Source organism: Amphiprion ocellaris, chromosome 7 (assembly GCF_022539595.1).
Source record: "Amphiprion ocellaris isolate individual 3 ecotype Okinawa chromosome 7, ASM2253959v1, whole genome shotgun sequence".
NCBI lineage: Eukaryota > Metazoa > Chordata > Actinopteri > Pomacentridae > Amphiprion > Amphiprion ocellaris.
The window spans coordinates 36,506,354-36,650,532 of record NC_072772.1 but is presented as its reverse complement, the minus strand read 5'-3'; the positions used below and the strand labels follow the sequence as shown (position 1 = coordinate 36,650,532).

At 36.5% G+C, this 144,179-nt stretch overlaps 3 protein-coding genes across 7 annotated transcripts; 1 reads left to right on the top strand and 2 right to left on the bottom strand.

Annotated features, from left to right (window-relative positions):
• Positions 1 to 6,866: 6,866 nt before the first annotated feature.
• capns1b (calpain, small subunit 1 b) lies at positions 6,867 to 22,519 on the bottom strand. Its single transcript, XM_055011826.1, has 11 exons — positions 22,366 to 22,519; positions 20,800 to 20,854; positions 20,681 to 20,717; positions 18,458 to 18,550; positions 13,854 to 13,911; positions 13,703 to 13,767; positions 12,550 to 12,618; positions 10,500 to 10,578; positions 8,574 to 8,690; positions 8,228 to 8,286; positions 6,867 to 7,042 (listed from the first exon to the last, which is right to left on the bottom strand). The coding sequence occupies exons 2-11, from the start codon at positions 20,844 to 20,846 to the stop codon at positions 7,016 to 7,018; spliced, it is 651 nt and encodes a 216-aa protein (XP_054867801.1). The 5' UTR covers positions 20,847 to 20,854; positions 22,366 to 22,519; the 3' UTR covers positions 6,867 to 7,015.
• A 3,794-nt stretch (positions 22,520 to 26,313) lies between these two features.
• zgc:162698 (Transmembrane protein 87A-like) lies at positions 26,314 to 59,652 on the top strand. Of its 5 annotated transcripts, none has more exons than XM_055012423.1 (21): positions 26,314 to 26,506; positions 31,114 to 31,186; positions 31,258 to 31,355; positions 33,849 to 33,968; positions 34,051 to 34,110; positions 35,246 to 35,299; positions 36,338 to 36,520; positions 37,883 to 38,021; positions 39,724 to 39,788; positions 40,946 to 41,129; positions 41,847 to 41,946; positions 42,538 to 42,631; positions 46,056 to 46,126; positions 47,152 to 47,258; positions 47,333 to 47,391; positions 52,332 to 52,435; positions 52,519 to 52,592; positions 53,172 to 53,230; positions 54,436 to 54,488; positions 54,826 to 54,856; positions 57,506 to 59,652. In XM_055012423.1, the coding sequence occupies exons 1-21, from the start codon at positions 26,369 to 26,371 to the stop codon at positions 57,545 to 57,547; spliced, it is 1,908 nt and encodes a 635-aa protein (XP_054868398.1). In that variant the 5' UTR covers positions 26,314 to 26,368; the 3' UTR covers positions 57,548 to 59,652. The 5 variants fall into 5 exon arrangements, with proteins under 5 accessions (XP_054868398.1, XP_054868395.1, XP_054868397.1 ...); XM_055012420.1 differs by lacking the exon at positions 46,056 to 46,126 and adding an exon at positions 44,288 to 44,388; XM_055012422.1 differs by having other exon boundaries at positions 26,315 to 26,506; positions 53,172 to 53,233.
• A 6,422-nt stretch (positions 59,653 to 66,074) lies between these two features.
• On the bottom strand, positions 66,075 to 110,726 carry si:ch211-137a8.4 (neurofilament heavy polypeptide). The gene is made up of 4 exons (XM_023293970.3): positions 110,568 to 110,726; positions 78,919 to 80,438; positions 73,713 to 74,231; positions 66,075 to 67,046 (listed from the first exon to the last, which is right to left on the bottom strand). The coding sequence occupies exons 2-4, from the start codon at positions 80,234 to 80,236 to the stop codon at positions 67,024 to 67,026; spliced, it is 1,860 nt and encodes a 619-aa protein (XP_023149738.2). The 5' UTR covers positions 80,237 to 80,438; positions 110,568 to 110,726; the 3' UTR covers positions 66,075 to 67,023.
• Positions 110,727 to 144,179: the final 33,453 nt, after the last annotated feature.

The following is a 144,179-nucleotide window of genomic DNA, read 5'->3' as shown; positions in this document are numbered from 1 at the left end:
ATAATCTCAATAAATATCCAGTGGATCTTTTAAAATCCATCTGTGGTTCTTTCATAGGAACATTTTTTACAACAAACAGCCTCAGATTAAATCTTCAAACTGTCTTAAAGCAGTAAAAAGTCTCCAGACGATGTTTTAATAATTTATTAATGTATTGACCTATAATTTCTTACTACTAAATTCAGACCAGACTGAAGTCATTGTATTTGGCCCCAAACATCTTAGAGAATTGCTTTCAAAGCATATAGTTACTCTGGATGGCATTACATTGGCCTCCAGTACTACTGTGAGGAACCTCGGTGTTATCTTTGACCAGGACATGTCCTTTAACTCACAAAAAAACAAATCTGTAGGACTTCCTTTTTCCACCTGAGAAATATTGTGAAAATCAGGAACATCCTGTCTCAGAGTGATGCAGAAAAACTAGTCCATGCATTTGTTACTTCTAGGCTTGACTACTGTAATTCCTTATTATCAGGTTGTCCCAATAGCTCTCTGAAACATCTACAGCTGATCCAAAACGCTGCAGCCAGAGTACTGACGGGAGTTAGCAAGAGAGATCATATTTCTCCTATATTGGTTTCTCTTCATTGGCTCCCTGTTAAATCTAGAATAGAATTCAAAATCCTTCTTCTGACATATAAAGCTCTTAACAACCAGTCTCCGTCATATCTTAAAGACCTGATAGTACCATATTATCCTAGCAGAACTCTTCGCTCTCAGACTGCAGGCTTACTTGTTGTTCCTAGAATCTCTAAAAGTAGAATGGGAGGCAGAGCCTTCAGTTATCAGCTCCTCTCCTGTGGAACCAGCTCCCAGTTTGGGTTCGGGAGGCGGACACCCTCTCTATTTTTAAGACCAGGCTTAAAACCTTCCTTTTTGACAAATCTTATAGTTAGGGCTGACTGGGTGACCCTGACGGGGTGAGCTGGTGTTTTCATTTGCACAACTGACTTCCCCTCTTGACGTCCCTTTAGTTTGCCCCTAGTTATGCTGCTATAGGCCTAGGCTGCTGGGGAACCTCTCTGGATGCACTGAGCCCTTCTCTAACTACCTATGTATTTACTATATATACCATTATTGCATTACATTCACTCTGTTTCTTTCTGTGTCCTTTCTCCGAGTGTCCCTGGTCCCAGAGCTGGATGGTGGATGCTTCAGATGTGTGGCTGTGTTTTATGGTCCTTGTGTCCCACCCCCCACCTCTCTATCTCTACCCCTCTATCTGTATCCCTCTATCTCTATCTCTACCTTTCTACCTCTTCTGTCCCTCTCAACCCGCCCGGCCAGCAGGCAGATGGGTCCCCCCACATTAGAGCCGGGTTCTGCTCAAGGTTTTTTTCCCTGTTAAAAGGGTGTTTTCCTTGCCACTGTCGCCTTTTGGCTTGCTCTGGGGGTCAGGCATATGGGTTCTGTAAAGCGTCTCGAGACAATTTGACTGTAATTGGCGCTATATAAATAAAATTGAATTGAATTGAATTGATGCTGAGATTCTCTCACCTCATCTGTCACCTGATTGGCTCTCCTCTGCAGCTCCTCCTGCTCTGATAGGACGGGAGGGTCGGCCATGTTTCTGTGTGTATGTGTGTGTGTGTGTGTGTGTGTGTGTGTGTGTGTGTGTGTGTGTGTGTGTTCAGTCCCAGGTGACCAGATGAGTCATCAGGTGGTTTTGTCACCTGCAGAGAAGCAAACTGGAGAAAGAAAGAGTCGTTGTTTTAAACGAGAACAGAACCGAGAGACAAACAGAAACACTTTGTTTCAGTTTTATTTCATCTTTTATGATGAAAGCAGCTAAAAACAAACACTTGTCTTGTGGTTGCAGCAGATTTATTGTGATTTGTGTTGAATTATCATCAGTTTCTCTGTTTATTTCCAGCATCATGGTACAAATGTTCAGTAAAATCAACCTCATATGTTGTTAAGTTCACTCATGAAGAAAACACAAAACTCACACAGACAACACCAACATCCAGACCTCTATGAACATCTAGACCTCTATGAACATCTAGACCTCTATGAACATCTAGACCTCCATGAACATCTAGACCTCTATGAACATCTAGACCTCTATGAACATCTAGACCTCCATGAACATCTAGACCTCTATGAACATCTAGACCTCCATGAACATCTAGACCTCCATGAACATCTAGACCTCTATGAACATCTAGACCTCCATGAACATCTAGACCTCCATGAACATCTAGACCTCTATGAACATCTAGACCTCTATGAACATCTGGACCTCTATGAACATCTGGACCTCTATGAACATCTAGACCTCTATGAACATCTAGACCTCTATGAACATCTAGACCTCCATGAACATCTAGACCTCTATGAACATCTAGACCTCTATGAACATCTGGACCTCTATGAACATCTAGACCTCTATGAACATCTGGACCTCTATGAACATCTAGACCTCTATGAACATCTAGACCTCTATGAACATCTAGGGCCTCTATGAACATCTAGACCTCCATGAACATCTAGACCTCTATGAACATCTAGACCTCTATGAACATCTAGACCTCTATGAACACCAACATCCAGACCTCTATGAACATCTAGACCTCCATGAACATCTAGACCTCCATGAACATCTAGACCTCTATGAGCATCTAGACCTCTATGAACACCAACATCCAGACCTCTATGAACATCTAGACCTCCATGAACATCTAGACCTCCATGAACACCAGGTTCTGCTTCCTACCAATGAGTCCACATCAACATTTAGTCTAAATTGGAACCTTGTCTGGTCAAACTTTGCACACATCAGATTCTACTGATGTTAGAACCTCGACAGTTGGTGAAATGTGGAAAAAAGAAGATTTTTCAAGAAAGATTTGAACGATTTTGTAGTTATCTGGTCTTCGTAACACAACCAAACACAGTTTAACCTCTAGCAATCATTGTAGCTCCACAGAAACCAGCTCAGTAACAACCATCTAGTTAACGTCCATCATGCTGGTTACTTGGTTACTGCTAATCTGTCTCCTCTGAACCATTTCAGGAAATATCAAACTGAGATTTCCAACAGATATTGTATAAATAAGCTTTTAAAAGCTCTAGTCACCACAAAAGAGGTCAAATTACCCCAGAAAGACATGAAATCATGAGATGATGTAGTTCTATTTTCAGAAAACATAAGAATATGGGCAGTCTGCTCTGGATCTGTTCGTATCATTTCAGTATTATGAACAAAATGCACAAAATCACCACAGAAACAAACAAACAAACTAAACACAAAAAGTGATCAAAATTACCACAAAGACCCGAAGTCATCACTTACATCAAGGCGACTTCATAAATATTCAAAATCATGACTGACAGATATGAAACTACAACAAAGAGATAAATAATCACAACACAACAAGATGAAATTACCACAAAGACTCAAAATCATCACAAGACCAAAAAAACAGTCAAAATGACTACAAAATACTCAAAATTAACAGAAAAATATGCAAAACCATCCCAAAAACACAAAATCATCACATAAAGACTCAAAATCATCACATAAAGACTGTAAATTACAACATAAAGACTCAAAATCATCACATAAAGACTCAAAATAGCAACATAAAGACTCAAAATCATCACATAAAGACTGTAAATTACAACATAAAGACTCAAAATCATCACATAAAGACTCAAAATCATCACATAAAGACTGTAAATTACAACATAAAGACTCAAAATCATCACATAAAGACTGTAAATTACAACATAAAGGCTGATAATCGCCACTAAAAGACTCACATTCAGCACATAAAGATGTGAAATCACCACGATGATTGAAAATCATCACTAAAAGACAGAAAATCAGCCTAAAAAAGCTCCAAACCACGAGAACAATGAGTCTGAGCTCCAATTAGCCATCAGCTGTTTGATCCACCTTCAGAATTGTTTCTTTTGAGACGTCCTAATTAGTCCTGAAACACTCATCAGCTGTTTGAATAAAAAACACCAAAGAAGAAGAAGAAGAAAAACCAGGAACAGAAGAAGATCTGAGGAGCAACGAAGAAAAACAGAAGAAGAAGCTGATCAGATCTGCAACGATGAATCAACTGTGAGCTATGAGATCATTCTGAAAATTCTGAGTGGTTTTGTTTTATTCTTATGTTTTATTGTTGCCATCTGATAACTTCTGGAGCACCACAGAAACACACAAACTCACCCAAAACCATCACAAACACTCAAACTTAACACAACAAGACGCAAAATCACCACAAAAAATCCCACAATTCCCTCAAACATACTCAAAATCATAGCAAAAAGACTCAAAATCAAAACAAAAAGGTTCTAAATAATCACAAAACTTTCAAATTCACCACTAATATACATGAAATCATCACAAAAGATTCAAAATCAATTCAAAAATATTCTAAATCATCATTAAAACATATTAAACTATCATAAAAAGATTCAAAATCACAACAAAAAACCCATAAAAATCCTATTTTTCCTTTATCAAACATCCTTATTCTGTTTATGTTGGCATTCAGAAGATTATATGTTGTGATTTTACAGGTTTTATCCCATTTTATTGGTTTATTTGTTTATGTTGCTGTTAATGGCTGCTGATTTGTGCATCACCACATAAAGACTTAAAATCACAACAAAAATATCGGAAACTATCACAGACTTAAAATTACCACAAAAGACTCAGAATTACCACAAGAAAATCTAAATTACCACAAAACCTCTCAAATGCATGACAAAAAGACACAAAATCACATCAGAAAATGTCAAAATAAAAAAAAAAAACCCACACAGGAAAAGTCTAAATCACCATGAGACAACATGAAATCACTTCCAAACCACCACAAAGGAGGAAAATCATCACAAAAAGATTCAAAATTACCAATAAAAGGTTGACAATGACCATAAAACACTCAAAATCACCACACAAAGACCCAAGATCACCACTAAAAGACACAAAATTACCCTAAAAAAGCTCAACATTAACACAAATACATTCAAAATCAAAACTGAAAAATATGAAACTATCACAAAAAGACACATAAGCACCACAAAAAGACTTAAAATTACCACACAATACTCAAAATTAACACAAAAGACCTAAAATCTCCACAAAAACACTCAAAATCCGATCAGAAAATTTCAAAATCAGCAAAAAATATACACAAAATCCGCCATAAAAAGTCTAAATGAAGCTCCAAACCACCTCAAGGGAGGAAAATCATCATAAAAACCTGATTTGTGGAATATTCCACATCTCATGTTTTTATCTACAGGTTTAGATTCCATCATTTCATTAAAAACTTCTGTTAGTCTTTAATAAAATCCGGATTCAAACAGTTTAGTTGTAGTTTTTAATCAAACGGTGATCGAGTTCAACCGTTACCAGCTTCCTCTACGTCTATATTTGGTTTATTTCCTCTAAAAACTGTCCAGATAATAAACATAATTGATCATTTTTACCTTCTATCTGCTTCTCTTCACAGTTTTCCAGCAATAAACCGATAAATCCTCCTCAGCAGTAACCTGTTGTTCCCGACTCTCCTCAGCATCTGCTCCTCTTCCTGCCGCACCAAGCCACGCCCACATACACCGCAAACCCCGCCTCTCAGCCGAAACGACGCCCATCACACACAAGCCCCGCCCCGTTGGTGTTCCAGGTTAAAGGAGCAGTTCACCTCATTAGAGGATTAAAAACAGATTCCAGCTCCAGCTTGAAGATTAAAACGTTATTAAAATGTTTTTAATGCCTCAGAATTACTTGATTTAAAGACTACAACTCCCAGTATTACAGAAAAATAGATAATTTCTTAGTTTTTTATGTTAAACTAACGTGTAAATCCTGTTAATTTCAACACAAATGATGGAAATTATCTGTAAAATAATTTTAAAAAATTAATTGCTGTTTCTGAAAGCACAGATTTTTAATATGAACTTTATGTGCAATTTGTTCCTCTATTTTTGTTTATTTTGTTTTTTGTCAACATTTAAATTAGTTCTCTTTTCTGTGTCTTTTACTGGATATTATCTGTAATTTAGCAACACAATCCACATGTGGAAACTGTGTAAACTGTTATTATTAGTATTATTATTATCATCATCATTGTTATTATTATTATTCTGTGCATAACAATAATAATAATATATACTTAATACACATTTTTTCTTTAAATTAACAGCAAATAACTGACAGGGAAAATCTGATAAAATCTGGAAAAGAACAGTTAGGAAAATAAGTTCTGGAAAAGAAATTATTTTTTACAGATTTAAAAACCGTCAGAACCTGTGTTACTTAAAAAAATGCTGTAAAGAAGGAATTACTGTTTTTAATAATAAATATTTTTAATGTGGAAATTATTTTAAAAATTCTTGTTTATTTTGTTCAATTTTTTTATCGTCAACAAAAAAATCAATTCTCTTTTCTGGGACTTTATTAAATATTATCTATAATTTAACAAAACAGAGTTTTAAGTTCATTAGCATTCAAAATATTTATTTCAACTAATGACAGACTTGTAAATTAATTTCAATATGGTGAAAAAAAAATTAAATAAAGGTGTAATTTTACACTCAAATAAAGTAAATTTTTAAAATGAATTTTCATTTATTTAGCTTCAAATTAATTCTCACTTTATTATCAGATTTTTGTCAACTTTACTAAAATATAAATTTTTTAATGTCTGTATTTTTCTGTTGTTTTTTTCTATAACTGGCAAAACAAATGAGCCTCATATTATTTAATAGATAAACTAAACAAATATTCTGATAAAATTCGTGAAAAAACAATAAATAAAATTGAATAATTAATAAATCAAAGATATTTCTAATTAATGAGGCAGTTTGGATGAAAAAAAGAGAAAATAAGCAACAAACAATCCAGTTAAAGTCAGTTTATTCTTTCAAACATTCAGAGTCAGTTTAATAAACTGTTTAATCCAAATAAAATGTAAAATAAATCCTATAAATATGTAAATCTTTTAGCTTTATTTTGGTCCCAGAATGAAAGTTTTTCTTCTTCCTGTCTTCATGAGTACATTGTCAGCTGGAGCCACTGGAACACAAACACAGTTAAAAGTTAGTTTTTTAATTCTTTCTGAACATTTCTCTGAGATCTGAACACCAGAATCCACATGAAAGAAGATCTAAAATCACAAAAAGCAGCAAGAACGATAAAAGCTGTTTGTCCTGCACTCTAAAAACTAATTTAAATATATTTATTTCAATTAAACTGAATTAAAAATAATTTTAAAAATGATTCAAATCTGTCAGGAATAAAAAAAAAAATCTAAAAATTATTTTAAAAACAATATTAAAACCTGAGAGTAACAGCTTCAATTTTTTTGAAAATGGTTAAAATCTGTCAGGAAAAAAAAAAATTTCAAAAAATTCTTAAAATCCGGCTGCAAGGGTATCAGGAAGAAAAAAAAATTAAATAATTTTAAAAATGGTTAAATTCTGTCAGGAATACTTAAAAAAAAAATCTTAAAAAAAAAGATTAAAATCTGGCCACAACGGTGTCAGAAAAAAAAAAAAAAAAAAGTTAAAATCTGTCATCAAGAGTATCGGGAAGAAAAAAAAAAAAAACTATTTTAAAAATTATTAAAATCTGTCACGAATAAAGAAAAATATCTAAAAATTATTTCAAAAAATTATTAAAACCTGGCAGCAACAGTTTCAGGGGAAAAAATTAAATCATTTTTTGAAAATGGTTAAAAATCTATCAGGAATAAAAATAAAATAATTTTTTTTTTTTTTTTTTTTTTAAAGACTAAAATCTGTCAAGAATAAAAAAAAATCTTTCAAAAGAAGTGATTAAAATGTGACCTCAAGGATGCCAGGAAGAAAAAAGACATTAAAAATAATTTTTAAAATGGTTAAAATCTGTCAAGAATAAAAAGTAAATAAAAATTATTTTTCTTAAATGATTAAAATCTGGCTGCAAGGGTGTCGCAGAAAAATAAAAAATAAAAATTGAACATCCATGGTGCTGGAACAACTAATTTCCCTACAGGGACTAATAATAAAATCATCTAGTTGTATTTTCTGTGTTAAAAGATAAAATCCATGCTTTTATTTTGAGCTAAATGTGCAGAAAACCAACAGCAGTAAGTAAAGTTCATATTTGATGGAAAACAGCAGCACCGTGTGAAACTATGTGAATTTTAGAAGTTTTTTCTCCTTTTTCTGCTGATAAAAACCAAACTTCCTCAGAAATAGAATAAATAAAGTGTTTCACCTCCTTGATGTCGAGGTCGATGGAGCCGTTGTTGTCTTTGTCCAGAGTCTTAAATGCTCCTGCAGGAATAGATAGATTCTCTCACTGATAAATCAATAATCAATCAATAATCGGACTATAAAGAGGAGTCTGTAGCTGATTGCAAATATTGATTATTTAATAATCTGTTGGTTATTTTAATAGGAAATGTGACGTCTATGAATGTCTTGTTTCTTCAAATATCTGGTCTCAGATGAACGGATCAATAAGTGGATCAAAAAGCGGATCAAAAAGCGGATCAATAAGCGGATCAAAAAGCGGATCAATAAGCAGATCAAAAAATGTCAGACAACAGGAAGTGACTCACTGCACATGGCGTCCAGTCGCACCAGGCAGCCAATGAAATTATCAAAGTCCATGTCGCCGTGCTCGTCACTATAGCGACGGATAATAAGCTTGTAGAGCTGATCGTTGAGAGGGAAACCTGCAAACACACAATAATACACAATACACTATTAATACACAATAACACACAATAATACACGTTAACACACGCTAACACACGCTAACACAATAATACACACTAACACACAATAATACACACTAACACACGCTAACACAATAATACACAATAACACACAATAACACACACTAGCACACGCTAACACACGCTAACACACACTAAAACACACTAACACACGCTAACACACGCTAACACACACCAACACAATAATACACGCTAACACACGCTAACACACAATAACAAACGCTAACACACAATAACACACGCTAACACACAATAACACACGCAAACACACACTAACACACGCTAACACATGCTAACACACACTAACACACGCTAACACACTAACACACGCTAACACACGCTAACACACACTAACACACGCTAACACATACTAACACACAATAATACACACTAACACAAAATAACACACGCTAACACGCTAACACACAATAACACTCTAACACATGCTAACACACACTAACACAATAATACATGCTAACACACACTAACACACACAAACACACAATAATACACACTAACACACACTAACACGCTAACACACGCTAACACGCCCTAACACACGCTAACACACGCTAACACACACTAACACACAATAAAACACACTAACACATAATAATACACGTTAACACACACTAACACACAATAATACACACTAACACATGCTAACACACATTAACACATGCTAACACACACTAACACACAATAACACACACTAACACACAATAACACACACTAACACACAATAACACACACTAACACGCTAACACAATAATACACACTAACACACAATAACACACGCTAACACACACTAACACACAATAACACACACTAACACACACTAACACACAATAACACACGCTAACACAGTAATACACACTAACACACATTAACACATACTAACACACAATAACACACACTAACACATGCTAACACATGCTAACACACACTAACACACAATAATACATGCTAACACATGCTAACACACACTAACACACGCTAACACACAATAATACACGCTAACACACGCTAACACACACTAACACACAATAAAACACACTAACACACAATAATACACGTTAACACACACTAACACACAATAATACACACTAACACATGCTAACACACATTAACACATGCTAACACACACTAACACACAATAACACACACTAACACACAATAACACACACTAACACACAATAACACACACTAACACGCTAACACAATAATACACACTAACACACAATAACACACGCTAACACACACTAACACACAATAACACACACTAACACACACTAACACACAATAACACACGCTAACACAGTAATACACACTAACACACATTAACACATACTAACACACAATAACACACACTAACACATGCTAACACATGCTAACACACACTAACACACAATAATACATGCTAACACATGCTAACACACACTAACACACGCTAACACACAATAATACACACTAACATACACTAAGACACACTAACACAATAACACACACTAACACACAATAATACACGCTAACACACGCTAACACACAATAATACACGCTAACACATGCTAACACACACTAACACAATAATACACGCTAACACACGCTAACACATGCTAACACACGCTAACACACGCTATCACACACTAACACACACTATCACACAGATCTAATTGGACCTTAACAGTGTTTCCAGTCTGTTTCCTCTCAATAATCTATAAAATATAAATAAATATATTTTCTTACCTGCAGCCTTGAAGGCCGGCGGCAGCTCTCTGGAGCAGATCACACCTGAGCCGTCAGCGTCATGCGACAAATACACACCCTGCACACAAACACACAAACAACACGTTTAAAATCACTCAGAGCATGTCAGAAACTAGTCTACTGACTGCAACTGACTGCAACTGACTGCAACTGACTGCAACTGACTGCAACTGACTGTAACTGACTGTAACTGACTGTAACTGACTGACTGCAACTGATTGTAACTGACTGTAACTGACTGTAACTGACTCTGACTGACTGTGACTGACTGTAACTGACTAACTGACTGTAACTGACTAACTGACTGTAACTGACTCTGACTGACTGACTGACTGTGACTGACTGTGACTGACTGTGACTGACTGTAACTGACTAACTGACTGTAACTGACTGTAACTGACTGCAACTGACTGCAACTGACTGTAACTGACTCTAACTGACTGACTGACTGTGACTGACTGTAACTGACTAACTGACTGTAACTGACTAACTGACTGTAACTGACTGTGACTGACTGTGACTGACTGTGACTGACTGTGACTGACTGTGACTGACTGTGACTGACTGTAACTGACTAACTGACTAACTGACTGTAACTGACTGTAATTGACTGTAACTGACTGACTGACTGTAACTGATTAACTGACTGTAACCGACTAACTGACTCTAACTGACTGTGACTGACTGTAACTGACTCTAACTGACTGTAACTGACTGTAACTGACTGACTGTAACTGACTGACTGCAACTGACTGTAACTGACTGTAACTGACTGTAACTGACTGACTGCAACTGACTGTAACTGACTGTAACTGACTGTAACTGACTGTAACTGACTGCAACTGACTCTGACTGACTGTGACTGACTGTAACTGACTGCAACTGACTGCAACTGACTGCAACTGACTGCAACTGACTCTAACTGACTCTAACTGACTGTGACTGACTGTAACTGACTGTAACTGACTAACTGACTGTAACTGACTCTGACTGACTGTGACTGACTGTGACTGACTGTAACTGACTAACTGACTGTAACTGACTGTAACTGACTGACTGTAACTGATTAACTGACTGTAACTGACTAACTGACTCTAACTGACTTTGACTGACTGTAACTGACTCTGACTGTAACTGACTGTAACTGACTGTAACTGACTGTAACTGACTGACTGTAACTGACTGTAACTGACTCTAAGTGACTGTAACTGACTGTAACTGACTAACTGACTGACTGTAACTGACTGTAACTGACTAACTGACTGTAACTGACTGTAACTGACTAACTGACTGACTGTAACTGACTGTAACTGACTAACTGACTGTAACTGACTGTAACTGACTCTAAGTGACTGTAACTGACTAACTGACTGTAACTGACTGTAACTGACTGTAACTGACTGTAACTGACTGCAACTGACTGTAACTGACTGACTGCAACTGACTGTAACTGACTGTAACTGACTCTGACTGACTGTGACTGACTGTAACTGACTGCAACTGACTCTAACTGACTCTAACTGACTGTGACTGACTGTAACTGACTGTAACTGACTAACTGACTGTAACTGACTCTGACTGACTGTGACTGACTGTGACTGACTGTAACTGACTAACTGACTGTAACTGACTGTAACTGACTGACTGACTGTAACTGATTAACTGAGTGTAACTGACTAACTGACTCTAACTGACTGTGACTGACTGTAACTGACTGTAACTGACTGTAACTGACTGTAACTGACTCTAAGTGACTGTAACTGACTGTAACTGACTGTAACTGACTAACTGACTGACTGTAACTGACTGTAACTGACTAACTGACTGTAACTGACTGTAACTGACTAACTGACTGACTGTAACTGACTGTAACTGACTAACTGACTGTAACTGACTCTAAGTGACTGTAACTGACTGTAACTGACTGTAACTGACTAACTGACTGTAACTGACTGTAACTGACTCTGACTGACTGTAACTGACTCTGACTGTAACTGACTCTGACTGACTGTAACTGACTGTAACTGACCTGCCATCTCTTGATGTTGTTCCACAGATACTTGAACTCGTGGAATCCCAGTTTGCCGGTGCTGTCGCTCTGAAGAACGCCGAGTCAAAGTCAAACTTAAAACAAAAACTGTTCACTTTGTTATCTTTGATTTTAAATGTGAATGGAAACTAAGAAAAATGGGCCCAAAGATGAAGGTAGAGACTAGAGAGGGAGGCCACCAAGACTCCTATGACTCCTCTGAAGGAGTTCCAGCTTCAGACTGTTCATCCAACAACTGTTGTCTGTTCTTCACCAGTCAAAGTTTTATGGAGACAAAGAGAAAGACTCTGATGGAAAAAGCTCCAATTAAATCTGGACTAGAGTTCACCAGTAGACATGTGGAGACTCTGAAGACACCTGGAAGAAGGTTCTTTGGTCTGAGGAGACCAGGATGGAGCTTTATGTCCATCAGACTAGATGATATGTTTGATGGACACCAAACACTGAACATCATCATAAACACACCATCCCCACTGTGAAGCATGGTGGTGGCAGCATCATGATGTGAAGCACGGTGGTGGCAGCATCATGATGTGAAGCACGGTGGTGATAGCATCATGATGTGAAACACGGTGGTGGCAGCATCATGATGTGAAGCATGGTGGTGGTAGCATCATGATGTGAAACACGGTGGTGGCAGCATCATGATGTGAAACATGGTGGTGGCAGCATCATGATGTGAAACACGGTGGTGGTAGCATCATGATGTGAAACATGGTGGTGGTAGCATCATGATCTGAAACATGGTGGTGGTAGCATCATGATGTGAAACATGGTGGTGGTAGCATCATGATGTGAAACATGGTGGTGGTAGCATCATGATCTGAAACATGGTGGTGGTAGCATCATGATGTGAAACACGGTGGTGGTAGCATCATGATGTGAAACATGGTGGTGGTAGCATCATGATCTGAAACATGGTGGTGGTAGCATCATGATGTGAAACACGGTGGTGGTAGCATCATGATGTGAAACATGGTGGTGGTAGCATCATGATCTGAAACATGGTGGTGGTAGCATCATGATGTGAAACATGGTGGTGGCAGCATCATACTTTCTTATCGTAATTTAACAGCTTACATGGATCGTATGTTATTAGCGACTGTTGGCTCTACTTTCTGTGGAAGGATACGTCCATGACGGCCACCATACTCCTGCAGGACTCGATGCTGAATCCGTCGGTCCTCAGGCTTCCGTCTGAAACAGGAAGCGGATAGCGTTAGCTCAGCTTAGCTCGCTGTATTTAAACACCGATTAGTGAAATATGAAAGAGAAAAGCTTACGTTTGCCGACGACCTTGTTGAGGATGTTCATTAGCTCGTTGGGGCTCACCTCCATGTCCTGAAACACAAACAGGAAGTCGAACTCAGTCACTCACAGCTGCTTCCTTTCATTTGATTTGTTTTCCAGCTTCTGACTCACGGCTGTAAAAAATTAACGATGACCTCAGCTCTAAAATTCCCGTTTCTATTTTCAAAAAGTGGTGAAACTCCCAGAGATGAAGTGAAATCAGATGCTGGAGGTTTTTATTAAACGCAGCTGAAGCTTTCTGTGTCTGAAACACTGATTTGATGTGAAACAACAACACTTTTCTCATTTTAATATATTTTTCTGCTCTCTAAATGCTATAGTTTTGTGTATTTTTCCCATCTATTTCTGGTTTTGAACTACACAAAAATATTAATAAAATTACACAAATAGTCTCATTATTGAAATTAAAAATAATATAAAACACAAAAATTAAAATACTTCATATGAAAAAACACAGATAATATTTAATACACATACATATATATGTTATATTATGGAACTTTCTCCCTTAAGCTTTAGCTATTTTTTTCATTTTTTAAAACCCCCAAAAATCAAATTAAAATGTAGAATAATATTAAAATGGGATTTTAAGTTCAAAATAAAACAGATAAAAAAAATTCAAGAAATATATAAAATAAATATTTTAAAAAATCTAGTTAAAAATATAAAATTAAATAATAAAACCCTAAAACTGTGAAATATTAAACTGTGATTTTAAGTTCACAATAGATTAATAAAGATAGTTAAAAAATATTTGCATAATATCAAAATGTAAAATAAATTAATAAAAATGTGAATGAATACATACATGCATGTATATATATATATATGTGCATATATATGTATATATATATATATATATATACATATATATACACATATACACACACACACACACACACACACACACATATATATAAAAAAATAATTTTATTTATTTTATTATTATTTTATCATTTTATTTATTATATATTATTTTATTTAATGAACAAACCTGTGTAATTTTACAGATTTGTTCATTAAATAAAATAAAGAGATATTTTCCATAATTTTAGAACTCTTCATTGAAAAAAAAAGTAGAATTAATGTGTTTTTATTGGTATATAACATCTTTAAACATTAATAATCTGTCAAAATACAGCTTTTTTTTAATCATTATATGTATCATTTTTATGAATTATTTCTATTATTATTACATATTATTGGTAATTTAACTGTTCTTAGAAATGGAATATCCTTAATTAGAGTTAAAAAGCTAAAAAATACAAAATGAAGACTAAAATGTGTTTTAGTTGTGGAAGACTGCAGTGAGGTGGTTATAGACGGTGGTTTTTGGTCGTCCAAGCAGCTGTTTATGGTGTTTTTGAGAGTGAGCTGCTCTGGGAGGAGGAGGAACTAAAACGTTGTTCTTCCAGCAGGAGTCAGTAGAGTCAGACTCCTCCTTCCATAGAGGAGTCTGAGCCGGTCTGACTGGAGAACTCCTCCCTCCGTGACTCACTGCAGGAATGTAGGAGATCAGACGGAGACGCCCTGCAGCCAAACCCCAGATCCATGAGTTAGACGTTAGTTATCTCTGCAGGAAAACCATAAAACCTGAGCCATAAACCCACTGAATCAGAGCAACAGAGGGTCAGGAAAACATGTGAAGAAGAAAACAGCAAACAGAGGAGTGAAGATCAGCTGGAAAAGTCACAGAACGTTGGATTATAGATGTCAAAATAATCAAAAAAGCTTCAGAAAAGACCATTTTACAATGATTTTACACTTTAAAATGTCAATGAGACGGACAACATTTCTCTGTTAGTCTGGTAACTTCTTCAGAGGAGTCATGGAGTCTTGGTGGCCTCTCTCACTAGTCTGGTTCTCCTTCTGGTTCTCCTTCAGAGGAGTCATGGAGTCTTGGTGGCCCCCCTCACTAGTCTGGTTCTCCTTCAGAGGAGTCATGGAGTCTTGGTGGCCTCTCTCACTAGTCTGGTTCTCCTTCAGAGGAGTCATAGGAGTCTTGGTGGCCTCTCTCACTAGTCTGGTTCTCCTTCAGAGGAGTCATAGGAGTCTTGGTGGCCTCTCTCACTAGTCTGGTTCTCCTTCAGAGGAGTCATAGGAGTCTTGGTGGCCTCTCTCACTAGTCTGGTTCTCCTTCTGGTTCTCCTTCAGAGGAGTCATGGAGTCTTGGTGGCCCCCCTCACTAGTCTGGTTCTCCTTCAGAGGAGTCATGGAGTCTTGGTGGCCTCTCTCACTAGTCTGGTTCTCCTTCAGAGGAGTCATAGGAGTCTTGGTGGCCCTCCTCACTAGTCTGGTTCTCCTTCTGGTTCTCCTTCAGAGGAATCATGGAGTCTTGGTGGCCTCCCTCACTAGTATGGTTCTCCTTCAGAGGAGTCATAGGAGTCTTGGTGGCCTCCCTCACTAGTCTGGTTCTCCTTCAGAGGAGTCATAGGAGTCTTGGTGGCCCCCATCACTAGTATGGTTCTCCTTCAGAGGAGTCATGGAGTCTTGGTGGCCCCCATCACTAGTATGGTTCTCCTTCAGAGGAGTCATGGAGTCTTGGTGGCCCCCCTCTAGTCTCTTTCTTCTCGGTCTCAGTTTTCGAGGATGTCCTGAGTAATTTTGGGCAGTTTTTCCATTTTTCATATTTATTTGCATCAGTTTTGACAGATTTCAAAGTAAATAAGGATCCTTTATGATGAATTAAAGTTTTGAGTTGTTTTCAATCATCAGTTTGGACGTTTTATGGACTTTTATATGGACACGTTTTAAGACATGAGTGACCTTTTCAGTCACTTTTGTCAATTTTAACAGTTTTCACATGATTTTTCACATGTATTTGCTCATTGTGGACAGTTTTTGAGTTTTTCCTGCTTTATTCTGTATTATCCTGCCAGCTGTGGAGACAGAACTAAACTAGTTCATGTTTGTAGGAAGTTTAACACATTTATTTTGATCTAAAGTGAGTTTTTCTCATTTTGCAGTCGGGTTTCTTCAGTTTATCGTCATTAAATCAGGGCGTTTCTTTGCGTACGTTACAGTTTCTACAGATTCTATAGCTCAGTTCTTTAGACGACAGAGTTTCTGCTGCGCCCAGTTTCTGGACTTTCTTGTTCTGCTGAATGTCGACCTGCTTCCAAGTGATTCAGCTGCTCGGCACGTTTTCATTTCTGTCTTTTTAAAGGCCTCACTTGTCTACCTGCTGCTTCAGGCCCCGCCCTCTTTTCTGTCTTTGTTCCTCACCTGTTCTCTGGTGGTTTCGTAACAAAGACAGAAACACATTCCACTGAACCATGAAGCAGAATTTAACATCTTTATGATGATATTATTGCATCAAAATGTCAAAAACTTGGCTATTATTGGACCAAAACGTCAAAAACTTGAAATGCATTGGACCAAAATGTCAAAAACGTGGATATTATTGGACCAAAATGTCAAAAACTTGGACTTTGGCACATTGGAATGTCAAAAATTTGGATATTAATGCATCAAAATGTCAAAAACTTGGATATTAATGCATTAAAATGTCAAAAACTTGGATATTATTGGACCAAAATGTCAAAAACTTGGATATTAATTCATCAAAATGTCAAAAAATGGGATATTAATGCATCAAAATATCTGCCAATAAACGCATTAAAGTTCCTACAAACATGAACTAGTTTAGTTCTTTCAGAACAACTACAGCATCAGGACAGAACTTTGGAATTATTCTTGCCAAAAAAAACTGCTTCAGTGTTTTCTTACATTGTTTTGAAGAAATCAGGGCTAAAAAAAAGCACAAAATTAAGTTTCATTTTTAAAAATTTTATCTGAAATTCATGGCAATAGGATGGAAAAAGTCTAATTTAAATCAACTATTTCAGTTGTAAACTTTAATGAGTTGTGTTGACGTAATAAGTTCATATTTTGTGTATTTTAAACTCAAATTTCCGTGTTGGTTGACAAAAATTAAACTGGAGTTGAGGAAACTTCAAATCATTAGCTTGATAACTTCGTTTTTGAGTTGTTTTGACAGAATAAAGTTGCAAAAACCTTTGTGTAATTTCAACTCAAATTTCTGCTCTTGTTAGTCGATCAACTTAAATTTTTGTTGTTTTTTGCCTCCAAGATTTAAACATTAAGGGTTGAAATAAACATTTGCAGTAAAAATAGTGAAAAATCTTCTGTTGAATGAATTCACTAAACTTAAAGTAATGAACAAACAAAAGCCGAAATTTGAGTTTAAATTACACAAATTATGAATTTGACTCAACATGAGGTCAACTCAGCCCATCAAAAAGCATCTTTACTGACTGATTTGAAATTATTTTTGTGTGTTTTGAACTGAATTGATCTAATTATGATGAGAATTAAAACTTCAGGTTCCTCCAGTTGGATTTTCTTCTGCAGTTTTTGACTTTTTCACTTGTTTTTGATTAAATTTAAAGAGAAATTAAACAGAAATTTGAGCTGAAATGATGGAACATTATTGTGTCAAAACATCAAAATAATGTTTGTAACTTAATTTTTTTTAAATTTAAATCAGTGAATTAGGGGTTTTTTTGCTCATTTTAACATGAACTAAGCGGTGGAATCAGGAATGTGGACTCACGTCTCCGGCCAGCTGCTGGAAAACCTTCCTGAACTGTTTCTCCTCTTCGCTCTCATGAGACTCGGCGAAGTTGAACGGTCTGCGAGGAGGAGGCTGCAAAAAAATAAAAAATAAATAAATAAATAAAAACACAAGAAGCTTCTGTTGGCTGGAAACACAGAATCCTCAGTCTGAGAGTTGCTTTAATGTTCATTCATTCAGACAGTCAGTCGCTTAAAGCTGCACAGACTCAGAGGTTCTGACTCGTATTCACTCATTATTTCTCAATTTTTATCAACAAATATAAAAGAAAAACACAAACTGAGCTTTAAAGTCACCATTAAACTGATAATTACCAGGTTTCCATGATTATTCTGCACTCTGGAGTCCAATTTCTCTGTTTTCAGTCTCATTTTTATGCAGTAAAAACTCTATTTTTGATGCATTTTAATTTTTTTTCCATCAAAGAGAATTAAAATCTGATTTGTGAGACTTTTAAGATGCAGATTTGTTCTAGTTTAACACAGAAATACGTTGAAATCATGTCAGTGAGTTTTATTTTTCCAAGTTGTAGGATGAAGAATGTGTTTTTTACAACATAGAAATTAATAATAATAATAATAAAGGTCAACTAATTATTGAAACTGATTCACACACTGTAAAACAAATCATGTGAAAGAGAACAAATGTAAAAAATTATGGTTTAATTAAAGCTAAATTAATTTAAATTTGAGCTAAAATTTTATTAAATTGAATTGAAATTTATTTCATCAAATCTTTTAAAAATTACATTGATTATTTTATGAAATAAACTAAAATTAAATTAAAAACAAAAATAAAATAAAATAAAATTTAATGATTTTTTTATTAAATGAAAATGTAATTTAATTGTCTTTTTTAAAAATTAGCAGTGGAATACTATAAAAAGGATGAAAAATTATTAATAATAAATACAGTATCACTGTGTAATTTTATGGATTTAAATAAATATTAATTTTTAACAATACAGATTTTTGATGTAAATTTAATTAAGATTTTTTTCTTTAAAATAACAGTAAATATTTGTGAAATGATAATAGTTGTTGATTTAAAGACAGTGAGGTTGTTTTTTTGTTGCAATTTTACAGATAAATGTTTTAAAAGAACAAAATTTGTAAAAATACTGATTTTTCTACATTCAAAATTCAAATTCTTATTTTTTTAAATGTGGTTTTACAAGATAATATAAATAATTAAAATTTTAATTTAATATTTATTTATTTTTAACTGAATTTGTAGTAATACTAAATTTTTGGGCTATTTTTTTACAATCAGTGTATAAATTTATATATTTTTTCTGGGGTTTATTAGATAATATCATTTAACAAAGCAGGTAAAACTCTGTAAAACAACAATTTAATAATATTTATCATGTTTCAGTTATTAATATTACTATTTTTATTTCAAATTGCAGCAAATATCCCTATAATAGTGCTATTTGTGCAGATTTATTTATGGTTAACTTGTAAATTAATTTCAGTTTTACTAGATATCACCTGAAATTTAACAAAACACAGTAAATTTCTATAAATAAACTCTTAAAATTATTTTTTACAGCTGATGTATACAAAATAACATGTAATTTACACTTTTCTGTGACTTTATTAGTTAATTTCTGTAATTTAACAAAACAGGAAAATCAGTAAAATAAGAGTTTAATTAATTATTTACTATTTTACAGTTTTTAATATCCATTGTTTTATTTTTCAAATAAAGGCAAATATCTGTCAAATGATGATATTTTTTGTCAGTTTAAATGCAGTATTTTTGTTGTGATTTTTACAGTGTGGTAAAAGAACAAATGAGTTTTTTTTTACAGTTAACATATAAATTCTTTTTTATGTGTTTACTAGTTTTTATGATGTAGTTTAAAATAGGAAAATCTTTAAACAAAACAGTAAATAAAAACAATAAGTTAAAAACAGTTTTTTAAATTTTTCCAGTTAAATTAATAAGATTATTATTTTACCAGATATTATTCGCATTAATTAAAACAGGGAAAATCTGTGAAATAACATGAAATTAAAAAAAAAAATAAAATTAAAAACTGTGTAATCATTGTATGGCTATCAATTATTTAAAAAAATAAACAAAAAAGTAAACTGCTGTTTAAAAAATTGCTGTAAAATAAAAAATAAATCTAAAATCTTTACATTTCTATGGTGTGGAATTGACTGGGCTCAGAGAAAAGTTGTTGGTACTTACGGGGTCGGAGGGAATCAGCTGACCCGGATCGATGTCGCTGTGGGAAGGAAAAGCAGCAGACAGTTAGCCTAGCTTAGCACAAACACTGGGAGTGAAGGGAAACTGCTAGCGTGGCTCACCTGATGACATCAATGATGCCTCCGATAAACTTTTTGGCCAGAAACATCCTGCTGTCTGTCGGACAGAAGCAGGAAAACAGAGATTATTGGAGCGTTCGAGTTCAGGAGGGAAAATGAAAACAAACAAATCTGAAGCTGCACACAGCAACTTTGTTTTCAACATTTTAAATGCAAAAAATCTGTTTTTAAATGTGTTAAGCAAAGATTACACTGTGAAAACAACTGCTTTAAATTTACATTTTTAAACAATTCAGTGTTATTTCACAGATTTTCAAAGATTAAAAAAAAATACAGACAATATCTGGTAAAAAATAATAAAAAAATACAAGCATTAATTTATATATATATATATATATATATATATATATATATATATATATATATATATATATATATATATATATTTACTGACATCTGACATTATTTGAAAGGAAAAAAGTTAAATACTGTTTTAAATTATTTTGCAGATTTTTCTTGTTTGATTCACTTACAGTTAAAATACAGTTTTATATAAAAATTATTAGTTGTCATATTGACTGTAAAATTAAAAATTTAAAAACAAACTCCAAACTGTTAACAATTAAATAAATAAAATATTTATATTTTAATAAATGGTAATTTGCTCTTTTACAACATTTGACTGTAAAAATTTTTTTACTGCATTTAAATCAGCAAAATATTTTGTTATTTTCCACAAAATACACACATAATAAAGAGTGAAAAATGATGAATAATATTTTAAATCTTTTTTAACATATTTTCACTGTTTTGTTCGATCACATTATATTTAGTGAAATAAAAGTCAAATCACAGAAAAACACATTAATTAAACACATGAAAACTAAATTTTAAAAATAATTTCATTTCCACAAATTTGTTAAAAAAATAATCATTTGTAAAAAATAATTTGTAAAAATATAATTACACCAAATTTAGTGTGTTTAAATGATGAAAACAGTGATTAATGAATAAAAACAGAATGAAACTACTCATCAGTTCACTGGTTTGTTAAATCACAGCAAAATAATGTATGAATCTACATGTTTAATACTTTCAAACTACATTTAAAGTAACTAACATCTAACATCTACATTTCTAATACGTGATAATTTGTTCTTTTACAGCATTTTTAAGTTGTTTTTACTGCATTTAAAGTAGAATCTAAAGCAGAAAACAACATTAAAATGCTGAAAACACTTAAATGCAGCAGTAAAATGATCCCACATGAGCAGTTTGTACATTTAAAGTACATTTTGAAGTGTTGACAGGTGATTTTTCTTCTATTTTGAAGTCTTTTGCGCTGCATTCTGTTAAATAAAAGACTCTCCACCCAGCAGAGTAAAGACAGACTCCACCTTCACTCATCAGAGTGTCGAGTTGTTCACTCTGGAGGCTCTTTTCAGGGTTTTATTGACTCTCTGACTCACATTTCACTCATTTACTTCAACTCTGACTGCAGCATTCAGGGTTTTTCCGCTGGAAGACGTTCAAGTCCTCCAGAGTATCAGGTGTCAGATCAGTTTAAAGTCTAAAAACGAGACAAAGAGGAGGTTTAGTTTTACTCACGGAGAGTTTGTTGAGCCGAGGACAGACCAGGAGGACAGACCAGGAGGACAGACCAGCAGGACAGAGCTTCAGGACAGAGCTTCAGGGGACTGGAGCTGAGACGCTGGAGGTACTGACAGAACTATCATCATCATCTTCATCTTCATCAGCAGCTCCACCCAGAAAAACACTCTGCCAGGTCCTAAAACCCTCCAAGTTCCCTGAAAGGAAGTGAGTTTAAATCAGTTGGTGGTGCGTTCAGGGACCAACAGGAAAGTTCAGACAGTCCTATGGAATCCCATGTCAGAGGTGTTTTTTTTTTTTGTTTCTGTTTTGTTTTTTGTAAATTTTAAATTCTTTAATTAATTCTAAATGTTTGCATTATTTTACAGATTTTTTTTTGATTTTTATGACTTTTATTGTCTTTTTTTTATCCAAGTTTCTCATTTGTGCTGCCAAAACTTCAATTTTCCTACTCGGCCTCATAGTATCTATATATAGTATCTAACTGTATATATTGTATTTATATATAGTATTTATATATCTATATACTCATTTTATATATTATATTTATATATAGTATCTATATGTCTATATACTGTATTTATATTTTATTTACTTTTTTATATTCTATATAGATTATCTGCATATACACCATCTTTATGTTTATATGTCACATCTACAATGTATACTGAATGTATACATGTAAATGTTATGTTTATATGTCTATATATTGTATCAATTAAACAGCAAATTGTATTTACATATTATATCTATATATTATATCTATACAGCTATACGTTGTAACTATATGCCAATATATTTTATCTATGTCTGCATATTATATATCGATATTGTATCTATACACTATATCTATATGTTTATACATTGTATCTATATATCTACATTATGTATCTATATGTCTTTGTGTTATATCTGTATGTCTATATATTGTATGTATATTAATGTATACTGTATCTGATATTGTATCTATATATGATATCTGTATGTTTATACATTATATCTATAAATGTCAGTCAAATTTAATGTAAACAAAATGAAAAACTGCACAATCTGATATTTTGGTTGTTTTGTTTGTTTGCATATTACAGACTTCACTGTTTAGAGTGTTTGTTTGTTTGTTTGTTTGTTGTATAAAACAGAATTATTAAATAAATAATGTCACTGGGCTTCATCAGTAAATAAAAGTAAAATCCATTCCTGTAACATGATAGTTTTTAAAAGACGTTGCAGTCTTTAAATGAGCAGACGGAGTAAACAACCGTTTCAGCAGCTAATGACAACAAACCGGTTGTCTGCTTCTGATCCACCCACAGAAATATGTAAAGCAGGCTCCTCAACATTCCTGTTCTAAAGGGTGGGACTCCTTCTGTTCATGTTCCACATCTGACAACAAAGACTCTCCACTGTTGTTCTAGGATGTGACAGCTGACAGTTTGTTATCATAAATTAAATCAAAAACTCTTCTGTTTGGACATTTTATCTGCAGAAAAACACAGAATAACCAGAACATAGACACGTCCCACCACCAGTTTTAGTGAATTCAATGAAATCTGCACCGTGACAAAGTTGTTTCCCCAAGTTTCTAAAAGAAGTAAGTCTAAAGACTCATGTTCAGCGAGAACAAATGAGACTCCTGCTTGTTTTGACTTCATTTAAACCGACAACAAACTGAATTTAACCTGATTTCAACGTGTTTAATGGTAGAAAAATACGTAAATATGTGAAGTTACTCATTATGTCTTTATCTCCAGACAGGAAATGAATTAGTTTCTACCTGAGCGCTGTTTCTAAAAACGCAACATTTTACTGCCCCCTAGTGGTCAAAATAAGCAAAGACAGTGAAGTGGATTATAATATAAACGCATGTTGATCAATATGAGTTAAAATATCATCAATAATATCATTAATAAGTTGTTTTCAGTTATTTTGGACAATTTCTGTCTTCTTCTGGACACATTTTGAGTATTTTTGGATTTGGATTTGGACGTTTTAAAACATTTTGGAAAAATTTTACCTAATTTTTGATCAGTCTCAGGATATTTGGGAAAATTGTTCACGATTTTGGACTGAGTTCATCCAATTTTGGGCCAATTTCCTGTCATTTTGAGCAATATTCAGTCATGTTGGACATGTTTGATTCCAAAATATCTAAAGTCAGGAATCTTGTCTTGTCAAACTTCCCACACATCAGATTCTACTGATGTTAGAGCCTCTAAAGTTGGTGAAATGTCAACCAAAGACTGTATTTTAGTAGAAATATGGATCCATCCATTTATATCGGCACTTACTGGAATTTTATGGAGACACTAGAACAGACTGGATTGAAGATTTTATACATTTCTTTCCATTTTCAAGGTCATTTGGGACAATTTTTATTAGCTTTTGGCAATTTTCAAGTCATTGTGGACAGAGTTTGAGCCATTGTAAGTAAATTATGAGAAATCTGAACAAGTGTGAAGTAATTTTGGACAATTTTTTGAGTAACTTTGGACATTTTTCTATATTTTTGAACCAGTTTCAAGTCTACATATCTAAAAACTGGAACCTTGTCTGGTCCAACTTTAACACATCAGATTCTACTGATGTTAGAGCCTCAACAGTTGGAGAAATGTGGACCAAAGACTGGATTTTAGTAGAAATATGGATCCATCCATAGATATACACTGACAGGAACTTTATGGAGACACTAGACCACCAAAGTCTGGTCATTTCTTTTTCGATTTCAAGGGCCAATAATTATCCATTGGTGTCAGTTTGGACAAATTTTGAGTCATGTAGGACAGTTTGTGCTCATTCTGGATGAATTTTTAAGAAATTTCTGACTAATTTTGATTATTTTGGGGGAAATCTCAAGTCAATTCGGATCATTTTTATTCATTTTGGGCAAGTATTGAGTCATTTTGGAACAATTTTGGATTGTTTTGGACAATTTTTACCCATTTTAGACAGATGTCAAGTCTAAATATCTAAAAACTGGAACCTTGTCTGGTCCAACTTTAAACCATCAGATTCTACTGATGTTAGAGCCTCAACAGTTGGAGAAATGTGGACCAAAGGCTGGATTTTAGTAGAAACATGGATCCATCCATAGATAGACACTGACAGGAACTTTTTGGAGACACTAAACCAGCCTGGATTGGACATTTGTAAATATTTTCTCAGTTTTCAATTGACAATTGTTACAGGTTTTTGGGCAAATTTCAAATTATTTTGGACGATTTTTTGAGTGGCTTTGGACATTTTTCTATATTTTTGGACAAGTTTTCGGTCAAAACAGGAAAAGACTGAAGCATTTTCTGGTCAAACTTTTCTCACATCAGATTCCACTGATGTTAGAGCCTCAACAGTTGGTGAAACATTGACCAAAGACTGTATTTTAGCAGAAATATGGATCCATCCATAGATATACAGTTACAGGAACTTTATGGAGACACTAGACCAACTTGGATTGAACATTTTGCTCTTTTTTTTGCATTTTTAAGGACAGATAATCATTCACTATTGTCAGTTTTTACAATTTTGAGTAATTTTTGGCAAATTTGGACTAATTTTGAGCCATTTCAGACAAGTTTAAAGTCAATTCGGACCATTTTCAATAAATTTGGGAAAGTTTTCAAGTCAAAACATCTAAAAACTGGAACTTTTGTCTTGTCAAACTCTCCTCACATCAGATTCTAGTGATTTTAGAGCCTCAAAAGTTGGTGAAATATCAACCAAAGATTGTATTTTAGCAGAAATATGGATCCATCCAACATTAATGCAATGTTGTAAAGCAATTAAAGGTGAATTATTTTGTGTAAGTACTCTCTGTGCAGAGAAAGAAAGTAAAACATTCACATTCCTTGTATATGTTGACAAATTTAGCAAATAAAGCTCAGTCTTCTTGTATTTCTAAATTCCCTTCGGCCCCTGAACGCAGCGTGGCGTCACCGGAAGCAGGAAGTGCTCGGCTTGTTGTGAGTTGTCTCGGTGGTTCAACTTCTTCTTCCTGGTGGCTCTAATGGCGGGCTCCGCGGGTCCGGGTCGGTCCGGTCCGGGACTCTGGTCCTCGGCGCTGCTGCTGCTGCTGCTGGCGGCGCTGTGGGCTCCGGTGGTGTCGGTGTCGGAACCGGGGAAGTGGATCGTGGACGTGGACAGCGTGAGTTAGTGCGTGTTGGCGGACGGACTGCCGGGCTGGACGGCGTGTTGAGGCCGTTAGCCGGCAGCTGGGAGACTTTAGCGGCTCTCAGGGGGAAGATAAGCTGATAAAATGGGGGGTTTATTGCGGTTTTTGACGCTAAAACTCCGCTAATGTGGCGCAAACTGAGCTGCGTCAGAAGGCAGGAGCGTTAGCCGCAGTTAGCTGAGCAGAGGAGTGAAACTGAGCCAAAGCAGCAGATTTAAAGTCTGTAGTTCATAAAAGAGACAAGTTCTAAACATGTAGACAAGAGTCAGGATGTTTAAACGTGTTTCTGGTGTGTTAAGATGTACTTCATCATAGTGTGCTGCTGAACCTACAGGTTCATGGAAACATCTTAAAAAGTTTAACGTTATCATTAACTGCAACAGAAGTCTCTGTCATGGTGCCTCTTGCTACCTAAACTCAAACAATGTTTTCGTCAACACAAATGCCGTAAAGTCAACTCTTCCACAGCATAAAAATCAATCAGCATACAACTAAAATAATCTGACCTATTCTCTATCTTTCGCATAAACTATCAATAATTTAGTAATTGTAGACATAAATGAATTACAATTTCCACTTTCTCGTGTGCTTTTACAGCTCATTTTTCCCATAGATACTTGATTTTTCTACACCGGTTTGGTCGGAAGTCATTAATGGTCGTTAACCGCTACAGAAGTCTCTGTCATGGTGCCCCTTGCTACCTAAAGTCACCAAAAACACTGTGAACCCAACTCTTCCACAACTTCAAAATCAATCAACACACAACTGAAATAATCACAGAACTACATATTGAACTATTTGTTATTGAAGTTCTGCACATATGGGCAAATATCTGGATGTTTAAAAGTGTTTCTGGTGTGTTCAGTTGTACTTCATCATAGTGTGCTGCTGAACCTGCAGGTTAATGGAAACTAGCTTAAAAAGTTTAATATTATGAACAATCTATTAATTGTAGACGTAAACGACATACAATTTCTACTTTCTCGTGTGCCTTTACAGCTCATTTTACCCACAGATACTTGATTTTCTTCACCAGTTTGGTCAGAAGTCATTACCTGTCATTAACTGCTACAGTAGTCTCTGTCATGGTGCCCCTTGCTAGCTAAACTCAAACACTGTTTTCGGCAACACAAACGCCGTAAAGTTAACTCTTCCATAGTTTCAAAATCAATCCATATACAGCTAAAATAATGTGATCTATTCTCTATCTATATTCTTAATCTAATAAACTACATATTTAGCATTTTCAACTTGAGCATTAGTGATTCTTTGTGTTTGCGTTCAAAATTAGCCTATTAGGGATGCAAATCTGGATGTTTAAAAGTGTTTCTGGTGTGTTCAGTTGTACTTTATCATAGTGTGCTGCTGAACCTGCAGGTTCATGGAAACTATCTTAAAAAGTTTAATGCTATTATGGAAAAAAAAATATTATGCAGTCTAGTAATTCTCTCCACATGTTCATATGAAAAAAAACTGTTAAATTAAGATCTTTACTGAAAGTAAAAGTAAATAAAAGTGTTGCTTTAGAAATCCTCTGAAATAAAAGTGTAGTAAACAACAGAACCCCTGTGCAATATCTCTACAGTAAGTTACTATTGCATCACTTTGTTTATACTTTGGACAGTCAGGTTGGTGCGGTATAAAATAAATACTTTGCTGTATTTTTGTGACATAAATTGGAAAAATTGAGCTGAACTTTCTCAGTTTTTAATCAGTGTTCTGTATCTATGTCTACATCATGGCTCCACATGGAAAAGAATTAGGAAATCTGACTGTGAGACATCACAAAGATGGAAAAATCATCCAGGAAGATCATAGTACCACTAATCAGGAGGTCTAGAAGAAGTCATAGTACCACTAATCAGGAGGTACAGAAGGAGTCATAGTACCACTAATCAGGGCTGCAGTGGTCGTCCTCCTAAAACCACTCCACAGACAGTGAAATACTTTTGTTATTTATGAGAGAAGTTAGCAGTAGCAGTCAGAGTTTCTGTGCAGCTCAGACAGCATGAAGCACACTTCAGAATGAAACCTTTCTGGACGACGTCCAAGAAAACTGCAAAAAAAACACACATTAAAGTTGACTGACCAGGACGGCCACAGTGAATGCATCGTCCTGACAGTGAAACATGGAGGTATTTTGAGTGCCTTTGTGGTCCTTTTGTGTTTCTTTGTCGTTATTTTACATCTCTTTGTGGTGATTTTTTTATTTCTTCTGACCAGGACTGCCTCAATGAATGCATAGTCCTGACAGTGAAGCACGAAGGTGGGAGTGACGCCATGAAAAAGCAGAATAACTGCAAATTTCCTGCAACAAGACACTAAACAATCATGAAAAGGTGCAAAATAACAACAAAGAGACACATAATTACCACAAAATGATCTAAATGACCATAAAAAGATGAAGAACAAACCTTGAGAGAGAAAAATTATGACAGGGACAAAAAATGACCACAAAGAGAGGAAAAATGACCATAAAGAGACAAAAAATGACCACAAAGAGAGGAAAAATGACCATAAAGAGACAAAAAATGACCACAAAGAGAGGAAAAATGACCATAAAGAGACAAAAAATGACCACAAAGAGACAAAAAAGAACCATAAACAGACAAAAAATGACCATAAAGAGACAAAACGGGACCACAAAGAGACAAAAGAGAACCATAAAGAGACAAAAATGACCACAAAGAGACAACAAATGACCACAAAGAGACAAAAAATGACAACAGAGACAAAAAAGAACCATAAAGAGAGAAAAATGACCACAAAGAGACAACAAATGACCATAAAGAGACAAAAAATGACCACAAAGAGACAACAAATGACCATAAAGAGACAAAAAATGACCACAGAGACAAAAAAGAACCATAAAGAGACAAAAATGACCACAAAGAGACAACAAATGACCATAAAGAGAAAAAATATGACCATAAAGAGAGGAAAAATGACCACAAAGAGAGGCAAAACAACCACACCTTCTACCACATTCTTTTGTGAGATGAAGATAAATGTTTGGTGTGAAGCTGACCAAGACTACCACAGTGAATGCATAGTCCTGACAGTGAAGAACGGAGGTATTTTGAGTGTCTTTGTGGTCATTTTGTATTTCTTTATCGTTATTTTACATCTCTTTGTGGTGATTTTTAGTTTTTTCTGACCAAGACTACCACAGTGAATGCATAGTCCTGACAGTGAAGCATGGAGGTGGAGGTGTGATGATATGAGGCTGCATGAATGCAAAAGATGTGGAGGAGATGATATATTTTAATATGGGACATTAATACAGTTCGTTTGTAATTTGACTGTACATTGATAGAACTTTGATTTATGCTATATTTAAGCGATGTTGCTCAGCCGTCTGGAGGTGAAAGGTTCTTGAATTTCTGTTGTTTTTGCTGCTGTGAATTCTGTAATTACCTCTAATGTTGATAGTACTTTTGGTTTTTTATGGTCAGAAGACACCAAACTGATTGATCGATAAGCCAGCTGGCATCGAACTAGAACTCTGATGAAACCTACTTCCTGGATTCAGGTTTTCTGTTGCCGTGGAACAGGAAACTCTTGCTTCACCTCTTCCTCCTGTGTTTGCCTTCAGGGCTGCGTTCGAGTGCAAACAGCGAGTCAATAAGGATGCAGATTTAATGCGGAAACGCTGCTTATCTTGAATAAACTGTGAGATTACTTTGGCAGACCTCAAACCAGACGACTGATTTTCCAGATATCGGTTTAAACGCTTCCTGTCGCTGCTCCTGCGGTCGCTTCTGGTGTTTCTTCGACAGAAAAGCTCGAACCTGAAACCAGATCCGATACTGAGGATGAACAAGAACATCCTGTTTGTCTCCTTGTCTTGGTGTTTTTTAGAAATGGAGTTTAAACACAACAATAAAGAGCCTGAAACTGGGCCAGTAACAGAGATCCGTTGGGTTTAAGCGGATAAATCTCACCCATTAAGTCACCCATTTCATTTGAATTTTAATTAAGATATTTCTTAATTTTTTATAAAATTCTATTTTTAAAAAAATTTTCTATGTAGGAATAATTTTTACAGAATTTATATTTAACTTTTCATTTGTTTATTTAGCTTTTTTTTGTATGTGTATATATTTCTGTTGTTTAGATCATTTTTAGCTTATTTTTTGTGTCGGGTATTTTTATTTTTCAGTTTTCAGTTCAGTTCTATATTCCTCTATTTTTTTAGGAATTTTTGTATATTTATTTTTTATGTTTTTTTTTAAATGTTTTTTATAGAAATTGTTTAAAATTTTATTCTGTTTATTGTATATATTTCTGTTATTTATATTCTCTATATATATATCTTATTTTTTATTGTATAGATGTTTTTCAGTGTATTTATCAGTGAATCATTTGGAATTTTTATTTGAGTTTTAATTTATTTAATAACAAACTAAAATGTGGAATTCAATAGACAAATAATGGAATAAAATAACCTCGAGAGAAAAAAATAATTTTTAATACTTTAATCGTTTCTTACATCCAGATTAAAAAAGCAAATAAAACAAGAAAAGTTGTGTTTGGTTTCATCAAATTAAATTCTGATTATTTGTTTGTTTTTCTTTCAGGAATCTCTGAAGAAGCAGAACTTGTTCTTCTTCACTAAAACTCTGTTCAATGGGAGCTTCGTCCACCTCAAAGGTTCGTTAGGAACTCTGACGTCTTTCTGTCTGAAGCTGCATCCTGTTGATCCCGTTTGTTTGTTTGTGCAGTTATTGCAGATAAGTGTAACTCGTCGTCTCCGGTGAGTCTGAACGTCTCGTGGTATCTGAGGAACTCTCACTGCTACGACGAAGTCTTCAGCCTCAACGTAAGACGCTGATTTTACTGTAAACGTGTTTAAACTGAGACTTTCCAGGTTTCAGTTTGGTTTTAATCCCTTCAAACGCTCCTTTCATGGGCAGAAAACACGTCCTAAACTCACAGCGACATCAAGAATTATGAGTTTAATTTATAAATTAACAGATTTCACTAATCAGCCGCACATTTGGACACTTTTAGGCTCCAAATAAGTCATTCAATTCACTTTAAAGCAGCAGCTTTTGTTGCTGCTCCTCTTTTTTCTTCACTGGGGATCCTTTTTCACTGGAAAATAAAAAAAAATCCTACAGCTTTATGGAAACAGAACAACATGAAGGGGAAGAGAACTCAGAGATAACATGGAAAATTAAATAAAAAAGAAAAACTGGAAAATGAATTTCTAAATAAAAATGAAAAAATTTAGTTCATGTGTCCAAAAATGTACAAAAATCTGGAATCAACATGTTGACAGAAATCGTTCCAAAAAATATATAAGACTTGAATTTCTTTGATTATTTATTGGTCAAAATTGAAAATGATTGACAAAATGACACAAATCTGGAATCTACACATTAAAAATAAAATTAGAATTTCTAAGATTATTTATTAAACAAAAATGTATAAAATTCTGGAATCAAGTCGACAGAAGTAATAAAAAATAAAAATAGAAATTTAATTTCTATGATGATTTATTAGTCAAAAATTGAAAAAAAGGGACAAAAATCTGGACTCTACACATCAGCAGAAACTATTAAAAAATGAAATCCAAAAGTTAAATTTCTGTAATTATTAAACAAAAATGTAAAGAATTTTAATTGTGTCCAAAATGTACAAAAATCTGGAATTGTCGACAGAAATCATTAAAAAAAGAAATAAAAAAATTTGAATTTCTAAGATTATTTATTAAATAAAAATGTATAAAAAGCTGGAGTCTACATGTTGATAGAAATCATTAAAAGCAAAAATAAAAATTGAATTTTTACAATTGTTTATTAGTCAAAAATTGAAAAAAAAATTCCAAATAAGGACAAAAATCTGCAATCTACTTGTCAAAAGAAATTATTAAAAAATTAAATCCAAAAGTTAAATTTCTTTAATTATTCATTAAACAGAAATTTACAAAAATCTGGAATCTACATATGGACAGAAATCTTGAAAAAAAAATGCTAAATGAAATGGAACTTGAATTTCGTTGATTATTTCATCCATTGAAATAAAAAGTGAATTATTGTGTCCAAAAGCTGATAAAAAACTGGAATCTACACGTCAACAGAAATCTTTATAAAAGGAAATCCAAAAGTTGAATTTCTTTGATTATTTATTATAAAAATAGAACAAAATTTAGTAAATATGCCCCAAAATGTGAAGTGTACACCGACAGAAATCATTAAAAAATAAAACTTGAATTGCTTGAAGCATTTATTACAGAAAAAATGAAAAAAAATTGAATTAATGTGTCCAAAAATTTATAAAATTCTGGAATCGACACGTGAACAGAAATTGTTAAAAAAAAAAAAAAAAAAAAAGGGGGCTGCACAGTGGTGTAGTGGTTAGCACTTTCACCTTGCAGCTAGAAGATCCCTGGTTCGCGTCCCGGCTTTCCCGGGATCTTTCTGCATGGAGTTTGCATGTTCTCCCTGTGCATGCGTGGGTTTTCTCCGGGTACTCCGGCTTCCTCCCACAGTCCAAAAATATGCTGAGGTTAATTGATCATTCTAAATTGCCCGTAGGTGTGAATGTGAGAGTGATTGTTTGTCTCTGTATGTAGCCCTGTGACAGACTGGTGACCTGTCTAGGGTGTCCCCTGCCTTCACCTGAGTCAGCTGGGATAGACTCCAGCCCCCCCCATGACCCTAGTGAGGATTAAGTGGTGTATAGATAATGGATGGAAAAAAAAAAAGAAACAAAAGTTGAATTTTCTTTGATCATTTATTAAAAAATAAAACTAATGCTATAAAATAATTAATTCGTATTTGTTTTATTAGTTTTATTAACTAACATAATTAATAATACATAATAATTTGTATTTATGTGTTCACTTAGACATTAATAATCTGTTTATTTTTTTGAGTTTTAATTAATTAATTTATTCCACAGATTTTCTTTTATTTTTTTAGGGAATTAAATTTTTTTTAATCTTTCCATGTAGGAATAATTTTTACAGAATTTGGATGTAACTTTCCCTGTTTATTAAATTTTTAATCTATATTAATGTTTCTGTTATTCAGATTATTTTGACAATCATTTTTATTTTTTATTTTATCAGTTTTCAGTTCAGTAATATAGTCTATTTTTATGGATTTTTAAAAAAAATATTTTTTAGGAATACATTTCTTTTAATAGAATTTTTATTTAACTTTTATTTATTTATTGTTTATCTGTAAAGCTATTTATGTATAGTTTAGTTTTTTGCTGATCTTTATATATCAGAAGATGAAGATTGTCTGATTGTTTTAACCTCAGTGTTGTTTGTTTATTTGTTTGTCTGTCTGTCTGTCTCCAGTCTACGCGGATTGTAGAGTACTTCAGGTCGACGAAAGTGAAAGCAGACGGAGGAAGTGGTTTCTTCGTTTTCCACCAGTATCCACGCATCGTCTGCAAGGAGCACATGGATCCTCATGTGGTGACCAAAACAAACAAACAAACAAAACAAAACAAATCCTGTTTCTAGTAACATTTCTTAAAGTGTTTGTTTTCTGTCTCAGTTCAGTCTGGACACCTTCGATGAGAAAACCCGACTGACTGAAGCTCTGAAGCAGCAACAGGTCAGATTCTGCTTTTAGACTTCATTCACCTCAAATAATATTATTATTATTATTATTATTATTATTATTATTATTATTATTATTATTATTATTATTATTATTATTATTATTATTATTATTATTAACAATAATTATTCTTAAAAATAACATTATTATTAAAATAATAGTTAGTATTATTATTATTAATAATGATAATAATAATAATAATAAAAATGTGGCAAAGAATTGGATTTATTGTTTATAGTGTTGCTTTTATTTTTTTATTTTCTTTTTATATATATATATATATATATATATATATATATTTTAAATTATCTGATGAATTTATATATATAAGAAACACAAAAACCTTTTTATTTATTTATTACACTGATATTTTAGTACATATATATATATATATATATATATATATATGTAAAATGTATGATTTTTATTATATAACTTTTATTTATTGCACACATTTCACTGTCTTTTAAAAAGAAGTATTTATGTATATCTAAATAGTTTTCATTTAACGTTTCATTTATTTCTTACACAGATATTTCCGTATATTTTGTATACATTTTTAAAAATATTTATATGATTTAGTTACATATGTAAATATTTTTTATTTAGGTTTCGTCTAACTTTCGTTTTGGAGTTTGTGTTATTTTAAATATAAATCAATTGTCGTTCTACAGGGAGCATCTTTGTGTGTAAAATCAATAGATTTAAAGACTTTACTGTTATATGTCGCAATAACTTAAATTAATAAGTTTTCAGCGCATTTAAATTCTTAATTTTGCCTCAGTTAACATATATATAAAATATATACATTCAAATGCACTAACTCCAATCTACTCACACATTTTTAGGTAATAAATATAAAATATAAGAACTTAATTTCCTGTATTTAAATCAGAGTTTTAGCGGTAAAAACACAAACGTTGACGGAGTTTTAGAGCTTCTTTCCTGTAATCTGCATACAGATCATTTTTTAACTCGTCTGAAATCCAGAAAGTCCAGCTTCAGGTGCGGCTGCAGGTATTTCTGAGTCACATTCTGGTTCGTCCAGTGTTGCAGACTTCACTCCACAGACGGTTAAATATTTTGTACGTGTTGCATTAATGCCTTAAATCTGCTGTTTATTTTTCAGCCAGCCACTGAGGAAACTTCAGGGAGGAAAAGGAGAGACGCTCCGAAACCAAAGGTGTGAATAAAAACACACAAATACTGCAGTAAAGATGGGAATACACACAGTAAATGATGTAGTTTTATGATTAATTCAGCGACAGTCACAGCTGTGAAATGCAAATTAAAACATAAAAATAAAATATGGCCACCAAGACTGGTTCTTATTTAGTCTTAGTGCAATTTTCAGATTTGTAAATTTTTTTGTTTATTTGTTTTTTTAATTTACATAATTAGTATTTATAATTTCACTTTTTTCTTTTTAATTAATTTATTTTTGCATTTTATTGTATAGATATTTTCTATTCGTTATGCATTTTATTTTGTTTGTGTATAAATAGTTTTTATTTGTATTAAAATTTGTATTTTTAATGTAATTTTTGTATTTTGTATACATAGTTTTTATTAGATTTTTATTTAACTTTTTAAAAAATTAATTTTGTGCTTATTTTTAGTTTATGCATTGTGTCGAGAAATTTTTTTATCTTTTTTTAAAATGTAATTTTCAGTATTTTATTTATGTATGAAAGTATTTAATTTATTTTAAACTTATTTCTTTATTGTGCATTTATTTGTTTCAGTTATTTATTTTCTTTGCAGTTTTTTTTAGTAGCATTTGGTTAATTTTTAAACATTTTATGCTTAGTTTTAGTTAATGTATTATGTAGACATACATTACAGATATATGTAGAAAATTTTCAGTATTTTTTTTTTTACTTAAAGATATGTATTTTACAATAAATTGTATTATTTATCTTTTTTGTTATTCTATTGATAGTTTTTGTTTTGTATTGATTTATTTTTATCAGAAACTTATTTTAATTTGTTTTATTATATAGATATATTTCTAATGTTGTATAATTTTTTAGAATTTTATTTAATAAAGATATGTGTTTTTTGTTTTTTAATAAACTATTTAGATACATTTTTTGTTATCCAATTTATTTATCTTTTATTTATGTTTAATTTTCCATTTTTTAAATGACCCTAGTTTAGGAATTTTTTTCATTGATTTTAGGTGTTAAACTGTGATTTTTCTTGCTTTTCTTTCTTTCAGGCTCCTGCAGGAGAGAAGAACCCTGCACCAGTAACTAAAGAAGAAACTAAAGCAACTAAAGAAGAACCTAAACCAGAAACTAAAAAAGAACCTAAACCAGAAACTAAAAAAGTAACTAAACCAGAAAATAAAGAAGAAACTAAAGAAGAAACTAAAGACGCTGCCGTCCCTGCTGCGATAAAGGTCAGTCAGATTAAATCACCTGCTGGCTTGAATCCAGATGTACTTTTACAGTTTCTGTAAAAAGTCTTCACCCTGTTGGAAGTTTTACCTTTTTATTGCTTTTGAACCTTGAATCTTGGGCAGTTTAATTTTGGCTTTGGAAAAAATTCATAAACAAAGACTCGTGTCAAAATTAAAGCAGATTTCTACAAATTAATGTCAAATAATAGGTTCTGGAAGTTAGTGAAATGTTAAATCCATCGTTAATACATGGAAGGAGAATGGGAGTGACTAGAAAATGTGAGCACGGTGGTGGCAGCATCATTTTGTGAAGTATGTAGTGGCAGCATCATGATGTGAGGCATGATGGTGGCAGCATCATGAGGTGAAGCATGGTGGTGGCAGCATCATGGTGTGAAGCATGGTGGTGACAGCATCATGATGTGAAGCATGGTGGTGGCAGCATCATGATGTGAAGCACGGTGGTGGCAGCATCATGATGTGAAGCACGGTGGTGGCAGCATCATTTTGTGAAGTATGTAGTGGCAGCATCATGATGTGAAGCACGGTGGTGGCAGCATCATGATGGGAAGCATGATGGTGGCAGTTCCATGATGTGAAGCATGGTGGTGGCAGCATCATGATATGAAGCATGGTGGTGGCAGCATCATGATGTGAAGCATGGTGGTGGCAGCATCATGATGTGAAGCACGGTGGTGGCAGCATCATGATGTGAAGCACGGTGATGGCAGCATCATGATGTGAAGCATGGTGGTGGCAGCATCATGATGTGAAGCATGATGGTGGCAGCATCATGATATGAAGCATGATGGTGGCAGCATCATGATGGGAAGCACGGTGGTGGCAGCATCATGATGGGAAGCATGATGGTGGCAGTTCCATGATGTGAAGCATGGTGGTGGCAGTATCATGATGTGAAGCATGGTGGTGGCAGTATCATGATATGAAGCATGGTGGTGGCAGCATCATGATGGGAAGCACGGTAGTGGCAGCATTATGATGTGAAGCATGGAGGTGGCAGCATCATGATGTGAAGCATGGTGGTGGCAGTATCATGATGTGAAGCATGGTGGTGGCAGTATCATGATGTGAAGCATGGTGGTGGCAGTATCATGATGTGAAGCATGGTGGTGGCAGTATCATGATGTGAAGCATGGTGGTGGCAGCATCATGATGTGAAGCATGATGATGGCAGCGTCATGACTTTTCAACTTTTTCTGAAAATTCTCACCAACAAAGCCAAATTAAATCTCCATTATCCAATGTTGAAAAGCCGTATAAAAGCTTTAGAACCTCCATGGATGAGTTCTTTATCGACGCTTTATTTCGGTCTAAGTTTCGTCTGTTTTTGTTTTTCCTTAGCCGGCTGCTCATCCTCATTTCGACGCTGTGGCTCAGAGCTGGGAGGACGGACCCTACATGTTCATCCTCAGCATCAAAGAGATCAAAGACAAGAGCCGAGTGACGACGGAGGGCACCACCAACCCATGGAGTCTACAGCGTTAGTTCACACTCAGACGCTAAAACACACATTTATCCTTTAAGCTTGTTTTATGCTTACCGCGTCCGCGAGGTCCGTGCGGCTCCGTGCGGAAAAATGACGTCATTTTCGCACCCACGCCCCCTCCAGCGGCCTTTCCGTGCGGAAAATTTCCGCTCCGCGCACCTCCACATTTTTCTAACCAACGTGGACGGAGCCGCACGGAAAAACATGGCGGAGGGCCAGGACCTACTTGTAGCTGAAGTCTAAAAATACGTGCACTTATACGATTCATCACACAGAGATCACCGTGGTAACCGGGTTATGAACTATTCATGGTGTGAAATTAAAACTAACTGCTGAAATGCTTTTATTCGGTAAAATGCCGTGTTGCAAGTGGTGTAAACAATGGCAAACTTCTTCTCTAGTTTAGTACCAGAGTAGACCAGGTAGATGTGTTTTTGAGCTACACTGCCCCCTGCAGTTTGGAAGCAGACTTCTTCTTCTCTAGTTTATTACTAGAGTAGACCAGGTAGACGTGTGTTTGGGATACACTGCCCCCTGCAGTTAGGGAGCAGACTTCTTCTTCTCTAGTTTATTACCAGAGTAGACCAGGTAGACATGTGTTTGGGATACACTGCCCCCTGCAGTTTGGGAGCAGACGTGCACGGAGTATAAATGCACACACGTTCTCTCGCACGGATTTCCATGCGGCAGATTTCCGCGCGGCTCGTTCGTGCGGAAAGTATATTCCAGCCTTTCGTCTGACTCACTCCATCAAAACATCCAGAAAATCACACTGATGTTGGAAGCAGGAAACATGAGCAGCCTGGTTAGCTCTAGAGTTGCTAATGAATAATAACTGATTAATTTCTGCCAATAGTTTGAGAGATTCAAGATATACTAAAAAGGTCTAAAACCAGGACCAAAACCAAACCTAAAGTACTCCTAAAAAAGTCCAAAAACTTCCCAAAACACAGTCTGAAACCAGCCCTAAACCAAAACCAATTTTAGAAACAATCTGAAACTGTTTTTTTTTTTTTTTTAAAAAAAAAAAAAAAAAAGGTCAAAAACCAGCACAAAATCGGGACCAAAAGCAAACCTAAACTGCTCCTAAAAAAGTCCAAGACCCGCCTTAGACAGTCTGAAACCAGTCCTCATCCAGGACCAGATCCAGAGTAAAATAAATCCTAAACCAACTTTAACCAATTAACGCGAAACACGAGGGACAATGACAAAGACTACGGGGGTGATTCATAGTTCCCAGCTCGCGCTTGCTTATTAAAGGCAACCCGAAGTGAATGAGATAAAACAGTACAGATAGTTTGCGGTACTAAATACTTGGAGGAGGCGGTCAGGCAATTCCGTGTTGGTGAGCAGAGAGCATTGTGGGAGGTTGGCTAGCAACGGGCACCATGACAAAGACTTCTATGTAGGTTAGTGACCTCCAACTCAAATGAGCCAAAGTCTACTCGGACTTTCTTGATCAGATTTTTAAAGATAACCTCCGTAGTGGTAAATGTCACATTTCTGTAATTAAAAATAGCTCCATCTGTGAAGCACGGCGGTGGCAGCATCATGATGTCAAGCTGGATGTAGAATAATACTCGTTGATTATGGGATGGATTGGTCATGGATGCCTGAGTTTCATTGATTGAAGGCTGATGTTTGATGTTTATGAGCTAAAAATAAAATAAGGTGATGTTTTTTTAAATGTCCACAGTTCAGATCAGCATGGACCAGGAGACTCATCAGTTCATATCAGCCTCTGAGTGGCCTCTGATGGTGGTAAGAAAACACAATGAAGAAATAATTATTAATAGAAAAGAATCCGCCGTGGAAAGAAAAGTCTGCGGTCACTGGGTATGTTTGTTTACAGAGACGTCAAAGATTTTAGCTATTTTCTAATTATAATTAAGAAGTTTTAATCTTTTACTGAAAACAGAAGCTAAAATTTCAAAATGTGCTTTTTTTCTTTCTTGCAAATATCTTTGTATATTTTTGTTTTCGGAGGCGTCTAAGATTTTATCCTTTTTGTACTTTAATGAAGAAACTGTTATTCATTATTAATCAAAACAAGGTAAAATTTCACAATGTGCATTTTTACATTCATACAAAAATTTTGTAAACTCTTCTTAAATATATTTGGATAATTTTCTTTACAGATCTGTCAAAGATTTAAGGTATTTTCTAATTCTAATGAAGAAACTGAAGTTATTTTTTTACTCAAAACCAAATCTAAAATTTCTAAATATCTTTGTAAAATTTTTGTAAATTTATTTGGTTATTTTTGTTTTATATAGACATACAATATTTTAGTTTTTCTTTTTTCGTTATAATGAAGAAATTAGGATTATTTTATTACGAGAAAGAGAAGCTAAAAGTTTACAACGTGCATTTTTTTCTTTCTTGGAAATATCTTCGTAAATATCTTTATGTTTTTTTGCAGAAGCGTCGAAGATTTTAGATGTTTTCTAATTATAACAAAGAAACTATTATTCAATATTCGTCCAAACAGAAGCTAAAATGTCAAATAAATCTTCCAGATATCTGCATGAAATCTTTGTAAATCTCTTTTAGATCTTAGTTTGCAGAGGCATCAAAGATTTCTGGTATTTTTTGATTGTGACAAGAAAGTTATACTTTTTTTCCCCTCAAAACAGACGCTAAGACTTCACAATGTGCGTTTTTTCTTTCTTGGAAATATCTTCATAAATCTGTTTATTTTTTTGCAGAGGCGTGAAACATTTTAGGTATTTTCTAATTCTAACAAAGACGTTTATTATTCAATATTAGTCCAAACAGAAGCTAAAATTTTACAGCTATCTTTGTAAAAATCCAGATTTTATGCAGGAGATGTTGGAGCTGAAGCTGTAAAAGTCTGACCGACGTCTTGTTTGTCTCTGGTCTCGTTTGATTACATTTTTTCTGTGTTCTTGCTGCAGTTCTACATGGTGATGTGCATCGTCTACGTCCTGCTAGCCGTCCTCTGGCTGGTCCTGTCCGCCTGCTACTGGAGGGATCTGCTCCGGATCCAGTTCTGGATCGGAGGCGTCATCTTCCTGGGAATGATCGAGAAGGCCGTCTACTATGCCGAGTTCCAGAGCATCAGATACGACGGCCAGTCGGGTAGGAGGAGATGTTTTTATTATTGATAATAATAATAATAATAATAATAATAATAATGATAATAATGATAATAATGATAATAATAATAATGATGATGATGATGATAATAATTGTAATAATAATAATAATAATAATAATAATAATAATAATAATAATAATAATAATGATGATGATGATGATAATAATTGTGATAATGATAATAATAATAATAATGATGATGATGATAATAATTGTGATGATAATAATAATAATAATGATAATAATTGTAATAATAATGATAATAATTGTAATAATAATAATAATAATAATAATAATAATAATAATAATAATAATAATAATGATAATGATAATAATTGTAATAATGATAATAATGATAATGATAATGATGATGATAATAATAATAATGATAATGATGATAATGATAATGATAATGATAATAATAATAATAATAATAATAATAATAATGATAATAATAATAATGATGCTGCTAATAATAATAATAATAATAATAATAATAATAATAATAATAATAATAATGAAGATGATGATGATGATAATAATAATGATAATGATCATAATAATAGTAATAATGTTAATGATAATAAAATAAAAAAATAATAATAATGATAATGATAACAATGATAATAATAATAATAATAACAATGATTATAATAATAATGATAATGATATTAAGGGGTGTAATGTGTCCTCCTGCAGTCCAGGGGGCGGTGGTGTTTGCTGAGGTGCTGTCGGCCGTGAAGAGGACTCTGGCCAGAGTGTTGGTGATCATCGCCAGTCTGGGATACGGAATCGTCAAGTGAGGATTTCCACATTCCTGCTGGAAATATTCCTCATTAATCAATAACTTAATTTATGTAGCGTCTTTTAGCCCTTGTGTCGTCCTGCGGGTCAAATTATCCCGGTTTAAAGTTAGAAAATGTGGAGAAAAAAAAATTCACAGTGAAACTTCTAATGTCCACATTTTCAACATTTTTGGGAAATCTTTAAACATTTATTGATGGTGGAAAAAAAGAAATGTTAAAAATGTTTCTTAAGAACATTCACATAAAAATCAACCAAAGTCATTTTGGTTGATTTTTATGTGAATGTTCTTAAAGAAAATATTAGAAGTTTTACTGATATGGAATCACTTTAGATATTTTTAGGATTTTTTTGGAAGATTTTTACTCATTTTCTGAAAAGATTTACAAGAATTTTCTTGCCAAATTTGGGGAATTTTTTTGCTGAATTTTTGGAGTTTTTTCAGACAAGGAAACAATATTTTTTGGTGCCTGTAAATGAAGACAACAGGAGGATTAAAGAACGAGTTTACGACGCTGATAAAGATTATTGATCAGCCGAAGGCTGGTCGATCAATCAGAAGCTGATAGAATTGATTTCCCTCCAGACCCAGACTGGGAGCTCTGCTACACAGAGTGGTTGGAGTCGGACTGCTCTACCTGATCTTCTCCATCGTGGAGGGAATCCTCCGAGTCAACGCTGTGAGTTAAATACACTTTTAAGGTTGTCTGTCTGTCTGTCTGTCTGTTTGTGTGTCTGTTTGTGTGTCTGTGTGTCTGTGTGTTAGTGTGTCTGTGTGTTAGTGTGTCTGTGTGTTAGTGTGTCTGTGTGTTAGTGTGTCTGTGTGTCTGTGTGTCAGTGTGTCTGTGTGTCTGTGTGTCAGTGTGTCTGTGTGTTAGTGTGTCTGTGTGTCTGTGTGTCAGTGTGTCAGTGTGTTATTGTGTTAGTGTGTCTGTGTGTTAGTGTCAGTGTGTCAGTGTGTCTGTGTGTTAGTGTCAGTGTGTCAGTGTGTCTGTGTGTCTGTGTGTTAGTGTCAGTGTGTCAGTGTGTCTGTGTGTCTGTGTGTTAGTGTCAGTGTGTCAGTGTGTCAGTGTGTCTGTGTGTTAGTGTCAGTGTGTCAGTGTGTCTGTGTGTCTGTGTGTTAGTGTCAGTGTGTCAGTGTGTCTGTGTGTCAGTGTGTCAGTGTGTCTGTGTGTCAGTGTGTCAGTGTGTTATTGTGTTAGTGTGTCTGTGTGTCAGTGTGTCTGTGTGTTAGTGTCAGTGTGTCAGTGTGTCTGTGTGTTAGTGTCAGTGTGTCAGTGTGTCTGTGTGTCAGTGTGTTAGTGTGTCTGTGTGTTAGTGTTAGTGTGTCTGTGTGTTAGTGTGTCTGTGTGTTAGTGTGTCAGTGTGTCTGTGTGTCTGTGTGTTAGTGTGTCTGTGTGTTAGTGTCAGTGTGTCTGTGTGTCTGTGTGTCAGTGTGTCTGTGTGTTAGTGTCAGTGTGTCAGTGTGTCTGTGTGTCAGTGTGTTAGTGTCAGTGTGTCAGTGTGTCAGTGTGTCAGTGTGTCTGTGTGTTAGTGTGTCTGTGTGTTAGTGTCAGTGTGTCTGTGTGTTAGTGTGTCTGTGTGTTAGTGTGTCTGTGTGTTAGTGTCAGTGTGTCAGTGTGTCTGTGTGTCTGTGTGTCAGTGTTATTGTGTTAGTGTGTCAGTGTGTCAGTGTGTCTGTGTGTCAGTGTGTCAGTGTGTTATTGTGTTAGTGTGTCTGTGTGTCAGTGTGTCTGTGTGTTAGTGTCAGTGTGTCAGTGTGTCTGTGTGTTAGTGTCAGTGTGTCAGTGTGTCTGTGTGTCAGTGTGTTAGTGTGTCTGTGTGTTAGTGTTAGTGTGTCTGTGTGTTAGTGTGTCTGTGTGTTAGTGTGTCAGTGTGTCTGTGTGTTAGTGTGTCTGTGTGTTAGTGTCAGTGTGTCTGTGTGTTAGTGTGTCTGTGTGTCAGTGTGTCTGTGTGTTAGTGTCAGTGTGTCAGTGTGTCTGTGTGTCAGTGTGTTAGTGTCAGTGTGTCAGTGTGTCTGTGTGTCAGTGTCTGTGTGTCAGTGTGTTAGTGTCAGTGTGTCTGTGTGTTAGTGTGTCTGTGTGTTAGTGTGTCTGTGTGTTAGTGTCAGTGTGTCTGTGTGTTAGTGTGTCTGTGTGTCAGTGTGTCTGTGTGTTAGTGTCAGTGTGTCAGTGTGTCTGTGTGTCAGTGTGTTAGTGTCAGTGTGTCAGTGTGTCAGTGTGTCTGTGTGTCTGTGTGTTAGTGTGTCTGTGTGTTAGTGTCAGTGTGTCTGTGTGTTAGTGTGTCAGTGTGTCAGTGTGTCAGTGTGTCTGTGTGTCAGTGTGTCTGTGTGTCAGTGTTATTGTGTGTCTCTCCAGGGTCGAGGCGATAACACCAGCAGCAGGATTCTGTGTGACATCATTCTGGCCTTCACTGACTCCTGTGTTGTCTGGTGGATATCCTTGAACACGTGCACGGAGGAAGCAGAGTGAGAGTAGTGGTGCTAACGTGCACGCTCCTGTAGGAGAGTGAACTAATCAATAATATGGCCTTTAGAGATGATTGATTCTCTGCTCAGTGTAACTTTACCTGAAAGAAATCAGATTTTAAGCCTCGACAAGTTTATCTGCAGAGAACATTTCAACAATTTATACAAAACATGAAAAAGTATAAACAAACAAAAAAATAATAAAAACTTTACACATTAAAAAGCCTCAGATTTGCTTCAATAAAAGGAGGAGGCCGTCTCTTTATAGCATCAAATATAGATATTTATTAAGACGTTTGTGAAACTTTAGCTTTCTATATTGAATATTTTTGGGGGGATAATATTTTTAATAAATTGCCCATCCACCCCCTTTCAGCAGGTTTTTTCTCACGCTGATATTTGAGCAACAATATATCAAGAAAATAAACAATAAATACAAAAGAGGGACATTTTTGCATATTTAAATAGAAAATAATTTTAAAACGATGCATTTATAACCTGATATTTAAAATCATAAATCCTCACTGAATAGAACAAAAGCAGATTTATTTAGTGTTCTAAGATCGAAAATCTGATTTGTTTCTGATGCCTGTCAGGACTTTTTTACTTCATTAACTTAATTATTATTATTAGTATTATTATTTTAAAGCAGCAATATAATAATAGGATTTGTTTTATTTTGGCGATGCTACAAAGTGCTTTTCAAATGGATTAAAAACATCAAAAACACAAGAATTACACAACAATTCAAATGATTAAAGTGGGGTAATCTACCAATACTGCTTTTTTTCCTGACTTTATTATAATTTTTCTTGAATGGTTACACACTGAAATAAACGCAAAAAAGTATTTTAAAACTAGTGTTTTGAGATTAAAAAGGTTTTTTTGTTTTACAAGGACTTTTTGTGCTTAATTACATTACATATTATTGTTTTTATTCTTATTACTATTGTTATTGTTATTATGAAGCAGCAGTATAATAATATTAATAAGATTTTTTGGCTGATGTTACAAAGAACTTCACAAGTGGATTAAAAACAAAAAATACAAAAATAAAACAGCAATAAAGACAAATAAATTATGAAGATTAATAAAGTGGGATAGTGAACACAAAACTCCACTTTTACACATTTAAGATTCTTATTAAATGATATTTCTAAGGTGTGCTCTCAAACAAAGGTAAAAAATCATTTAAAATATATTGGTTTTATCTGATAACAGGATTTTTTCTGATTTATGATCAAATAGTAATAAAGTTGCAGCAGGATTTTACTTTAATTTATTTATTGTTATGATAGAAAGATACGATATATTAATAATAAAATGGTAAATAAATATTAATATTATTTTATTACAAAGTAAAAAAAAAACACCACAGGCTTCAGGTTTGGTTGTGAAATATGTGGAATTTTTCATGTGAGTTGAAAGAAAATGGAAATATTCTGCATATTTGAGTTAAAAATGAATCTGTGGTGCAGTTCCACCTGCAGCCACTGGAGGTGTAAACCCTGCTGCATGCTTTCTGGATGGATTTTAGCACGTCGGACCTTATAAACGACGATGTTTAAACTCCACAGTTACCTTCTCCTCCTCCTCTTCCTCTGCTTTTTGTTCCTCTTCTTCTTCTTCCTCTCCAGGCTGACGATGATGTCGTTCTCCTGGCTGCTATTCCCCTGGCTGTGCTCGACTCTACCCTCTGCTGGTGGATATCCGCTACTGCACCTTCCTCCTTTTTTTCCCTTCCTAATTTAATTTAATTTTTAGTACTTTATCACTGAAAGTTGATTTATTTCTCCCTCACCTCTGCTTTGTTTGCCTCCAGTAGAATCCCCCCCACATGCACTAAATGTCTTACAGCTGATTCAGTTTAACCCTCTGGACTCCAAGCTGCAGTTTCTGGGTGTTTTTTTGTTGCTTTTACTTCACTGTGATTAATTTTTCTCTACAATCTGAAGCCCACAAGTGTTGCCAATACAGGGGAAAAAATAGAGGCTTCACCTATTATAGACATGACTGTAGCTACATCAGCTGTAGAAAGGTGTTTCACCATGCTGAATGGATCTCCAGCAACTAGCTGCTCTGTTCACTGTTTCTGAGCCATGCTGCACTTGTCTAATTGTCCAAAACACCTCAAAAACTGTTAAAAAAACTAAAATAATGTTAAATGTGTCTAAAGTAATATAAAATTGTCCAAATTGACTCAAATTTTGTCCAAATCTGCTTAAGAATCATCCAAAATAACCTGAATACTCGCCATAATTACTTGAAACTAGTTCAGAATGACTAAACTTTAGTTTTAAATGACAACAGAATAGACAACAGAAAGATGTTTCACCATGCTGAATGGATCTCCAGCAACTTACTGCTCTGTTCACTGTTTCTGAGCCGAGCTGCATTTATTTATTCATCCAGGAGGTTTAATTTTTGCTTCTAACAGCTTTAAGCTCAGGTTTGGTACATATTCTTGACAGAATGAGTCAGATGAGTAGTTCAAGGACCATTGGAAAGCTGAAATGTTAGTTTTTACACTTTTTGGCTGATAAATGATGTAAATTAGGCTTTTTGGGGTTCAGAGGGTTCATGAAGAGTAGATCTTGTGACAAACTAATATCGTCCAGCATTAGAAACGATCAACATGCTGCTAGATAACAGTAGTAGTGTACAGTTGGAACATGATGGTGTTTGAAACTGAAAGTGTCAGTAGCCGGATGTTCCTTGACCGAGTCGCCACATCTTCGTGAGTCTGGCCCAGACGATGAAGCTGCTGAGGCTGAGGAGGAACGTGGTGAAGCTGTCGCTCTACAGACATTTCACCAACACCCTCATCTTCGCCGTCATCGGTAGGAACTCATTCAGACTCATGTCCACCCAGAGCCTTCATCACGTCTCTAAGGCTTGTTCTTGTGCTTCTCAGCTTCGGTCATCTTCATCATCTGGACCACGAAGACCTTCAGGATGTCCAGGTGTCATTCGGTGAGTCCTCCAGGGTCTTCCTGCCTTTATTAGATTGGTTAATTTCTTTGTTTTATTGGACAGGTAATATTCTGTGGTGAAAATGAGGCGTAATGTGAAATTCTGACCTCGAAGCCTCTGAGAATATGTTTTTCTGGAATATGAGGTTTGGTCGAAAAGGTTGTGTAGGGCCGCAAACTGAGTGATGATCACAAAGAGACGCAAAATTCAGTTCGATTCAATTCAATATACTTTATTGTCCCACTTGGGGAAATTTATGTTGGACTCAGAAGCTGTGCCATCAATGCCATCTCATCAACTACATAACAGTATTACACATATCCCAAACATTACACATAACACATACATACACCATAGTAAAAACGCTATAAAAATGTTGCACAATCTTCGGCCTCAGCAGCACAGTTCAGGAGTTTGATGGAGGTTGGAACAAATGAATTCTTGAAATGGTTGAGTCTGCAGTTGGGGACTCTGTATCGTCTGCCTGAGGGTAGCAGCTCTCATTCTGAGTAAAGGATGTGTGACGGCTCAGTCTATCCTCTGGGCTGCTCTGAGAACAGTTCGTTCATAAATGGACTGCAGGGATTGGTGGTCATTTTTTCCCATCACCTTCAGGGCCGTGTGCATCAAACGAACCAGTCTGGTTTTCAGCTTTACAGTGAGGCTGCCATACCAGGCTGACATCCCATAACGGACCAAGCTCTCCAGTACAGCCTGGTAAAATAAGAACATGATGCTTTTGTCCACACCATAGTCTCAGCCTGCACAGGAAGTAAACGGGAACACGTGCTTTCCACATGGATGTTCCAACTAAAGGAGCTGTCTAAGTGGACTCCCAGATATTTCTATGAGCTGCTCAATGGGTGAGTCATGCATGACAACAGGACTGTGGTCCCCTACTGACCTCAGCTCTAAGATCATCTCTTTAGTTTTCTGAGCATCAACGATGAGATGGTGAGCATCCAGGATGAGATGGTGAGCATTCAGGATGAGATGGTGAGCATTCAGGATGAGATGGTGAGCATCCAGGATGAGATGGTGAGCATTCAGGATGAGATGGTGGGCATTCAGGATGAGATGGTGAGCATCCAGGAGGAGATGGTGAGCATTCAGGATGAGATGGTGAGCATTCAGGATGAGATGGTGAACATTCGGGATGAGATGGTGAACATCCAGGATGAGATGGTGAGATGGTGAGCATCCAGGATGAGATGGTGAGCATCCAGGATGAGATGGTGAACATCCAGGATGAGATGATGAGATGGTGAGCATTCAGGATGAGATGGTGAGCATCCAGGATGAGATGGTGAGCATTCAGGATGAGATGGTGAACATTCAGGATGAGATGGTGAACATCCAGGATGAGATGGTGAACATCCAGGATGAGATGGTGAGCATTCAGGATGAGATGGTGAACATCCAGGATGAGATGATGAGCATTCAGGATGAGATGGTGAACATCCAGGATGAGATGATGAGCATTCAGGATGAGATGGTGAACATCCAGGATGAGATGATGAGATGGTGAACATCCAGGATGAGATGATGAGATGGTGAGCATTCAGGATGAGATGGTGAACATCCAGGATGAGATGATGAGCATTCAGGATGAGATGGTGAGCATTCAGGATGAGATGGTGAGCATCCAGGATGAGATGGTGAACATCCAGGATGAGATGATGAGGTGGTGAGCATTCAGGATGAGATGGTGAGCATTCAGAATGAGATGGTGAACATTCAGGATGAGATGGTGAACATCCACGATGAGATGGTGAACATTCAGGATGAGATGGTGAGCATCCAGGATGAGATGGTGAGCATTCAGGGTGAGATGGTGAACATTCAGGGTGAGATGGTGAACATCCACGATGAGATGGTGAACATTCAGGATGAGATGGTGAGCATTCAGGATGAGATGGTGAGCATTCAGGATGAGATGGTGAGCATCCAGGATGAGATGGTGAGCATTCAGGATGAGATGGTGAACATCCACGATGAGATGGTGAACATTCAGGATGAGATGGTGAGCATCCAGGATGAGATGGTGAGCATTCAGGATGAGATGGTGAACATCCATGATGAGATGGTGAACATCCATGATGAGATGGTGAACATCCACGATGAGATGGTGAACATTCAGGATGAGATGGTGAGCATCCAGGATGAGATGGTGAGCATTCAGGATGAGATGGTGAACATTCAGGATGAGATGGTGAGCATCCAGGATGAGATGATGAGATGGTGAACATCCAGGATGAGATGATGAGATGGTGAGCATTCAGGATGAGATGGTGGACATCCAGGATGAGATGATGAGATGGTGAGCATTCAGGATGAGATGGTGAACATCCAGGATGAGATGATGAGATGGTGAACATCCAGGATGAGATGATGAGATGGTGAGCATTCAGGATGAGATGGTGAACATCCAGGATGAGATGATGAGATGGTGAACATCCAGGATGAGATGATGAGCATTCAGGATGAGATGGTGAGCATTCAGCATGAGATGGTGAGCATCCAGGATGAGATGGTGAACATCCAGGATGAGATGATGAGATGGTGAACATCCAGGATGAGATGGTGAGCATTCAGGATGAGATGGTGAACATTCAGGATGAGATGGTGAGCATCCAGGATGAGATGGTGAGCATTCAGGATGAGATGGTGAACATTCAGGATGAGATGGTGAGCATCCAGGATGAGATGATGAGATGGTGAACATCCAGGATGAGATGATGAGATGGTGAGCATTCAGGATGAGATGGTGGACATCCAGGATGAGATGATGAGATGGTGAGCATTCAGGATGAGATGGTGAACATCCAGGATGAGATGATGAGATGGTGAACATCCAGGATGAGATGATGAGATGGTGAGCATTCAGGATGAGATGGTGAACATCCAGGATGAGATGATGAGATGGTGAACATCCAGGATGAGATGATGAGCATTCAGGATGAGATGGTGAGCATTCAGCATGAGATGGTGAGCATCCAGGATGAGATGGTGAACATCCAGGATGAGATGATGAGATGGTGAACATCCAGGATGAGATGGTGAACATTCAGGATGAGATGGTGAACATCCAGGATGAGATGGTGAGCATTCAGGATGAGATGGTGAGCATTCAGGATGAGATGGTGAACATCCAGGATGAGATGATGAGCATCACACCACTGAACAATATGCTCTACTTCAGAAAAATAGGCTGAAGGGTTTGAGTCTCTGTGCAGTCGGCTGAGGATGGTGGTGTCATCAGAAAACTTAAAAACAAGGTTCCTTGGGAGACTGTTAGTGCTTTAATTTGTGTGAAGCGTAAAAAGGACCGGGGAGCTGACAACCCTGGGGGCACCTGCACTGATTGATTTGCACTTTGAGGGTGTTATTGACTCTCACCTGCTGACTTCAGCTGGTTAAAAAGGAAAGATTAAAAAAGGGTTAACACTCATCTGCCTCAGTTTTAGGATGAGGAGATGGGGTTGGAGTGTGTTAAAAGCTGAACTAAAATAAATACAATTCTTGCATATGCTTTTGGGCATTCCAGGTGCTTGACAGTGAACTGGGTTAGCCATATTCCCCCTCTTCTGCCCCCTACATCATGGGGCAGATCAGCCGGAGGGGCTGCCGTATTCCCCCTCTTCTGCCCCCTACATCATGGGGCAGATCAGCCGGAGGGGCTGCCGTATTCCCCCTCTTCTGCCCCCTACATCATGGGGCAGATCAGCCGGAGGGGCTGCTCCCATAGGACGGAGGGACAGCAGTGTGTTTTTGGAGTAACGCAGTAGCTGCTTCGTCTCTGTTAGACGGGACACCAGCAGTTCCCCAACAAGCAGCGCCAGGAGTAATCCTTGTGCAGAAGTCACCATGGTGGTCAGTCCAACATGAACTTGTTGCAGTCACACAACACAGACCGATAAAAACGATAGGACAACCAGAGAACATTTAAAAAAAGCCAAGAAACGCAGCAGCAGCACGAGTCCAGGTCACCAGCAGAGCAGCGCCACCAGAAGTTCTGTATGAGATGGTTAAATGATCACAAACAAGCGAAAAATGACAACAAAGAAACACAAAACAACCACAAAGAGACACAAAATGATTACAAAGACTCAAAACAACCATGAAAAGACATAAAACGATGACAAAGAGACACAAAATGACTTGAGACACAAAACAACTACAAAGTGGCAAAAAATGACCACAAAGAGACACAAGAGGACCTTAAAGATACACAAAAAAACAACAGAGACACAAAACACCCACAAAAAGACACAAAACAACTACAAAATGATGTACAACAACCAAAGAGCCAAAAAAACACCACAGAACAATTAGACACAAAATGACCACAAAAAGATTCTCAATAACCACAAAGACACAAAATGACACCGAATAATCCCAGAGACACAAAATGACCACAAAAAGATTGAAAATGACCTCAAAGAGACACAAAAAGCTACCAGATGGCATTAAACCACTCCAAAGAGACGGTTCATTTAGAGTTGGTGTTGTAGGAGCACTGGGACCAGAGCATCGCTCCACAAACTTCAATTTTCAGTCAAACACACGTTTTTAAAAAGTATTTACACGAGGAAACTGCAGCTGCTGCCTGATTTCTGTATTTATTTCTGGTTTAGGAAGTTTTATGTTTGCTTGAGGATATTATTTATGTAGTATTGCTGTGAGTTAAAACTTTATATTTTTCTGTTGATTTTTGCTCATATTTTATTTTCTTGTGAAACACAACTGATTGATTTTTTTATATTTTCTGTCTGGATATTTTGGTGTAATTGGTGATTTTAGTCCGTTTTTACCAGTATTTTAGTTTTTCTTTCAAATATATTCAAACAGAAAGTGATTTTTGTAACTTTTTGTAACAGAATCCATCCAGTAAATGACCGTTTTAAAAGTGTCTTCATCGGAAACGTGTTTCTCTGCAGGACTGGAGGGAGCTGTGGATCGACGACGCTTTCTGGCGCTTCCTGTTCTCCACCATCCTATTGGTCATCATGTTCCTATGGCGACCATCGGCCAGCAACCAGAGGTAGGCTGAGGCGGAATCAGAGATGGTTTTATTAGTGTCGGTTTGTCGTTTTCAGCGGTTAAATTAGTTTTTGTGTTGAACAGATACGCCTTCAGTCCTCTGGTGGACGAGGAGAGTGAAGATGAGGAGAAGGAGCCGATGATGAACGAAGCTTTCGGTCAGAAAACAGACTTTTACTCCATTTTAACCTCCTTCATTCTCACAAAAACTCCTCCCTTAAGTCTCAAAACATCAATCCTAACTTTGTTTTTGTCATAAACTCTGGATATTTAAAATATCTGTGAAATTTTAGCTTCATATTTCAAATACTTTGAAAGATTAGAGTTGACTCACTTTCAATATATTTTTTCTCACATTTTGATTCAGTTTGAACAACAACATCTGAGAAACTATTAAAGCTACAAACCTGAAAGTTTCTCTGTTTTTTCTCAGAAATTAGATCAAAAATTCTCTGATGATGGGGAAGATCTATCTTTGAGCTCATATTAACAAAAAAATGAAACTAGTGATATTTTTGGGACCACAAAGAGACACAAAACGACCACAAAGAGACACAAAACAACCACAAAGAGACACGAACCACCCATTAGTCTGAACCAGATGTTTAGAACATAGTAGAAGATTGAAAACATACATTTAACATCCGTTCTGTCTGCGCCACGTTTCCTGTTTTGTCTCTAGTATCCGATCAGATTAATCAGTGGTTGAACTATTTTGCTTTTCTTTGTTTCTTCAGAGGGGATGAAGATGAGGGGGACGAAGAATGAGACCAACGGTACAGTGAAGCCCAACAAGGTGGTGAGTCACACATTTAGGTTTACATGACATGTTCAGTTATTTCAGGGAATTTTTAGCCCAACCTTTGCAAACTTTTTCCATTTACATCATCAGTAGAAAGATGTTTCACCATGCTGAATGTATCTCCAACAACTTGCTGCTCTGTTCACTGTTTCTGAGCCATGCTGCGCTTTACTGTCAGTCTAATTGTCCAAAATGACTAAAAACTTGTCTAAAATAACTTTAAACTTCAATAAATATCCTTAAACTTGTCCAAAGTTATATAAAATTGTCCAAAATTTCATAAAATTTCATCAAAAGTCACAAAAAATGTCAAAAATTATCCAAACCTACTGAAGAATCGTCCAAAATAACTTGAAAAGTCTCCATAGTTGCTTGAAGCTAGTTCAAAATGACAGTTTTAAGACATTTTAAATCTACAGAAAGATGTTTCACCACGCTGAATGTATCTCCAACAACTTGCTGCTCTGTTTACTGTTTCTGAGCCATGCAGAACTTTACTCTGTCTAATTGTCCAAAATAAGCGTAGAAAACTGTCCAAAATGACTTAAATTTTATCCAAAGTCACAAAAAAATATCAGAGATGACTCAAAATCTATCCAGACCTACTTATGAATCATCCAAAACACCTCAAAAACTGTTCAAAATGACTAAGAATATGTCTAAAACAACTTCAGACTTGTCCAAAGTAACATAAAATTTTCCAAAATGACTTAAAATTTGTCCAAACCTACTTAAGAATCGTCAAAAATAACCTGAAAACTCTCCATAATTATTTCAAAATAGTTCAGAATGACTAAAATTAGTTTAAAATGATGACAGAATAGACAATAGAAAGATGTTTCACCATGCTAAATGTATCTCCAACAACTATCTGCTCTGTTCACTGTTTCTGAGCCATGCTGCATTTATTTCATTCATCCAGTAAGTTGGATTTTCCTTGAAACACTGCCTGCAGTTCAACCTGAAAACTCTAGTTTTGTGCACATTTTTAAACCAGAGTTCTATAAATTATTATAAATGCGAAGAAATGTATAATTTGGTTAATTTTCCTCACTTTCTGAGTCGTTATGGAGACATTTTGTGTAACTTTCTTTGCAGACGATGTTTGTATTTTCTACATTAAACAGATTTATATCCTTTATTTATTCTTTTCTAGATTTCTGTGAATAAGTGATTAAAATCTTGGTATTGTTTTCCAGGATGAGGATCTGAAATGGGTGGAGGAGAACATCCCTTCATCGATGGCGGACGTGTAAGTCACCTAAAGTTAATATTTACATTTTATGGGGTAAATACTTTTTGATATTGACTTATTGATGGATATATTTGCTCTGAAGACACCACTTTGACTCCTCACCGCCGTCTGCTCTGCTACATGTGCTGCACTCAGGGTGGTGAACTGTGGCACTGCTCTGCTGGACAAACTGTGTAACCGCAACATTTAGAAATTAGTTTATTGTTCTGCTCCAGTTTAAGAACTAAAAGCTTCTATATGGGACACCGTATCTGCAGATTATTGATCCACTGATGTATTGATGATTAATTTAAACTCATTTTCTTGGCTAAAAGTTTCTTTTTCCTCGTCACAGCGCCCTGCCGCCCCTGCTGGACTCAGACGAGGTAAGATGTCTGCTTTTATTGTTTATTATCTCACAGGAAATCAACTTTATAGAGGATTCAGATCATCAAGGAAACAGAAAAGTCAATTATTCTGTGTTTAAAACCCGACTACACTCATTTATAGAGCCGCAGTCAGTTCATCAGTCAGGTTTTTAGGGAGAACATGGCTAAATTCCCTGATTTTAGCTTTAAAAATGTGAATATTGGTGCCCGTGTAGCTCAACATGTTGAGCAGGTGACCCATGTACAGGGCTGGTCCCTGACACAGAGGCCCGGGTTCCATTCCTGCTCACGGCCCTTTGCTGCATGTCTTCCCCCGACTCTTCTCCCCTGTTTCCTGTCTCTCTCTCACTGTGCCTAAATAAAGCCGAAAAATGGCCAATAAAAAAACTTTTTAAAAAAAGTGAATATTTTTATTTTGTTTCCTCTTATTTGACAGAAAATTGAATATTTTTTGGCAAAACATTTTTACACCGTTTTCTGTCAATTATTCAGTTTTTTAGGGAAAAAAGTCAAAATTGTCCGATCGAAACTTTACTTTTTGGATAAAACAAGAACTTTCTCTACATTTTTACTGTTTTCTTTCAATTAATCAGTCGATTATTCAGTTTTTTTCAGTTTAATCTTTAAAAATGTGAATATTTTCAGTTTTTTTCCTCTTATTTGACAGTAAACTGAATATTTTTGGACAAAGCAAGACATTTTTACACCGTTTTCTGTCATTTATTACATTTTTAGGGAAAGAATGGAGATTTTCTGATTGCAACCTTAATATTCTTTGGACAAGATTTGACATTTCTCAGGTTTTTTTTCAGTTTTTTAGAGGAAAAAATGGCCACATTTTCCAATTAAATCTTTATAAATGTGAATATTTTCTGGTTTATTTCCTCTTATTTGACAGTAAACTAAATATTTTTGCACAAAGCAAGACATTTTTCACCATTTTCTGTCAATTACTATTTTTTTGAGAGAAAAGGTCTAAATTTTTCGATTGAAACTTTACTTTTTGGACAATATGAGGCATTTCTCAATATTTTTTTACAGTTTTTTTGTCAGTTAATCAATTAATCCGCTTTTTAAGGAAAACAACGTTTAAATTTCCCAATTTAAGCTTTATGAATCTGAACATTTTTATTTTATTTCTTCTTATTTGACAGTAAACTGAATATTTTTGGACAAAACGAGACATTTCTCAGCATTTTTCACCGTTTTCTGCCAATTAATCATTCGATTATTCAGCTTTTTAGGGAAACAAGTTCTAAATTTCCCGATTAAAGCTGTCAGAATGTGATTTTTTTTCGTCCTTTATGTCCATAAACTGAGTATCTTTGGAAAAAAACAGACATTTCTCTACATTTTCTGAGACTTTACAGAGAAAACAATTAAACTATTAATGAAGAAAATAATTTAAATTGACATTACTGTTAATAACAAATACCTACAAAATCTGATCATTAAAAGTGATTAAACATGATTTAAATGTGAAAAAATAACATTTTTTTGTCAGAATTAAATTAATCAGTCGATTCATCAATTTAAAAAACAAACAGCCATCCAAATCCTGTGATTTAATTTTTATAAATGTGAATATTTTCTGGTTTATTTCCTCTTATTTGACAGTAAACTGAATATTTTTGGAAAAACAAGACATTTCTCTACATTTTCTAAGACTTTACAGAGCAAACAACTAAACTATTAATCAAGAAAATAATTAAAATCTACATTCCTGTTAATATTAAACAAAATCTGATCACTAAGAGCGATTAAAACATGAAAAAATACCAAATATAAATGATATTTTTCCACTGACACACAAACAGAGCTTGCAGTTCTTCCTGTGGCCACCAGGGGGCAGCAGCCAATCAGCAGAGCCCCTGTGTTGCCACAGTTACATCACACTGTTGTTTATGCCGCTCTGTGTTGTCATGGCAAGTCGAGCAACGCCACGACGACGTGTTTTGTTTGTTTGACGTCTGCTGCTGCTGTTCCAGACCCAGAGGGGAGCTCATTGGTTATTGATTGATTACTGGTTATCAATCATTGATTATTGGTTATTGATTGGTGGAAGCAATCAGTTTCCGTCATTTTATTTCCAGATCATCGACCTCGTCCTCTTTACATCAGCACCAATCAACAAAGTGCCTCCTTATGTAAAACCTGTTTCTTATATAACGCCGCCGTCGTCGTGTGAACGGATAAAAACAATGAAACCACTGTAACGCCCTCCGTAACCACGGTAACGCCCTCCTCACAGGAAGAGGAAATGTTCGCGGTGGAAAAATGAAAGTGAAATGTGAAAAACCAAAACAGTGAATCTGTCAGGAGGAGGTTAAGATGAGAACAGAAATGAAATGAAACTGGAATTAGAATGAAACTGCAACTTCTCCTTCTTCTCCTCCTTCTTCTTCTTCTCCTCCTTCTTCTCCTTCTTCTTCTCCTTCTTTTTCTCATTTTTCTCCTCCTCCTCCTCCTCATCCTTCTTCTTCTCCTCCTTCTCCTCCTCCCCCTCCTTCTTTTTCTTCTCCTTCTACTCCTCCTCATCCTTCTTTTTCTCCTTTTTTCTTCTTCTTTTTCTCCTTTTTTCTTCTCCTTTTTCTTCTTCACCTCCTTCTCCTTTACCGCTCTAAGTGTTGATGTTTGTCATTGCAGGAAACCATGACGACCAAGTTTGAGATGTCCAAGATGGAGTAGAGGATCTAAAGTTGTTTAAAGTGACGGATGAAGGAGGGAAGTAGAGGAGAAGTTTTGTGATTTAACCCCTGACTTTCTGAGCTTTGTAAGCCTTGATTGTACAGAAATGGGAGCAGAAGGGATCACAGCGGCTCTCTGGTCCTTTTACTTTTATTTTTATGGCCTGTTTGTATTTAAATCTCTGAGTTTATGAATCTATAAATCTCTACAGTATATTTTGACAGGTTGGACTCGTTGCCTTTTCACCGTTTACATGCAGAGGAGCTTTTTTGAATCATTTTTAAAGTTCTTTTTTGTGTTTTCTGTCAGAACTTCTTCGTCCTGTAAAAACCAAAGTTGTGAATCAGGAGGTAAAATGTGAACCAAGTATTAGGTTTTTTTTCCAGATTATTTCGGTGCAGTTCGAACCTTTACTCATAAATTCTGGTTGTAAACTTCCAGATGTTTCCCACAAACTTCCCCTCTTTAGTTTGGTGACTTTTTGGAGTTAAAAAAATCCAGATTTGACCAAGCTTCTGATGAGGTTTCTTCACTTTCACCAATTTTTTTTGTTTTTTTTTCTTGCTTGAAGCATCTCTAAAGCTCACAAAGGTTCACAGAAAGAATCAACCCAATAATCCACCTTCTGTTCCACTGAGGGGAAACTTTTGCATTTTTGACTTTTGCTGCAGCATCAAATGAGAAAAAAATGACACAAAATGACATAAAATGAGAGGAATGAGACATGAAATGAGAAAAATTAGACACAAAGGGACACAAAACCAGAAAAACAAGACACAATGACACAAAATGAGAAAAATGAGACATGAAATGAGAAAAATGAGACACGAAATGAGAAAAATGAGACGCAAAATGAGAAAAATGAGAACATGCCACAACATGAGAAAAATGAAACTCAAAATGATACAAAATGAGAACAAGACACAAATGACACAAAATGAGAAAAATGAGACAACATAAGACAATATGAGAAAAATGACAAAATGAGAAAAATTAGAGAAAATGAGAAAAATGAGGCACAAAATGACAAAATTAGAAAAACAAGACAAGTAATGACACAAAATGAGAAAAATGAGACACAAAATGACGCATATCTAAACAAAAATGAGATGTAATACCACAAAATGACTCAAATTGAGAAAAACAAAACTAAATGACACAAAACAAGACAAAATTATATTAAATGAGAAAAATGTGATGCAAAATGACACAAAATGAGAAAAATGAGACAACTTCTGCATTTTTGACTTTTGCTGCAGCATCTCAACAAGTAATAAATGGAATTCACTGTTTGTGGACATTTAAGAAGAACCAGAGAATTTATACTTAAAAATCACTCATACAACAATGAAAATAGTTGCAGAACAAGTTAAAAGTTGACGACTGATTAATATTCAAACTAAACATTAACGGGTTTGAAAGACATTTTATCTTTAGAAATATCACCAAAATGACATCAGATTTTCAACTTTCCAACAGTCCTTGAATGCACCACGTGTGGGGAAAAGTCAGACGTGAGCTGAAATTATAAAATTCATCAAAATCACTTTATTCTGCTTGCGTCATTCATAAATTTGCCAAAAAAATCAAGCGTTTGCACTGAAAAGACAAAAAGTCAGAGTTTTAGGTTGAATTGCAGGCAGTGTTTCCACAGGCCGCGTTTTCTCTTTCAAAATAAAGGTCTAGATTACCCGGTCGACCAACCAGGAACAGTAGAAACACAATGAGTGTGTGACTTTAAAAGATAGAAAGTTTCAGATTTTTGTCATTAATAACTGAAATAAACTTAAACTAATTTAATGTGAGGAAAAAAACCTGCTGGAAGTGAAAAAAAAATGTTGGGAAATATGTGATACAAGAAGCTCAAATTTCACGGATATCTTTATAAATATTTATATTTTATGGTGCGAAATCAGATAAATCAGATGTTGAGGAGAAGCCGTTCTAATAAATCTGAGATGTTTAAAGAAGAATCATCAGTTTTCTGTTTGTGTTTAAAAGTCGTGTTGTTGGTTTGAAGTCTCAGCGTCTCACTTCTGTTAAACACCGTCGCTGCTGCTTGGTTTGTAAATACACCAGTTGATAATAAAAACCTGGAAAGTCAATCATTGGTTTTTTTGGTTTTCAGTTTATTTTTTCTTTCTTTCTTGTTTTTGTTTGACTCTGAGGATGTGGGTTTGATTTGAACACAACAAAAAACTACAGGAAATAAGAACGAGAAAAAATGACATGAAATGAGAAAAACGAGACACAAAATGACATAAAACAAAAAACAGACATAAAATTACACAAACTCACACAAGAAAAAACAGACACAACATGCCACAAAATGAGATGAACAAGACAAAAAAAAAAAACCCGACACAAAACAAGAAAGACAACAAAATAAAAATGACACAATGACAGAAAATGACACAAATTGAGAAAAACAAAACTAAATGACACAAAACGCCAAAATTATCTTAAACAAGGAAAACGAGACACAAAGTGACAGAACCAGAAAAACAAGACACAAAATGACCCAAAATGACATGAAATAAGACCCAAAATAAGAAAAGACACAAATTGACACTGAAGAAGAAAAACGAAACACAAAAATTTGATACAAAATAACATAAAACAAATAAAAGCACGACACAACATGCCACAAAAAGAAAAAAACTGACAAAGTGACATAAAATGAAAAAGTTAGACATAAAATGAGACAAAAAATTACACAAAATGAGAAAAATGACACACAAAATGGTACAAAATGACACAAAATGTGAATTATAAAAAAAAATAAAAAATGGGAGGAATTCTACAGCCCTAAAACCAAACCTGAACATGAGTCACATAAACACGGATTATCACCTCTAAGGAACATTATGCAGGTTTAAATAAAGGTTTTATTTGAATATTCGTTAAACTGGACGTCTCTGAGCATCAAAAACTTCTTTGTTCAAGAAAACCAAACACACGACTACAAAGAGACAAAACTACACCAAAGACACGTTACATGAACAAAAACGAGCCAAAAACTAAACAAAAAAACAGAGGACAGAGTTGTAGAGTTTAAGGCTGTAAAAATATTAATAGAATATTAATGTAATATGTAAACAACAATGTCAGAAAGACACAAAACGACACAAAGGAGACAAAAAAACAAGAACGAGACAAAACTGAAAATGAAAAATGAGACACAAAATGACACAAGAAAAACACGAGACAAACTGACATAAAATGAAAAAACAGACACAAATGACAAAACAAAAAACAAAATGACACAAAATACAACATGATGTTAAATAACAAAAATGAGAAAAATGAGACACAAAATGACATTAAATGAGAAGAATGAGACAAGTAATGACACAAAATGAGAAAAACAAGTCACAAAATAACAGAACAAAAAAGACAATTACACAAAATCACACAAAACAAAGACATGACATAATGAGAATAAAGAGACAAAATAAGTAAACTTGAAAAAACAGACAAGTAATGACACAAAATGAGAAAAACAAAACACAAGATGACATAAAACTAGAAAAACGAGACCCAAAATGACATTAAATGAGAAAAACGAGACAGAAAATGATAAAAAAATGAGACACAGAATGAGCAAAATGAGTAACAAAATGACATTAAATGAGACAAATGAGACACAATGACGTAAGACAAGACAAAGAAATGACAAAATATGAAAAACGAGACACAGAAAAATGAGAGTGACATAAAACTGGAAAAGCAAGACCCAAAATGACATAAATTGAGAAAAATGAGACAAATGATAACACAAAGTGACACAAAATGAGAAAAACAAGACATAAAATGAGAAAAATGAGACAAATAATAACAAAATGACACAAAATGAGAAAAACTAAATGAGGAAAAACGAGACACAAAATGAGAAAAATGAAAAAAGCAAAAGGACACGAAACAAGTAAAAAATGACATAAAATGAGAAGGACTAGACACTCATATGAGCCACAGTGAGTAATAAAGAGACAGCAGAAGCTACTCAGAGGGTAAATTATGGGATGTTGTGACGAATATTTGAGCCTCTGAGACTAATTCAGGTTTTCGATGTTTTACTGGAACGTTTCCAGTTTATTCATTTCTGTGATAGAACAGCGGAAAGTTCAGAGTTTAAAACATCTTTAAAAATCTCTTATTGTTTAAATGTAGTTTAATGATGACGTTTTTATGATTTAAATGTAGTTTAATGAAGAAGTTTTTATGATTTAAATGTAGTTTAATGAAGAATTTTTTATGATTTAAATGTAGTTTAATGATGAAGTTTTTATGATTTAAATGTAGTTTAATGATGACATTTAAAATCCTGGAGTTTTTGTGATTTAAATGTAGTTTAATGAAGTTTTTATGATTTAAATGTAATTTAACGATGACGTTTATAATCCTGGACTTTAATCCGTCTGTTTCTGTCGGCTTTTATTCGACGACAAGTTTCCTCTGATGTTCAGCTGCTGCTCATTTAGACGATTATCCACCTGCTCTGGCCATTAAGACAAAGTGTGTTTCTGTGTGTGTGTGTTATTGTGTGTTAGAGTGTGTGTTATTGTGTGTTAGAGTGTGTGTTAGCACAGCATTACGCCTGTAATAACTTAATCCCACAGATCTGCTCTGACAGTATGCTGCCCATTCCAACCGACAGGAGGGAATTATCGTCGCTCTGCAGACGGATAGACGTGTTGTTGCTGCCATGAGGCCCAACCTGTGGCCTGAGGACCCCGGTGGGGAACGCTGATACTGACGTAGAAGTCAGAACGAAGAGTTTGGTGTTTTAATGTTGGTAAAAGCTTCAAAAAGAAGACTTTATACAGCATTTAGAGGAAGATGTGGCAGTTTGTAAATGACAGAGAATGACATAAAACTAGAAAAACAAGGTACAGAATGACATAAAATCAAGAAAGAAGACGCAAAATGAGAAAACCAGACATAAAATGATACAAAGCCCAAAAAAGAAGACACAATGAAATAAAATTAGAAAAACCAGACACAAAATAACCACAAATGACAGAAAATTACCACAAATAGACACAAAACAATCCCAAAAAACAAAAAAATACCACACAGACCAAAAATGACAAGAGACACAAAATGACCTTAAAGACACACAAAATAACCACGAATAGACACGAAACCACCACTAAAAATGCAAACAACCACAGAGACACAAAATGACCGCAAAGAGACACAAAACAACCACTAAAAAGAAACAAAATGTCCACAAATTAACATAAAATGACCACAAAGAGACACAAAATGACGCTAAATCAAACAAAACAACCGCAAAAAGACACAAAAGAACCACAAAAAGACACACAACAACCATAAAGAGGCACAAAACTACTGCAATTTACCAAAATGTCCACAATTCATCAGAAAATGATCACAGACATAAAACACCAACAAAAAACACAAAAAATTACCACAGAGACAAAAAATTACAAGACACAAAACAACCACAAAAAAGACACAAAATTTCCACAAATTAACATAAAATTACCACAAAAAAATCAACCAATTACCTCAGAAAAACTAAATGACCAAAAAGAGACAGAAATGTCAACAAATTAACACAAAATAACCAGTAAAAGACACAAACAACCATCAAAAGACACAAAACAACCATTGCATATTAAATGCGATAATGGATCATTTGCATTTTTAAATAGAAATGTAAAACACTTGAAATGAGTTTTTATGTCAAATACATAAGTTTAAATTGTGGTTTTGTGATTTAAAAATGTAGAATTTTTACAAAATATATCTTTAAATGCTGACTTCTTTTGAATTTTCTAAAAAAATATATATTGCAAATTAGTGACATTTGATATCTTACATATCTGCAATAATTTAATGTAAAAACCTTTGTTTTCATGTACTTTTATGCTCTCCTCTGTAAAAACTGAATTTCTTGCCAATTTTCTGACTTTTATTCAGTAAATTAATGCAAATGAGTGCATATTTAATAAGATAATGAATCATTTGCATATTTGAACATAATTCTAAAACACCTATAAGACAAAAATAACTGTTTTTATGTCACAAGACATGAAGAAGTTATTCTGGTGGTTTCAAATTTTTAAAAAATAGAGATTTTCTTTTACAAAACTTGGATAAAATTCTTGTTTTCCAGACTGTCAGTATTTTCTTATTTAGTGATACATGAAGCTCTATTCTGTAAAATCTTGATATTTATCTAATTCTCGGACTTTTATTCTGAAAATTAATGCAAATTAGTGCATATTTACTTAGATAATACCTAATTTGCATATTTAAGCACACTTACATGTTTTTCAGTTTTATTTCTGTCTTTTAATAGTCGGATTTATAGTATATTTTATCATTTTAAACAAAAAGAAAATAGTTGTTTTCCAGGCTGCTGTCAGTACTTTTTGATTTATTTAGTGAAACATGAAGCTCTACTCTGTAAAAACTGATTTTTCTGAATTTGTATTCTGAAGATGAATGCAAATATTGGCATATTTGCATATTGTAATACTTGCAATCCCAAAAAAAAAAAGGGAAAAAACCTTTTTTTCCTGGCTATTATTATTTAATGACACATGAACCTCTGTTCTGTAAAATTTCAATTTTTATCCAATTTTCTGACTTTTATTCTGAAAACTATTGCATATCTAATGAGATACTACTTAATTTGCATATGTAAACATACTTTCAGTGTGAAAAATCAGTGTTAATGTAAATAACCAGCTGTGGTGATATTTTTAGGTTAAAATGTGACATCCATTGAAGTTAAACTGGTTGAACTGGGAGACCAGTGGAGACCAGCATGTGGAGTCAGAAGCAGCAGCCGGCTGCAGGATAAAACACCCAGATCCACTTTAATACAAAGAAATCTGCTTTTATTGCAGCGGTTACGTAACAGGATGAAGATTATCCATAGATTTATAAGACCCGCCCCTCCGCCTGCAGTCATCATCATCATCATCATCATCACCACCATCATCACCATCATCATCTTCACCATCATCACCATCATCATCTTCACCATCATCGCCATCACCATCTTCACCATCATAATCATGACTATCATCATCACCATCACCACCATCATCATTACCATCATCATCATCATCATCATCACCACCATCATCACCATCACCATCTTCACCATCATCATCACCATCATCATCTTCACCATCATCATCACCATCACCATCTTCACCCTCATCATCATCATCTTCACCATCATCACCATTATCATCTTCACCATCATCACCATCACCATCTTCACCCTCATCATCATCATCTTCACCATCATCACCATTATCATCTTCACCATCATCACGATCACCATCTTCACCATCATCATCATCTTCACCATCATCACCATTATCATCTTCACCATCATCACCATCACCATCTTCACCACCATCATCTTCACCATCATCATCACTATCATCATCATTACCATAACCATCATCATCTTCACCATCATCACCATCATCATCTTCACCATTATCACCATCACCATCATTATCTTCACCATCATCACCATCATCATCTTCACCATTATCACCATCACCATCATCACCATCATCATCTTCACCATCATCATCACCATCATCACCATCTTCACCATCATCATCACCATCTTCACCATCATCATCTTCACCATCACCATCTTCATCATCATCACCACCACCACCATCACATCACCATCATTACCATCATCATCATCTTCACCATCACCATCATTACCATCACCACCATCATCATCATCACCATCATCATCATCTTCACCATCATCATCACCATCATCATCATCACCACCATCATTAGCATCACCATCACCACCATCATCATCACCATCATCATCATCTTCACCATCATCATCATCTTCACCATCATCACCATTATCATCTTCACCATCATCACCATCACCATCTTCACCACCATCATCTTCACCATCATCATCACTATCATCATCATTACCATAACCGTCATCATCTTCACCATCATCACCATCATCATCTTCACCATTATCACCATCACCATCATTATCTTCACCATCATCACCATCATCATCTTCACCATTATCACCATCACCATCATCACCATCATCATCTTCACCATCATCATCACCATCATCACCATCTTCACCATCATCATCAACATCTTCTCCATCATCATCTTCACCATCACCATCTTCATCATCATCACCACCACCACCATCACATCACCATCATTACCATCATCATCATCTTCACCATCACCATCATTACCATCACCACCATCATCATCATCACCATCATCATCATCACCACCATCATTAGCATCACCATCACCACCATCATCATCATCACCATCATCATCATCATCTTCACCATCATCATCACCATCATTATCATCATCATCACCATCCTCACCATCATCATCATCACCATCATCATCACCATCATCATCATCATCATCACCATCATCATCACCATCATCATCACCATCATCATCATCATCATCAGAAACAGGAAGAAGCTCACACCGTGCGATGCTGTAGTTTGTTAGATTTTAGTCTTTATTGTACTATTTTTTTTCTTGACAATTTGCTAGCGGACGTGAAAACTTGGACCAACAAAACATAATCATCATCATCATCATCATCATTTTTAATTACAGCGCGTCGTCAGACTGCAGGAAACAGTGACAAGGCGTTTTTCTTTAAAAAATAAAACGAGACAAAAGAAAGAAAAATAAAATCCAAACCGAACAGAAAGAAGGGAAAAAAAACAAATTTTCTTTTTAATATTCGATGGTGGTTTGTTTGTTTGTTTTGTTTGTTGCTTATTTTTTTAACTTTAAATCCATGTACACAATAATATAACAGTCTAAAAACATTGAACACACAGAGCTGAAGACGTGGCGGTTGTTGTCGGGAGGCGGCGGTCCTCGGGGCGCTTTATTTACGGGGTCCTGCTGCTCAAATACCTACTGGGGCAGATCAGGGGGGCAAAACAGGCGGAGGTGCAGGAAGGGGACTACAAAACAAAATGGCCGTCCATATAAAACTAACAGTCTTTTTTTTTGTTCTTTTTTTTCCACCAATCAGGAGTCGGCAGAGAGTGAAGGAGGAAGGAAGAAGAAAATAAAGGAGGAGGAAGGAGGAAGGGTGGAATGATTTTTTTCACATTTCTGCTGTTTTCTCTTGTAGACAAATATAAAATTTCACAGACAAGCAAAGAAAGATTTTTAAAAAAACAAACACTGGATGGTTTGGAGAAGAAGAAGAAGGAGAAGGGCTCGTTGAATTATTGCTTTCTGAGTATTTATTATTTTTCTCATCTAATTGCATCTCTCAGCCTCTGTCACCATGACGATATCTGATAACTCGTTAGGGAGGGGGCGGAGCTTGTAGGGGCTGGGTGGGAGGAGCTTGGGTTGGGGGCGGGGCTCAGAGCTCCATGCTCAGCGAATCCCGGGGCAGTTCTAATCCTCTCTGAGTGGCCTCACACGTTTCCCGCCTTTTTGTCTGGTAGAATGATAACAGAAGAGATTGAAAAAACGCATTAAAAAGTAGAAAATAATAATAATAATAATAACAAACAGTCACAGAAAAAAGGGTTATAATATGTGTGTTTTAGTACAGATGTCGCCCCTCGCTGGTGTCGAGTTAGTCATTTTAAAATACACACAAAAAAAAACACGTGTGTTCACATTACAGATCGACATTCACACGATTAATGCTAATAAATAAACTTCCGTCCGTCCGTCTGTTATTCTGACTTCCTGTTTCAGATAAAAACCCAGAGAGAGAGAAAGAAGCTAATCTGGTCGGTTGAAGACGCTCCGTGACACTTTGAATTTCACTCCCTAATCCAATGAAGGACTCAAATCTAAGAGAAAAGCTGGTTTGAGGTCGGCTAAACCGGCTTTTCTCTTCAAATGCAGCTAAACGAGCTAATAGATACAAAGCTAACAGAGCTAGCAAACACAGAGCTAAAAGACATACAGCTAGCAGAGCTACCAGACAGGCAGCTAACAGAGCTGGCAAACACAAAGCTGACAGAGCTAGCTGTCCAGAGGCTGAAACACAAAGCTAGACGTGGTTTTAGTCAGGTTTGTGTCAGTGCATTTAAACTCTACATGATCATGAACTCTGAAAAAGAACTAAAGGGACCTTAAGACCAAAAATATATATTAAAAAAATTGCTGTTTCAGATAAAGAGAAAGAAGCTAATCTGGTTTGTTGAAGAGGCTCCGTGACACTTTGAATTTCACTCGCTAATCCAATGAAGGACTCAAATGTAAGAGAAAAGCTGGTTTGACGTCGGCTAAACCGGCTTTTCTTTTCAAACGCAGCTAAACAAGCTAATAAAACAGTGCTAAAGGACACAAAGCTAACAGAGCTAACAGATACAAAGCTAACACAGCTAACAGATACAAAGCCAACAGAGATAGCAGACACAAAGCTAACAGAGCTAACAGATACAAAGCTAACAGATACATAGCTAACAGAGCTAAAAGGGCTAACTATCTGGAGGACGGAGGCTGAAACACAAAGCTCAATGTGGTTTTATTCAAACTTTAAATGAATCTGAACTCTGATAAACTAAAGAACCTGAAACCTGCCAGTATTTCCTGATTTATAGAGCAATAGAAAAGGTTCTCCTCTGTAAAAAGTGAATTCTGAAGCTGGTTTCATCCATGTTTTTAATTTCTCTTCTGTAAATGAATGCATATTTGACGATATAATGACTCATTTATATATTTTACCAAGTTTTTGTGTTGACATAACAGTGTTACATCAACTCAATATTGTGAGTAATTTAAATTTAAATATCTGCTGTAGTGGATTTAAATACTAAATTCAAGTTGAGGTAACTTAATGAAATCAGCATAACAATATATTTTTTTTCTCCACCATGAGTTCAAGATTTCAAGTCCCTAAAAACTTGTGCTACCAATTATTAAATAATTGGTTAATTTAAAATACCACCAACTGTAAATGAAAGTCACTTCCCCTAATTCAATAGTTTATTGGTTGAACATAATTTTATTATTTCAGAATGCATAAAAACAGAAGTGGGAGACAAGAAGAAGGAAAGAGGACGAGGTCAGTCTGATAAAAACAGCGCTTCCAAGGAAAAACCAGCTTTTTAGCTCAGTTTTAGAAATAAAATCAGAAACTTCTGAATACGTAAATGCTTCGTTGTAGAAAATACTTTAATGGAAGAACAATGATGGTAATAAATTAGAGCTGGAAGACTATAACCTACAGAGAGAGGCGACGCAAATGTGCAAAAATAGATTTTATTCAAAATAAATGGTGCCTGGACCTTCTAGCATTAGTTTCTATAAAGCATTATTATTATTTCGTTGGTTTATTTTGGAAGGACGAAGCATAATTTACAGTGACTGCAACAGAGTTAGTGAGCAGCTAACTTACATCGATGACAAACAACAAAATATTACAAGTTTAAGACGATGATATCAGTTAAATCGGATTTGAAACATCAACAGTGAGGCTCTGTAAGAGCTGGTCAGTTTGCATTTTATGAGCGTAACTGAGATTTGAGGTGTTTTTTAAACGATGGGGAATTTTGAACTTGCATTCATCACATTAGCAGCTGAAGAGCTAAATATTTATCTTAGAGAGTGGTAGAGTCCAGAAAATCAGGTAAAATAGAGTAAATAGCATCTTGAATTCATCACATTAGCATCTAAAGAGCCAGATATTTTCCTGAGGAAGTGCTGGAGACCAAAAAAGGAGCACAAAGATGGTGAACTGTGGACTTGCATTCATCATATTCGGAGCTTGAACAAAAAATAAAGCTAAAACACGGTAAATATTGACTTGAAATTGTCACATTAGCAGCTAATGAGCTAAAAAATTCTCTTAACAGTTAGTGGAGACCAAACACAGAGCTAAAAGATGGTAGATACTGGACTTAGATTCAACACATTAGCAATTAAAGAGCCAGATATTTTCCTCAGGAGGTGGTGGAGACCAGAAAGGAGCTAAAAGATGGTAAATACTGGACTTGAATTCAACACATTATCAGCTAAAGAGCCAAAAAAAAATCCCTCAGAAAGTGGTAGAGACCAAAAACAGAGCTAAAACCGAGCAAATAACATAAAATTGTCACATTTGCAGGTTATGAGCCAGACATTTTCACCAGTAGGTGGTTGACACCAAAAAAGAGCTAAAAGATGATGAATTTTGAATTTGAATTGACTTGAATTTGTCACACTAGCAGCTAATGAGCTAAAAATTTCCCTCAACAGTTGGTGGAGACCAAAATAAAGCTAAAAAAAAAAAAACAAGTAGCAACTGGTCAAAAAAACAAAAATATCTATAGCATGTGGAGTCTGCTAAATATTTTCCAATGTTGGTAAAATGTGGACTCTTGGAAAAATGTTGATTCCAAGTTTTATTTTTGAAAAATAAATAATCACTCAAAACTCTTCAGAATGAGCTTAGTTGTGTTTCTCAGGTTTATGAATGCATAAACTCAGTTACATTGGATAAAACATGGAAAATCTTCAATTTAAACCCACTTTCCTCCAAAAAATGCAGATTTCTGAAAAACATATCCCATAATTTAGTGTTGTTTTGGCCTTTTCCCACTCATTACTTGAAAAAAACTTTCATATTGACTAAAATCATCATTGAAACCATCAGTTGGTTGCGTATAAATGTAATTTTTGGAGCTGTACTTCTTTTATTCAGTGTCGACACTTGGAAAAATGTTGTGATTCCAAGTTTTTACAATTTTGAAGAAATTGCTAATCAAAGAAATTAAATTTTAGTTTCTTGTTTTTAGTATTTCTGTGTTGTCCTGCACTGAAGACATTTCCTGTGGTGCAGGACTTTATATTGCAGTTTAAAATGGTTGGAATTCAGAGGGTTAAACTGAGTATTTCTTGTGCTTTTCAGCTGCTTTTATGTGTTTCAGTGAAGATCAGTTGCTGGCACAGTTTCAGGCCAAACTCCAGGCGCTAAGCAGAGTTCAGATTTAGCAAACAGAGCTTCAAAGCGACAGCAGCAGGCGTCTGTCGGATCAAAGCGAGTCGGTCGCCGGACACGAAGCCTCGCCGAGTTTCACCTGGACGGATAAATAAGAGAGGAGAGCATCTGGTTCGCCTCCTGTTGCTCAGGTGTGTGAAACGCCGCCAACAAGAAGCCAAACAGAAAAGCCTCAGGATGCAGGAAATGGCTTCAAATTTCACCTCGTTTTTCTGCTCAGAATCAACTGAATAAAAGCTCAACTCAAATGTGTCGCCGCTGCAGCTGCTGTTCAGGACATCCGACTAATCTGACGTCTAAATAAAGTTCAGCTCTGGAAATCTGCGCTCACCACCTGAGGCCTCGTTAAAAGCTACAGCCGCTCGTGAACTTGACATCATAATGAAATTAAACGAACTGAGCTCCTCTTTTTCTCTCTCGCAGGTGATTTAATGGTGAGCTAACACTTTATTTATCAGCTACTCTGCCGCTGCTTTAAAAGGATTTAAAGGGAAAAGGTGCAGCTTTTCTAACATGCATCACCATGGAAGTTGCATGCCTATTTATAGAAAAATACGTGATTCTGTGTGTGCACATTTTTATGGGAAAGTGTGGAGCTGCGGTCAGGATGTTGTTAGAGTAGCTTAGCACAAAGACTGGAAGCGGAGGGAAATTGCTAGCCTGGTTCTGTCCAACAGTTTTTGTAAAATATGCGCAAGTTTAGAGCTAAAATGTACAACTAATGGATTGGTTGCAGGGAAATTAAACCTGTATATTAACTGTAGAATGGTCTAACTCACCGTCTGACTCGATGAGTTTGTTATCTTTAAAAAAAACAGACAAAATGAGCCGGAAACTGTAAAAACAGAGAAAATATTTGAAAGTCACGTCACCTTAAAATTATGCCATTATTTTCTCTACGGCTCATTTAAAAATTCACCAAAAATAAAGTGTTTACTCTAACCAGATTCTGTAGAAAACAAAAAAAATCTGCGCTTTTCAACACAACTATAAAGCTGTTAGCGGTTCAGTTGTGCCAAATAGTTACATGACAAAAATTCAAGAACTTCTCGGCTGAACTGCGAGTCGACAACTGAAGGACCAATCAAAAATGGAAATAGTAAATTATCTAGCATATGTAGAGCCTGCTAATTTATTTCCAGTCTTAGTACCACATGTGGATTAATCTTAAATTTGAAACCACTTTCCTCGAAAAAATGCAAATTTATGACCAATTTCTGAAAAACATATCCCACAATTTAGTGTTTTTATGCCTGTATCTGTAGAATAGTCTGACTCGCTAGATGTAGATTGTGGGTTTAAGCTGCTGCTATCTTTGTGTTACTGCTTTCCAAATCTAATGATGAGTACTAACAACAAAAATTCTCGAAAAACAACATACACACAGAAATTTTTTAATTTTTGTGCAGTCGATTAGATTTATTGAGTAAATTATCCATTTTAATGACAGATTTCGCCTCGATGCTGCAAAAAGTCACTATTTTGAGGAAACACATCTTAAATCACCCCAAAAACTGTCTGTGACTTGTTTAAAAACAGTTTTAATCTTCTATAGCCGAATAATACTGAGGTGCAGTCAGACTATTCTCTACTGCAGAATGGTCTGACTATGCCAGAATATATTTTAAAGAGCTAAATATCCAAACAGAGCACTCTAAATGAATTCAAAATCAACATGAAAAGCTAGTTTTTGCATATTAAATCATTGCAACCTGGTTATTTTGAGCTGAAGTTCATGTTTAGCTTGTTCTAGGTTTTGGAAAGTGGAAGTAAACAACCCAAAGTGTTTAGCAACTGATTTAAACAACTTTGGAAGCAAACAACAGCACTGCTAACATGTAGTATCAACTTGTGCTTTAAAAATGCCCCCAGAAAGTTAAAAAAAAATGCAGATTTTAATGATTTTTCTCAAAGAATAACATGTACCTCCCTGCTATATAAATGGAAAACTAGATTTAAAGGTGTTTTGTTGCATAAATCCACCGCAAATGTAATGTGAGTTTAAGCTAGCTCTCCTGGTATTTGTGGGTAAATTTATCTTAAACTAGTTGGTAGTGTTTTATCTAAATGCACACCCTGGTTTGGCTCATATTGTGGATATTTTCCCTCCTTCAGTAGTTCTATAACTTCAATAAACCAAATAAAGAATGATCTCACACAGAAGAATTAACTGTGTTGCTAATGCTAGGCACTAAAAGTAAAGCATAATTAAATGAAAGCAACAAAAATATTAAATTATATCCCTGCCTGTAATAATAAAGTACAGCAAGGATTCTTATGGGGGAAAAAAGTCCATATAGTCACGAAAAGATGTTCTGAAACCTCTGAAGTCGGGGTTGTAATCGTTGCATTGTGGGAGATTCAAGGGGAATTCAGGTAATTATCACATTTCTATCTTTTGTATGCTACATTTTGGCCAAATATTTAAAAAAATCTGAAGTTTTTGTCTATTAAAGCATCAATAAATGGACTTGTTGCTGTCTGTTTCTCTACAGACTTGAGAAGACTCATGAAAGCTGCTGTTCTCTGCTGGAAACGTCTCATTTTTGCATCTTTGTTTGAATGCAGATTGAACAGAAGACGCCAGCTGTTAGTTATAGAGCTGCACAGGTGAGTTTTTTACTGCTGGACAGACTCAGACTTATTGTTTCTCTGTTTACAGTCTTTCTATCAACGTTGGCTGATCGCAGCTCAGAAAGCAGATATTTGTTCTCTAGACGTGTCTGCATGCGTTTGTGTGCTCTGATTTGTGTAACGTAACATTTGGCTTGTGTGTTAAAGTGTTTTATTAAAGAGTGAGTATAAATGTTCAGTATCTAAAGTCGTAGCAGCCGTTAAAGCCATTGTCGACACACAGCTCCCTCTCTAATTGGTCGGTGGCTGCTGACATCACGTTTTGAACGATGGCCACCGCTGCCTCTCGGAGGTCCCTCTTCCTCATCTCCTCCTCCTCCTCCTCCTCCTCTCTCTCTCCCTGGTCACATGACTCATAGCGGCAGCCTCCATTTTGCGGAGACTCCCCCCCCTCCCCGATGCTAACGGCTAACGCTAGCTCTCTCCCCCGGCGGCTGCTATCGTTATTTAGCGTCTCTGCTTGTCGCTGTCTGTTGTTAGTATCCTTGTCTGTGCCGCTGATTGGCGGCTCGGCAGCGTCCGGCTCTGACTCACCGCTGTTCACGGCGTTGATGATCTTGGCGTTGGCCTCGTCCTTCACCGCCTCCTTGCCCTTCTTCACGGGGCTGCTCCCCGTCGTCTTCTCCTCGTCCTGGTGATTGTGTTCGGCGGTTTCCTCTGCCGTGCCGTTGGAGCAGCCGTTCTCGCCGTTGGTCACCGGGGCTTCAGCCGGCGTTTTCTCCGCCTCCTTCGCCGCCTCGCCGCTGCCCTCCTCCGCCTCCGCCGCCGGTGTTTTCTTCTCGGCTGCCGCTGCTGCATCTTTGTCGTTGGCTTCCTCAGTCGCTACTGCTTCACCGTCGGCGCCGCCTTCCTCCGCCGCTGTCTCGCCTCCTTCTGTGGCCTCACCTCCTTCCGCCGCCTCCTCCTCCTCCTTGGCGCCTTCGCCCATGTCCACGCTGGTGGATTTACCCTTTCTCAGGACGAAGTTCTTCAGGGAAACAGCGCGGCCGAAATGTGAGCGCTTGGCTTTGGCCGACTTGCCATCTTTGCCTTCATCTGCTGCTCCGTCCTCACCTGAAAGAAAACAAGAGTTCAGAGTTAAACTTCATTCAGAAACAATGAGAGTTGTGATGATTGTGACTCCCAAAGGAGCTCTTTGCACATTTGAAGGTTTGGAAACAGATGGTCTGACCCACTTTCTGTAGTTTTTTTGAAAAATGGGTTCAAAGTTTAGCATTTTCCAGAATGGTCTAACATTCCACTGTAACACCATAAAATATAACAGAAATTCTCTAACACTCAGTTTGGATGTTTTGGTGGGTTAGACCACTCTGCTTCTAACCCCCTCACGTCATTCTGCAAGTTTTCAGTCATTCAGTCATTTTTTTGTGTGTAATTGTGGACAAATTTTCTGCAATTTTGGATCATTTCAGGTCATTTTAGACAAATTTTCAGTCATTTTGGACGATTTTATTCATTCTGGGTCATTTTAATCATTTTAGATAAATTCTGACTAATGTTGGATCATTTTCCAGTAATTTTAGACTATTTTCTTGAACAACTTTTTGTCATTGTAGATCATTTCTGGAAATGTTTCTGTAATTCTTGATCATTTTCAGGTCAGTATGGATCATTTTTGAAACATCTCGGGTAATAAAGAAGCAGAGTGGTCTGACCCACTTTCTGTAGCTTTTGAAAAAAATGGGTTCAAAGTTTAGTGTTTTCCAGAATGGTCTAACATCCACTGTAACGCTGTAGTTGGGTTGTGGGTTAGAACACTGTGAGACTAAAATCTAGACCATAAACTATTACAGAAACTATATAAAACTCACTTACTTGATGAGACAGGTGTGTAAGGAGACTATTGCACACTGTCTAACTGCAAAAACACATTTATATGATGCAACGTTTCAGTACCGAAATGTGCACGTGTTTTTGCAAGTTAGAATCCATGTGAACCAGTTGAAAAAGTGACTCCAAAATCAGATCAAAAACCTGCCGTTTAAGAGAAATGTTGCTTCCGACTGCTGGATGATGGTTTTTGAAACTTTTACAATTCGAATAATCAGAAGAAACTTTCGAGGTTTGCCACCAAAACAATTGCAGTCACTGTTTTGAGGAAACACGTTGCTGCATCTTTTATTTAGATCTGAATATCACATCAGAAGAATACTGAGGTGCTGTCAGACCATTCTCTACTGCAGAACAACTGAACTAGAACAGACTACATCTACATAAACTAAATGTTCTGTGACTCCAAAGTCAAATCAGAAACCTCTCGTTTAAGAGAAACAGCACCTCCTACTGCAGGATGATGGTTTTAGCAAGTTTTACGATTCGAAAAATCAGAAGAAACTTTCAGGTTTTGCAGAGGATTTGAATCGCGCTCAAAGTTCTTAGTGAATTATTTCTTTTAAGGACAAAATTGCCTCTTTGCATGCAAATATTCCACTTAAACAATTCCTCAATTATTGCTTCGAGAGAACACGTTGCTGCAAGACTGATTTGTTCAAGAAAAATAGCAGAATAATACGGAGGTGCTGTCAGACCATTCTCTACTGCAGAACAACTAAACTATAACAGACTACATCTAGATAAACTAAATGTTCTGCGACTCCAAAATCAGATCAGAAACCTGTCATTTAGGAGAAAAGTTGCCTCTGACTGCAGGATGACGGTTTTACCAAGTTTTGTGATTATAATAATCCCATTTAAACCTGTATTTTTTGATTGATGGCCCCTATAGGATGTAATAAATGCCACATCACTGGTGTTTACAGTTTTGTTTTGAGAACCAATCCAGGCTCAAGATCATTCTGTTAGAGTTCAGTGACTAGATTTACCTTTGCAGCCAAATTCAATACAAAAATCCCAAACTAAACTTGATATTTAACAACAAATACGAACATTAAATGCAGCAGCTACTCCAAAAAGCAAATATTCTGGTGGAAGTCGGTTATAATACCAGATCCTCTCCAAGTTTTCTTGACGCAGGCAGGAGCAGCATGCAGGCTAAATTTAGTCTTTCCTGTTGACTGAAGCCACAGTGTAATTTGAATTTCACATCACTCGTTGAATATTTTATTTGGGGAGAATGTTCAGTTACATTACCTCCCCCAGAGTTAGCAGCCTTTAACTCCCGTCTGCTCTCCGGACGGCGACGGACACGAACGAGTGTGAACTCGCTGTCGGCTTCAGAGGCTGAATTTTTAATAAACTCCAACTGTGATGCTAACAAAAAAAAACTTAGACTCCTCATGACATATGAAACATTGGGCTCTGCACATGAATGTGTTCAAAATAACTGTTAGCATAAAAGAAAATGCCTGCAAAGATAACTCTGGAAGCTCCAAACAGCATTTTCTTGGCATTTTTTGTTCCCGTTGCTGTCATTTTCCCTCATTAATTTTTAAAGTCCTGCAGCTCTACGGAAATGGAACCAATAGAAATCATAAAAAAAGTAAAAGCTAAAGTTGAATTTCTTTGATTAATTATTTTATGAAAAATGGAAAATCCTTAAATCAACATGTCCAACATTTTTCCAAGTGTCCACAGATGTTACCAACAATGGAAAAAATAAATATTATCAACTATATTTAACATTTTTTACTAGTTTCCATACTTGTCTCCTGTTTGCTCTGTGTAAACACTGCCTGCAGTTCAACTGAAATGTGATAAAACTTTAATAAGCATGTCCAATATTTTTCCAATTAACCCCAGTTGTTACAAAGACTGGAATAAAATGTAGACTCTACATATTGTAGGTATTTTACTTACATTTTCATTTGTTTTCAAATTTATCCGTCTATTTTGTGATAACACAGCCTGCAATTTAGCAGAAAACTCCCTGAATTTTTGCCATATGAGTGTTTATTGCAGCTGAGTCACTAATATCTTCACGGTTGTGTCAAGAATCGCAGAATTGTTAGGTTTTTATAGAATCTAGTTGGAGTACATTCTATATTTTTGGCACATTTTTAAATGAGACATGTAGAATAAAGTGACTGAAGGCTAAAACTGGACGGTTTCAGGCTGATTTAAGATTTCACCTCATTCTGACAGTCAAGATAACTTAAGTTATTTTAAATTTTGTCATTTCCATTAAATTTTTTAATATTTATCTTGTATTTATATATATTTTAGTCCAGGTGGTGATAATCCCTGGAGAAACTGGACGTCTTTTCAGTTAAAAAAAAACCTCAAGTAGACGTAGAAACTTTTGCAAAACTCTGGATTTTTTTTTGCTGTTTCCATTAATTTCTTCTCTTTTGACACTTCAAAGTGCACACAAGTATAGTTTACAGGCACAGAGCTGATGAAAATGAAATGATTCAGCCTGAAGGAACTAATTAACTCCTCTTTAATTGTAGGAATTAATAATCCTGATCATGATTAATTGAACAGCCTTAGAAGGTGCTGTTCTTCCAGGCTGAATCTTTTTATTTTCATCAGCTTTGTGTCAGAGAAAAAGTTAATGGCAAAGGCATCAAGACGTCCCCAATTCTGCAAAGTTTAGATGCTCACTTGAGGTGGTTTTACTTGAAATGAACCTAAAAGAACCTACTGAAGCTCCTAAGATACACCAAAGACACATGAAATGACCAAAACAAGACAAAAAACAACAGCAAAGAGACAAAACTGTTGAGTTTGTAGAGACTAGCTCAATATTTATGACAATGTCCAGGCAAACTGACTACAAAGGGACCAAACTATACCAAAGACACATAAAAAATGTAGCAGTGCATAACAGACATTATTGCACTGCTACATCTTTGCACTTTTAAACTTTATTTTTTTAAGCCACTTTATACTGTCATTGTCTTACAGTGTGTCAATACTGTACTATTTCATCCTCATCTCTCACCCCTGTATATATTGTAAATATTATTACTACTGTTCTATTATTATTTTATTCCTATTACTATGTCTATTGCTACATAAGCTGCTGTAACAATGTGAACTTCCCCTGGCGTGGGGAGAAATAAAGGACTTATCTTATCTTATCTTATCTTAAAACAACGAAAAGAAGACACAAAACAAGACACAAAACAGTGAGTTTTGATAGTTTAAGACACATAGCATGTAGAGACAAAATAACTACAAAGAGCATACCAACTATACCAAGACTATACTTTCAAGAACCTACAAGAAAAGTCCACTTACTGAAGCTCCAAAAATATATTAAAGACATATTAAATAACTGAAACAAGACACAAAACAACGGTGAGTGTGGAGACTGAAAATGTAGATATTTTAAGACGTATAAAGACAAAGACTGACTACAAAGAGTATACCAACTATAACAAGACTATACCAGTTGCTTTCTACTGAAGCTCCTGAGATACACCATAGACACATAAAACAATCAAGACAAGACACAAAATGAGACAAAAAACAGTGACTTTGTGGAGACTGAAAATTTAGAGCGTTTAAGACATACAGCATGTAGAGAGAAACAACGACTGACTACAAAGAGTATATCAACTATAGTAAGACAAGTCCAGTTGCTTCTGCTGAAGCTCCAAAAACATTTAAAACACATGAAATGACCAAAACAAGACACAAAATAACAGCGAGTTTGTGGAAACTGAAAATTTAGATAGTTTAAGACGTATAGCATGTAGAAACAAAGACTGACTACAAAGAGTTTACCAACTAAACCAAAACTATACTTTCAAAAACCTAAAAGAGAAGTTGCTTCCTTGTGAATCTCCTAGAAACACTTGAAATGTGCGTAAACTTTAGGAAACTTGTATCTTACCGGAGGCAGCAGCTACAGTGGCGTCCTCCTCAGCACCGGGGGCGCACTCCGTGTTGGCGCGTTTGCTCTTAGGGATGACGCGCTTCTTGAAGGAGGTCCAGATCTCGTTGGCGTGTTGCGTCACCGTTCCACCTGCGGTCACCTTCTCCTCCTCGCCTCCTTCTGCTTTCTCCTCGCCGCCCTCCGTCTTGGCCTCATCGGCTCCTCCCTCCGCCTTCGCCTCCTCACCGCCCTCTGCTCCTCCCGCCACTGCCTCCTCTGTCTTGTCGGCGCCATCTTTGTCGGAGCTCTTGGCCTTGCCGCTGATGCCGACCATGGATGTGTCTCTCTTCAGGCCCTGGAAGGTCCAGGAGCGTTTCAGCTTCCACCTCTTCTGGCCGGACTCCTTGGAGTCGAGCGTGGAGGAGTCGCCGCCGCCTCCTTCAACTCCGTCTACTCCGTCCTCCTTGCCATCCTCGCCACCGCCGCTCTTCTTGTGGGCCTTCTGGGCCATGAGCTTCTTGAAGGAGTGCCAGCGCTTCATGTGCTTGGTGGTCGCCGAGGAGGACGAGGCTTTCTGCTCTCCGTCAGCGCCTCCTTCTGCTCCTCCGGCAGCTCCTCCCTCCTCAATGGTGGAGTCTGCGGTGGTGTTAAGTGCTTCTGGATCTTCAAGCCGATCCAGGGACTTGGACCGAACCTTTACTTGTTTCAGGGATTCTGAGGCGCCGCCGTCCTTCTTCTCGGTGCTGCGATGTGAGAAGATCCTCGCAACCGGCTTCCTGATCAGATCTCGGACTGTGGATTTGGCCTCCGCCGGTTTGCCCTTCTCGGCTTTCTTCTCGTCCTCCTTCTCGCCGTTTTCTGCCACCTTCTCCGTTGCCTCTTCGCCTTCTGCGCCTCCCTCGGCCACTGCGGCCTCCTCGCCTCCTTTCTCCGCCTCCTTCTCGCCTCCTTCAGTGGCGCTCTCCTGCTCCTTCTTCTTCCGTCCTCCCATCACCTTCCCCAGGCCGCTCTTGTTGAGGAAGGAGTCCAGAAAGGAGGTCTTGGGCTCGGAGGAGGAGGCATTTTCCGAGCTCTGGGTGGGTGCTGCCTCCTCGCTCGCCGCCGCCACTCCTCCCTCCTCGTTTCCTGCAGCTGCCGCCGCTGTGTCGTTATTCACAGTCTCTTTATTATCGACAACCTCGCTGTTGACGGCCGTGCCATCTTTATCGACAACCTCGCTGTTGACAGTCTCTGAGTTTGCATTGTTGGCCGGCTGCTCCGCCTCCGCCGGCTTGCTTTCGGGGGTTTTTCCGTCTTCCTGGACCACCGGCGCTGCACTGGCCTCCGTCGCCGCCATCTCAGAAAGGGGAAAACAAACAATAAGAACTAAAAAAGCGTGTTCCTTCCTCTGCCTTCCCTGGCCTGCTGCCCTCCTCTTCCTCTCTCGCTCTGGTGTTTCGTTCCTCCCGCTGTGCTGGTGCTCTCAGGTCATGGAGAGCTGGGTGGAGAGCAGTGGCGAGGAGGAAAGATACTCAGCATCCTACTCGACCTCCAAACTCCTGCAGAGGAGAGGGGGATGAAGGTGGCCGGGGTGAGGAGAGAGGAGAGGCACAGATGGTTAATAGTCTGAATCAACACCATAGACACTCAATTAATCTGGTCTAGACCGTGTGTTGAATGGGGAATGAAGTGTAACATAATGGAGGATCTCAGCGGGAAATGCAACGCAATTATGATGTTTCCTAATCAGTCACTCTTCCAGAATTCACACCCGACGTGGGACGTACGCACTCTCCTCCTATTTCTTTTCAACAAAATGCCTGAAGTGGGAGGATTTTTTTTGGAAACGCTGCAGCAGACAGCAGCAATAAAAAGGCCTCGCTTCCTAAACGCTTAATGTTTATTCTGTCTGGAGTTCTGGCAGACCCTGAGTTGGCAGATATTTGAAATTGTTTTCCATTTGATCGTCCCGTCACGCTCAGACGAGATATTTATGATGATGCATGTTGAATGCCTTGGAAAAAAAAAATCTGCCAACCCTGCTTAAAAGAGCAACTTAGCATCACATGCCTGTGCACAAGACAGACTGAAAGGAAATAGAGAGAATCGAAGCAGCGGAGGTTCTCTAATTTGTGAATTCTAAATCATTCTGAGCAAAAAAAACTGCTTCCATCAATCTCAGGAGCCATTTTCACATCAACACCGCTTCAAAATGCACTTTACTTTCACTTTATTTAAGGATGAAACTGTCAATATATCATATTTCCTCTAAATTTATCAACAAATCCCACAAAAGACCAAATTTTAGCCCATTTCTCACTACTTTTCTGATAAAACGTCATAAAATGTATGATCGATTAGCTGCAGTACCTGGTTGCACCACCAGGTGGAGCCTCTTCCTTTTTACTGATGTGAAGTTACAGGTGTGTTTGCAGAGCGCCCACAAGTGGTTAATAAACAAGAGCTCCTTCCTGCTAACTGAGGAAGTCATGTTGATGAACTTTGCAGTATGAAGTTGTAAAAATGTTTCTGGTGGCCGTCCGGTTTAGCTAGCTACCTGAGGCTAATGCTAAACTAGGATTTTCTAATGCTAATACAGCTAAAGTGGGAGTTTTTTGGAAATGCCGCAGCAGACAGCAGCAATAAAAATGCCTCGCTTCGGTCCAACAGACCCTGACCTGGCAGATAATTGAGACAGTTTAAAGCTAGCTACCTAAAGCTAGTGCTAAGCTAGGATTTTCTAATGCTAATACAGCTGCAGTGTTTGGATTTATTGGAAATGCTGCAGCAGATAGCAGTAATAAAAAGGCCTCACTTCCTAAACGCTGCAAGTTTTTTCTTTCTGGAGTTCCAGCAGACCCTGAGTTGGCAGATATTTGAGATAGTTTTACGCTAGCTACCCGAGGCTAATATTAAGCTAGGGCTGGGATCAAATGTTGAAGATTAATTTCAAATGCAGTTGCTATCTTTTTATTTTTAATGCTTAATTCAGTAACCTGTTGTTTAGTTTACCTGTTCTTCTAACTTAAACGTTTATTTTGCTTTTCTTGTCGTATATTAATCACTTGGATTAGTTAACAGAAAAACAGAAGGTTTGAAACCAGTTTTATGACAGATTTTGTTTAAAAAATGCATCTTTTTCATGTAGTTTCTAATTATACATTTGCACCATTAAACTGTCAACATAATCAAGCAAGCTGTTATTATTTAGTTTTTTCTGAACTGAAATCCACTACAGATGTTCAAATCTTAATCTATTTGGTGTTATTTATGCCACGTAATGCGGAAAATAACAGCTGTTTTTTAAAAAGATTTATGTGTTTGCAGCTGGAAAGACTCTGAGCCAAAAAAGGATTCACATTTATCCGGTTTTACGGATCTGAAATAAGCAAAAGGAGGAGTTTCAGTGGAGAATAAATGTTAATAAATGGTTGCTGAATGTAAACACGGTGTGGGATGCGTCAGACAGTTTTAGTCGCAGCAGGTGCAGGTCTGCTCAGTTTGTTTTCCATTAATAAAAAGCATCGGCGGCTCGTTTCTCAGTTGTAACGCCTCCGGAGGATCCAGTGAATGAATCAGCAGATCGGTGAATCACCCTCCAGACACTCGGCGGCGCTCAGGTGGAGGCCGAGGTGTAAACAGAAGCATCACATGCTCCAGATAATCCATTTACTGCCTCCGTTTCTGCCGTTCCGTCCTCGTTAGAGCTGCACAAACGCTGGCTTCTGTAAAACGTAGAAACACCGACTGCTCTGGAAACACTCCGGAAGTCTGACAGAAAATATACAATAAAAACTGGAACATTCTGATGTCGTAAAACTGTAAAAACGGGTGGAAATAACCACAAATATCTGCCAAATATTCATGTTTTTAGTTGATTTACAAGCAGTTTGTAGTTACAGTCAACATGTGAATTAATATTTGTTTTTATGAGATTCCACTAGATCATATCTCTACTTTAAGAAAAGGGAAAATGTGTAAAAAAAAAAAAAAAAAACAAACTGTTTAAATGTATTTATTATCTATAACCTATGTATACATAAAATCATGTTTTTTGCTGATTTTAATCCAATAATAAATGGTTTAATCCAACAGTCAGCACACAACTATTTGTAAAAAATAGTTTTTTTTTTCAGTTTTGCCTTGTTTTTTTGTTTTTTAACGGTCCAAATCTCAATTAATGCTATTTTTCATGTTATTTCATTGCAAATTCTCTAGGACTTCTAGAAAATCTGAATCATTTACTGTTTTTGCTGCTATTTGGAGGTTTTTCTTTCAAATAACGGCAAATGTTAGTAAAATATTGACATTTTAGCTGATTCAAATACAGCTAAACTATAATTTTATGGTATTAATGAAGTAATAAGTGGTTTAATTTTACAGTCAGCACACAATTATTTGTAAAAATACAGATTTTTTTTCATTTTTGCCTTGTTTTCTTGTTTTTTAAGTCAAATTGTGAATTAAAACTTGCTTTTTAAAAAATGTTATTTATTATATTTATTATAAATCTGAATTATTTACGTTTGTTGTTGTTTGGAGGTTTTTCTTTCAAACAACAGCAAATATTAGTAAAATATTGACATTTTAGCTGATTTAAGCACAGTTAAACTGTATTTCTTCTGTTCACACATTGTAAAAGAACTTTTTAAAGTAAATTATCTACAGTTCTGGCTATTTTTTAACAGTCAACTTATAAATTAATGCCTTTTTTACAATCTGAAATTTAACAAAACATGGGAATGATCATTTACTATTTTTCAATAATTTTTTCTTCCAAATCCCAGCAATTATCTGTAAACTAATGACGTTTACTGATTTAAATGCAGTAAAAAGTAGTGTCATTGTGCAAACCTTTTAGAAATAATATGTGGACGGGGAATAATCGGTCAATTAACAGTAAATTTTTCAGAAAATCACATTTTTTTCCAGCTCGTCTGCACGCTGACCTGATTTCACCTCGTTTTATAGTTTCTGTCACCTTTGCTCCTTAGAATCAACCGTCATGAAAACATTTATACGCCATAACCTTTAGTCTGCTTCACTTTAAAGCAGGCTTTTTGCCGCCGTGTGACTCTCATCATGGATTAGTTTTATCAGTCCTGTAACCGTCGTCTTCGCTGGACAGAATCAGCACAATAAAAGACGATTAGAGCTGCTAGAAGTGTTGATCGTACAAAGGATGCATATAAAACGGCAGAGTTTTATAGCGGAAAGTCCAAACAATGCCCACTATAAAGTCTTATCTTGACATCTGACACAAACATAAACTAACTGAAGCTTCATTTAGATTCTTTCTAGGTCACTGAGCTTCTTAAAAAAACGGCAAATTAACCGAAGAAGCTGCTGAAGTGGACGTAGTTTTGTTGTGTTTCTTTTCTGTTGCATCAGAGTCAGTGGTTCAGCGTTATAATAAGGTTTATATTTACTCTCTAGTTCACACTTTGGTTAGTTTTTTTGACTAGTTTTGGACAAAATTTTGTGATTTCAGGCTACAGTAGAAGCTAACTAGCTGCTTGTGAACAGAGAAGCTTCTAGTCTCCATCAGCTGAGGACCTATGAAGTTCTAATGTCAGATTCACTGAATTTGGTTTTGAAAGTAGAAAATCAACAAATTCTGAGTGGTTTTGAACAAGTTTTAAACCATTTTTTGTCATGTCTAGGTGTTTGTGACAGAGAAGCTTCTAGTCTCCATCAGTTACTGGAGCAGCTCTAACAGCTTTGAGACTAAAAAAAATACTTTCAAAAGACTAAAATAAAGAGTTCTAAGGTTAGATTTACTGAATTTGACTGTAAAGGTTTTTAAAAAATCAAACAAGTTATTTTGAACAAGTTTTGAACATTTTTTTTTATTTCAGGACACATTAGAAGCTAGTCAGGCACAGAGAAGCTTCTAGTCTCCATCAACAAAGCAGTTGTTTTCTGAATATTGGTAGCTTATTTATTATAAATATACAAATTTTCTGACCCATTTCGGTGTAAAGAGGCCTAGCATTATAGAAACAAATGGTCTATTTGTTAGTTTGCAGACTGAATCTTTGCTACGCTGTGCTAGGTTTACTGTATTTCTACATCCTTTAAAGTGTCTTTGACCCACAAAACTCAAACTTTGGCCTATTAACTGTGCAGTTGCATAAATTTGGGGATATTTATTTGAAAAAACAGCCTCAGGACGAAGAATTTAAGTCACCGGTAGCTTGCTAGCTTGAACGCAGAAACTCATCCACGTTTATTAGCGTCAATGTTGTTCATCAGGTGCAAAATACTAGCAGCTAGCAGCCACAACCGTGCACGGCTCCCGCTCATTTCTGTCCTTTTTCTCCCAGCTGTGACTGAATAATTCATCCTGCACAGTTCATCAGGAGCGACGGCCCTCAAACGTCAGCCACTTTGGCTGCGATTATTCCAGTAATATGTTTGTGTGCAGCGGCAATGGGCGGCTTTGATTCGTCTTTGCTCAGGCTGTTTGGAAAAGTCACATTAGCGGCTGGATTTGGACAGAAATTACGAAGCCCTTGATCTAATATTCTGCTCATCAATAATTCACGCAGCGGTGGCTGGATTCATCAAAACACTTCACATGCAAGTGTAGAATCTGTCCTCCGCTGGTCTGTCAGTCGCTGTCTGAAATGAGCTCACATTCTGTTTCATTTCACTTTGCACCTTTGTTCTGGTGGTAAAATACAACTAGTCCACAGTATCTGCATGAACCCTGTTTACCTGTGGTGTTCTGAACTGCTTAGGTTTGGTTTTATATCGGGTTTATCCCAGTTTGCTGCATGTTTTTTCAAAGTAAAGCAAACTGCATGATCCAGTAAGTCTGTTATTGAACATTAAGTTTGACGAATTAAACCAGTAGAGACAAAACTATTCATATTTTCTTTGTGATCGTTGCATGATTGCAGCCAAAATCATAACTGAGATCATTCCAAGCAAGATTATCATATACATATGCATTTTTATATTTTAATAAACAAAGCACTACTCTTCCTTCCATGTTATGCTACATTCTATTTGCATCAAAATAAGACTCAGTAATTTCAATTTGAATTCAGAGCATCTCCCAGAGGCTGACTACCCAAATTGTGTCTTATTGGTAGATGCTACAATTTACAGATGTTCCCTAAAGGCCTCACCTGCTAGCTAGATGCTAACTAGGTGCACAGAGAAGCTTCTAGTCTCCATCAGTTACTGCAAAAATGACCTTGAACAAAATAAAGTAATGTCAGATTTACTGAATTTGACTTTAAGAAGAAAACATCAACGAATTCAGAGTTGTTTTGGACAAATTTTGATTAGTTTGGGGCAAATGTGGGGGATTTTAGGCTACAGTAGACAGCTGAGAGACTGAAAATTAGTTTGAACAGAAAGAAGTAAGGGCAGATTTATGCAATTTGACATTAAAAGTAATAAAATAGACAAATTCTGAGTTGTTCTGGGCAAGTTTTGATTTGTTTTTGAAATTTCAGGCTACAGTAGAAGCTAGCTAGGTGCTTGTGCACAGAGAAGCTTCTAGTCTCCACCAGTTACTGCAGCAGCTCAGGTCAAAATTTAACCTGAACAGAAGGAAGTAACGTCAAATTTATTGAATTTGACTTTAAAAGTATAAAATAGACAAATTCTGATTTGGACGCATTTTGGTGATTTCAGGCTAAAGGAGAAGCTAGCTAGGTGATTGTGCACTGAGAAGCTTCTAGTCTCCATCAGTTACTGCAGCAATTCAGACAGTTGAAAGACTAAAAATTAGTTTGTAAAACATGAAATAAGGCGTTCTAATGAAAGATTTACTTACATTAGAGAAGCTATTATATCTACAAGGGCTCAGCATTTTTAATATCGCAGTAAATTGTGTTTATTTAATGGTGGGAAACCTAAATCGTCATTTATAATCGATTATTAGTGCAGCTCTATTCTGTATTTAAACGGTTTGAAACACAACAGCAAAAACATTAACACAACATAATGGATACAAAATGCATATAAACAGCGTGTTTCATTTGACATTTCTGTGTATTTTAAGCTCTTCTTATGCTAATTTTACAGCATTAAGATGGTATTTGTCAAAGGAAGGGGCGATGGAACAGATGCGTGTTGATAAAGCTGGAGAACCTGAACCTGAAGCCTTTCAGGAGGTAAAAGAGGAAAAAGATCAACGACGAGAATTCATCGATTTACGGGACTTAAAGAGCTTCAATCGGACGTCCTCGTAGAGTTTCTGCTGCTTTTGAGTCACGTTCAGCCACACGAGACAGAGCCGCTCTTTGTTTCGGTTTCTCTTTCATTTCTTTTTTTCCTCCCCGTCTTGGCGGCTGATTGCGCTGCAGCAGCATTAGCGAGTCGGATGGTGGATGTGAGGCTGAAGCCCCGAAGGTGTTGGAACAGCATCAGACGGAGGAGGACGACAAAATGGAGGGAGGGAGGAAGACGAGGAGGAGTGATGCAGACATGGGCTGATTGTGAATCCACTCTCTTTTCTTTTTTTTCCAGTTCGTTCGCCTTTTCCCGTCTGTCCTTCTGTCTGTCGTCTGTCTGGGTTTTCATCTCGTCCGTCTGCATCTTTTCCCTTCTTTCATTCATTCATTCTTTCTTTCTGTCCGATGTTCATTCAGCTTTTTGATTCTTTCTGCATCACATTTTCTTCTCTTCCTCCTCCTGCATCTTTTTTTATGACCTTTTCCATCCGTCTGACACTCTCTCAGTCCCAAATTCATCTTTTGTTTCAACCGAGAGCGATCCGGCGTTCCCGTAACCTCATTATAAAGTCAGATTTAAAGAAGGAAAATGAAGGACGAGGCGTTCGGTCGTAATTATGAATCTGCAGTTTGACACCTGTTCTGGTTTATCAGCAACAGTTGACCTCGTCCACCTCTATCACCTGGTTTAACAGCTGCATATACCATAAAGATGTGCCTTAAATCGACGTCTAATGATTTTTTACCCCATTAAGTGTCAGATATTCATGAAGTAAACAAATCCCTCCATTTCCTCTTCTCCTCGTTAGCGTTTGTGTGATTAAATGATGGTAGTTTTCTTATAAATTAAGAGATTTAATATCCGTTACACATAAACACATGCCAGTCTTTGTTAAAGTGCCTTGTTTCTGCACATATCAGTTAACCAACATGATTTTTATTGTTTATTAATTGCTTGGTTATTTTCTACATCAATCGTTTAGTAGTTTGGTATTTAATGTCAAAAATGTCTTGTTTTGTCCAAAGATATTGAGTTTACTGTCACAGAAAAGTAAAGAAACCAGAAAATATTCACATTTATGAAGCAAAAATAAGCGAATTTTGCCTCTGAAGTTTAATATCTAACATTTAGTGAGTTTAGTAGACAATGAACCAAATATAGAAACATGAAATGATGGAACTGATAGAAACTGTCAAACTGGCATCTTTATGCAATTCCGGAAACCCTTGGAATACTTTTAAATTAGCAGGTGTAGATCTAAAATGAAGCATCTGTCCACTCACGCATCCAAAAACACCTCAGGTTCCAGATTTTATGGGTGCAAATTTGAGTCTGAGCAAAAAAATTGCATCTTAAAGGCCTCATAATGCCTAAAACTAAGTTCTCTATCGATCACCTCAACTGTTCAGAATGATATTCAACTTCCGAACACATCTTTTGCTTTTGGAAAGCAGAAATATTGGCTGCAGACCACATTCTAGCGTTGGAAAGACGTGTTTTATTTGAAGCTTTAACCTGTATAGCATCGATGCACAGATATGTTCTACGAAACATTCAAGGTGAAATACAGCATTAATATAGCAGGAATAATTCTACATATAGCAGAGTATTTATGTCCTGTTTGTTGTTTTTTATGTTTTGGCACCTTGTTAGTGCATGTGAGTCTCTTCCGTTGAAACTGTTGGTAAAAATGAATGCAAAATTTATTTTATTTTCATTTTGATGGAACAACCAGGTACTACAACATGCTTTAACCAGATTTTAATCGTGCAAATGGTAGTTCGTCTGCTGTCATTAACCCCCACATAAGTCTTTGTTATGGTGCCCGTTGCTAGCTAAACTCCCACAATGCTCTCTGCTTGTCAACTTGAACTGTAGTGTCACTGACAAACTAAACAGTAAGGCGCCACCTGGTGGAACAAACAGGTACTTCAATCACATTTTATTCGTATAAACATCTGTTTGAGATTAAATTCTGTCTTTGGTGGTTCTAAATATGTGAACTGGAAGCTTAAAACTACTCTAGTTGTTTGAAATACCTGAAAAATCACTAATATTTCGTGCCTGAAAATTAACACCAGAAGTTCCTGTTTTAATCGTCTAAAAGAAACAACTTTAAAGAATAATATCACACAATCATTTAAATCTAGTCCACAATGAACCACATTTAGAAACACAAACTGATGAAAATGTCAGATTTCTCCTCTACTTGTGGTAAATAAGCATCGACTGCTGCCGTGACATTGCGATCTTCACCCATAAATGGACCTGTGAGGCTCTAAAATGACGTAGTTTGTGAACAGATTCCACATAACCAATGTAATGAATTAACGTCTGATCCTCCTCTGGGCAGCTGTGAGTTAAACCAACTGATGATTCCACACAGAAACCACAATAAATCTTCATTTCCACTCCCAGAATCATCAACCTGGCGCTCACACTGGCAGGTACAAAAGGACGAAGCTGTAGAATGGGAGTCACTTTCTGCAGGTTCACTTGTTACGCCGCAAAACAAACACGATACCAGCTGGAAGACAAAAGACTCGCTGCCTCTCTGTACCTGAAAACACCTTTACAAGCTCGTCCATGCTCCCGTTTGAGCTGAACAGACACTTGAATTTGAGTTTCCGTTCCACTAATCTGCAACAGCAAATACAGTCTGGGAGAAAAAGTAATGATGTCGTCTTTATCGGCGTAATGAGAAAACATTAGAATGGATCTGGAGAGCCGCATTTGATTTGTTTTCCAACGACGTCCGCTTGTGTTGAAGCTCTGGTAATCATTTCTGTGTTAAAGTCAAATCCCCAAGCTTCAAACTTAACGAACCCGATCGACGCATTCATCCCCAACGAGGCAAAACGGTTCAGGAGCAAATAAAGGTGAGTGTGAAGGAATGTCTGAAAGGAAAAAAGTAAGAAAAAACAGCTGTTTATTACTGTCTGTACCTGTAGGTGGCGACCTTAACGCAGGTTTAAACTGTAGTCGTCAATATATTTAGTCAGGACTCCTTCATTTAAACATGCTAGCTGCTTTTTAGCATCGTCTTTCTACATACAGGGAAGTTTGATCAACCTGTAAACATCAGAACTAGACGCTACAAGTCTTCTGTCCTGATCTGAACCCAACGATGTCACTCTGGGCCAATCGGGGATTTCTTTAAGTGATCGTATCAGATTTAACTGAAACTTAATCCGTTGTTTACGTCCACGGTCGTTAAGGGTCACAGAAGTCGTTGTCATGGTGCCCATTCCTAACTAAAACTCCACAATCCTCTCGTTTGCCAACGTTGACCTGAGTGACAAACTAAACTGCTAGAGGCGCCACCTGGTGGAACAACTGGGTACTACAACAGAACAACTTTAACTAGATTTTAATCGTACAAATATCTGTTTGATGCTAAAATCTGCCTTTAATGGCTCTAAATATGTGAACTACAAGCTTATTTCATGGAAAAAGGCCAAATCACGCATTAAATATGTGTTATCCATCAACGTGTGCTAAATATCCAGTTTTTACTGCTGAGAAAAAGCTAGCATTAGCATGGATTAGCAACCCTGTTGCTGTGATTAGAGTAGGGTTAGCAAAAAACAAATAAAACACAGAATAACAATGCTACCGTTGATGTGTAAGCTGAGCCAATCAAGCCTTTGATAGTTTATTACCAACTATTTTTATCATATTTATCCTTTATGACAGTAAACTGAATATTTTTGGGTTTGGGGGAAAAAACGAGACATTTCAAGACATCATTTTAGGTTTTGGGAAACACTGGTTGATATTTTTCATCATTTTCTGACCATTTTAATTGAAAAAATACTCAATTAATTAATTGAAAGTGTAAATAAAGTCAGTAATGTTGGCTTCTGAGTGTTGGATGTTTCTTCTTGGGTTCCGACAGATTTTGAGTCATTTTTTAAGAAGAAAAAAAGGCTAAATTCTCCAATTCTAGTTTCTACAATGTGAATGTTTTCTGCTTTCTTTGTCCCTTTGCGACAGTAAACTGAATATCTTTGGTTTTTTGCTCAAAACAACGTGTTTCAGGATTTGATTTTGGGGTTTTGGGAAACATTTTTCACCATTTTCTGATCTTTCCAAACATATTTTTGTTATTTTATCTGGTAGTTTGCAGCATTTAGAAACCAGATTCACTGCTGTCAGTTTCATTGATGATGATGAAGCAAGTTTTTTTATGCAGATTATAGTAAACTCTATAACTCTAAATTTATTGGTAACCGTTAGCATCTCCTGTCAAATAAATGTACCAAGAAATTTGACTCTAAATTCTGCCTGATTCCTTCTATTTGTTGGTGTTTTACACGTGCATAAAGGCTATTTCTGTTCTATTCTGACATTAGCGTCTTGTTAGCTTCCTGTTTGCAGAGATTCTCAGTTTTTTTATCAGAAACTTGAGGACTCTTTGTCCTGCAGACATCTTCGTCGTTACTTCATCCTCCAGCGCCTCTCGGGTGCATTTCCAGCTGCATGTGTTTCCGTCGTGCAGCTTTAATCCCTCAGGACGCCTCGAATGCAGCCATAATGGGGGTCAATAAGGAGGCGGCCGAGTGGCCAATCAACTATTTCCCACTTCACACTGCGATAATAGCCTCCTCTTCACACCTTCCAGCGATCAACAGACTCCGAAAAACTCCGACTGCTGCATTCACACGAACACGAAGCCTCCGTTTAACCCTTAGGGGAGCAGATTGGAAGCATTCAGAAGCTGTTTGTGTTCGTTTCAGACCCTGACATCTGAGCTGGAACCAGCAGGAAGATACAACAAAAGGTTTCTGCCGCTGCTCAGTTATTTTGGGAGTCTCTAAAATTAGCAACCATCGATTCACAAATCAATCCATCGCAGTTCACATTCTGTCTTCCTGGAGTCCCTGCAAACCCACTTGCTGTTAATTAAAGTCTGTCGAGTGATTTCTGGGTGGTTTCTCTGCATTTCACAGTCAAGGTCGACCTCATCCTTCAGTCTAATCTGTTTTAAATCGATCCCAGAACAATCCGGATCAAGCAGGAAGTCAGAAATCTCTTTTTGTGAATCATTAAAACAGCTTTATTCTGCTATGGTTTTGCATAATAACCCCGCAGAGCCGCTAACGTAGGAAAACAGCAGCGGAGGCGACATCCAGGTGATGTATGGAGTTCTACTTTTTGATGCATGGAGCCTCGCGGCCGGCACAGTTTTGGTAATAAGAAACCATCAGTCACGTTAAACGAAGGTGGCCTGCAGGTTCGGTTGGAGCGTTCACACTTTAGCTTTTCACTCAGGAGTCATTAAGAGCCGCCGTCCAGCTCCGGGACACGATGGAAGCGAAACAACGACCCGGAAATGAAGACCTGAACCAAGTCGTTTCTACAGTTCAAAGCCTTTTAATCGGATCGTTACCTGACAGCAGCGGAGGACCGGAGTTATGAGTCTGTAGGACGTTTAATTAGAGGGAACAACACATTTAAAGCTCTTTACAAATGTTAGTTTGTCTGCTGTCATTAACCACTACAGAAGTCTTTGTCATGGTGCCCGTTGCTAACTAAACCCCCACAACCCTCTCTCACCGGATTATGATCGTACGAATATCTGTTTTAAGAGACTTTTTAAGGGAAAAAGAGGTCATAACAGAGCAGGGTTCCTGAATCAAATACCTGAAAAATCACTAATATTTCCTCTAAAAGAAACCACTGAATGAATGCAAAATGAACTTTTGAATAAATCTATTTGTGTGAATAAATCTATTTGTGTGCATATTTCTGGTAGTATTTTAAATCTTAGACGTGTAAAGGTCTTAAATTTTACACCGAACAGAGCTTTGTTTTACTTAATCCAGGTTTCAGTCACACTGAACAACAACAAGCTTTTTTCTTCTGTTTAGGACAAACTGAATCAACGCCGACATCGAAAAACGTCTCTGAAGAGTCCCAGACGGAGCTTCCTTCTCTTCACGGCCGAGCGGCGATTACAAATCACAATAAAAATCTAATCGATTGTTCCCTGGTGTGAAGCCAAACGTCTGCAGAAGCCTCCAGGACGCTGCTCCTGGTTCTGGAGGCTGAAGAAAAACAGCTTTTCAGTCCTTCTGGAGCTGATTTCATTTAGGTTTTAATAAAAAAAAACACTGAGATTCATTTAAAGATTTCATTAAGTGACCACAGATTCTTCTCTAAACAAATCTGTACAATATTAATACTTTTCTACCTCTAAAATACCATTAATTTGTGCAATATTATTGTTGTTGTTGTTGTTGTTGTTATTATTATTATTATTATTATTATTATTATTATTATTATTATTATTATTATTATTATTATTCACAAAACCTTGTCTGGCTGCAGCTTCTCCAATGTAAGAATCTTATTTTATCTCATTGTAAACTGGAGCTGCAACAATTAATCAATTATTTGTCAATTTTTTTTAATTACTCTGCAGAGATTTGATGATCTATTCATGGGTTTGAGTCTAAATTCTCCATTTCTAGCTCCTTTAACGTGATCATTTTAGGCAAAACAGGACTTTACAGAAGCATTTTCCACCATTTTCTGACATTTTATGATAATTTTTATTCTAATTTATTAATCAACAGTGAAAATAAATTTGGTACTTTTGGTTCTAGAGTGTCAGTCAGACAAAAAGACATTTGAGAACATTGTCTTGCATCTTGAGAGCCATTTTTTAAAATAATATTTTGAGATATTTTAGTGATAATTCAGATTTACCCAGTCTGGTGATAATAAAGAATTATTTTATTATTTTTCTTTGGATTCTAGTGATTTTTGGAGCCAACAGGTTCCAAAAATGCACCAAACTGCCATTTTTTTGCCCTGATTAAGTCTGATTTTATCTCACTGCTGTAAAATTTGTCCCTGCAGGCCACCGTACGCAGTCCAACCATGAGCCAATCACATTCAAGCAAAGCCAGGTCCAGTATAAAACCGGCTTCTGATTGGCCGCTCGCTGTGAATCAGTGAATGGATCCAGGATGTGATTTTACAGAAAAACTTCAGGTAAGATGTTTGTTTTTGTCAGTTAGTGGAGAAAAAGTGAATTAAAAACAAAGTTGTGTCTTCAGAAATGAGTTTGAGCTGCAGGTTTGGTTTGTTGGGACAAACGGAAACAAACGTTTTCTAAGAAACGAGCCTCACAGTCTTCAGATTGTTCTCATTGTCCAACAATCTGATGCTTTTCTTCTCAATAATCCTTCAGTTTCTTCTATTAACGCTGGAATTATCGGCCCAAATAATCAGTTAGTTAAGTAGTTTAATCATTTTATCCAACAAAAACCATGTTTGGCTGCAGCTTCTCCAATGTGAGAACTTTGTTTTACCTCTCAGCAAACTGGAGCTGCAAGAAATCTATCAACTATTTGACGACTTTTGAATTTACTGGCAGTGATTTTGACGATGAGTCAGTCGGTCTGAGTCATTTTTTAAGGAGAAAAAAGCCTAAATTCTCCAATTCTAGCTTCTAAAATGTGAATATTTTCTGCTTTCTTCATGCCTCTGTGACACTAAACTGAGTATCTTTGGTTTTTGCACAAAACAACATCTTTCATCATGTGATTTTGGGTTTTAATTGACATTTTTCACCATTTTCCACCATTTTCAGACCATTTTAATCAAGAAAATAATCTACTAATTAATTGAAAGCATAAATAAACTCAGTAATGTTGGTTTTGACTGTTGGTCAAACAAAATAGGACGTTTGAGAGCATCTTTTCTTGGGTTCTGACAGATTTTGAGTCATTTTTAAGAAGCAAAAAGTCTAAATACTCTGGTATTTTCTGGTTTCCTTTATCCTTTAAGACCGTTAACTAGTAATCTTTGGGTTTGGGGGCAAAACGAGACATTTGAAGACGTCATTTTAAGTTTTGGGAAACACTGGTTTCCATTTGTCACCATTTTCTGACCATTTAAATTGAGAAAATAATCAACTAATTAATCAACAGTGTAAATAAAGTCAGTAATGTTGGTTTTGGGGCAAAATGAGACATTTCAGGATGGGATTTGGGGATTTTGGGAAACATTTTTCACTGTTTTCTGACCATTTTAATTGAGAAAATAACTGCACAGTTGTTTGAAAGTGTAGATGAACTCAGTAATGTTTTGAGGTTGAGAACATCTTGGGCTCTGAAAAAAGCCTGAATTCTCCCATTCTAGCTTCTAAAATGTGAATATTTTCTTCTTTATCTTTTTGAACAGTACACTGAATATCTTTGGGTTTGGGGGCAAAACGAGACATTTCAAGACGTCGTTTTAGGTTTAAGGAAACACTGGTTTCCAGTTTTCATCATTTTCTGATAATTTTACTCAAGAAAACACTCATCTAATCCACTGAATGTGTAAATAAACTCAGTAATGTTAGTTTTTGAGTGTTGGTCAAACAAAACTACACGTTTGAGAGCATCTTCTTGGGTTCTGAGGTATTTTTTACACAATTTTTGAGATATTTTGAAGACCAAATCGATTAATGGCAAATTAAAATAACTGTAGACAGTAAACTTCCCTAACAACAACAACAACAACAATAATAATCTGATTTTAAAATGTTGTGAGTCCAGAAGAGCTGGAGGATGTTTGATATTAATCTGCTGTTAAAAAGGTTCTGACTCAGTCTCAGTCAGTGAACTTAAACTCCTATTTTTACTAAATATATTCCATTTCTTCCACTCCAGACGGTGAAACGTCGCCTCGTATCGCACCGTGGTTCCACCAGCTGTGTCCAGGTAAACCGTTGTCGTCGTTGTTGTCGTAGTCGTTGCCGTGGATTAAATCCTGTTGCGTTACTGCAGCAGATCGCCCTCGGAGGGCGGCGGGCCTTTTAGTGTGACGGTTTTAAGCCCAGGTCTAATCCAGAGCAGGAGAGCAGCCAATTTAAACTGGATTCAACCCACCAGACGACACGTCAACACATCAACACCACCGCTGAGGCTCCATTTAGCAACTTTTTAGCTCCGTTTATTGGATTCAGCTACTTAAAGGAAAATTCTGATGATAATCTGATTTATTCCTGTTAATAAACCACACTCTGGAGTTAATTTTGATTAAATTCCAGCTGAAATGTGTTTTAATTTGCCCGTTTGATGCTGGTCTGAACCCTAAATTCACCATTTATAAGAACAAAACAAAACCCTCCATGTTTGTAGTTCTTGCATGCTTGTAGTTCTGGAGTTAAGTTTGTTTTGGTGCATTTAAAGCAGCAGTTTTACAGTTTCCTGCTGTTCCAGTCACACCTTTGATGGTAAAAATAGTTTTGAAATCTATTTACGCAGCGAGTATTTAGTAGAAGCTTGATTTTTAAAAAGCTGCGTTGCAAATCGAAGTGCAAAATCTGTCAGGAAATTCACAATTAGAGAGAGAGTTCACTTTGAATTTGTTGATAATATAGAATATCAATTGACTGGTTCTTTAAATTATCAGTCAAAATGCAGTCTGTGGTTGTGTTGATGCAGAAATCTGAACTTTACGTCTCTTTTAGGAACATATTCAGTGGGGTTTTTTTTAATCACAGACCTTTTTAAAATTTTAGCTACTTTTTCTAAAGCGACAGTCACATTTTTGACGGTAAATCCTGGTCTACTGCTCCGAAACCTGTTTTATTTAGTTGAAGCTTGACTGTGAAAAACTGTGTTGCAAATAATATCACATCTGGCAGAAAAATTGCAATTTTGTATGTTTTTCTATGTTGTTCAGTCCTAGTTGGAGCCACAGAGTCGGGAAGTATTCAGGTTGACTGTGTTTTCTTGGGATTGGTTGACAATTAGGAAAAATCTAAAATGTCACCATAATGGTCCAGTTTAAGCTCTTTTGGAGTCAGATGATGATGCCACCGCCATGCCCGCCTTTTTCTTGTAGTCCTCGGCTTTCTAAGTTGAAATTTTGAAAAAATTCAGTTCTCACAAATAATATATATAATATATTGTAAGTTGTATAATTTTTAGATTTTGGCTCGGTTTTACATTTATTGGTCCTTTACCAGAGATATTCACATCACAGCAGCAAGAAACACATGAAAGTACATGATGATGCCGCCACCATGCATGAACATATGCTGCCTATACATGACTAGTAAGAAACAAATCCAGAAATTAAATAAAAAAGTAATAATAAAGGCTGCTACACCCTTATAGCATCTACACAAGCACACCTGAGTTTTCAGTTAAATAAGTGATGATGATGCCACCGCCGTGCACAAACACATGCTACTTATACACGAGTCCACATAAGCACCTTTATCTTGAGGTTCTCAGCTTTTTAAGTGAAAATTTTGCAAAAGTTCGGTTCTCATAGAAGTTTGTTTTTTAGTAGATAATTGGGTAACATATTGTCATTTTAGTTGTACATGATGATGCCGCCACCGTGCATCAACATATGTCTGTATGAACACTCTTTTCTTGAGCTTTTTGTACTTCATAAGTAGAAGTTCACCTAAAAGTTTAATCCTCAGAAACAGCAGAGCTCATAGAAGTTTATTTTTCAGTACATATTAAGGTAATTTATTGTAATTTTAGTCATATAATTTCCACAGTTTGTATCATTTTTCCAGGTGAATATTTGCCTGTATGTTCTATAAATGAGAATATTTTCTGCTCTCTTTGTCCCTGTGTGACAGTAAATTGAATATCTTTGGTTTTTGCTCAAAACAACATGTTTCAGGATGTGATTTTGGGATTTGAAAAACACTCGTTTACATTTTTCACCATTTTCTGGCCATTTTAACCAAGAAAATACTCAACTAATCAATCAACAGTGAACTATCTTTGGGTTTGGGGCTAAATGAGACATTTCAAGACGTCGTTTTAGGGTTAGGGAAACACTGGTTGATGTTTTTTTTACCATTTTTCACCATTTTCTGATCAATTTTCATCAAGAAAATACTCCACTAATCAACTGAACGTGTAAATAAACTCAGGAATGTTGTTTTTGGAGTGTTGGTCAAACAGAATAGGATGTCTGGGAGCATCTTCTTTATGCTCGTCTAATAAGAATCCAATGTCCTCCAGCTCCTTTAACGTGATTATTTCTGATTTAGACTTTAAAGTGAACCAATGTGCCGTCCTGCTGCGCATGTTTGATTTCCGCTGCATCGGTCGTTGCGTCGCTGCAGATGTTGCGGCCTCGTGATCCGTTTTTAATCCGCCGTCGTAGCGTTCCTCTGTTCTGCCTCGGAGCTTTTTCATTGTGCCCTCATTACCATGCAGACCTATATTTTCAAAAATACAATTCCCTAATTATCCCCGCTGTCGTAGTTTTGCATCGGGAGCAGCGTGGTGGTGGGAGGAGGAGGAAAAGGAAAAGGCTTTCATGTGCAGCACTGTTATTGGGTCCATTTATTCTCCAGAAGCAAGAAGTGTGAAGCTGGTTCACAGCCCGGCTTTGTTCCTGATTAGTCAACTGGAAGCTCTGCGTTTGTGGAGCGTTTCTGCTGAAGAAACGCAGGAAAACACCTGAAAAACCACATGTCGGAGCTGAGGAACAGGTAGATGGTCTGGTCTGAAGGCTTCACTGAGCTTCTTTAAATAAGCTGCAGATATTTGCACATCCTGCATTTATTTCCTTTAACCCTCTATTTCAAGTAGTTTCTGGGCATTTTTTACATTCTGCACCTTCAATTGGTGTTTTTTCTCATAAAGAAAACCTAAATTTGGATGCTAAAAGGAAGTAAGGTGCAAAAGAACGTGCAAATCCTGCTGGTAGGAGCAACATTTTGCTGGTATTTACAATAAAAAACAGAATTAAAAGGCTAAAAGTAGAATAAAAATAGAAAAACCCAACAAAACTCATTCTAAGGATGTTAATTAGTCCTCCATCAGTTTCATTCAAAAATCTCTTCCTCCTGTGAACTACAACTAACATTTTACCTGTTTATCATTATTTCCTGTTGGAAATTTGTTGGAAATTTTCATTTTTCTTCCAGGAGAGGTGGTTAAAATCTCAGATTATTTACTTTTTATCCCACATAACCCATCTTTTGGTGGTGTTTTTGACTCATTATGGGGTTTTTGTATTGATTTCTCTTGTTTTTGTGGAGATTTTGGCATGTTTTTGTTCTAATTTTTCCATCTTTTCATGACGACGTCATGTTTTTCCTGTGATTTTGCCCCTTTGTATGGTGATTTTGCCTCTCTTGTATTGATTTCACACCTTTTTGTGATGATCTTTTAATTTAATAATATATAATTTGGTAAGTGGCTGATAAATACCAACAATTTGACTATTTTAGTGTTGAATTCTGCTCATTATTGTCAGTTTTCTGGGAGTTACTGTATCTGCTGGACCCTGAAGGTCTCCTGAGGATAAGTCTGAACTCTGTAAGTCTTTTTACGGTGAACCTGGACGACCTTGTTGATCCTCTGGAGTCGAAGCTTTCACTTCTGGAGGAAAAACCGCTGACAGAGCGGCGATGCTTTCACTTTCTGTTACTTTATCAGGTCAAAATCTGTTGTTTTCTGACTCAAAACCTGAAAAACTAAAGCATTTCCATCATCCTTTGTTTTTGTCGGCATTGCTAATCCTTATTTACATGCTTGTTTACTGTTAGCTCGGTTACATTCTTGTTTTTAGCCTGTTAGCATACTATAGTTAGCATTTCTAACCTTTTCAAGAAGAGTGGCTTACATTTTGACATATTTCATATTTTACCTTAGTTTATGCACCATTTCACATGAAAAACACAAAACATGCTAAACGTGCTAATGCTTTGTAGCAGTTTCTGGGTGTTTTTAGTCTAGTTTTTAGCCTGTTAGCATGATTTACTGTTTTTTCTGTGATTTCACTTGTTTTTTGAGGTGCTTTTACATTTTTTGTGTTAATTTTCCACATTTTTGTGTCTTTCTCTACTATTTTTCTATCTTTCAGCAGTGACTTTAAATATTTATGTGATAATTTTGCATAATTTTATGGTAATTCTACATTTGTTTGTGATGATTTTATGTTGTTTTTGTGATGATTTTGCGTCTTTTAATGGTGATTTTAATTTTTTTGTGATCATTTTACATCATTTTGTGGTAATTTTGCATCTTCTTGTGTCTTTTTCTGTAGTTTTTCTGTCTTTCACTGATGATTTTACATCATTTTGTGGTGATTGTGCATCTTTTTGTGGTAATTTTACATCTGTTTGTGATGATTTTATGTCTTTACATAGTGATTTTGCATCTTTGTGTGTCTTTTTCTATTGTTTTTCTGTCTTTCAGTAGTTACTTTACATCTGCTTGTGGTGATTTTGTCTTTTTGCGACGATTGTGCATCTTTTTGTGTCATTTTCTATTACATTTCCGACTTTTTGTGGTGATTTTAGGTCTTATTTTACGTCTATCAGATTCCAGTTCTGCATTTTCCCCCCTTTTTGCTTCATTTTTCTTTACTTCTTGTGTTGATTTTACATGTTTTATGGCGTTTTTGTGTATATTTGTGAATTTTTGCGAGAAAACTGTGACGGGAGCCAACAGAACCTCCCAGATCAGATATTTAAAGCTATTCTAGATTCCGCTGCTGCGTTTTTGTCCTTGTTGTTTTATTTAAATGACGGATCGGGCCTTTAAAGGATGATGTAACGACAGGAAACACCTTCCTGCCTCTGAACCTGCAGCCGACCTCCGACCTATCAGAGCGCTCCCTGAGGAGGAAAGAAGATTTCCTCCTCAGGGAGCAATAAAGTTTCAAATTACACGACACTCGATGTAAGCCAGTTAAATCCATCAGAGGGATCAGGAAGACGCTGCACGCAAAGCCACTCACACCAGTTTACATGTGAAGGAAGATAAACACCAGCGACGGCTTCCAGCTGCAACAACAAGACGACACGTTTATCCTCGACTCGTACAAACGCTCACAAAACAAACCAGCTGACCGGCTTTCACTAATTTACAACTAAAACGGTCAGTGGAGCAGAAAAAAATTATTCCAAATGACTCAAAATAAGTCCAAAATTATTTGAAAATTATCTAAAACTGACATAAGTTTGTGTAAAATAATCAAAATGACTAAAAAAAAAGTCTAAAATGGCTCAAAATTTGTCCAAAACTGACATAAAGTTGTCTAAAATGACACTGACGGGAAAATCAAACCTCCTGGACCAATAAAATAAATGCAGCATGGCTCAGAAACAGTGAACAGAGCAGCTAGTTGTTGGAGATACATTCAACATGGTGAAACATCTTTCTGTGGTCTGTTCTGTCATCATTTTAAACTAAATTTTAGCAATTTTGAATCATTTTTTGACTTTTTTTGGTGCTTTGGACACAATTTTAGTCACTTTTGGACAATTTTAAATAGGTCTGGACAAGTTTTAGGTTATTTTAGACACGTTTTGAGCCATTTAGGTCAATTTCAGACTGCCAGTAAAATGCAGCATGGATCAGAATCAGTGAACAGAGCAGCTAGTTGTTGGAGATACATTCAGCATGGTGAAACATCTGGAGAAAAGGTTTTGTAGAGTAGATGTAGTTTGTAAAACTGTAAATATTTTGTCCCAAAGGACTAAAAATGTGTCCAAAATCCATCAAGCTTGTTTAAAACAATCAATAAATTGTGCAAAATGACTCCAAAATTGTACAAAATCACTGAAAAGTGATTTAAATGGACTCCAAATTTGGCAAAAATTAATTAAAAATTGTCAAAAACTGACATAAACGTATCCCAAATGATTGAAACAGGGAAACCAAAGCTACTGGATCAATAGAATAAGTGCGGCATGGTTCAGAAACAGTGAGCAGAGGAGAAAGTTGGTTGGAGATACATTCAGCATGGTGGAACATCTTTCTATTGTCTGTTCTGTCATTTTAAACTAAATTTGACTAATTATGGAGAGTTTTCAGGTTATTTTGGACAATTCTTCAGTAAGTTTGGACAAGTTTTGAGTCATTTTCTGAAAAAAATTGAAACTTTGGACAAAATTTGAGTCAATTTTGGACAATTTTATATGACTGGACAAGTTTTATGTTGTTTTAGACACATTTTTAGTCATTTTGGACAATTTCAGACTGACAGTAAAGTGCAGCATGGCTCAGAAACAGTGAACAGAGCAGCTAGTAGTTGGAGATACATTCAGCATGGTGAAACATCTTTCTACTGATGATGAACAGAGGTTTAAAAACTAAAAAAAAATTCAAAATATGGAAATACTTGTCGCCAAAATGGCTCAAAATTTGTCCAGAGTAATGATGCTAATGCTAACTTTTTATGTTGACTTACATTCATTTCTGCTGCTAAGTCTGTGAGCAACAGTGCTAAAGGAGATACCCACCACTAATGTTCTAAAATCTCCTTTTTCTGCTCTTCTACACTGAATTCTTCATTAGATTCCAACATTAAAAGCATCCAGCAGCTCTCTGGATCGAGTCCTTCTAATATTTCTGACAAAGCAGAGAGAAAATGACATGAATTATACATTTAGTCTATAAATGTAGAGAAAAGACGATGAGCATGAAGCTAAACTAACATTTCTACTTCCTCCTGACCTCATGTAGCGTCTAAGCTAACCTCAGCTCAACCGTCAGCAGGAGAGGAATCCAGAAAACAACTAATTCTTCTCTTTATTCACTGATTTACTCATTTTTAAAAATGGAAACGGAGTGGAAACGGGTCAGATGGTTTGTGTTTTGGCAGGAAGTGGCTGTGAGTGGGAGTGTTTGTTAGCTTAGCAGCGCTACGAGTTCAGGATAAACGTGGAAACTTGTTGACTGAAGCAGCAGGAGGCTTGATTCTGAGCTGAGCTGCTTTTATTTTATCGATCTGGCAGGTTTTAGTTTCATTTTTAGACAACTTTCTGTCAGTTTGGATTTGAAAAGTGTCCAAAATTACTTCAAAATTGTGTAAAATAACTTGAAAACATGATCAAAATGACTAAAAAGTATCCAAAATTACTCAAAATCGCTCTTAAATTACTTGAAACCAGTCCAAAATTACTAAAAACTGCCCACAATGACTCAAAATATGTTTAAAAGTACCGTTTTAAGTTATTTTTAGCAAGTTTTAGTCCAACAACTTCTCCTCTGTTCACTTGATTTCATTTTTTGAAAACATTTTTCTTAGCATGCTATTAAGTCTTCATAGTGATTTTGCAAGTTTTGACTGGTAATTTCAGATCTTTATGGATATATTGCGTGTTTGTGTTCATTTTCTTTTAATTTGGAACGTTTTTGTGGTGATTTCCAGGCCTTTTTTGTGTTGATGTGGTGGTTTTTGTTTTGATTTCATGTCATTTCGGTCCATTTTTCCATCTTTTTGCGTTGTTGCGGTGATTTTTTTGTGTGTTTTTGGGGTGATTTTACATGTATTGGTGGTATTTTGGCATCTTTTTGGGTTGATTTTGCATGTGTTTGTGGTGACCTTTCTATAAATGTTCCTGTTTTTGTCAGAGAATGGTTTAAACATTCAGATAATCCACATGTTATCCAGTGTTGTTCATCTGTAAACCTGCTCCTAGAGATGCTAACAAGCCTGTAAATGATGCTCCTGTGTGTGTTAACCAACAATAACGTGTATTTAAACACGTGCAGCGCTGTTTATTTGCACTGCGAGGCGGTTTAGCGGTAAAAATCCAGCCTTTAAGCGAGTGCATCCATGTGCGTGGAGGTTTAACGGGACGCTCCATAGCAGCATCATTAGAGGAGCCCATTATGGCTGCTACAGACTAAATGCCTTGTTTCACAGCTTTCTATAGACAGAGCAACAGAGAGGCCCTTCATCGCCGCCCTCCTCCTCCTCCTCCTCCCTTCATCCTCCTCCGACACAGACCGGCCTTTATCTGCCATCATGTGCTCCTTCTTTCTCTTTTTTCTCGTCCTGACCCTGTTTTCCACAGCGAACATTCAGGATTTTAGGGGGGAGAAAAAAAAAGCAGCTAAATATTTGATCCGTCTGCATAGATTAATACCGATTTGATGTTATCTCTTAAGTCTTTCCAGCAGAGGGTTGTTTGTTTTGATTTTTTCCTCCTCATATTTTATTTTCTGGTCTAACAGTCTCCTCGTATCTGCATCCAGTCGTTTTATCAGCTGCAGAAATCTGTTGATTTGAACTTGTTGATCCGTCGTTTGTTCCACGAACCTCCGGAGGACGAACGTTGGGAGCTGAGAATCACCTGATTCAGCAGCGTTTAGCCGGAAGGTGAAGGAAAAAATCCTGGTTTTGCTCTGCAGGAAATCAGCAGAGCTCAAAGTGACACTTTCCAATCTGGAGTTTGTTTCACCAAGCAACTCAAATCCAACGATTTAGACCTAAAACTGTGAGAAATCTGGATAAAAATGGACAAAAATCAGTTCAAAGATGCAGATCTGAAGGTTTAATTTGGTTTAAAGCTGCTGCTAAAGATTATTTTCATTGGTGATTGATTAGTTTTGGATATTGTCTGGATGAATCCATTGGTAGTTTGGTTTAGAAAATGCAGAAAAATGTCTTGTTTTGTCCACAAACCAAAGATATTCAGTGGTTATGTTTCACCTTGCTGCTAAAATCCAAAGATTCAAACCTATAAATGTGAGGAATATGGATAAAATTAGACAAAAATCTGTCAAAATCTGGATTTCTATCAGAAGAGATACAGATTTGAAGGTTTAATTTGGTTTAATTCTGAAACTAGTGACTATTTTCACTGTTCAATGATTCGTTTGGATATTTTCTGGATGAATCCATTGTTGGTTTATAAAACGTCAGGAAATGCAGAAAGTCTAAAGATACTGATCTAAAACTGAGAAATTTGGACAAATTTGGATGAAAATCAGTTGAAATAAGAGAAAAGATGCAACCATTTAAGCTCACGTTGGTCAAACAAACAGTTCTGAAGGTTTAATTTGGTTTTCAGCAGCAATTATTGATTGTTTTCATGTCATCAAAAGTTGTTTTGTCTCTCCAACCAACTACAATCCAAAGATTCAACTCTACAACTGTGAAAATTGTGGATAAATTTGAACAAAATCTATTGAAAGATGCAGATCTGAAGGTTTAATTTGGTTTAAGGCTGCAATTAAAGATTATTTTCATTGTTGATTGATTAGTTTTGAATATTTTCTGGATGAATCTGTTGGTAGTTTGGTTTAGAAAATGTCACAAAATGCAGAAAATCTAAAGATGCAGATCTAAAACTGTGAGACATTTGGACAAAAACCTGTGGAAATATCAGAAAGTATTCAAATGTTGAAGTTAACGTTGATCAGACAAGCAGATCTGAAGGTTTAATTTGGTTTAAAGCTGCAACTACAGATAATTTTCATTGGCGATTGATTAGTTTTGGATGTTTTCTGGATGATTCCGTTGGTAGTTTGGTTTAGGATTTGGGTTAACTCTGTTTTTCTCTCATAAATTGACAAAGTTTTGCTTCTTTCTTCTTGTTTTTTGAGTTTTAAAAGCAGTTTCTTGAAGTTTTCTTGGAAGCTATCGCAAATTTGTTTTGCTTTTTTGCTTTTTTTTCTCTACATTTGCTCTAAAAATTTTCAGAGTCTGTTTGTTTGTGATCTTGGTGCAATTCTGCAACAATAAACTGTAAAAATGTGAAGATTTAACCTGCAAAAGTCCAAAAATCTGCTCTAAAAAGTGTAAAATCAAGTGAAACAGCTGAATGACTGGTTTGTGGTCATACATGCAGAAGTGAACACGCCTGTTGAGTGTTTCATGGAAGAGTCCGTGTGACGAGGAAACCGTTTCCTCGTTGTCCTCCATGTTTTCATCGACCAAACAACCATTTTACTGCCTCCTTTTCCCATTTCAACCCCTTTTTCTGCATTTTATCTCCTTTTTCCTGCTTCTTGTGCTGTTTTTATCCTTTTTTATGTCAGATTTCTTCATTCTTTTCTCCTTTTTTCTCATCTTTTCCTTCACTTTCTTTATTTCTCCTGGTTTTTTATCCTTTTTTCTTCCCTCCTGGCCTCATTTTGTCGCCTCTAACTTCTTCTTTTCTCTCTTTAATTCATCCTCCGGCTCTCGTTACTCCACTTTGAATCCATCATCGCTGCTAATTCCTCATTATTTTCCTTCATTTATCTCCTCGTCAGCGCAGCGCTCGTGTTCGATGAAGCGCTCGTTCTTGTTGAAAAGTCGATTTTTAAAAGCTGAAGGTCACAAATTGTGGTTTTGTTGTGGAAAAACGCAACTAAACAGTGAAATCTTTCATGTTCTTTACATTTTATTGGCCGTGCAAAGACCAGAAAGTCACAAAAAGACCAAGAAACACAGATTACAGAGGGATGATTCCTGTTTATAGGGGTTTAATTACAGTATCTGTCATGTATAAACAAGTTTTAAAGTGTTTCATCGGTTCAAATTCATTTTTTTAGGAATTCTGATTAATTGAAAAAGCCATTATGGAGCACTGGTGGAATTTAATGAAGCAAATTTACTCAAAATGCAATTTTGATGTTGTTCTACTCAAGTTCTGGCACTTGATTGAGTCTAATTCATCATATATCTGAGCAAATATTGCATTTTTTCCACATTTGACAGTTAAAACTCGTCACAGACTCAGATTTTACAGCATTATTACATTTATTATTCAGATAAATCCACGTTTGTTTAAATTTGTTCCATTTTGACCAATGCAAGCATCAAAATAAAGCCTTAAAAATTTACTTTTACTTTATTTTCTCCTTTAATCAATAACTTCCTGGTTGTCGAATGTCTGGTTTTGTCCAAAAACATTCAAAGAAACCAGAAAATATTCACATATAAGAAGCAGAAATCACAGAATTTAGACTTTTCTCTTGACAAATCACTCATCAGAACAGGTGGCGATTGATTTAATAGTTGAGAACTGATCGATTGATTATTTGTTGCAGATAAAGACTTCCTCCACAGTTTTTGAAGCTTTTTTAAACATTTCTAAGGATATAAACAGGTAATAAATGGTTTATTTTGGACGATAAAGTATCTGTAACCATTAAAAATCAACTTATTATCACTTTTATTATCAATATTTTCATTGTTTCAACTGATTTTGTTTTTTTCTAAGTTTAACACCAAGATTTTCCAGTTTTACATCAAGTTTCATTCACATATCAGTTACTAAACAGCCTCATTGATCACTAATAATCAATATTTTTATTGATTAAACCTTTAAAACATGAATCTACAACTGCTGGAAATAACTGGAAGAGCTGCTATAATGTAAAATACATCTTTAAAATATGAGTTAAACCTGTAAAAAGGACCTTAAAGCTGCTTTCTAACTGCGTTTTAATGGATTTTATTGAGTTAAAATGATTAATAATCAGATTAAACCTCATATTTGTCCTTTTTTATCTTTCTGTCTTCAAATTGTTCCTTTTGACACATTAAATACCCGAATATGTGAAGAAAAGCTTCATTATTGATCCCAAAAGTGGCCTTTTATGTCTTATATTGGCAACAATTCTTCTGTTTTTCCATTAAAATGTCATTTAAAGACCAGGAAATGTCAAGTTTTTAATCAATAACAGAACAAATCTGCACTTTATCAGGTCAAAATCATGTTTTCACGAGTTTATTAATCAAAATTATGTTATAAAATGAGCTTAAATCTGTTTTATAGCCTGATTTTAACACTTAAGAATCATTTATTTAGGATTTTTTAGTGTGTGATCAAGTTTAAATCTTATATTTGTGACTTTTTTCTCATTTTTTGAGTGTTTGATGAAAAGATTATAGGAAATATTTCATGTTTTCTGTGTTATTTTGGCTGTGCAAAGACAAATATTTCTCTTTTTGACCTTAAATTATTCTATAAATTCTTACACAACAGATTGAAATAAGTTTATGATCTCATAGGAGCCTTATAATAGTTAAAATAACCTTTAGTGTGATTTAAAACTAATTTCAATGCATTATAGACATTTATTTAATATTTTATAGTGTGTAAATGCTAAATAATTTGGTTTAATCTCATATTTTAAATTCTTTGTTTTTGTGACATCAGCTATGAAAACAGCTTCATTATTGATCCAAATAATTAAATATTTCATGTTTTATACTTTAAATTAACTGTACAAAGGCATCTGAAACTTCAGAAATGTGAATTCCAACATATAAGAATGAATTATTTGTGATTATTTAGTGTGTAAATGTTAAATAATCAGATTACAACTTGTATTTTTTATGTTTTCTTGAAGAATTCAACCACTTCTATGTTATATCGGCTCTAGAAGACTTTGTTTTTGTACTAAAACAGTTATTTAAATGCCAATGAATGTAGAGAATGGGATATTTTAGAGTCAGAATACTCAAATAAACATAGAATAAGGAAATAAAAAGCTATAATGAAGCACTGACATTTATGGCTTCATAACATAAGTTAGAGTCGTTAAAATGAACTTAAATCTGCTTTATAACCTGATTTTAACACATAAAAAGCTTTTTATTGTAATTTAGTGTGTAAATGTTAAATAATCAGGATAAAACTCTTTTTTTCATTTATTTCTTTGTTTTCTTGACGAATTCGACCATTTCTATGTTATGTCAGCTCTGCAAAAACATCTGAACCCTTTTTTCTACTAAAAAAGTCATTTAAAGGCCAATAAATCTACTTTATAGCCTATTTTAACACATAATAAACATTTATTTATGATTATTTAGTGTATAAATGTTTGTTAATCAGATTTAAACTCATTTTTTATGTTTTCTTTCATTATTTTTCTCATTTCCTTCCTCATTTTTCTTCTTCTTTTGTTTCGGCTCAAATCTGGCAAAGCTTTTTTTTCCTTTTTCTTCTTTTTTTAACTTAATTTTCTATTTATTTATTTTATTCATCAAAGCTCCGGCGGCGGGAGCGCGCCTGGAAATAGAACAGAAGTCTGGGGGGGGAGGCGCGCTCCCGAGGATGAAGGAGGGAGGAGGAGGAGGAAACCGTCCAGCCGCGCGCATGCTCGTAACAGCAGGTGCCCGAGCCTCAGTTTGAATAAAAAAAGCCCTAATTTGCATTGCTAATGAGCTCTCACCCCCCCCCCCCCCCCCCGCTCCATTTTGGGGGGCAAAAAAAAAACCTCCTAATATGGCGACATTTTTTTATCCGGAGCTGCTGCTTCTCTCAACAAACACGCCACAAAAAATACCAAAAAATTCTGAAAATTCCACCAATAAATCCTGACCCGAGAGTTTACTTTGATCTGCCAGAAAAATTAAAATAAAAAATAAAAAATAATAATTAAAGACGAGCCAGAACAGCTGACTTAAAGTCACTGCAGCAGCTGTAAAAAAAAACAAAAACAAAAACAATGTTTGAGTGTTTTCTGAACAATAGAGGAGATGGATGATCGATTAATCGGTGAGCAGACGATAGAGAGATAAATAAATAAACAAAAGAGCAGCAGAAACCACAACAACAACAACAGCAGCAGCAGCAGCAGCAGCAGCAGCAGAGAGGGGGAGAAAACAGTGAATTCCTCATTGAGCAAAACAAGTGAAGCGCCAAATTCCCAACAAGCGGCTCCTTGTCTCTATTGTGGGGGAGACAGAGGAGGGGAGACAGAGGAGGGGGGAGGGCAGAGCGTCCCCCAAAGCCTCCTCATCATCAATAAGTGATCGATACCACCGTGAAACGTCGATAAAACCGGGATAATCTGGCCGTTTTTGGCTGATTTTTACGCGCTGACCTGGTTTCTGCGCACATGTACGCCTGGCGCTGCCGCTGTCTGTCTGTCTGTCTGTCTGTCGCCATGTGCGTGCGTTTTTCTTTTTTTTTAATAGGAAAATGGCTCACCCCCCTTCCTCCTCCTCTCCTCCCCTCCTCCCCTCCATCCAGTCTGTCTCCATCATTTGCGCGCATTGTGGAAGAATCTCGATCATTTTTATTTTTTTTATTTAAATTCTTCTTTTTTGTTGCACTTCTTCCCTCCTCTCCGTGCGCGTTTTTGGAGCACGTGCACGGACATATGCACGAACACGCGCACATGTCAGACGCAGATTGAGCAGATTTAACGGCTGCATGCGCGGATGGATGGATGGCAAAATTCACCGCAACCACATTTTTAAATTTAAAAAAAAAAAAAAAAAAAAAAAAAACGCCCCAGAAATGCGCTAAAATCAACCCCGCAGCCGAAGCAGCGACATGTGAAGCAGACAGAACCCTCCAGACTGATTGATCCGCGATCGATCCGCGATATTTCCGTTTCTAACCCGCGTCTCCAGAAGCAGAAGCAGCTCCGGATCAACGGGGAGGATTTTTGCGCGCACCGCCGCCAAACAAACAACAGCTCCGCTCATTGTCCGCCGCCGCCGCTGCTCTCACCGGAGACCCTCCAGCCGAGACAATCACACACTCACTCACACACACACACACACACACACACACACACACACACACACACACACACACACACACACACACACTCTGTCCTCACCGGAACCTGCAGCAGGTCCCCGTCTCCGTTAACGGGGCTAATTACCCGCCGGCTAATCGCCATTAAACCTGTAGCCGCTTTACGCGTAAAGGTGAGAATAAAAAACCTCCAAACGGCAGCGGAGAAGACGGAGATAACAGAGACCGTCTAGAAGGATGGAGATGATGGAATAATAATGAAAAATGAAGCCAAACAAACCTCCTTTTCGTGCGCGTAAATCCGTTTCCAGGCGCGCCGCGCAGCTCCGGTAATGAGCTTGTTGTGCTGGACGGGAAAAGACGCTAAATCCTGCCAGCCATCCTCCTCCCGACAGCCAATAGACGGAATTGGCGCGAGGGGTCGAGCTGCTTGGCACACACACGCACGTACACGGACGCACGCACACGCACGGGACGCCCTCTATCTCGCCTCCCCCCCCACGGTTGCCCCTAGCAACCCGTCAGCTGCCCCGCCCCTCCGTGAGCCCCACTTTTTATTCCAAGTTTTTTTTTTTTTTTTTTTTAATATTTACTATTTTATTATGATTTTTATTTTTATTTACCATCATTTAAGATCCACTGGCACCTCAGAGTCACACTTTAGTTTTAGATTTTGGCTTCAAAATGAGACAAAATGGGTGCAAAACGATCATAAAGAGACAAAAAAACACACAAAATTTAGGAAAAAATAGGCACAAAACCGTAACCGGACAAAAAGCAATGAATAAGAGATGCAAAATGTGCAGAATTAAGTGCAAAACAACCACAAAGAGACAGGAAACAACCAGAAAGACACAAAAAAGAGGAAGAAACGGCATAAATCAATTTCATAGAGTCAGAAGACACCAAAAAAGACACAAAATGAGCACATATAGGTAAAAACAAACAACCCCATGAAGACAAAATAACACCAAAAAATGAGAAAAAAATAGGCACAAAATCACAGACAAAAAAGAAGGAACAAGAGACATAGAATGAGCATAATTAGGTCAGAACAACCACAAAGACACAAAAAAACACCCAAAAAAGACAAAATGAGAAAAAATTGGTACAAGACCATAAAGTTGGTAAAACAAATGAGACACAAAATGTGTGCAAATGAATGCAAAACAACCACAAATACAAAAAAACCCCCACTAAACAAGACAGAAAAGGAGCAGGTGAGTAAGAAACCACCAAAAAGTGACACAAAAATTAGTCAACATTGGCATAAAACCATGAAGATCCTAAAACCAATAAATAAAAGACATAAAATGAGCACAAATGAATGCAAAAAAACCACATAGACACAAAAAACACTAAAAAAGACAAAAAGAGAAAGAATCGGCATAAAACAACCTCAAAGAGTCAGAAACCACAAAAAAAGACACAAAATGAGCACAAATAGAGGCGAAGAGACAAAAAAGACCACATAAAACAAAAAAACACTAAAAAAAGGCACAAAACGAGAAAAAATCAGCATAAAACAACCAGAAACAGACGAAAAACCCCAAACAAGACAGAAAATGAGCACAAATGGGAAAGAAACCACCACAAAGACACACAAAAAATGAGAGAAAAATGGGCACAAACACACAGAAAGCACAAAATCAGGGACAGAGTGATTTTTTTCTGGATTAAAGTGAGTCTCCGGACAAAGGAGCCTCTCCAGAGCTTGGGTTCCTCCCGCTGCCGGAGGCTCCAGCCATTGTTTGGGAGCCGTGGAGGCCGAGAACAATGGAGGCGAAGCATCGGGGAGGAGGAGGAGGAGGAGGAGGAGGAGGAGGAGGAGGAGGAGGAGGAGGAGGAGGAGGAAGAGGACACTCCCCTGACTTCATTCAGCCTGAACTGGAAGAAGAAGATCAGCCTCCAGACCAAGACCCGGATGTTCTCCGGATCGACTGCTGCTCCGTTCAGAACCAACATTTACCCAGAATCTGAGAGTTTCTGGAAAACCTGAGATCTGGAGCTCTTTCTGAGCCTCGGAAGGGCCCAAAATACGGTGCAAAATCAACTTTTATTGTGTTTCTTTGTGTCTTAAAACCTTGTAGATGCCAAAATTCAACCCTTCCAGTTCCACAAACCCATAAGAAGTTAGTTTTACTGCCTCATAGTCCAGAATCTGATGGCGTCTGTACATGTTGGCTTCAAGTCTTTATGTAAAACTCATAATTTTTAGCTTTTTTCAGACATGAAATACACAACAAACCCTGCTAAAGGTCCCACTTATGGTGAAATTCAACTTTTATTGTGTTTTTTGTGTCTTAAAACCTTGTAGATGCCAAAATTCAAGCATCTCAGTTTCAGAAACCCATAAGAAGTTCATATGACTGCTTTATAGTTCTGAGTGTTTTGGCTTCTCATTTTTCCATCAAAGTCAAGATTCTGAGGCCTTTTAAGACATTAAATACGCAACAAAACCTGCTAAAGGTGTCATTTATGGTGGAAATCCACTTTTATTGAGTTTCTTTGACTTACAACCTTGTAGATGCTAAAACTCAAGCATCTCAGCTTCAGAAACCAGTTAGAAGTGAGTTCAGTTCCCTCATAGTTCATAATCTGATGCCTCTGGCTGCTGTCTGTTCTGTTTGTGAATCAGTTTTATTCCAGTAAATACACGGAGTAAAGTCCAGCTTCAAACTACCTCCAATAATCATAAAATCTGCTGTAAAACCCACAGGTCGACTCCTGCCATACTTTCAGTGACAATATCTATAAAAACGCAGCCGCAGTTTGGTTAATGATTGAAAAACTACAGTTCAGTGCAGGGCGAAACTACAGTTCAGGTACGAAACTACAGTTCAGGTACGAAGCTACAGTTCAGGTACGAAGCTACAGTTCAGGTACGAAACTACAGTTCAGGTACGAAGCTACAGTTCAGGTACGAAGCTACAGTTCAGGAACGAAGCTACAGTTCAGGTACGAAGCTACAGTTCAGGTACGAAGCTACAGTTCAGGTACGAAACTACAGTTCAGGTACGAAGCTACAGTTCAGGTACGAAGCTACAGTTCAGGTACGAAACTACAGTTCAGGTACGAAGCTACAGTTCAGGTACGAAGCTACAGTTCAGGAACGAAGCTACAGTTCAGGTACGAAGCTACAGTTCAGGTACGAAGCTACAGTTCAGGTACGAAACTACAGTTCAGGTACGAAGCTACAGTTCAGGTACGAAGCTACAGTTCAGGTACGAAACTACAGTTCAGGTACGAAGCTACAGTTCAGGTACGAAGCTACAGTTCAGGAACAAAACTACAGTTCAGGTACGAAACTACAGTTCAAGAACGAAACTACAGTTCAGGTACGAAGCTACAGTTCAGGTACGAAACTACAGTTCAGGTACGAAGCTACAGCTCAGGTACGAAGCTACAGTTCAGGTACACAACTACAGTTCAGGAACAAAACTACAGTTCAGGTACGAAACTACAGTTCAAGAACGAAACTACAGTTCAGGTACGAAACTACAGTTCAGGTACGAAGCTACAGCTCAGTTACGAAGCTACAGTTCAGGTACAAAACTGCAGTTCAGGAACAAAACTACAGTTCAGGTACGAAGCTACAGTTCAAGAACGAAACTACAGTTCAGGTACGAAACTACAGTTCAGGTATGAAGCTACATTTCAGGAACAAAACTACAACACCTGGATGGAGTCTGGAGATAAAACCCCACCAAACACCTCTGATTGCACCCACAGATTTCACTTTATTACACGAACATGAAGAACCTGTAGAACCTGCAGAGCCTGAAGAACATGAATAATCTGTAGAACCTGAAGACCCAGTAGAAACTGCAGAACCTGAAGAACCTGTAGAATCTGTAGAACCTGCAGAGCCTGAAGAACCTGAAGACCCAGTAGAAGCTGTAGAACACGAAGCACCTGTAAAACACGAATAATCTGTATAACCTGAAGACCCAGTAGAAGCTGTAGAACCTGAAGAACCTGTAGAACCTGTAGAACATGAAGAACCTGTAGAACATGAAGAACCTGTAGAACATGAAGAACCTGTAGAACCTGAAGACCCAGTAGAAGCTGAAGAACATGAAGAACCTGTAGAACCTGTAGAATCTGAAGAACCTGTAACAACGTGTAAAACCTGTAAAAACCTGTAGAACCTGAAGAACCTGTAGAACCTGAAGACCCAGTAGAAGCTGTAGAACACGAAGAACCTGTAGAACCTGTAGAACATGAATAATCTGTAGAACCTTAAGACCCAGTAGAAGCTGTAGAACCTGAAGAACCTGTAGAACCTTAAGACCCAGTAGAACCTGAAGAACCTGTAGAATCTGTAGAACCTGCAGAGCCTGAAGAACCTGAAGACCCAGTAGAAGCTGTAGAACCTGAAGAACCTGTAGAACCTGTAGAACATGAATAATCTGTAGAACCTGAAGACCCAGTAGAAGCTGAAGAACATGAAGAACCTGTAGAATCTGAAGAACCTGTAACAATGTGTAGAACCTGTAAAAACCTGTAGAACCTGAAGAACCTGTAGAACCTGAAGATCCCGTAGAACATGAATAATCTGTAGAACCTGAAGACCCAGTAGAAGCTGAAGAACACGAAGAACCTGTAGAATCTGAAGAACCTGTAACAACGTGTAGAACTTGTAAAAACCTGTAGAACCTAAAGAACCTGTAGAACCTGAAGACCCAGTAGAAGCTGTAGAACACGAAGAACCTGTAGAACATGAGTAATCTGTAGAACCTTAAGACCCAGTAGAACCTGTAGAACATGAAGAACCTGAAGACCCAGTAGAAGCTGTAGAACCTGTAGAACCTGAAGAACCTGTAGAACCTTAAGACCCAGTAGAACCTGAAGAACCTGTAGCATCTGAAGAACCTGTAAGAATGTGTAGAACCTGTAAAAACCTGTAGAACCTCCACCTGTGTGTGTTCTGATGATGATCTAACATGACAGCAGCTTTATTTTCTCCTGTTTCCTCTGTTCTGCTTTTATTCATCCTCGGTTCTAGAGAACCAAGTGACTGATAATTGGTCCAAAATGACCTGAAACTTGTCAAAATAGACTTAAAATGACTTAAAATGTGTCTTAAATGAAGAGAAATCACCAGAAATGAGTCTGAATTTGTCTGCAACTGACTTGAAATTAGTCTAAAATAACATTAAGCCTGCCAAAAATGAGTAGATTGGCAAAAAAATGTCCAAAATTTGCCTGAAATGACATGAAACTTGTCTAAAATTATTAAAAATTATCCAAAATGACTCATAATTGGTATAAAATGATTTGAAATCAGTCCAAAACGACCTGAAACTTGCAAAAAAGCATTTAAAATTAGTTTAAAATGAGTAGAAATGTCCAAAAATCAGTCCAAATTTGTCAAATTGACTAAATGACTTGAAATTTGTCAGAAATTATTGAAAAATTTTGGAAAAGAATCAAATTAGTTGGAAATGACTTGAATCGACACACAGATCAGTCAAAAGCAGAAAAAAATGAAAAAATAAGACACAGAATGAGTATAAATATGTGGAAAAAGAACCACAAAGAGACAAAACTATCAACAGTCATCAGCGGTAAATGTCCTGTAGGATCCTGCACAGAGTTTCTGTTGGCAGTAATTAGACCGGAGTTCTGACATTATGGTGTTATTGATTTATTGATTATTATCTCAGGAGAACCGAGGAACCTCCTCCTGAAGGTCTGTTGAGCACAGCTTCAAACCAGACCAGATCCGCAGAGCAGAACGAGGTTCAAATCCAGATTAACGTCATTAAATCTCCACCTTTAAACACGACATTAAATCATTGACGGATCAATAAAAGGAGTTTTCGAGCCTCAGAACCGCTGAGTCACTCTGGATTCTGCTGAGTCACTCTGGATTCTGCTGAGTCACTGATCGGTCCACATGTTAAAACACCTGCTCAGGTAGATGTTCTGATAACTACACAACAAAACACAAGTGAAACCAGAACAAACAGGAAACATCTTCAGACTAAGCCAGGTATGAGGTGAAATAAAAATAAAAATCTGAATCTGTGGGTGTAAAAATTTTAAAAAGTGGAATTGATTTGGCAGCCATTTTGTGTCTCTTTTTGGTTGTTTTGTGGTCCTTTTTTACATTTTGTGACTGTTTTGTGTCTATTTTTCAGCATTTTGTGTTTGTGTCGGGTTTATTTTTCAACATTTTTTGGTTGTTTGTGAAGTTTTCTAGTAATTTTTTTTTCTCTTTTTGGTTTTGTGCTTATTTTTGTAGTGTTTTTGGTGTCTTTTCAGTTGTTTTGTTTAACCGCTAAGTAATCAATGCAAGCGTAGTCGAAGCTAAGTAGCTAAGCTAACGCTAGCACGTTTACTGTTAAGTATCCAAACGTCTTTGATAATTACCTTTCTTCTCAAACGTGATCGCCGGGCATTGGAACGGCGACGCCGATGGGTAACCCCTAACAGAAGGTTTTGCTGTTCAGCGATGGCGAGACACACTAGCAAAGCCATGAACACCACTCCAATGAAGTCCTCCATTGTTGTTGTGTGGGTTTCCGTACGGCGTGAACGCTGTTGAACGGCTACGTACGCAGTACGTACACACGTTTTGTGGTGGGGCAATGACGCAGCTCCAACTTTGCTCCTTCTGAATGGAAACACAAACCCGTTCTGGGGCGGCACGAGATTTGAACCAAAAAAGCACTGGCTCTCAACTTTGAACCAACCTAGCACCTGGTGCTCTTTGGTCGAAAGCCCCTATTTGTGGTAATTTTATGTTCCATGTTTATCATTCAACATTTTTGGTTGTTTTGTCTATTTGCAGTCATTTTGTGATTTTCTTTCTGGACATTTTGTCTCTTTTTGGTTGCTTTGTGTTCATTTTTGTGGTTGGTTTGTGTCCCTGTGGTTGTTTCGTGTCTCTTTGTGGTCATTTTGTGTCTGTGTTTGTTTTGTGTGTCTGTGGTTGTTTTGTGTGTCTGTGGTTGTTTTGTGTCTCTGTGATTGTTTTGTATGTCTGTGGTTGTTTTGTGTGTCTGTGGTTGTTTTGTGTCTATCTGTGGTTGTTTTGTGTGTCTTTGTGGTTGTTTTGTGTCTCTTTCTGGTCATTTTGTGACATTTTGCCTCTTTTTGGTTGTTTCGTCATCATTTTTGTAGTTAGTGTCTCTGCGGTTATTTTGCATCTTTTTGTTGTTGTTTTGTGTCTATTTTTCGACATTTTGCGGTCATTTTGCATCTCTTTTTAGGCATTTTGGGTCTGTGGTCATTTTGTGGCTCTTTTTGGTTGTTTGGGGTCCCTTTGCGGTTATTTTGCGTCTTTTTATATCCCTTTGTCGACATTTTGTGGATGTTTTGTGTCTACTTGTGGTAATTTTGCATCTCTTTGCTGTCATTTTAGTTCTGAGGTCATTTTGTGTTACTTTGTGGTCGTTTTGTGATTTTTTAAAATCTCTTTATCATTATGCATCATTTTCAGTTTCTTACCTTTTCTATAACCCACAAAACTTTTAAAAATCATCTTAAGAGAGCGTAGAAAGTATTTAGCCAAATTGTGTAAGTTTTTTTCTCCAACTTTCTGTTCTTTTAACATTTATTTGAAACTGTGGATTCAAACACTTTACTGGAAGCAGAACTCCAGTCCTTCAGCTCTCTGACCTCAGCTACTGGTTCAGCTTCTTCTAATGGGAATATTTAGCATTTAAATGTCCTGAGCAATTATTTACAATAACAAGTCACATTTGTGTTAATTATTGTGATGGCAGGATGCAGATTCCTGGAACAGATTCTGACTGTTGGAGCAAAACATTGAGACGTCATGAAGGTAAAAAGTTTGAACCCAACTTTATTTACATCCGTGATGAGTTTCACTGAGGTTTTGACACTTTCTGGGGTCTGTTTAGTAAAAATATCCATCTGCAGAGTCTCATATTCAGATCCAGAGTGTTAGAAGAAGGTTTCTGTCCTTTCTGCTTCTCAAAGGGAATCTTTGGATGAGTTGGTTTTCTTTGTTTAAACTTGAGTTCATTTTAATGACACAGATCATCCTGAAACCGACCAACAGCGTTCTAATGTAGGTTTTATTTTCAAGGAGTGACTGCTTTGTGTAATGGATGACTTCACATTAAAGCACCTTATGGGTTTAAACCAACACACCAAGAAAGAACAAAAGGTGTTCAGCCAACATGTGAAGCCACTTTTCGGAAATGACTTGTAATATGACTTGAAACTTGAAAAGAATTTGTAAAAATGGCCAAAATTTTCCTGAAAAAACTTGAAACTTGTCTAAAATTATTAAAAATTGTCCAAAGTGACTCACACTTGGTCCAAAATGACTCGAAAACTGTCAAAAATGAATCAAAATTTATCCAAAATGACTTGAAACTTGTCCTCTGTCTTTTTTCCTATTCCCACCATCCCTCCATTCATAAACTCTTTCATTCCTGCATCCTTCACTCTCTGATTAGTGAAATCCATCTTTATTTTCCTGTTTATCACACATTCATGTCTTCTGTCGGTGAATCTGAACATCAGTTGGGACGACAAATGTTGGACTGGATGTCGGCAGCCGTTGACAGGAAGCAGACGGAGGAAGATCCAGACGAAGGTAAGGAAGACCAGGAAGACCCAGACGGAGGAAGCTCCAGACATCAGAAAATCCAGATGAAGCAAGATCCAGATGGAGGAAGACCCAAACAGCGGAAGATCCAGATGGCAGAAAATTGAGACGGAATTCAGGAAGACGTAGGAAGATCCAGATGGAGGTGAGGTAGAGAGAGGGAGATCCAGACGAAGGTGAGGAAGATGTGGATGAAGGAAGGTTTACCTTAGGACAGTAGACGTGGATGGAGGAAGGTTTACCTGAGGACAGAAGACGTGGATGGAGGAAGGTTTACCTGAGGACAGAAGACGTGGATGGAGGAAGGTTTACCTGGGGACAGTAGACGTGGATGGAGGAAGGTTTACCTGAGGACAGTAGACGTGGATGGAGGAAGGTTTACCTGAGGACAGCAGCAGCAGCCTTGGCCGGATCCGAGGCTGCTGGGCAATAAATAACCGGACTCACCGGACGGACAGAGACGGATAAAATGAGGCGATGGGATGGAAGATAAGGCTGATGGATTGAGCTGCAGACACTCTCTGGTGTCAGAGTTTGTTGGAGCTGCCAGGAAAAACCCCTGGAAGAAACCGACGAGCCGACAACACGTCTGTACCGAAAGATCTTCTGGTTCTTACTGCAGCCACACAGAGGAGAAATGTTGAGCAGCAGGAAAATGTCCTGGAAAACCAGTTTAATGGTTCAATATCTGCACAAATTTAACCCTCACAGCGTTGAAATATAGCAGGATACACACAAACCTGTCTAAAATGATCTAAAATAGTAATAACTGTCAAAAATGAGTCAAAATTTGCCTGAAATGACTGAAACCCATTCAAAATCAGTACAAATTGTCCAAAGCGACTCATGATTTTCCAAAACTGGCTTGAAATTTGCCTCAAATGACTTGAAATTTGGCCAAAATGATGGGAAAATTGTCTACAAAGAGTAATATTTGTCAAAAATGACTTGAAGCTTTTCTAAAATTATCTGAAATTGATCTAAATTGAGTAATTGTCAAAAATGAGTCAAACTTTGTCCAAAATTATTAAAAAGTGTCCAAAGTAACTCATAATTTGGCAAAAGATGACTTGAAGCCCATCAAAATTTGTCTGAAATGACTTAAAATTTGGAAAATTAGTCAGTTTGTTGTTTGGAATTCACTCAAAATGTGTCCAAAATGACTTGAAATTTGTGGAAATTACGTAGTAATTGTCAAAAATGAGTCAAAATTTGTTGGAAACAGTACAAGCTTTGAATTTTGAGTCATTTTTAAGAATATTGACTGCCTTTATTGACAGATTTTGACTCTTGTTGGACACATTTATAAACATTTTGGACAAATTTTGAGTCATATTTAGCAATTTTGGATCTTTGTGGACAATTTTTGAGTTTGGACAAATTTCGGGTAAAATGTGGGCCAATTTTAAGTCATCTTGGGGAATTTTAAGTCTTTCTGCACAATTTTTGAGTGATTTTCAGGTTATTATGGACCATTTTTTTGTCATTTTGGACAATTTTGAGTCATTTTGGACAAACTTTGAGTCTTTGTGGACAAATTTTAAATTACTATGAACAGATTTTTAGTCTTCATTGAGAGATTTTGACTCTTTTAGACAAATTTTGACTTATTTTGTACAAATTTTAGTCTTGAACAAGTTTTATGTCATACTGGACAGATTATGATAAATTTTCAACCTTTTCTGAGAGATTTTAGGCTAATTTTGAGTTATTTTGAACACATTTTGAACCATTTAGGACAATTTTCGAAAATTCTAGTCCTCTTGGACAAGTTTTCTGTCAGTTTGGACAGATTTAGCTTCATTTTTTCCCATTCTTGAGAAAGTTTACACTAATTTTGAGTCATTTTAGATCAGATTTAACTCCTTATGGACACATTTCCAGTCATTATGTAGAGTTTACTTGCTTTTGGTTGGTTTTCCTGGATTCTGTGTTCGTTGTGGACCTTCCTGCTTTAGCGCTGCCTGATGCTAAGCTAACAGTGAGTTAATATGTGATTGCCAGTATAAGCTTTGAGTTTTGAGTCATTTTTGAGAATTTTAACTGTCTTTATTGGCAGATTTTGACTCTTGTTGGACACATTTCTAAACATTTTGGATAAATTTTGAGTCACATTAACAATTTTGGATTTTTGTGGACAATTTTTTGAGAAAATTTGGATGAGTTTCAGGTAATTATGGACATTTTTTGTTATTTTGGATAATTTTGAGTCATTTTAGACAAACTGTCTTTCTGGGCAAATTTTAAAATGTTAGATTATTAGACAGATTTTGAGTCTTCACTGAGAGATTTTGACTCTTTTTACACAAATTTTGACTTATTCTGGACCGATTTTGAGTCATTTTGTCAAAATTTTACTCGAACAAATTTTATGTCATATTGGACAGAATTTGATGAATTTTCAACCTTTCTTGAGAGATTTTAGACTAATTTTGAATTATTTTGACCACATTTGAGCCATTTAGGACAATTTTCGAGTGATTTCGGACACCTTTTGGCTTTTATGTACAAATCTTTGTCCTCTTGAATAAGTTTTATGTCATTTTGGACAGATTTTGCCTGACTTTGTCCCATTCTTGAGAGAGTTTAGACTAAGTTTGAGTCATTTTGGATCAGATTTAACTCCTCATGGACACATTTCCAGTCTTTACGTAGAGTCTACTTGGTTTTTCTGGACTCTGTTCGTTGTGGACCTTCCTGCCTTAGCCTGATGCTAAGCTAACGCCACTATAAGCTAATGTATATGTCAGGGGCAGCTCTGCTTCCTGTCGAATTCATTTCCCGCTCACTCATCCCAGCTCACTTACTTTAGGACGTGTGCTGAGCATGTGCGGTGGCACGCAGCGGCTGCGGCCAATCGGGGCGCCGCTTGGAGCCGCCGTCCGCAGCAAGCCGCTCTGCCATTGGCCGAATGAGGCGGGCTATAAGCGGAGGAGTTTAGCCGGATTAACTTCAATATCTAATCAATGTTGACTGGGAGAATAACGGAGGAGGAGGAGGAGGAGGAGGAGGAGGAGGAGGAGGAGGGAGGACACAAAGGGAATAAATCAGGCCTGAAGGGAAAGAAAAGAGCTGAAGATGAAGGGTTAATGAGGGAAACGGCTGAGCAAACACAGAGTTTACAAGCATTACAAGCATCAGATAAAGCATTGTTCTACTTTATGAACCATTATGGATGAGTTTAGAGTCATTCTGAAGCATGCTTTCAGTCATTTTACACACATTTCAAATCATTTTGGACCACATTGAAGTCATTTATGACACATTTAGACTCCTATTGGTCATTTTTGCTAATTTTGGACAAACTTCAAGTCATTTTGGGCAAATTCAGAATCTTTTTTTTGTTTTGTTTTGCCTTTTTCGGCTTTATTAGATAGGTGCAGTGGAGACAGACAGGAAAGGAGGGAGAAGAGTGGGGGGGAGACATGCAGCAAAGGAATCGAACCCAGCGTCGGGGACTAGCCCCTGTACATGGGTCGCCTGCTTAACCCATTGAGATATACAGGCGCCCAATTCAGAATCATTTTTTGACCAAATTCAAGTCACTTTGAGTAACGGTTGCTCATTTTGTAAACATTGTCTGGTCAAACATCACGTTCTGCTGATGTTACAGCCTCAACAGTTAGTGAAATGTCAACCAAAGACTGGATTTTAGTAGAAATATGGATCCATCCATAGATATATACACTTACAGGGACTTTATGGAGACACTAGACCACCAAAATTTGGTTATTTTGAACTCTTTTTCGATTTCAAGGGCCAATAATTATCCATTAGTGTCAGTTTGGACAAATTTTGAGTCATGCAGGACAGTTTATGCTCATTCTGGATGAATTTTAAAGAAATTTCTGACTAATTTTGATTATTTTGGGGGAAATTTCAAGTCAGTTCAGACCATTTTTACTCATTTTGGACAAGTCTTGAATCATTTTGGACCAGCTTTGGATTGTTTTGGACAGTTTTTACTCATTTCAGAAAGATTTCAAGTCTAAATATGTAAAAACTGGAACCTTGTCTGGTCAAACTTTGACACATCAGATTCTACTGATGTTAGAGCCTCAACAGTTGGAGAAATGTGGACCAAAGACTGGATTTTAGTAGAAACATGGATCCATCCATAGATAGACACTGACAGGAACTTTATGGAGACACTAGACCAGCCTGGATTGGAGGTTTTTTTCCACTTTTTCCTCCATGTTTCACTTCCAGTAGTCATTCCTTATTAACATTTTGGTCAGTTTTGTTTCATTATGGGCATATTTGGAGTCAGTATGGACAAATTTAAGGTTATTTTGGTCACATTTTTGAGCCAATAGAGACAATTTTTGAGTCATTTAAAAAAAAAAGGTTTGTTTTATATTCATTTTGAACAAATTTTGAGTAATTTTAGACATATTTTGAGTCATTTTGGGAAATTTTGAGTGATTATGAACATTTTTTAAAGTTGTTTACGAAAGTTTTTGTACACGGTGGACATATTTTTGGCCATTATGGTAAATTTTTTGGTCGTTTTGGACAAATATTTGGGTCATTTTCAGCAAAGTTTGGTATTGTGGACATATTTTTAAAATTTTGGTTATTTTTGGCCACATTTTTGAGCCTTTTAAGGCCATTTTGAATCATTTTTAAAAGTTTTGTTCTGTTTGGATGTACTTTTAGTTGTCATGGCAGAATTTTGAGTGATTATTGGCAATTTTTGAGTTGTTTTGGTCAGGAACTTCCTCACCAACAGGCCTCAGAGGGTGAGAATGGGAGACAGTACATCCTCCACACTGGTCCTGAGAACAGGAACACCTCAGGGCTGCATTCAGTCCAGCCCTCTTCACACTATTCACCAGCAACTGCATCTCCATCCACTCCACAAACACGATGGTGAAGTTTGCTGACGACACCACCTTAGTGGGTCTCATATCAGACAATGATGAGATCCTCTACAGAGAGGAGATCCAGCACCTTATTCAGTGGTGTTCAGAGAACAACCTTGTTCTGAACACCAACAAGACCAAGGAGGTCATGGTGGACTACAGGAGGTCCAGGAGGACTACAGGAGGTCATGGTGGACTACAGGAGGTCCAGGAGGACTACAGGAGGTCATGGTGGACTACAGGAGGTCCAGGAGGACAGAGCAGCTCCTCTCCTCATCAAAGGGGAAGCAGTGGAGCATGTTGACAACATCCAGTTCCTGGGCCTCCACATTCCATCTGACCTGACCTGGTCCCTGAACACAGCTCACCTGGTGAAGAAGGCTCAGCAAAGACTGTTCTTCCTCAGGAAGCTGAAACGTTCTGGTCTCTCCTTTCAGCTCCTGATGAACTTCTACAGAACCTCAATGGAAAGCATCCTCTGTCTTGGTGCAACAGTGTGGTACAGCAGCTGCACAGCTGAGGACAGAAAGAACTTATCCCAGGTGGTGAAAACAGCACAGGGGATTGTGGGAAGTCCTCTTCCAGACCTGGACTCAGTATACCTGGTCCAGAGGAAGGTCCGACGTGTCGCTGCTGACCCCACCCACCCAGGAAATGGACTGATTGTTCTGCTTCCCTCAGGGAAACGGTACAGAAGCATAAAAACTCTGACCTCCAGAGTGAAAAACAGTTTCTATCCCAGAGCTGTCCATCCATTCCCTCTGAACACACAACAGACTCACTATGTGCAACAACAAACCGAGTCTTCACTGGACTGAACTTTACACTCATCCTGCTGCTCATGTGTACTAAGACTCTTTACATATTTAGATCTTTTAAATATTTTTTAAATTTTATTTGTACATAGTGCGTCTTTTTCTGTTCTTTATCTATAGCTGGGAGTCACCAATCCTAATTTCGCTCTGTGGAAGCACAATGACAATAAAGCTTCTTGATTTTTGTACACAATGGACATATTTTTGCCCATTATGATAACATTTTTGGTTGATTTAGACAAATACTTGGGTCATTTTTGGCAAAGAAACAACATTTTTTGAGTCATTTTGGATGATTTTGTGTCATCATTGGCATATTTTGAGTCAAAATGTAAATTTTAAGGGTACTTTGGCCACATTTTTGAGCCATTAAAGACAATTTTGAGTCATTTTGGATGAATGTCAGATAATTAGATTGTAAATGAGTCATTCTATGTGATTTGGTTGTAGTAAAAGTGTCTCTTTAGAATCAGCTTTAATGAACACCAGCATCTAAAGTTCAGTTTTCCAGACTTGTGGATCTTCAGCGTGAATAATTAAAGTCCAGGTCGGGTGTTGAGCTGAAAGATTTACAGAAAGTTTAAAGTGAACGGTGCAGAAAGAAAAGCAGGATTTACAGAAAGAGCGAGCAAACGAGGGAAGACAGAAGCAGGAGAAGGAGGTAAAATATCCTGGAAGCTAATTACACAGATTAATGTGGCGTAAAGAGAGCCGTTCCCCAAATGGAGCTCCAGACTCTAACGTTAATAAATGACTTCCTGTTGGAGCGATGTGTCAGCATAATACTTTATCCTCCTCTTTACTCTCTTCATTCAGTCCAATCCACTGCTTTTATATGAATAAAACACAGTGAAAGAACCAGAGACGGACTGACTGAGCAGATTCTCAGGAGGAACGAGGATTTAAAGAAGCTGCAAAGAAAAAAACTGTTCAAGAAATCTGACAGCAAGGAAAAAATAAACACAATGGAGTTCTGGAATATTCAAAAACTGTAAAAACAGTGACAATAATGAAAAATATCTGCAAAATACTGATTATTTTCTATTCATTTTTAGGATTTAAAGACAATAAAACTGTTACATTTTACAATACCAGTAGATTTTTTTCTTAAAAAGCCACAAATATCTGTAAAATAATGATATTTTTTGCTCTTTTAAATGCAGTTAAGGTGTCATTTTATGGCCACACATTGTAAAAGAAGAAACTTTCATTGTGGATAAAGTTTTGGCTCATTTTGTTTGTTTTGTTTTTTATCGTCATCATTTAAATTCTTTTTGTGTGGCAATTATCTCTAGTTTAACAAAGCAAAGAGAATCTGTAAATTAAAGTTTAAAAACATATAAAAACATTTTAGTTCTTAATATACCTGTATATTCCTTCTAATAAAAGCAAATATTTGTAAAATAATGGCATTTTCTGCTCATTTAAGAACAGTAAAGGTGTCGTTTTACCTTCATACATTGTAACCGAACACGTCACTGTTGGTGAAAATTTAGTTTAATTAATGATTTTTTTTTTTTTTTTTTTTACAGTTTACATGTAAATTAATCCTTTTTGTTCTAATTGTTATTATGCAGTTCTTATATTCTTCTGAAACATGTGAAGCTGCTGTAATATTCCAGAAATATTCCAGAAATACAGTGAAAGCAGTTGTTTATCCGAGCTGCTGCTTCTTCATCACATCCTTCACAGTTTTATCATCACTGACCAACAGAAAGCAGGAAATAAAATCACTAAATCCTCATTTAGCTGCTGACGAGTCAAACAATCACACAGTTTCCTGTTTGGGGCTTCAGTTTCAGTCCATTTACAGTCATTTTGGATGCATTTTGAACACATTTGGAAAATTAAATTTTTTTGGCTAAATTTTTGAATGGACAAATTTTTAGTCATTTGGACAAATTTTTTGTCAAATTTTTGACAGTTTTGTACAATTATGGAGACATTTTTCAGCATTTTTCATTTTGTACAGTGTTTGCACCATTGTGGTAATATATTGAGTCATTATTTTTTAATAAGTCGTTATGGACAAATTTTTGTCATTTAGGAAAAAAAATAATACAATTGAACACTTAATTTAGAGTTATTTTATCCAAATTTTATAATGAACAATTTTTTGAGTAATTTGGAGCACATTTGTCTCATTTTCTACAGTTTTTGGAACAGTATGTACATGTGTCCTCATTTAAAAAAAAAAAACTCATCATGGACAAATTTTTGAGTCTTTTTTTGCAATTTTTATTCCATTAAGTACATATATTGAGTCTTTATTGTTTTTTTAAGAGTCATTATGGACAAATTTTTGTGTCTGTTTGGACAATTCATTATTTTGCACAAAATGTTCGTGTTGGACAAATTTCAGTTCATTTGGTTTTTGAGTCCACTTCTTTCATCTGGTTTGGTTTTTCTTGATCGTTTTGACAGAATGATAAATCAGGCCAACGCTGCTGCTGCTCAGAGAAAAGCAGAATCTATTTGTTATTTAGCCGCTGTGTGGAAAGAATGTCCCTAAATCCTCACATTTAGCTGCTCTGTGGTGGAATAATGAGACAGTTTCTTGTTCTGGGTTTGAATTCTGGTTGACAGTTGTCTGATTCTTCTTGTCCAGTTGATTAAATCTTTATCTCTTTAACTGGAAGTGAAGGCAGAAGTGACCTCTGGTTTCCTGGTGACTGATCGTGGCGTAACTCGGAGGTGAAGATCAAATGTTGTTGTCGTCACATCGAATAAAAAAAGACGGAGCTGCTGGCTGCTGAAACATCAACCTTAAAGACACAAGCGGCCTGATTTCAGAGGCGTTACGGTACAGATGTGACTAGAAGCAGAGCTGCTCTGATGAAGAAACACTGAAATCATGATAATAAAGAGTTTAGTGTTTGTTTTTTCTGACTTAAAAAGGAACAAATAAAAAGGAACAAATAAAAGACAAGATAAATGCAAACAGAGTGTCAGAGAGTTCAGTCCTCAAGGTGTCGGTTTAAAAACATCACAATCAGGACCTAAAGGATTTACATTTTTAATACGTTTGGACAATTAATTTAGAGTTGTTCTGGACAAATTTTATGATGGACACATTTTTGTGTCAGTTTGAGCAAATTTTTGAGTTGAAGAGGAAGAAGAACAAGAAGAAGAACAAGAAGAAGAATAAGGAGAAGAACAAGACGAAGAACAAAACAAAGAACAAGAAAAGAACAAGACAAAGAAGAACCAGACGAAGAACAAGAAGGAGAGGAACAACAAAAAGATGAAGAACAGGAAGAACAAGGAGAAGAACAAGAACAGGACAGAGGAAGAAGAACAAGAAGAAGAACAAGAAAAACAATAAGAACTAGAGAAACAAGAAGACCATGAAGAAGAACATGAAGAAGAACAAGACAAAGAACAAGACAAAGAACAAGGAGAACAAGAAAAACAGCAACAATTAGAAGAACAAGAAGAACAAGAACAAGACAAAGAACAAGAAGAACGATGAAAAACAAGAACTAGAAGAACAAGAAAAAGAAGACCAACAACAAGAACAACAAGAAGAGCAGCAGCAACAACAACAACAACAACAACAAGAACTGAGATAAACTCTGGAGACCTTCTCGACTCTCTCTGCTCTCAGAAACCTCCTTCCTCCCAGTAATCCCATTATGTGTAGCAACCACCTGTCACTGTCAATCAGTGTTGTTGTCATGCCAACTTCCCGCCCCTGGGCCGCTGGCCAATGGGGAGCCTCCATGCTGATTAGCCAGAGGTGATCTTGTTAGGAAGCCCCACCCCTCGGATACGCTGTGAGGGGTGGGGGGGATTTTCAGGTGATGTAACACACCTGCTGGCGGCCATCTTGGACTCAAGCAGACCAATGAACTGGTGTTTGTGTTTCGTCCAATCACGTTTGATTTTAATCCCTGGAGTTAAATATTATCCTAAAGACAGTTTAGTGTCTTAATGAACTCAATTTTATGTAAATGATCAGATTATTTATTGTCATGGACCAAAGATGCTCAGGAGAAACCCTCAAATGCAGAACTTTAAGCTAATTTTCTAGCATGTTTTTGTATCTGACACAAGTTTAAGGTAAATTTCATGGTTTTATTAAACATGTTTTTAATAATTGGTCGATAAGAAAATGTGCTATCCCTCAATAAATAGCTAAAGTTTTAGCTGGTCACATTTTTAGGGGTTTCATTCAACATTCTTTTGGTGGGATTCATCTCCCAAGCAATGCAGCTAAACACTATTTAGCATTAGCAATTTTACAGTGTTTTCCTGAATTTAAATGAGTAGTTTTGCCGCCTAAACTGAATGGAGTAGTTTTGGAATTTAAACCTAACCGAGTAGTTTTGTCATCAAGTCATTTTGGCGTTTAAATGTAACCAAATAGTGTTTTCCTGTAAACGTAACAAAGTGCTTTTCACAGTTAAATGTAATGAAGTCATTTTTACACTTTAATTCAATTTTAATTAACTTTAATGAAGTAAACGTAAACAGGTAGGTTTAAACCAGCTGAGACAGTTCAGACCTCCATGTGTGGACACATTTATGTAAATTATTAAGTTTTTAGCATGTTGAATGATGAAGCTAATGAATGTATGCCTTCAGCTGCCGAACTTTAGGTCTGTTTTGTAGTAAATCTGTGTTTTTGACATAAGTTTCGGTTAAATTTTAAGGTTTCATTCTACATGTTTTGACTGTTTTTGAGTATTTTCAACATCTTTCTCTTTATTGACCTGCCGACGCCGACCATGGTTGTAACGATGATGTTTTATGGTCTGTCTGTCCAATATTTCTTGAACGCCTGGAGGAAATTTTATCAAATTTGGCAGAAATGTTCACTTGGTCTTATAGAGGAAGTGATTCGATCTCTGTGGTTCAAGGTTAAAAAGGCGACATTTTACATCCAGAAGGTGACCTGCTGCTGGACCAGTCTGTGGATGTGATAAACTGCATGGTGGTTGTGGTTTTCTCGGGTTTTGAGTTGGTGGCTAAATGGACCCCTGAGCTAAAGGTCCTCAATAAATATGTGAAGCTTGATGCTTTGGTTGGTATCTGATCTGTTGTGAAGGTGTTTCTTATGTCTCTTTGTCCCTGTGTATGAGTGACGACACTTGTTTTCATTCTACGAATCAATAAATGTAGTTAATCAAAACCTCAAAACCAACTGGTGCCTCCAAAAATTTAGCAACTTACTGTAAATATAAAGTACTGTACAGGTGTGTTGCATTGCTGTACCTGCAAACTGAGCCACTCTTTTGAACTCAGCTAAAGACTAGATGCACTCAGGATTGAGATATCCATCCATTATCTATACACTGCTTAATCCTCACTAGGGTCATGGGGGGGCTGGAGTCTATCCCAGCTGACTCAGGTGAAGGCAGGGGACACCCTAGACAGGTCACCAGTCTGTCGCAGGGCTACATATATAGACAAACAATCACTCACACATTCACACCTACGGGCAATTTAGAGTAATCAATTAACCTCAGCATATTTTTGGACTGTGGGAGGAAGCCGGAGTACCCGGAGAAAACCCACGCATGCACAGGGAGAACATGCAAACTCCATGCAGAAAGATCCCGGGAAAGCCGGGACGCGAACCAGGGACCTTCTCGCTGCAAGGCGAAAGTGCTAACCACTACGCCACTGTGCAGCCCGGATTGAGATATTTCTTAATAAAATCTGTCTAAATAAGCCAAAACCTGAATACAACATTTTCTTCCAAAAAAAAAAAAAGCACAAACCCAGGACTCATAGTTGAGTCGAATCTAGTTTAAACCCAATTTAAGTGCATTTTTTAATTGAAAACCTTGAAACTAATTTAAACTTGTAGTGAGGAAAGTGGAAAAAACATTTTAAAACATCATCATATTTGTGCAGTTTCACATCTCTAATTGTTGACTTTGTGTTTAAATGGAGATTATCTCAAACTGCAGGTGTTTTCACTGACAGAAATCATCTTTTTAAGCTGCTAAACGATGATAAAAGTTCTGTTTCAAGTCTTTAATGTTCTTTATTTCTGCACCAAACCTCCATGAATGGAAATATGAGCGGCGTAGTTCATCCTTTAAGGCGGAGGCCCAGCATAAAGCAGAGACGCTTAGAGTTTCTTAAAGTTTTAACCTTAACACCTGCTTTGTCACAGTGAGCTTATCCACAGTGAATTAGAGTAAACTCAAGGTCAATGCTGTGACCCAGTGTTCCCGATACGATCACCTTCAACCTCCATCACCACCTGTCGCTGCTCCACTCAAAAATTAACCTTTAAAAGAGCTGATCAGGTGTTAAATTAAGTAAACACAGATAAAGTCTGACTGATTTTAACTAAATTTGGATTTTTTTAAGCTGGTTACTGTCCTCCAAATTCAGATTTCTGAGAAAATTTCAATCCAAACCATAAAAATGAGTTGAATTTCATTCATTTCTGCTTGTAAATTCCAACACAATCTGACAGCAAAATGTACAACAGATGCTGAAGAGAAAATAAGGAGAGCTGCAGGAATAATGAAGTAGCTGGTTTAAAAGAAATGACAAAATTAGACGCTCTGAAAGTCAGTAAAGGTGGAAAAATAATGACTGTCTCACTTCTTCTTAATGGAAGTCATTGGTGTTGATCAGCAGTTCAGAGAGCATCAGCGACTTCATATTTACAGAATAAAAATCCTTAAATGGACTCAGAGTTTCTTCATTAGAATATAAAACTTAACCAAGTAGTTTTGCCACTAAAACTTCATCAATGAAAACCACTAGCTTTGTTTCCTATGGTGAGTAGTTTTAGTGGCTAAAATGAACCAAGCAGTTTATCCTAAACCTAACAGAGTAACCTAACCAAACTGTTGGTTCCCTGAATGCATCCAAGACGCTTTAGTGCTTAAACTTAAGTAGTTTTGTAGCAGAAACAAAAACAAAATTTGTCTGAAAAATGCATTGAAGAGTAAAAAACAACACAAGAAAGGATTGGTTCCAGTCCTTCAGTGTCCTGGATGAAAGTCCTGTTTTATTTACGTCACCACAGATTCTTCAACCTGCTGAAGCAGATTTTATTATCTGCAAATAAAAAAATACTGCATCTGACATGGAGGAACACTGTCTCTATAAATGAACATTTCTATGACTTATTTCCTTTTGGTTATTCATGTTGTTGTATGTAAGCTGCTGAACACTAGAATCTATCTATCTATAGTCCATCCATCTATCCATCTTTTAAAGGAAACTTCTATTTCCTTATAAATCAGACAGTATCGCAGCAGGAAATGTTTCCACTTTGAAGCGACACTAAATTCCAGATTAGGAGTAAATCAACAACAGGACTTTCCAGAAAACTCAGATTCATTTCCTGTGTGGGGAAGTTTAGTTTTCAGTCATCAGTCAAGTTCAGGCAGCAGATTTTCCATCAGTCTCCATTTCCTGGTCCTGCCCCATCTAATCTATGATTGGTTGTTGGAAAAGAAGCAACAGTAGAGCAATAAAAAACTCAAAGATATGTAGATTTGATGTTTACGTCTGAATGAAACTGAGAATGCAGTTTCTTTATCTATATAAAATATAACAGACCATTAAAACAGAACAATCTCACTATTTTACAGCCTTCATTGTGGAATTAATGTTTTCCGCATGTTGGTGTGAGACTGTTGCCATTATCTAAGATATTTAATTATTGTCATAATTATTATCTTAAACAGTTGATTTACTCCTCACTTCCATGGTTTACGTCTTTCTGAGAGCTGTGTTCAGAAATAAGACTTCACAGAGAACGATTAGCTGCATTAAAACGTTGCTTTTGGTTTGCATGTCCTGATGTTTCGTCCATCATCGGTCAACGTTTCTGTTCAATCAGAAGCAAACTGCTCAGTGTTTTGAATAAAAGTCAAATAACTGCAGTCTGAAGAAGCCTCAGGTGTATTTTACAGACTGATTTTTACAGCAGCTCGGTCAATCTGAACACTGGAAAAAATGCTCCTCTCAAAACAAGAAACAAAAACTTATTTCAAGGAACTTTTACCTTGAAATAAGTGCAAAAAATCTGCCAATAGAACAAGTGAAAAATGGTTTGGTAAGATTTCTTGAAATAAGATATGATATTTAGAATATTGAGATCTTAAAATTAGCTGGGAAAATTTATTTTAAGCTCTATTTTACCAGGATTGTCAAGCTTAGGTGTCTGAAAATAAGCCAGATATGCTTAAAAAAAAAAGAGCAGTTTTTCACTCAAAAATACATTTTTGCTTTCATGTAACCTCCTAATTTCAGATGTATTAACTCTCCTGTTGTCCTCATTTACAGGCACCAAAAAATATTGTTTCCTTGTCTGAAAAAATTCAGCAAAAAAATTGCCCAATTTTCAGAAAATTTGCAAAACCTTCAGGAAGAAAATTCCAATAATTCCATAAAAGTTACCCTTGAAAGTTTTATTTTAAAAAAGTCCACCAAATTTGGCAAGAAAATTCTTGTAAAAAATTCCAAAAAATGAGTGAAAATCTTCCAAAAAAATCCTAAAAATATCTAAAGTGATTCTATATATATCAGTAAAACTTCTATTTTCTTTAAGAAAATTCACATAAAAATCAACCAAAATCCAGCAAATTTCACTGGATTTTGGTTGGTTTTTTCCCTGAATGTTCTATAGAAACATTTTTATCATTTCTTTTTTTCCACCAAAAAATGTTCAAAGATTTCCCAAAAATGTTGAAAATGTGGACATCAGAAGTTTCACTGTGGAAATAGGTTTTTTTCCACATTTTCAAACTTTAAAACAGGTCATTTTGACCCGCAAGACGACACGAGGGTTAAACTTATTCTGAGTTTTCTTGCAAAATTCAACTCAAAACAAGATAATTTCCAGATTTTTTGACTTAACAAGATATTTAAGATGCATTGTCTTAAAACAAGTCCCTCCATCTGATGAAATGTCTCTTGTTAAGTGAATTTATCTTAAATCAAGTGGGATGAGACATTTTGACTAAAAATAAGACAAACAGACTTGGTGAGATTTGGAGTTTTTGCAGTGAAATGATTGATTTCTGACGGATTCTTTGGAGCGTCTTCTGAGCTGGTCGTCCTCAGCGCTGCAGCTTTTTATCCTGAATTAGCCTCGTCTCCGTTCTGATCCTCTGGTAAACGCTGTGATCCCGGCTCACCTTCACTCCTCACCCCTCACCTCCACCTGCTGACCGCCACTAAACTCTGCTGCTATAAAGCTTCTGCTGCCTGCTTCTACAAAAACATCCATAAAATCCACTATGACAGTCTGACATGTACTTTAAAAAACAAAGGGATGAAAAAACACTTAAATTGTCAAAATAATGGCAAATATCAGTAAAATTCTAATTCTTTACTATTTTTCAAGCCTTAATATATTAAATTTTTCTTTCAAATAATGGCGGTCGTATGTTCAGTAATGATTTTTTTTTATGTAAATACGGTAACAATTTTACACTTCAGTGTAAAATATCTAATTACTATTTGTAAAAATACAGATTTTTGCGTATTTTAGCTATTTTTTAAAGTCTGTCTGTGATTTTACATCTTTTTGTGGTCATGTCGCATCTCTTTGTTGTGATTTTTCATCTTTTTGTTGTGATTTTGCATCTCTTTGGTGTGATTTTGCGTCTTTTTGTGGTGATTTAGCATCTTTTTCATGATTTTGCATCTTTTTGTTGTGATTTAGCATCTCTTTGCTGTAATTTGTATCTCTGGTGTGATTTTGCATCTCTTTGTTGTGATTTGCATCTCTGGTGTGATTTTGCATCTTTTTGTTGATTTTGCATCTTTTTGTTGTGATTTTGCATCTCTTTGCTGTGATTTTGCATCTCTTTGCTGTGATTTTGCATCTTTTTGTTGTGATTTTGCATCTCTTTACAGTGATTTTGCATCTTTTTGTTGTGATTTTGCATTTCTTTGTTGAGATTTTGCATCTCTTTGCTGTGATTTTGCATCTCTTTGCTGTGATTTTGCATCTTTTTGTTGTGATTTTGCATCTCTTTACAGTGATTTTGCATCTTTTTGTTGTGATTTTGCATTTCTTTACAGTGATTTTGCATCTTTTTGTTGTGATTTTGCATTTCTTTGTTGAGATTTTGCATCTCTTTGCTGTGATTTTGCATCTCTTTGCTGTGATTTTGCATCTCTTTGCTGTGATTTTGCATCTTTTTGTTGTGATTTTGCATCTCTTTACAGTGATTTTGCATCTTTTTGTTGTGATTTTGCATCTCTTTACAGTGATTTTGCATCTTTTTGTTGTGATTTTGCATTTCTTTGTTGAGATTTTGCATCTCTTTGCTGTGATTTTGCATCTCTGCTTTGATTTTGCATCTTTTTGTTGTGATTTTGCATCTCTTTGCTGTGATTTTGCATCTCTGCTGTGATTTTGCATCTCTTTGTTGTGATTTTGCATCTCTTTGTTGTGATTTTGCATCTTTTTTATGATTTTGCATCTCTTTGTTGTGATTTCACATCTTTTTGTGAGGAATTCACATCTTTTTTGTGAGGATTTTGCGTCTGATTTAGCATGGACTAGTTCAGCTCAGACAGTATAGTAGTATTAATAGTATGAACAGTAGCATCAATAGTGGTACTAATAGCAGTATTTCTAGTATTTTAGCCTCAGCTCTCAGTGAGATGACTCCCAGAGAAGCAGACCTACAGAGAACAAACAGCAGCTCCAGATTCTGTTCTTCTGGGATGCCGAGGTCTGAACCAGAATGACCTAAAAACTTTCTTTGTCTCAGCTGTGATCTGACAGAAATGAAGACCTGAGGGTTCAGATCAGCCTCAACATTAAAACCACAAAGCTGAAATTGTTCCACTGAACTGTGGAACCTCCACAGATGTTTTAGTCGACGCCTTAAACTCTTGGTCGTGTTACTCAAATGTTCCTGAACAGAATTCAAAGAGTTCCATCCTGCTGAAACACTTAGCTGCTCATTTTGCTTTTTTGTGTGTGGTGATTCTACGTCTTTTTGCAGAGGTTTGGCATGTCAGTGGTGATTTTGCACCTTTCATGGTGATTTAGCATCTTTTTTATGATTTACCATCTTTTTGTGGTGATTTAGCATCTTTTTGTGATGATTTAGCTTCTTTTTGTGGTGATTTAGCATCTTTTTGTGATGATTTAGCATCTTTTTGTGATGAGTCTGTTGGAATTTTGTCTTCCGTGAAGATTTTGGCCTCATTTAGTGGTAAATATACATCTTTTTTTGGTGGCTTTACATGTTTTTATTATTATTTTGCATCTTTGTGATGATTTTGTACCTTTTTGATTGGATTTTGCATCTTTTTGGGGTGATTTAGCATCTTTTTGTTGTAATTTTCCGTCTTTTTGTTACGATTTAGCATCTTTTTTTATGATTTACCTTTTTTTTGTTGTGATTTAGCATCTTTTTGTGACGATTTAGCTTCTTTTTGTGGTGATTTAGCATCTTTTTGTGGTGATTTAGCTTCTTTTTGTGGTGATTTAGCATCTTTTTTATGATTTAGCATCTTTTTGTGGTGATTTAGCATCTTTTTGTGGTGATTTAGCATCTTTTTGTGGTGATTTAGCTTCTTTTTTATGATTTACCATCTTTTTGTGGTGATTTAGATTCTTTTTGTGGTGATTTAGCATCTTTTTGTGGTGATTTAGCAGCAGGTCATTGTGTTTAGATGTTGCCTGTGTGTTAAACGTCGTGTTTGTGTTTAGATGTTGTGTTTAGAAGTTGTGTTTGTGTTTGTTTGTGTGTCTGTCAGTGTCCCTGGAGTCCGTACAGTCCCAGCGGGGATGTCCAGCTGAGGTTTTACCCAGAATCCTTTGGGGCTGACTGGTTAGAGTGGACTCCTGGGAGATGGAGGCTGAATGAGTTCAGTTTCTTGTTGTTTTTCTACAGTTTAGTTTGTTTTCCTGTTTATTCGTGGAATTACTCAGAAATAAAAATAGTTTACTGATTTATATCAACCTTTTAAAATGTTGTGTTGACACAATAAAGTAACTTAATGAAAACTGGATGAATTGAACATTTTATTCCCCGAGTTCATTTTTTGTTACGATTTTATATCTTTTTGTGGTTATTTTGTGTCTTTGTGGAACTTTAATATCTTTTTGTGGTAATTTTACATCTTTTGTGGTAATTTTGCATTTTCTTGTGGTCATTTTGTGTGTGTTTGTGGTACTTTTATGTCCATTTGTCATAATTTTGTGTCTTTCAGGAGTAATTCGGTCTTTTTGCGGTAATTTTGCATCTTTTTTGGTAATTATGCTTCTTTTAGTGGTAATTTTTTAAAAGTGTCAGGTTATTTGACATCTTTTTGTCGTGATTTTACCTCTTTTTAAGTTATCTGATTTTTTTTGTGGTGGTTTTGTGTGTGTGTGCGTGCGTGAGTGTTTGTTTAATGTGTGTGTGTGTGTGTGTGTGTGTGTTGACTTGGCAGTGAATCAGACTCTCTCAGTTCTGTCACGTCGGGCTGCGATCCAAAGCCATTAGCTGGAGGAACATCCTGACTTTATCCTGCAACACACACACATTAAACACACTCTCACACACATTAAACACACTCTCACACACATTAAACACACACACACACACACACACACACACACACACACACACACCTGTCCTGCTGGTTAATTGGAGTGTTTATAGGCTGTCGACTATTATTAGATGTTGATGTTTTTCTCAACTGTAACCTGCTAATGTTAGCCTAGCCTAGCTTAGCTTAGCTTAGCTTAGCGACACACAGGGGTAACTATAAACAGATATAATGCAGCAAAGAGGAGACTGATTTTGCGTTTTTATGGTAATTTCTGGGTTTTTGTACGTGTGTGTGTAAACAGTATCTTTTTGTGCTCGTTTTGCATGTTGTGGTTGTGGTTTTGCATTTTTTTTGGCGTTTTCTTCCTTTATTTGTACGTGTGTTGCAATTTAGTGTCTTTATTGTGGTAATTTATTGTCCTTTTGTGGTGTTTTTAGCAGTTGTGTGGTCATTTTGCATACATTTGTGGAAATTGTTTAATTTTGTTGTCCTCTGGTCTGTTTGTGTTTTTTGTTACAATTTTGCATATTTTTTTGAGTTATTTGTGTTTGTGGTGGTTTAGAATTTTTTTTTGTTGTTATTTGGACCCTTGTAATTTTGCATCTTTTTGCATTGATTTTTGCATTTGTGTGTCTGTAGGTTGTAATTTTGTGGCCTTTGTTGGATAATTTTCCATCTTTTTGTGTCTTTTTTGTGGTGATTGTTGCAGTTTTGAGCAAATTTTGCACCATTTTGTGGAAATTAATTTTTTTTGTGGTCATTTGGTCTCTTTTTGTTGTAATTTTCCATCTTTTTGTTGTAATTTTCCATCCTTTTGTGACAATTTTCTGTCTTTTTGTGCTAATTTTCCATCTTTTTTTTGTAATTTTTCATCTTTTTGTTGTAATTTTCCATCCTTTTGTGCTAATTTTCCATCTTTTGGTGCTAATTTTCTATCCTTTTGTGCTAATTTTCCATCTCTTGGTGATAATTTTCCATCTTTTTGTTGTGATTTCACATGTTTTGTGCTAATTTTCCATCTTTTTGTGGTGACTTGACATTTCCTGAGCTGAAAGTCAATCCTGTGAGGATTCCGGGACGTTGGACGGTGATTTGGACGCTTCATTAGCTGCAGAGATCAGGAGGTTGTGAGTCCAGCTACACAACAGACACACAAACAGACTCCATTAGATGCCCATTAGATCCATACTGTTTCTGTGGGACGTTAACGTCCTCTACGCTCCTCTCAGACCTCGGTGTGTCTTAAACCACGCTAACGTAAATGAAATGTCCTCCTCCTGGTTTAATGAGGAACGTTCAGTGATGGAGTCTCACATCAACACTAGACTTTGTGTTGGAACAACGGCAGCGTCTGTGTCTGCTGGACGATCTGGAATATCTCAGATTCCTGACCTGGAATGTCTCTGGAATCTGTCTGTTCTGGACATGAGCAGATCTGCCTCGTAAATCTCAGTTTTTAGGTCGTTCTCTCGTGGTTTTGTGTCTGTTGTTGTTAATTTGTGTCTTTGTGTGGTGATTTTCACTTTGTTGTGGTGATTAAAGCGTGTGTTTGTTGTGATTTTTAGTCCTTAAATATCTTTCTGTGGTGATTTTAAGTCTTCTTGTTAAATCTGTGGATGTTCTCAGTCATCCAGGTCATGATAAGTCTCAAGCAAGCATAAGTTATGGCAACTGGACTAACCTCGTGTGAGTCGAAAACGTTTCACCTCTCATCCAAGAGGCTTCTTCAGTTCTGAAAGCCTGGTGGGGAGTACCAGATATTTATCCACCAGGAGGGTGGTGGCAAAAACAAGTGGACAAAGACCCGAAACCAACAGACTCGTTAGGTGTTAATGTGAGTCGTTAGCCTTGATGGGCGGTCGTTACCCCTCCCAGCCCTCTAGGAGGGTGGTTGGGGGTCACCTGACTGCAAGTGGGACAGATGGCTGCACCTCCTGTCCCACTTGCAGTCAGGTGACCCCCAACCACCCTCCTAGAGGGCTGGGAGGGGTAACGACCGCCCATCAAAGGCTAACGACTCACATTAACACCTAACGAGTCTGTTGGTTTCGGGTCTTTGTCCACTTGTTTTTGCCACCACCCTCCTGGTGGATAAATATCTGGTACTCCCCACCAGGCTTTCAGAACTGAAGAAGCCTCTTGGATGAGAGGTGAAACGTTTTCGACTCACACGAGGTTAGTCCAGTTGCCATAACTTATGCTTGCTTGAGAAGTCTTCTTGTTGTAATTTTGCATCTTTTGGTGGTGATTTTGTATCTTTTGGTGGTAATTGTGCCTCTCTTAGTGATTTTACATGTTTTTGTGGTAATTTTGAGTCTTTTTGTTGTGATTATTGCATCTTTTTTGGTCTTTACATCTTTTGTTGTGGTGATTTTGCGTCTTTTTGGTGATTTTACACTTTTATGGGACAATTTTGCATCTTTTGTTGTAATTTTTCATCTTGTTTTGGTGATTTTCTGTCTTTTGGTGATGATTTTACCCCTTATTGGTGATTTTTGCATTTTTTATTGTGGCAAATTTGCATCTTTTGGTGGTAATTTTGCCTGCCATATTTGTGATTTTCACATTTTTGCGGTGAATTAGCATCTTCTGGTTTGTGATTTTGCGTGGTTTTTTTTGGTAATTTTGCAAATTTTTGGTCTTTATATGTCTTTTTGTTGTAATTTTGCATCCTTTTGTGGTAACTTTGTGTCTTTTGGTGGTGATTTTGGTGATTTTTGCATCTTTTTGTGGTGCTTTTGTGTCTTTTGGTGGTAATTTTGCCTGTCATATTGGTGATTTGAACATTTTTGTGGTGAATTAGCATCTTCTGGTTTGTGATTTTGCACATTTATTGGTCTTTATACATTATTTTTGTGGTGATTTTAGCATTTTTGTGGTAATTTTGTGTCTTTTGGTGATAATTTTGTGTATTTTGGTGGTGATTTAGCCTGTTATTGGTGATTTTGCATCTTTTTAAAATCTTTGTATGGCTTTTAGAGGTGATTTTAAGTCTATTGTAGTAATTTTGCATCTTTTTGTGGTAATTTTGTGTCTTTTAATGGTAATTTTGCACCTTTTTTGGTCTTTATACATGTTTTTGTTGTAATTTTGCATCTTTTTGTGGTGATTTTGTGTCTTTTGGTGTTAATTGTGTCTCTTATTGGCGAGTTTTACATTTTTGTGGTGAATTAGCATCTTTTGGTTTGTAATTTTGCACATTTTTGGTGATTTTACATCTTTGTGATGATTTTTGTGTCTTTCGGTAATGATTTTTGCCTCTCTTTAGGGTGATTTTCCCCTTCCTTTAAATTGTGCATCTTTTTGTTGTGATTTTGAATCTTTTTTTGGTCTTTATAAGTCTTTCTGTGGTGATGCTTAGTCTTTGTAATAAATTTGCATCATTTTGTGGTAAATCTTTGTCTTTTGGTGGTGATTTTTTCACTTTTTTGGTGTTCTTACATGTTTTGTCATGATTTTGCATCCTTTTGAGGTGTTTTTGCAACTTCTCATGGTGATTTTAACTATTTTCTGTTTCTCTTGTTTGACAAACTTGTGGAGAAAACAGCTTCTTGTTTGCAGTAAAATCCATGACTTCTGAATCTGAATATTTCAAATCTTTCAACGTTTTTTTTCTTTCTGTCTGTGTCTCACGACCGCCGGGTTAAAAGTCCACCAGCGAATTCCTCGGCTAACGTGAAATTATTTGCCTTCTAATTGGATTCGAAGCGTTTTCTCAGCTGTGGGAAACAATTGGCAGCATTCATTCGTCCTTCTTCCTCGTCTTCATCCCGATTCCTCGAGCCTCAAAAACAGCCTTTATCTGCCCGAACATCCGTCCGAACAAAGCAGGGCCTAAAGTCCGGCCGGTCGAGGAAGAACGGACGGTTTGGGATCGGTATGTTCAGAAAAAAACTGCTGCAGAGTCCAGTTTTGGTCTGAGTTTTTTAAAACTGGGGGTCGTTGTTCAGGTTTAGATCGGAAAAAAACAATAAAAGTCTTTTTCTTCTCATGATTCTTGATTTATTTATTTTCTCTTAATGAGCAAAATCATTGTTTTCGTCCAGCTGCAGCCGAACAGATGGAGAGATTCATTAACTGGATCGTCAGCAGACGCTCAAACAGACACAGATGCACAGACAAACAGACACACAAAATTACCACAAAAAGACTCAAAATCATCACAAAACACCAAAAAAATGGTAAAATCGCCACAAAAAGATGTAAAACTACCACAAAAACATACAAAATCACCACATAAAGATGCAAAATCTGCCAAAAAATATTCAAAATTAACACAAAACACGAAAAATTACCACAAAAAGATGCTGAATCAGCCAAAAAATATTCAAAATAACCACAAAAAGACACAAAATATTTAAAATGACCACAAAAACACGCAAAATTGCAACAAAATTATGGTAAATTACGACAAAGACCAAAAAATCACCACAAAACACAGAATAAATGCTAAAAATCGGCACATAAACACGCAAAATCACCACAAAAAAAGATGCCTAATCAGCCAAAAAATATTCAAAATGACAACAAAACCTGCAAAATTACCACAAAAGATGGAAAATACCATAGAAACATGCTAAATCAATACAAAGTTAAGCTAAATTATAACAAATAAATGCTAAATTATTTTTTAAAAAGCAAATTAACACAAAATTATGCTAAATTGCCACAAAAACACAAAATCACCACTAAAAGATACCAAATCAACACAAAATATTCAAAATGACCACAATACACATAAAATTACCATAAAAAGACCCCAAATTACCACAAAACACAAAAAAATGCTAAAAGTCGCCACAAAAAGATTGAAAATGACCACAAAAAGAAGCAAAATCATAACAAAAAGATGCTAAATAAACATAAAAAGGTGCAAAATCATACAAACATACAAAATCACCACAAAAAGATGCAAAATCAACACAAAATCATGGTAAATTACCACACCAAGATGCTAAAAATCACAAAACACAAAATACGCTACAAAACCACCACAAAAACATTCAAAATGACCACAAAGCACTCAAAATCACCCGAAAAAGATGCAAAATGACCAGAAAAAATGCTAAATCACCACTAAAAGATGCTAAATGATAACAAAAAGATGCTAAATCACCACAAAAAGATTCTAAATCACCACAAATAATGCTAAATGACTACTAAAAGATGCTAAATCACCACAAAAAGATGCTAAATGACCACTAAAAGATGCTAAATGATAACAAAAAGATGCTAAATCACCACAAAAAGGTGCTAAATCACAACAAAAAGAAGCTAAATCGCCACAAAAAGATGCTAAATCACCACAAAAAGATTCTAAATCACCACAAATAATGCTAAATGACTAATAAAAGATGCTAAATCATGACAAAAAGATGCTAAATGACCACTAAAAGATGCTAAATGACCACAAAAAGATTCTAAATGACCACTAAAAGATGCTAAATGACCACAAAAAGATTCTAAATCACCACTAAAAGATGCTAAATGACTACTAAAAGATGCTAAATCACCACAAAAAGATGCTAAATCACAACAAATAATGCTAAATGACTAATAAAAGATGCTAAATCATGACAAAAAGATGCTAAATGACCACTAAAAGATGCTAAATGACCACAAAAAGATTCTAAATCACCACTAAAAGATGCTAAATGACTACTAAAAGATGCTAAATCACCACAAAAAGATGCTAAATCACAACAAAAAGAAGCTACATCACCACAAATAATGCTAAATGACTAATAAAAGATGCTAAATCATGACAAAAAGATGCTAAATGACCACTAAAAGATGCTAAATGACCACAAAAAACATTCTAAATCACCACTAAAAGATGCTAAATGACTACTAAAAGATGCTAAATCACCACAAAAAGATGCTAAATCACCACAAAAAGATGCTAAATGACCACTAAAAGATGCTAAATAATAACAAAAAGATGCTAAATCACAAAAAAGAAGCTAAATCACCAGAAAAAGATGCTAAATCAACACAAAAAGATGCTAAATGACACTAAAAGATGCTAAATGACTACTAAAAGATGCTAAATCACCACTAAAATGTGCTCACAACAAAAAGATGCTAAATGACTACTAAAAGATGCTAAATCACCTCTAAAAGTGCTAACTCACAGCAAAAAGATGCTAAATCACCACTAAAAGATGCTAAATGACCACTAAAAAGTGCTAACACATCAAAAAGATGCTAAATGACTACTAAAAGATGCTAAATCACCACTAGAAAGTGCTAACACAACAAAAAGATGCTAAATGACCACTAAAAGATGCTAAATCGCCACTAAAAGACTGTGAGTGTGAACTCTTGTGATCTGCAGACACACAAATACATTAAAGTGTGTTTTCACCCTCATAGCAGACGGTTCCTGGCTAAAGCTACACTCGTCCTAGCGACCGGCGGTGCTAACATCCTCCTTCCATGTTTACTCACCGACAGACCACCACTGCTAATCCCTGCTAAGTGTGTTAGCCGTGTCACTGCACACACGTGAACACTGCACGAGACCCGACACGCTAATCTGCACCACGTAAAGTCTGCCGTCATTCATGTGGAGAATCATAGCGTCACCGAGAAAGACGAGGAGGATGAAGAAGACTTAGAGCTAAACACAGCAGGAAACAAACACAGCAGGAAAACTAAATACAGAAATACAGAATAAATATATTTATCTAAAAAGATTGGGTTCCATCATATTCATCATCACATTCAAAAGATGTAAAATTGCCACAAAAAGATGCTAAATCAACACAAAATCATGGTAAAATACCACAGAAAGACCTAAAAATCACCATAAAACACACAAAAAAATGCAAAAAAGCACCACAAAAAGATGCTAAATTACCACAAAAGATGCTAAAGCAACATAAAAAGATGCAAAATCAACCAAAAAATTTTCAAAATGACCACAAACATGCAAAATTACCACAAAAAACATGGTAAACCAACACAAAATGATGGTAAATTACCACAAAAAGACCCAAAATTAGCACAAAACACACAAAAATGCTAACAACTGCCAGAAAAAGATATTAAATTACCCCCAAAAGATGCTAAATCAGCCAAAAATGTTTCAAAATTACTACAAAAAGGCTCCAAATCATCACAAAACAACAAAT

Bases quoted from the DNA above. Each gene is read 5' to 3' on its own strand.
- capns1b (XM_055011826.1), bottom strand. From the start codon at position 20,846: ATGTTTCTGGCCAAAAAGTTTATCGGAGGCATCATTGATGTCATCAG. The intron at 8,287-8,573 runs GTGAGTCACTTC...CTATTCCTGCAG, and splicing joins GCGACTGGACGCCATGTGCA to GAGCATTTAAGACTCTGGAC. The intron at 7,043-8,227 runs GTGAAACACTTT...TTTGTGTTCCAG, and splicing joins TCGACCTCGACATCAAGGAG to TGGCTCCAGCTGACAATGTA.
- zgc:162698 (XM_055012419.1), top strand. From the start codon at position 26,369: ATGGCGGGCTCCGCGGGTCCGGGTCGGTCCGGTCCGGGACTCTGGTCC. The intron at 33,969-34,050 runs GTGACCAAAACA...TTTCTGTCTCAG, and splicing joins AGCACATGGATCCTCATGTG to TTCAGTCTGGACACCTTCGA. The intron at 47,392-52,331 runs GTGAGTCCTCCA...GTTTCTCTGCAG, and splicing joins GGATGTCCAGGTGTCATTCG to GACTGGAGGGAGCTGTGGAT.
- si:ch211-137a8.4 (XM_023293970.3), bottom strand. From the start codon at position 80,236: ATGGCGGCGACGGAGGCCAGTGCAGCGCCGGTGGTCCAGGAAGACGGA. The intron at 74,232-78,918 runs GTAAGATACAAG...GTTTTCTTTCAG, and splicing joins CACTGTAGCTGCTGCCTCCG to GTGAGGACGGAGCAGCAGAT. The intron at 67,047-73,712 runs GTGAGTCAGAGC...TCATTCTACCAG, and splicing joins CATCAACGCCGTGAACAGCG to ACAAAAAGGCGGGAAACGTG.